The sequence below is a fragment of the Jatropha curcas genome, chromosome 7, assembly GCF_041381405.1.
Source record: "Jatropha curcas cultivar XTBG-Jc1 chromosome 7, XTBG_Jcur_1.0, whole genome shotgun sequence".
Lineage (NCBI taxonomy): Eukaryota > Viridiplantae > Streptophyta > Magnoliopsida > Malpighiales > Euphorbiaceae > Jatropha > Jatropha curcas.
The window spans coordinates 26931140-27069584 of NC_143157.1; the positions used below are offsets into that span (position 1 = coordinate 26931140).

At 32.3% G+C, this 138445-nt stretch overlaps 22 protein-coding genes across 34 annotated transcripts in view; 6 read left to right on the forward strand and 16 right to left on the reverse strand.

Annotated features, from left to right (window-relative positions):
- Nucleotides 1–1445: 1445 nt before the first annotated feature.
- On the reverse strand, nt 1446–4714 carry LOC105632167 (Peroxisomal membrane 22 kDa (Mpv17/PMP22) family protein). Its single transcript, XM_012214485.4, has 7 exons — nt 4373–4714; nt 4178–4276; nt 3764–3862; nt 3517–3592; nt 2503–2573; nt 2298–2383; nt 1446–1734 (listed from the first exon to the last, which is right to left on the reverse strand). Exons 1-7 carry the CDS (start codon nt 4442–4444, stop codon nt 1683–1685), a joined length of 555 nt encoding a protein of 184 aa, XP_012069875.1. The 5' UTR covers nt 4445–4714; the 3' UTR covers nt 1446–1682.
- An 11695-nt stretch (nt 4715–16409) lies between these two features.
- PHO1 (phosphate 1) lies at nt 16410–24390 on the forward strand. Its single transcript, XM_012214484.4, has 15 exons — nt 16410–16772; nt 17678–17773; nt 17896–18118; nt 19519–19864; nt 19956–20004; nt 20694–20765; nt 21009–21138; nt 21762–21885; nt 22018–22267; nt 22354–22458; nt 22744–22788; nt 23188–23340; nt 23431–23709; nt 23807–23943; nt 24044–24390. The coding sequence occupies exons 1-15, from the start codon at nt 16536–16538 to the stop codon at nt 24132–24134; spliced, it is 2337 nt and encodes a 778-aa protein (XP_012069874.1). The 5' UTR covers nt 16410–16535; the 3' UTR covers nt 24135–24390.
- On the reverse strand, nt 24040–27890 carry FAO3 (fatty alcohol oxidase 3). The gene is made up of 3 exons (XM_012214483.4): nt 27591–27890; nt 27165–27437; nt 24040–26335 (listed from the first exon to the last, which is right to left on the reverse strand). Exons 1-3 carry the CDS (start codon nt 27801–27803, stop codon nt 24554–24556), a joined length of 2268 nt encoding a protein of 755 aa, XP_012069873.1. The 5' UTR covers nt 27804–27890; the 3' UTR covers nt 24040–24553.
- A 2801-nt stretch (nt 27891–30691) lies between these two features.
- On the reverse strand, nt 30692–35441 carry LOC105632163 (Transducin/WD40 repeat-like superfamily protein). The gene is made up of 3 exons (XM_012214482.4): nt 33627–35441; nt 32488–33104; nt 30692–31489 (listed from the first exon to the last, which is right to left on the reverse strand). Exons 1-3 carry the CDS (start codon nt 35265–35267, stop codon nt 30952–30954), a joined length of 2796 nt encoding a protein of 931 aa, XP_012069872.1. The 5' UTR covers nt 35268–35441; the 3' UTR covers nt 30692–30951.
- A 112-nt stretch (nt 35442–35553) lies between these two features.
- On the forward strand, nt 35554–38207 carry FIB4 (Plastid-lipid associated protein PAP / fibrillin family protein). Its single transcript, XM_012214476.4, has 4 exons — nt 35554–36068; nt 37179–37415; nt 37571–37697; nt 37832–38207. Exons 1-4 carry the CDS (start codon nt 35784–35786, stop codon nt 38044–38046), a joined length of 864 nt encoding a protein of 287 aa, XP_012069866.1. The 5' UTR covers nt 35554–35783; the 3' UTR covers nt 38047–38207.
- A 599-nt stretch (nt 38208–38806) lies between these two features.
- Nucleotides 38807–43077, forward strand: LOC105632159 (P-loop containing nucleoside triphosphate hydrolases superfamily protein). The gene is made up of 6 exons (XM_012214477.4): nt 38807–39719; nt 40290–40445; nt 40540–40647; nt 40787–40897; nt 40973–42514; nt 42620–43077. The coding sequence occupies exons 1-6, from the start codon at nt 39069–39071 to the stop codon at nt 42911–42913; spliced, it is 2862 nt and encodes a 953-aa protein (XP_012069867.1). The 5' UTR covers nt 38807–39068; the 3' UTR covers nt 42914–43077.
- A 568-nt stretch (nt 43078–43645) lies between these two features.
- LOC105632160 (uncharacterized) lies at nt 43646–45919 on the forward strand. Its single transcript, XM_012214478.4, has 2 exons — nt 43646–43892; nt 44589–45919. The coding sequence occupies exons 1-2, from the start codon at nt 43836–43838 to the stop codon at nt 45684–45686; spliced, it is 1155 nt and encodes a 384-aa protein (XP_012069868.1). The 5' UTR covers nt 43646–43835; the 3' UTR covers nt 45687–45919.
- A 37-nt stretch (nt 45920–45956) lies between these two features.
- RIC5 (ROP-interactive CRIB motif-containing protein 5) lies at nt 45957–47284 on the reverse strand. The gene is made up of 4 exons (XM_012214479.4): nt 46894–47284; nt 46712–46809; nt 46567–46633; nt 45957–46462 (listed from the first exon to the last, which is right to left on the reverse strand). The coding sequence occupies exons 1-4, from the start codon at nt 46952–46954 to the stop codon at nt 46092–46094; spliced, it is 597 nt and encodes a 198-aa protein (XP_012069869.1). The 5' UTR covers nt 46955–47284; the 3' UTR covers nt 45957–46091.
- Nucleotides 47285–48216: 932 nt separating this feature from the next.
- LOC105632162 (glycolipid transfer protein 1) lies at nt 48217–50781 on the reverse strand. 3 transcript variants are annotated; one of them, XM_012214480.4, is made up of 7 exons: nt 50623–50781; nt 50306–50430; nt 50159–50214; nt 49944–50074; nt 49290–49425; nt 48792–48923; nt 48217–48430 (listed from the first exon to the last, which is right to left on the reverse strand). In XM_012214480.4, exons 2-7 carry the CDS (start codon nt 50421–50423, stop codon nt 48395–48397), a joined length of 609 nt encoding a protein of 202 aa, XP_012069870.1. In that variant the 5' UTR covers nt 50424–50430; nt 50623–50781; the 3' UTR covers nt 48217–48394. The 3 variants fall into 3 exon arrangements, with proteins under 3 accessions (XP_012069870.1, XP_020534106.1, XP_012069871.1); XM_020678447.3 differs by having other exon boundaries at nt 50306–50485; nt 50623–50769; XM_012214481.4 differs by having other exon boundaries at nt 50594–50755.
- A 957-nt stretch (nt 50782–51738) lies between these two features.
- On the reverse strand, nt 51739–53208 carry LOC105632157 (uncharacterized). The gene is made up of 2 exons (XM_012214474.4): nt 52975–53208; nt 51739–52123 (listed from the first exon to the last, which is right to left on the reverse strand). The coding sequence occupies exons 1-2, from the start codon at nt 53119–53121 to the stop codon at nt 51899–51901; spliced, it is 372 nt and encodes a 123-aa protein (XP_012069864.3). The 5' UTR covers nt 53122–53208; the 3' UTR covers nt 51739–51898.
- A 2657-nt stretch (nt 53209–55865) lies between these two features.
- LOC105632156 (large ribosomal subunit protein eL14z) lies at nt 55866–57556 on the forward strand. The gene is made up of 5 exons (XM_012214473.4): nt 55866–56024; nt 56120–56221; nt 56744–56873; nt 56962–57074; nt 57299–57556. The coding sequence occupies exons 1-5, from the start codon at nt 56022–56024 to the stop codon at nt 57353–57355; spliced, it is 405 nt and encodes a 134-aa protein (XP_012069863.1). The 5' UTR covers nt 55866–56021; the 3' UTR covers nt 57356–57556.
- A 1636-nt stretch (nt 57557–59192) lies between these two features.
- Nucleotides 59193–60797, forward strand: LOC105632155 (Protein phosphatase 2C family protein). The gene is made up of 5 exons (XM_012214472.4): nt 59193–59484; nt 59584–59871; nt 59997–60258; nt 60352–60488; nt 60559–60797. Exons 1-5 carry the CDS (start codon nt 59452–59454, stop codon nt 60694–60696), a joined length of 858 nt encoding a protein of 285 aa, XP_012069862.1. The 5' UTR covers nt 59193–59451; the 3' UTR covers nt 60697–60797.
- A 355-nt stretch (nt 60798–61152) lies between these two features.
- LOC105632153 (COP1-interacting protein-like protein) lies at nt 61153–69245 on the reverse strand. 3 transcript variants are annotated; one of them, XM_012214471.4, is made up of 14 exons: nt 69161–69245; nt 68868–68960; nt 68140–68319; nt 67833–67953; nt 67714–67753; nt 67316–67368; nt 67185–67240; nt 66875–67027; nt 66527–66732; nt 64011–65569; nt 62876–63832; nt 62069–62480; nt 61568–61633; nt 61153–61487 (listed from the first exon to the last, which is right to left on the reverse strand). In XM_012214471.4, exons 2-14 carry the CDS (start codon nt 68924–68926, stop codon nt 61420–61422), a joined length of 3930 nt encoding a protein of 1309 aa, XP_012069861.1. In that variant the 5' UTR covers nt 68927–68960; nt 69161–69245; the 3' UTR covers nt 61153–61419. The 3 variants fall into 3 exon arrangements, with proteins under 3 accessions (XP_012069861.1, XP_020534134.1, XP_089579824.1); XM_020678475.2 differs by having other exon boundaries at nt 69187–69205; XM_089723698.1 differs by lacking the exons at nt 67714–67753; nt 67833–67953; nt 68140–68319; nt 68868–68960; nt 69161–69245 and having other exon boundaries at nt 67159–67240; nt 67316–67351.
- A 4533-nt stretch (nt 69246–73778) lies between these two features.
- Nucleotides 73779–75614, reverse strand: LOC105632240 (ENTH/VHS family protein). Its single transcript, XM_012214556.4, has 4 exons — nt 75381–75614; nt 75169–75291; nt 74712–74873; nt 73779–74629 (listed from the first exon to the last, which is right to left on the reverse strand). Exons 1-4 carry the CDS (start codon nt 75485–75487, stop codon nt 74002–74004), a joined length of 1020 nt encoding a protein of 339 aa, XP_012069946.1. The 5' UTR covers nt 75488–75614; the 3' UTR covers nt 73779–74001.
- Nucleotides 75615–78076: 2462 nt separating this feature from the next.
- On the reverse strand, nt 78077–78965 carry LOC149495089 (uncharacterized). Its single transcript, XM_089724369.1, has one exon. It carries the CDS (start codon nt 78899–78901, stop codon nt 78278–78280), a length of 624 nt encoding a protein of 207 aa, XP_089580495.1. The 5' UTR covers nt 78902–78965; the 3' UTR covers nt 78077–78277.
- A 2754-nt stretch (nt 78966–81719) lies between these two features.
- LOC105632152 (serine/threonine protein phosphatase 2A regulatory subunit B''beta) lies at nt 81720–88389 on the reverse strand. Of its 2 annotated transcripts, none has more exons than XM_020678553.3 (13): nt 87828–88389; nt 86936–87178; nt 86728–86833; nt 86514–86613; nt 86174–86276; nt 85920–86010; nt 84981–85122; nt 84278–84425; nt 84030–84139; nt 83612–83768; nt 83370–83495; nt 83122–83272; nt 81720–82139 (listed from the first exon to the last, which is right to left on the reverse strand). In XM_020678553.3, the coding sequence occupies exons 1-12, from the start codon at nt 87981–87983 to the stop codon at nt 83132–83134; spliced, it is 1623 nt and encodes a 540-aa protein (XP_020534212.1). In that variant the 5' UTR covers nt 87984–88389; the 3' UTR covers nt 81720–82139; nt 83122–83131. The 2 variants fall into 2 exon arrangements, with proteins under 2 accessions (XP_020534212.1, XP_012069859.1); XM_012214469.4 differs by lacking the exon at nt 81720–82139 and adding an exon at nt 82164–82547 and having other exon boundaries at nt 87828–88388.
- Nucleotides 88390–88773: 384 nt separating this feature from the next.
- On the reverse strand, nt 88774–96098 carry LOC105632151 (casein kinase 1-like protein 10). Its single transcript, XM_012214468.4, has 14 exons — nt 95309–96098; nt 95165–95205; nt 93998–94067; nt 93726–93874; nt 93552–93647; nt 92501–92571; nt 91268–91329; nt 91084–91147; nt 90846–90930; nt 90522–90648; nt 90317–90390; nt 90127–90187; nt 89718–89854; nt 88774–89563 (listed from the first exon to the last, which is right to left on the reverse strand). Exons 1-14 carry the CDS (start codon nt 95382–95384, stop codon nt 89282–89284), a joined length of 1395 nt encoding a protein of 464 aa, XP_012069858.1. The 5' UTR covers nt 95385–96098; the 3' UTR covers nt 88774–89281.
- A 3270-nt stretch (nt 96099–99368) lies between these two features.
- Nucleotides 99369–102359, reverse strand: LOC105632150 (Tetratricopeptide repeat (TPR)-like superfamily protein). Its single transcript, XM_012214467.3, has one exon. It carries the CDS (start codon nt 102246–102248, stop codon nt 99966–99968), a length of 2283 nt encoding a protein of 760 aa, XP_012069857.1. The 5' UTR covers nt 102249–102359; the 3' UTR covers nt 99369–99965.
- A 612-nt stretch (nt 102360–102971) lies between these two features.
- On the reverse strand, nt 102972–105118 carry LOC105632149 (uncharacterized protein At4g14342). The gene is made up of 4 exons (XM_012214466.4): nt 104954–105118; nt 104705–104790; nt 104475–104598; nt 102972–103252 (listed from the first exon to the last, which is right to left on the reverse strand). The coding sequence occupies exons 1-4, from the start codon at nt 104957–104959 to the stop codon at nt 103205–103207; spliced, it is 264 nt and encodes an 87-aa protein (XP_012069856.1). The 5' UTR covers nt 104960–105118; the 3' UTR covers nt 102972–103204.
- A 688-nt stretch (nt 105119–105806) lies between these two features.
- On the reverse strand, nt 105807–114305 carry LOC105632148 (uncharacterized). Of its 7 annotated transcripts, XM_012214465.4 has the most exons (15): nt 114043–114304; nt 112320–112570; nt 110884–111058; nt 110153–110236; nt 109826–110067; nt 109519–109738; nt 108836–108915; nt 108669–108753; nt 108257–108388; nt 108049–108162; nt 107907–107954; nt 107206–107290; nt 106683–106739; nt 106281–106389; nt 105807–106164 (listed from the first exon to the last, which is right to left on the reverse strand). In XM_012214465.4, the coding sequence occupies exons 2-14, from the start codon at nt 112538–112540 to the stop codon at nt 106286–106288; spliced, it is 1647 nt and encodes a 548-aa protein (XP_012069855.1). In that variant the 5' UTR covers nt 112541–112570; nt 114043–114304; the 3' UTR covers nt 105807–106164; nt 106281–106285. The 7 variants fall into 7 exon arrangements, with proteins under 7 accessions (XP_012069855.1, XP_020534152.1, XP_012069854.1 ...); XM_020678493.3 differs by having other exon boundaries at nt 105807–106389; nt 114060–114304; XM_012214464.4 differs by having other exon boundaries at nt 105807–106389.
- Nucleotides 114306–119614: 5309 nt separating this feature from the next.
- Nucleotides 119615–124810, reverse strand: LOC105632147 (putative methyltransferase PMT3). 2 transcript variants are annotated; one of them, XM_012214462.4, is made up of 9 exons: nt 124582–124810; nt 123453–123584; nt 123071–123356; nt 122770–122934; nt 122465–122647; nt 121666–122260; nt 120857–120969; nt 120505–120725; nt 119615–120135 (listed from the first exon to the last, which is right to left on the reverse strand). In XM_012214462.4, the coding sequence occupies exons 3-9, from the start codon at nt 123341–123343 to the stop codon at nt 119814–119816; spliced, it is 1872 nt and encodes a 623-aa protein (XP_012069852.1). In that variant the 5' UTR covers nt 123344–123356; nt 123453–123584; nt 124582–124810; the 3' UTR covers nt 119615–119813. The 2 variants fall into 2 exon arrangements, with proteins under 2 accessions (XP_012069852.1, XP_012069851.1); XM_012214461.4 differs by having other exon boundaries at nt 123071–123584.
- A 12228-nt stretch (nt 124811–137038) lies between these two features.
- Nucleotides 137039–138445, reverse strand: part of LOC105632237 (protein LIGHT-DEPENDENT SHORT HYPOCOTYLS 4) — a 1605-nt gene continuing 198 nt past the window's right edge. Inside the window, exon 1 of the mRNA XM_037635418.2 lies at nt 137039–138445. This exon is cut by the window's right edge and continues 198 nt beyond it. Within this exon, the coding sequence (XP_037491346.1) occupies nt 137391–138002 (612 nt within the window). The 5' untranslated portion in view covers nt 138003–138445 and the 3' untranslated portion in view covers nt 137039–137390.

Sequence of the window (138445 nt, forward strand, 5' to 3'; positions counted from 1 at the left end):
GATTCGTTCTAAAGTTTAATCATATTTAAATTATTTAGTCTATGTTCTAACAAGACATTTTTAGCCATCAAATACGAACTCATGAAAGTTGTAAGACTAAATAGTAACACTATATTAAACATGAAGGATCAAATGGTTATGGACAAAAAAATAAAATAGTCTAACAGAGCGAAATTTTATGAAGAATTCATGATCAAATAATAGGAATAAATTAGTAAGTTTCAATTAAACTTCAAAGAGTAAGACTTTATTCGTTAAAATTAGTTGTTCAAATAGCTATCAACTATATTTGATGAGAGTAATGTTTCATAATCTGATCGGTCAAAAGCTCTAAACATTAATAGAAAGCTATTGCTACCCAGTATAGTGGCAGTGTTCGACTAAGGCAAGGGAAACTGATTTTTTTGGTTAGAGCCAACTACACGAATATATAGACAAAAGATAGAAGTTTCCTTGAGCTTTCTTCTCTTCCTCCTTTTGGGGTTTTATATTATTACTTTTGTCATCTGGAATAAGAAATTTGAAGCTTAAGCAGGAAGGTTCAATACATTTTGGTGAAAATGGAATAAGAAGCAGCTGGAAAGTCCGATTTGGTACGAATTTCCTCGTATTGATTCAGTAACAAAGACAAAAATTAGAAGTTTCCTTCGTAATTAGAAAAATTCATTTTTCCATCCTATGATCATGAAGGTTTAGCATTCGTTGTCCCTACTTTATGTCCAGCACTTCAACTTAATTTGTTTCTGAGCTAATAATTAATTAGCAACAACGATGGTTGACCAAAGACGTTGTTTAAGCATCTTTCTGCTGACTAATCCATGCTTATTTTTCTTTTAATTATTCTGGACAGAATGACTCCCAACCACACCCACTTGTCAGTGTTCCATTGAAACATGATATTTATTCTATGATTTATGAACATAATAATTAGCGTCTTTAGTCTTTTTACACTTTCTTCTTAATTACTTATCCTTGTATTATTTGTTTTCAATTCCATAATTTTGTCGCTTTTTACGTTAGCATTGTTAATGTTACTGTTTTTAACATTAGCGTTGACTCGGCTATAAATAAAGCAGAATGGAAACAAATGGTTGATATAATCGAACTTAATTAGTTTGGGATTAAAGCTTAATTATCGTTATATTAAAAAAAAAAAAAAAAAAAGAAAAATCTCAGTCATTTGGAAGGCACTCCCTTTATATGATAGAATTTTATATAATAAAACCTTGGGTCAATTCATTTTAGTAAAATCCCTAATGTTTGGTAAAATCATTGAATTGCCTTTGAAATTTAATTTCATTAAAATGATTAGTTGTTTTATTCAAAAAATGTCATTTTTACTGTTAAATAATATTTAATTATTTGATCATTTACACCAAAATTAAGACAAGATGAAGCATAATATATCCTTCACATAATTATTATATCAAAACACTTCACAAATCTTGAAATTAAGTTACTGAATCATACGAAAATTATACTATCAATATGTAATTTGCTGTATCGCATAAACCACAACACAAAATTAAACTAATCTCAAGTACCAAAACAACATGAAGTCTCATGAAATTGGTGCTACTACCGAATTGTAGAGAATAATTTAATCTTTCAACTTTAATTTTAACAAAATATGTAGTACTAAGGCTTAATATGCAGAAAGAAATCCAAAAGGTCATTGCATTCTATGCCTGCTTGATTGCAGCTGTTCTCGCTTTCAGATTCAGAAAGATTGCCCTGAAATCACAGTATGCCGAGCATGCATCAGTACATAATTCTTACATAAATTAATTTTTGTCACTAAAATTAGCTGCATGCCCAGGTGTTTCGATTATTATAAGCATCATATAGATTCATTTCAAGGTTAGGATTAGGAAATAAATTGAAAACATGCAGGAATCCAATTCACACGCCGATACACTAAATAAAAACTGTCTAATATTCAAGCCAAGATGAATTTTAAATTCTTGTATGAAAACTTATCTGAAATAACAAAAGTTCATAAAAAGAAGCTGGGGCAACATGGTGGTTACCAGTTTCTGTTGTCTTTTTTTGCCCTTTTCAAAATTTTGATTAACTTAATTTTGAGTGTTCCATTATTTAATAGTTATGAATCAATCACATATGGACCTATGATGTAATATAAGCAATGCATGTTGAGCCAGAGTGCTGAGTTTGTAATAACATTTGCAGTAGAAAACATATTCATAAGTTATCATATTTCTCTATAACATAGATTTAGAAGGAAGTGTGGCGATTTAGGAAAGCTAGAGACTAGAGCTGAAAGATAGAGAATGTACCAGCATGAAGCAACAAAGCTTTGAAATAGAACTCGAAACTGCAATGGCATATACTGGTGATTCACCCAACCGACTATAGGCCAGAACTGCAAGTCATAAGCACCAAAATTTTAATACTGCAAATTTGAAAACCAATTTAATGTTATTGGGAAAAATGGAGAAAAAAGTATTAATAATAAGAAGAAAATAGTTTATATTACTGAACCTTCCATGCTGTCAATTGAACAGAGGGGTAGTCCTTCAGGACCTTACTCTTGACTAAGCCCCATGGTCTTCCTACAATAACAACAAAGAATTTCTGTATAGATAGCAGATTTTATAGATGGCAAAAAAAAAGAAAAAAAAGTTGGCTTATCTGTTTTACCATCATAATTTTTTTCACTCAGCATTTTATCTGAGGAAACATTAAAACAATCTAGCGATGACATGGCCAAAAGCAGACAAGCATACATCACTTACTTTCTGGTCCAGTGATTGTGATTTTGTGACAAAGATATTTATATCTTTTCTGGCATGAATTCAATAAAAAATGCTCCAACTGTCCACATCAAGATGACATGCACATTAAGATATTTATATCTTTTCTGGCATGAATTCAATAAAAAATGCTCCAACTGTCCACATCAAGATGAGATGCACATTGGAAAAGCAATTAAGTCTTGGAACCATATCTTTTACATATTGAAGCAACTTTTTGGGTTAATTCTTTCACATAAAGACAACTTACCAAACTGTTCCTACTCATTCAAAGAGGCGAAATCCGTGTTACAAGAATGCCTTCACCAGCAGAAATCACATTTTGACCAAGGTTGTGGCAATCAAAAGTAGTAATTGGATGAGCTTAAGCTAGAAACAAATAAACCTTACTCCTTATTTCCTTTGTGATGAAGCCCTCAGGGTACAGCAGTTAATGTACATTGCACCTCATATATAACAGTATATGACAGAGTTGACTTGGGTAAGTTTAGATGCTTTACTATATAGAAATTATGAACAAGAGGTAAATTGTTGATGCTTCTACAAAGTATAACTGAATATAAATGAAGTGTTCTGTTATAACTTTGTAATGGGAAAAGAATTGCAGAAACCACATAAACAATGAGAACAACCAAGCTAGTAAGGTACTACATTGGGAAACCACAAACTGAAAATGGCTACAACATATCAAAGGAATGGGGGGGGGGGGGGGGGGGGTGAATTACGTAATAGATGGAAATACCTTCAATTACCAAGCCATAGTACATCATGAAAAGCATATTGTTCCAAGGAGAAGATGTTAATTGTTCCAACAACACCTAACAAGTTACCAAAAAGTAGACTTTCAATAATTAATTCTTAATCAAGAAGTCATTGGCAAGAAACTAAGAAAAGGAAAACAAAAACAATTTTCATGAACTCAAACTTGCTCAAGTTAGGCACAATTAAGGCACGTAAAAAAAGAATTTAACTCCAAACAGGAAACTTACCTTCTTTGCAACAGTTTTGTTGTCCTTTCCCTTGAAAATAATATCCATTAATTTATGAAGGAAGTGCCCAAAAGGTCCTCCATAAGCAAAGCCATATAGCTGCAAAAAAAAAAAAAGGTATTCATTTGTAGGAAAATAATCAAACTCGCAACACAAAAAGACAACTGCTATTAACTTCATTAATACAAAGGTACTTCTATCAATTAATTCTTCTGTTTGGTAACTGGGGAATAAATACTCTCAAAATATTTATAATTAACAGGTTTAACACTAAGAATGTAAAGATGATGATACACCATTTCATTAAAGGTCCAAGATATTACTCTTTTTTTTTTTTTTTTCCTTCATAATCAGATCCAACCTAGGTGACAATATGTCAAAATTTTTATTTACGAAAAAAAAAAGTCAACTTACCATCATAAGAAACAATCTTCTCAACTGAAGCCTTTTGATCCCAGAAATCCTCTGAGCAATTGCATCGCTACATCCAGCTAATACCCCAGATGTTATTGCCTGAGACACCCACAAAACAAAAATCAAACAAAGAAACAGACTTTAATTAAGGGTTAATCAAGAAAATAGGGGAAGCGATCAAGAAATAGAAAAGACCTTGGTTCTTAGAGGGTGGGCCTGAAGTTGAATCAGATATTTTCTCCATGCATCTTTAGCTATGTCAGACATGATGTGATCAGTTCCGTCCCTTGTATATTGGAGATACGAATTGGGTATGGGATATACACCAACAGAGAGAGAATTGACTGGGTAATAGTGTTTTCAGGAGAAATGGAAATAACGACAAGTGGAGGTTAGGCGGCGCATTTGCATATTGCAGAAAAGACTAAAGACCAACGACCTAACACTTTCAGTTTTGCATTTATTAACTTTCTCTGCTATCAATTCCCATTTCTGTATTGGCCAGGGTTGTTAAGCATATCTTGTTTCGTTTTGACTTGATTCTTTTCAAAAGTTTTATTTTATTTTATTTTGCTTTATTTATTTATTTACTTATCTCCCTTTTCTCAAACGGAAGAAACAATTGATTAAATTAGAAATAAAAACACTAAAAAAAAGAAATATAGTTTCCATTGAATTTACTTTGGTCAAAGTCCACTGAGTAAAGGTGAGCACTGAGCAGGGCCTAAAAGAACCCTTAACGTGGGCTAGATTGCACAAAAAGATTAGGGCCTTGACCCTTCCTGGGCCATATCTTTTTTTAAATATTTTTATTTTCTTTATCTTTTAAGTGGGATAAAAAAAAAAAAAAAAAACTAATTACATATATTGTTATCATTTTTACACACATATGGAAAACTTATGAATTGCTATCTAGGCAAGGCAAGCATTTATTTTTTTCTTCTATGCATATATATTGCTAATTAATGTGCTTTGACTAAAAATAACTAGATTTAAAATGTACTGCTATAGAATAAAGCTATGTGAAATACACATAAAAATAAAAAAAATAGAATAGAATAATTCCAATAATATCATGCAAAATATATATTTGAATTTACATAGTTTTCTTTTAAGAAAAAGAAAAGTTGCATACATAGCTAATTTGAGGTACGATTGAACCTAAACTCCGGAACCTCAGCTCAACCTTAGAGTCGAGTTCAAGATAACTCAAAGGATAAACCACCTCTATTTGCATGTAAAAATAGAATTTCTATTTTTCTAAATTCTTTTACGATATTTGAGCATTGCCAATTGGCATACACTTCTTTATATATATGATTGCAAATTCCTTGGCAAAAATCTTCTCTAGTAGAAGAGGCAAAATCTTCTCCTTTGCTCGATCCTGTATAAAGGAAAATGCCAAAAATAAATAAATAAATAAATGAACGGAAAAAATTCATTTAAAATTAGATAATAAAATTTTAATCCACTTGGAGGACTAATAAAATATTACGAATAATATTTTTAAATATTTCAAATCAATAATAAAAAAAAGGTTCATATTCTTCATCAGCTTCCTTTACAAATTCTTGATTTGTTAAGATGGCATAGTCAAGGTGTTGCTCGACCTAAATTGCTACGATTCAGTTGTTTTCTTTGTTGGGTCTTCTTTTCCTCCTTTGTGTCAAAAAAAAAAAAAAAAAAAAAAATCATTAAAATGGTAAGTGTGGTTATCTTACACGAAAATAATAGAACATGAAATAAAAATGGTGGATGAAACAAAAGTTAATGGGGTCAAGAATTACAATATTAAACATCGATATGCACTAACATTCAGACAATTAATAACATAAAAATTTACAAAAATTTCAAACAAAAACAAGAAAGAGAAATCAATAAGTATACAAAGAAAATCAAAATCATTTCTCTCTCTCAATTCATCAGAAATCTTTTTAAATAAAATCACAACAATATGTTAAATCAAACTCCTCATTCAAAGATATATCAATTTCAAACACCAGGCGGTTTTTCAGACGACTCTGATCCCTTAGTATTAGCACAATCCAATAAGACTTTATCAAACATATCAGTAGTGCAACGAATCTCTATTGGGCCATCAATCTTGGTATCAAGAACACCATCGTTAGCGACCCTGATCAATTCTTGAAACGCCGGGGTATTCAGATAATCAACCGGAACTTCATACCTTTTTGCACCGTCTTCCTGGCCGACGTACATGGCTATATGACCTCTTTTTACATTTTTATTCTTTGAAATTCGCTCGTAAGAATTGGTTAGGCCCATCGTCGTCCTTACAATTGAAGAGAATCTTGATGTTAATCTTTTGCTTTTCCTCTTCCTGATGGAACCTGAAAAACTTGGTTGCGGGGCTTGCATGGCTGCTGTTGATGTTTTATGCTTTGTAGTTGAGACTTGTCCTCCTTCAATTTATATAACAATAATAATAAAAACAAAAAGATAAAATTTATCTCATATTTTATATTATTTGAAGAGAAATTTTATCTCATATTTTATATTATTTTTATTATCTAAAAATATAATATGCACTCTGCCGTCAATTTGAGGAGGATTGCTTTCAACCAATAATCTCCAAGTAACTTTTAGATTATGTAACTAATTTTATTTTATTTTATTTAATTAGCACATTTTCTTTCTGTCAATTAAAAAGGAAGAAAAAATAATCAGTTTAATAACGACACACCGTTTTTTTGTAAACGACACGCAACCCAAATAATGAGCATGTTCACATTAAAATACACTAGAGAGTAAAACCTGTGACCTGTCACTGTTGTTGTACCTCAGAACACCCAAAAAATTAAATAAATGGGCCATTTGTTATTATTGGGTCTTATTGAAGTCCAATGATTCAGAGAATATATCAAACAATGGGCCTTTAGCCCATAAATTCGAACGATGACGTAAACGAGACTTGCAACAGGTACATCCATGCAAAAACCAAAAAAGGTATTTATTTATTGGTTGGAAAGGCTATACATGATTACATCAAATCCCAAAAAAAATAGGGATTTTAGATCCAAAATTGAAGATCCATAGTAACTGTGCTGGTCCTATGAATTTGGACTGCCCCGTTTATAAGATGACCTTTGCATAAGCTTAGGGGCCTATATAATAAGTGATGGTGGTATTTTTCTTTTTTTTTTTTTTTTTTTTTTTTTAGAAAAATTTTTTCAAGGGACAAATTTTATATATTTAGTCTCTGAAGTTTGATTCTAATTACTATTTAGTGTCTACCTTATGTGTTTGCTAATTTACTAAAAAACTATATATATATTAATTGATTTTTAAGATTTAGCTCTATTAATTTATTTAGTATTTCGTTAAAAAAAGTATATTTTAGCCGTTAAATATTAATAAAAATAATAAATATGAGACTGAATAGTAACACTATAGCATTATAACATTTATCAAAAAAAAAAAAAAAGAATTAAGTAGTCTAATGAATTTAAATCTAAAAATAGATGAATTTATTTATTAGAAAAAATTAGAGATAAATAATATTAAAAAAGGGTGCTTTATCAAAAGAATGGCTTATTGTCAAGTGATGGTGGCTTTACAGGTTGTCCCAGATAAAAAAAGCTGCACAATTTGTTTCTTGTTTTTTTTTGTTGAAATTAGGAAAATAAAATTATAATAATGCGCACTTGATATTTAGTGTTCAAGAGTATGCAAATTCCGTTGACCCTTCTTGCTAATACTCCTTTTTTGGACACTAAAACTTAAAAATGATTACATCTTTTATGATCTTATTGTTGTAAAGTCTTTAATGGGTTCTTTAGTGTATTACATATTCTAATCATGGTATTATTGAACAAAACTTTTCTAAATAAATTTCTCATGACGTTATATACCCACATTCGGATCAAATTATTGGTTCAACCCTCTCAAATCATTGGCTGATACTATTACGACGATGGGTGTCTTAATCCTAGTATTATTTTATGGATTTTATTAATAATCAAATATAATTCGATTGATTTAAATAAAGAAAAACGTTTTTAATGAAATTATTGAGTTCAGGTCTTTTTATTATTAATCAAACAACTTAAGATGTAAATAATTGCATGCGAATTGTCAATGCGCTAATACTAAAATCATTATATGAATTAGGATTAGATTTGGTTCATTAAGCATATAAAAATGGAAAAAATAAAGAAAAAAAAAAAAAAAAAGATCACTAGAGCTCAATTTGAGTAGTTGGGGATGTTAGGTTTTGAGAGGTTAGTGTATAGGTAGACCCACTAAAGATTAAAGAGCGGCCAAAGGAACTCTTTTATGGAGTATTTAGAATTTGTTCCTTGTTGAGCTCAATTGGTTTGAGTAGTGAGAGTCTCTTTCAATTCAATGTTTTATAAAAAGTCTCCACCATAAATCCATCGAGTGGTTGGCTTTGCCTTATTAGTCCAAACACAAATGCATTTCAATGTTCCCCACTTTGAGCTGAGGCTCAGATTAATTTTATTTTCCTACTTATCTCCAATTGGATTCAGGGTTGCTCAAGCATGGTGTGATGGTGGCTCGCAAGTCTCATTTTCAGAAGAAATCCTCAATCACTAGATTATGGTGCTAAAAGTGAAGTAAATCTTTCACAGAAAAGATGAGTATTACAAGTGTCAAGTAACAAGCATACGAGTCAACAGTGGGCTTGACGTGGGTTTTGATTGAACAATGAGTGTTTCCGTGATGGTTGGACATACGATATGTAGTTGAACAACAAATCGAATGAGCATTTTCTCTTGTGCCCTAAGAAAGTAAACCTGCAAATCTACAATAAGTTGCCAATTTTGTTTCAGTTATGATCATTGTCTTAATCCCCCAGTAACCATACACCGATACTAGTTTGAATATAATGATATATAGAAGAAATTGAGGTGTGAGGACTGCAGTTTTTTCTCACTTCCATTAAAGAATCTCGTATTTCTTTCATTAATGTCTTGTCTCGTTTTGCTGTAACAACTTTTAAGACGGTGTTTAACGTTTTAAATAATTTATATTATTTTATAGCATATCATATATATATTAGTATTCAAAGATTGAGGGTGGATTATAATGACAACAAATTAGTAAATTATAGTTCAGGTTTCTCAGTTGAAACTCATCATTTGAAATTTGAAGAACCTCTTTTAGGTATTAGATTTTGACCTTTTGATAATATATTCAGGATTTATGCGCGCTTTGACGTTCAATTAATATCGCTAAACATGGCGTAATTAATATATATTAACAATTTTATTTATTCATTGGTAGTTTAGTTGCGTGTCTATAAAATATAATATATTAGAAATAATTTCATTCGATAAGGTGGCGTGTAATGCACAATGGCAAAGAGGTTGTCACGAAGTTGGGATTGTATTAGTATAGGCAAATTTAATTAATGCGCATCAACAATTAATTAAAAATTCCATTAACAAATAGATGGTTACCTAATTAATTAACATAGATAAATTAATCACGTTCACTATACATCTGGCTGTCAGGCTGAGCCACAGAAGCAATTTGACTCCCACTCACCAATTCATAAATGTCCATATTTGCTGTCTTTCATATATATGTACAGAAGAAGAGGAGAAAACAGAAAATCTTTTTACTATAACCATTTAAGGATTAAAGTGAAGTACAAAAGGTTAAGCGATGGAGCAGGAAAAGAGATCAACGCATTACCATTTTGTTATATATATATATATATATTTGTAGTGGGATAGGCTATGCCTATGCTATGCATGCCCTTTCTCCCCCTTGGTTGAAAGAAAGTACACCTGAATGGAAAGATGACCTAGACTTATATATATACATATACTCCTCCCTGTAGTGGAAAGTCACGACTCACGAGCATTAATTTAATTGCAATTTAGATTGGGTAAGGTGTTAAATGCTTAAATAATGCATAATTTTTTTATGTGAATATTAATGATATATATTTTTTGGAAAATAAATTTAATTTTATTAGAACTATAATAACCAAAAAAAATTTAAATTATCCAAGCACAATATATAATAGTAACACCGTAAACAAAAGACCAAAAAAAAAAAAAAAAAAAAACACTAAAATCTCAAGCACATGCTCAAACAAACTATGAACAATCGAAATTTATTATTTTTTCTAATATTTATAATGTATTTTGTATTGAGCAATGTGCTCAAAAATATTAGTCTTAATATTTTGAAAATGTTTTTTAATAAAAAAACAAATCCGATTAATAAGAAATGAGAACTCTAATAATGACTAAAATTATCATTTTTATGTTAATTAGTGGCGGCCTATTACAAGTTGTAAAGGTCAAGGATAGAAGGGGCAACTTTTTATTGTCATCCAGCAAGGACCTTATCCTGATGGATAGAGAGTTAGTTTTATACTTCTCCTAATATTAGGGGCACTTCAGAAATAAAAACTGCCCTTATTCTATAATATTCTGATGAGACACATCAAAAGGCCATCTTTTCAAAACCAAATACTGTGTGTCTCTTTGTCACCAAGACAATCTCATTCTCACGTACAAAGGTTGACCTAATTATGTGTCATTCAAACTTCACAGACACATCCCAGGATGTTCCTAAAAGCCTATCCGCCATTGTTGCAGTATCCAATTAATTATATATATACACAAAGATATGTGCTGCCCTAAGTTAATTGCTTAGTGATAGACATAGGCCTTTTCTTGTTGATATGGACAATCTTTTTAAGGCTTAAAACCCTAAACATGTCCTTTTTTTCCTTAAAAAAAAACCCACTATACAAATAATAAATCCCATTAACAAGCAAAAACCAAGATATAATAGAATATCAGTACTGGTGGAGCAACACAAAAAAGAGAGTCCATAGTTGATTATTCCTACGTCATTTAACACTTAAAAATTAAAGGGTCACAAACAAAAGGGTTTTTGCAATTTGGGTTCATACAGTTTTTCATCGAACGATCATCAGAATATCTCCACTAAAACCAGTGTTTTTGGCCCTTATTTCTACTGTACAAAACAACTTCTCTACAGGGCTTCCATAGAATCTTCTATATGTTATTTATAATATTCTGGCAAAGAATCTATACACGTTTCAACCCACCGAAAGAGCCGCCACTTATATATACGTTTTATATTATAATACATGGTTTAATAAATTATTTTATACCGTGTATATATATATATATACACAAAGGGTTAATTAGTTATTCTTTTCAACTATTAGTATTTATAAATGAATCGGAAAAGACTTATTTATATCCGGTGAATCAAATTTTGAGTACGACGAAGAGTACAAAATCAGTTACAACTTGCCATTTAATATCAATAACGTTTTTTATATATTTTCCTGATATACGAAATTAGTTAGCTTGCCCTTTAATATCAATAACGTTTTCTATATATTTTGCTGATATAATGAAGTTGCTAATAATCAATATAACCTTTTCTCAAGCAAGCATTCTATGGGATCCTTTTTGCCCTTTTCTTTTTGAGAAAAAAAAACATTTGGAGGTTTGTAAGGGACTTAGGATATGATACTTTGGACAAGAAATCTTAAATTCCGATCTTACTGAAATTATAGAAAAAGAAAAGAATTACTTTTCATTCAATGATTGATTTTATATATAAGATAAGCTAAAAAAAAAAAAAAAAAAAGAAAAAAGGAAGAACAGCAACGTAAAAATTGAAATTGAAACAATATATAGTACTTATCCAATTACTTTTCATTAATTTGCCAAACTCCCAGCTTAAAAAAGAAGAAAGAAAAGGTAATAAACAAGAATGTTAGAAATGGGTAGCTATTCCTTGTGGAAGATGAGTTAGCAATAATGGGAATGCATGAGGCCATGGATAACTTAAAAACTGATTTAATAGCTAATGCTCTTAAGTGCTTTCCCACCCAATTTTACTTTCACTAATATACCTTCTTTATTTGGAATATTCCCTGAGTAGATTCTTACACTAAAGCATAGCTCCTTTTGGATCTCCACTGGGAATGAGCAAAAAGAAAGAAAACTATTGGCATGTCATGAGTTATATATGTGGCATTGATTTTATAATTTTTGTAGATTGATTCTGTAAATAATGCTTGCTAGATTTCTCTGTGCATTCTCGAAATATGTTTAGTTGACCAATCTTGTGTACTAAGTATACAAATGTTTAATTTCCTCACAATAAGATTTTTTCCTAATGTATTTTGCTCTTTAGAGCAAATTGAAAGTTAAGAGGTAAATTGAGTTAAAAGTTGGATTGTATAGCTTTTTATATTTGAATAACAAGTTTTGAAAGCAAACTGAATTTTATTTCAAAACAAAACATAATTAATAAAATTTCCAATAGTAAATTTTAATATTGATTTAGACTTGTTTGACACTCCAGAGGATGTAAGTAGGCAATAAATGCTCTTTTTGGAAATGTCTTTTGTGTTAACTATTGTTCTCATTTAACGAAGAAATGAACTCTTTTAAAGGGCATTTTAGGGAAAAAAAATTCATTTAACTAACTTTCTTAATCCAAGAGTTTTTTCTGTTTTCTCTAAATAAAGAGAATAAAGGGAGTATTATACTTGTCTAGATTAGGTTCATGGCTCCATCTATAAACCAAATCAATGAAAATATGAATTTTTAAAAATTATTACTACTCTATCTTTTTTTTTTTTTTTCTCAATTATCGTAAAAAACACACGTTTCAATAAAACTTCATATTTTCGTTAGTTTAATCCGTAAATGGGATCATGGATCCAGTAAAATAGCTAATTTTATTTAAAGAGGCTTAATTTTTGAAACACAAACTATTTTTAGTTCAACGGTAACAAAGCGTTTGGATTAGCTTTTAAAGGTTATGGTAGTGCTTTGTCATGTAACATTTAATTTTAGAGTTTCATGAAAAGCTATTCAAACAGCTAACAGTTAAGCGCTATTAGAACAGTTAACAGCTATCAAAACAGCTAATTTTACCGAATAGACCCTATAAAAAAATAGTGTTTAGCATTTTGACCATTCAAAACGGTAAGAACTACTTAAAATATATGTTGAATACAGCCAAAGTCTCAAACTAATATGTATTCTTAGATATTCTTACACAGATGTACAAGAGTGTCCCCTTAGAATCTATAAGTATTAAAAACAGTTATTAAACATAAAATTAATCAGTTTGTTGTTGTAAAATCCTGAACCCCACCCAGCTATTATGCACGTTCTGAGCTCTGCAACAAAAATTAGATTCAGAATCTACTCTAATCTCTAAACATAAGCTATTTAATTATCCTTTTGTATGGAGGCAACTTCGTTAAAGTATGGCTTTACCAATATATATATATATATATATATATATATAGATAAATTAAAAAATATCAATATTGATTAATAAATAAATGTGTCACATTTCAGCAAAAAAAAATTCAGGTGCTTAACGTACATGAAATATAAAGCTTAGAGATATATCTTCACGTGATTTACAGCTTTTCCTTAATTCAATATTAATTAATTTACCAATAACTAAAGTTACAAAAAAAGAAATATCCACTAGGAGAGAAATATATACATGCCTAGTCATCTTCCATTATTAATTTTCTTTTTCTTTTAAAAAAAAATTGGTGCGGAAAGAGAGTTACGGGCCACTAACTACTATCACTACCATCCTGCTAAATCTATCAAAATTGGTAATCTTCTTGCATTCTTAATTTAAAGATAAAAGGAAAGGATAAAAAAAAAAAAAAAACATTTGACTATGAAAATGTGGATTTTTATTACAACGGTTTGGAGTACAACTGTCTCATCACAATATTTAAATCAGTAAGGTGTAATCTTCTTAATATCTTCACATAGAGATACTAATGGTTTGAAGAGAATATAAAATTGAAAAGAAATATGAATATTTTGTTCTTCCACTCAATTAGTATATAGCATTTAGATAGGTAATGCTGCCTCAACTAATCAAATTAGGGTTTGGTTAACAATTCATTGTTTAAAAACTCGTATAATTATGATTAAGTAAATTATATATATATATATATATAAAAAAAGCAAAAAAAGACATATAGCATTAAGGTAAAGAGCAAGTAATGTATGTTTTTTAAATCGAATCGGCTTGATAATTGAATCACAGTTAAATTGGATCAACTTGATTTAGTTGAATTTTTTATATTTTATTTTTCCATAATTATTAATAAATATGTATAGTTTTATAAAAATAATAATATAGTAATAAATATATATAATTATCTTTTAAACAACCATTCATCATCAAATATTAATTAACCGTAATAACATATCAAATCAAATAAATAATACTCCCTTTGTTCTTTTTGTATAGGCACAACTAATTTTTCATCAAGATTAAGAAAGTAATTTAACCAACTTTTTTTTATCATTTTTTTCCTAATTTACCTCTAATATACCATTTCTTTCTCCTGTAATATCAATGCATGTCTTAAATTATGTTTCAATCTTCAATAGGGTTTTAAATGCTTTGTTGGAATGAATAGAATACAAACAGTTGTAAAAATGAAATTTATGCTCTAAAATGTGGAGAGAAATTATTTTTTTTGTCTTTTATTTGAGAAAGTTATGTGAGAATATGAAAATTTATATTCATTTATTCTTCCAATTACCTTTGATTATTAAAAATGTACTTTAAATATTGCACAATTTTTCGGCAAAGTCCATAAAATTTCCTTTCAATGTGGCCAACTTGAAAATTTTATGGCATTTTTTATTCAAACTTCATTTTAATCAGTGCTCATATAGGTGTTTAATCAGTGCTCATATAACCTATATGAGCACAATTTTTTTAGAATGAAAATTGATATAAAAAATCTATTTACCAAAATTTATTCACATTAAATGCTTATATATATATATTTGTGTGCCAATATTTTGAGAATCTCTCACGCTAAAAATTTCACAAAGGATTAAAACAAAGGTAAGATAGACTTTTCACATTTGCATGATTCCCGAAATTATCAAATTAGGTAAAATTTTCTATGTAAAAAGAACACCTAAAATTAAAACTTGGAGGGAGTAAGAGGAAGCATGAATAATTATGGCAAAAAATGAATGCTGTGTTGATGATTTTTAGTTGAGATAAGAGAATAGATTGTATCGTAAGAGAGCAGTGAAATTGAAAACGAGAGCACAGAACGGCTTCCACTTCGAGGATCGTTGACGTGCTGCTCTACCGCTATTCATGCTCTATCACCCTCACCATCACTATTTAAAATTTTAATTCCTGGCTTGGTACAATATATACCTTCAAGGAAACTCAAAAAACAAAAAAAAAAAAAAAAAAAAAAAAAGTTTTGTTTTACAAAATGTTATTCGGTAATCCGTCACCTTTTACAAAATATTTACAGTTATATTTATTATTTTGTAAATTGTGACTTTTTACAATAAATATCCATCTCTTACAAAATATTATAGAATATTGACAAAAGAATTTATTATTTTGTAAAAAATATTTTATAAAAAATAATTACAAGTTAATATTACTATAAAACTTAAGTGCCTTGATTTTACTTGAAGGCGATGTAGAAAATGCCTAAATTTATTTATATTTTTAAATATATATATAGATCTCATCCCTAAAATTTTTTTATATTTATTCCTTTCCTCTAATATTTAAAGTGTAATTCCGTCCTCATATAATAACCAAGGCACAGACTGATAATCTCAAATAAATTATATTTAAGATGACTTGAACTTCAAATTTTTCACTTTCTATATCAATGAGAAGTGAGAACACTAACGAGGGAACTAAAAATATATATATTTAGAGGAGTAAAAAAATTTTCAAAATTTGACGTACAAAAATGAAAAAAATTCACTATATTATATGTAAAATATTAAATTTTTTATATTTTATAAGATAAATTTTAGAAATATTTGAAACTAAGAGAGTGAGCCTGCTATTATCCACCCTAGTTCAGTGGTCAAAGAAAATTAACAACACAACACTTGATCGCTGGAGATAATTTTTTTTAAGGTATTAAATTAAAGGATTAATATTTTCATTTATTCCAAATAAAAACATTTGATTTTTTAATTATAAAATGGCCCATATGCATAAATTCTATGTTTTATTTTTATATTGCAAAAATAAACTTTAAGCAAAATTTTACGTAAGGAGAAGTGTCTCATTGTTCGACAAAAAAAAAAAAAAAAAAAAAAAAAATAATAATAATAATAATAATAGTAACGAAAAGATCGTCCTGTGTTATAACAAGCAACCTCAGTTTATTTTTTCTACGTCTGTCTGTCTCTCACTTCATATATATGTGTGTATACTTATATATAAACCTCTCTATAATCTAATCCCGCAAACGCCTTCATTACAGCTTGTCTCCACTGCTTTCCTTTTCTATCATAGAGTACAGAGAAAGAAAATGGTGAAGTTCTCCAAGGAACTTGAAGCTCAACTAATTCCAGAATGGAAGGAAGCTTTCGTTAATTATTGGCAACTCAAAAAACATATAAAGAAAATTAAACTTTCAAGAAAGCCGAAACAATCTCCAGAATTTGACCACGAATGTGGTCGCTCCATTTTCAACCCGATTCGTTTCCTCTCCTATAAACTCTCCAACGCTTTCTTTCGCTCCGATAGCAAAACTGAGATCATTCAGGTAAACTATTAAACTTCAATCCAAAGCTTCTTTAATATATAGCCAAATCTTCATTCTCGTCAAATCGGGTTTTCCGGAGATATGATATGTCCGTTTCTGTTTCACCCAGCCCCGAGAAGTCGGAGGTGTTTCAGATTGTGTGTTGTCTTTTTTATCGGGCTGTCACTATGTCCAATGTATCTACCCGACCCGATATCTTCTTTTTCCAATTTTGGTCCTCAAGTTTTCACTATCCTCCTCCTTACCACTAAGTAATGTCTAAATATAATTATGGCCTCAGTTACTTTGAGGGGAGTATATAGTTACCATTAAATTTGTTAAATGCTTAATGATGTTTGGTTCTTTTTTTTTTTTTCTTTTTATTAGCTGACGCGATTTCATGTCTCGAATATTTGAACTTCAAAATAAAATTCACTTGGAAATATAGTATACTGTAGTCCTTTAACTATAATATTGAATTATTAGTTCGATGCCGTTAAATCTCTTTTTTTTATTAAGTTAGGATTCAAATAATGTCTAATTTAATAATTTAATTTTACTTTAAAATTTTCTATCCATGAAATTGATTAATAGAAGTTGGACACATTTTGGCGGAAACAAATGTAATGAACGGTATAAAATTGGAAATGTCATATTCAAGAAAGCATATGGAGTTTTCTTTTTTTTTTTTTTTTTTTTTCTTCAATTATATAAGCGATTACTAATAATTAATACTTTTTCTTTCAAAAAAAATTTCTTTAAAAAAGAAAAACTCACGACGGTTATGTATGATTGCTAATGTCACGAAACTATCGTGAATGAGAGCAATAAAGTAATGCATTATGCCCTAAAAAGATCCATGAAAAAGACAAAGGTGTTGCATTATAGATAATAACATGCTCCAATTTTAATTTTGATGGTTACAGGTGAGAAGCAAAGCTATGGAGGACCAAGATGGTAATGAAGATCAGGATATTATTTATAAGACTGAGCTTGTGCAGTTATTTTCCGAGGAAGACGAGGTATATATATATAATTATAAAATTTTTTTTTTTGAAAAGAATTATAAATATTTTTCGTACACATGTTTCTATATATCTATATAATTTTATTTACTGGGTTTTTTTTTTTTAATGTAAAATAGGTGAGAATATTTTTTGAGAAACTTGATGAAGAGCTAAATAAAGTAAACCAATTTTATAAGGCTAAAGAAAGTGAATTGCTTGAAAGAGGAGATCTTCTTTACAAACAGCTTGATGTTTTGTTGAACCTAAAGCAAATGCTAAACCTCCGTCGCCGGAAGCCCAATGCCGGAATTATTCCTCCTCCTTCGTGGTCTTCCTCTCCTCGAAATTCTAATTATTCTGGTAAGCTTTTATTATTATGTTATTTGCTGATTACGATTTACCAAACATGAAATAAATTTTATTTTATATACATAATATTTAATTTGTTTTCTCTTTATATATTGCACTCTGGATTGTGTGGAATTCATATCTCTATAATTCATATTGACTTATAATTCAAGATCATCATAACATAATTAAGTGGATAAATAAAAAAAAGTTATAGTGTAAATAAAACATATTTGAATTTCTTAATATTAAATTTTTGTCTGTCTCTATTTGTTTTTGAAAGCGCATGATAAAAGAAGAAAATACAGAGAAATTGAAACAATAAATGTAGCTTCTGGTATAGTTGATAATGATAGTGATGACTAGCAAACCATATGGCCTACTTCTAAATTATGCATGTTGACAATGAAATGGAAAATCTCTCATTTATGATAAAATTCACCCCTAACCAAACCCAAATTACAATTTAACCATCGTAAATAAATAAATAAATAAAAAGGAAACTCACGCGAGAACAAGTTATTTCACTATATATTGGATTACAAAAATTATAAAACATGAATAGTAATTTATATAGTACTTATTCGAATTCAAAATTTAATCCAAATGGTGAAATAATTCGTTCTTATAATAGCATACGAATCAGTAAAAATATACAGTTATTATTATTTATTAGAGTTAATTACCATTTCATCTTGAACTTAATTACATAAGGATTTGATAAGAACAAAATTGAGGGACTCAATCAAATTCCAAAAGTAAGGAGTTTTAATTAATCAGTGCATATAAGTATAATTGGTAAACTTAAATACTAGTATTTCATTATATATGTTACATGCCATTTGCATTTATTAGAGAAAACAAAATCTTTCTATTAGCAATTAACGCAACAATACACCGAAAGACCACGTAATATATATATATATAAGAGATAAAACCATGGATTATATATTTAAATTCTGAAAAAAAAGGTCTTGATGATTAGAGTATTAGAGCATAACAAGGAAAATAATTAATAATTTATTATTATTATTCCTCAAAAATTTTATTTTTATTTTTCATGTCACTTTCCATAAAAAGAGAAAAATGTTTTTTTTTTGGGCATGGCAATTCTTTAGGGATTCTTATAAAGTCGATGATAACTTGACGTAAAGAAGTTTAGTTTCGCGTTGTCTCCTAATCTTATCACCACCATCTGTCAGTCATAAATTGACAATCTTCCATAAAAATCTTCCATAATCGTCTGACCGTTCACACATTAAATATTTTCTGTTGCAAGCCCGGGCAGAAAGCGAGTGACATGAAATGAATTACATTTCTTCAATTTTAAAGTAATTAATCCTTAATCATTATCATATATACACACATAGATTGCTGGTCATGGTAATTAATTAATTAATTAATTATTGCAGATACCTCAAATGGATCGAATGATATCCCGGAAGAATCATCAGAGACTGATGAAGTAATTGCAGCGCTAGAGAAAAATGGTGTGAATTTTGTTAATTCGGCAACGAGGTCAAAAACCAAGAGAGATGGAAAACCGAAAATGGCTTTGAGAATTGACATTCCTGCAACAACACCAACACGGGCAATCACAGCAATTACATCAATGCTTTGGGAAGATTTGGTTAATAATCCCAAAAAAGATGGCTCTCGTGATTTCATTAACAGGAAGAAAATACAATGTGCTGAGAAGATGATTAGAGGTGCATATGTCGAGCTCTACAGAGGCCTTGGCTTACTCAAAACTTACAGGTTAATTATACTTATACATAATTATATTAATTTAATTAATTCTCAATTATGAGTAATATAAATTCTAATGTATATTATTTTTTGGATGCAGCTCCCTGAACATGATGGCTTTTACAAAAATACTCAAGAAATTTGACAAGGTAATGTATATTATTTTTTTTTTATTTTTTTCAATTTTTAGATTTTAGCTTTTTATGACTTTTATTTGGAAGTTAAGATAAAAAGCTATGAAGAAGACAAACAGAAACCACATGAAGAACACTGTTCTAGTTTGAAGACAGTTAATATCCATATATATATATATTTCACATGAAAAGTGTGAGACTAACAACTTAGCCTCCAAATATCATTATTTATCCCTTACCAAACCCTTGACTCATGATTCAGAGATTTTTAGATCTCCTCCTTTAACTTTCTTTTTCTAATTTATTTTTAAGTGTAATTTCGTACATCAGATGGTCCAAAATGATTAATTAATACTTGACAATCTTTGATTAATTTATTCACCGAATCATTTATCTATAGCGTATATTAATATAGAATACTTTTATAAAATGACGGAGTCAGAATTGAAAATTAGGGTAAAAAAAATTTAGAAAATATTAGTAAGCAAAGAAATTTATAAAAAGAACACTTTTGAAGATAAAAATGATAAATCTCACTATTTTATGAAGTAATTTTGAAAAACTAGCATTTGTTTATATATAACAACAACAATTATGCTTTAGTCTGAAACTAGCAAGGGTCGACTAAAGAAGACTTATATAGAAGAAATTTTATTTTTATTTATAACTCAATTTAGTATTTATTTAACTTTCCACACAAGCAGGTATCGAACCAGCAGGCATCAGCAAGTTATCTAAAAGCAGTGAAGAGATCGCATTTCATTAGCTCTGATAAGGTAATTTATTATCATATTAATATTAATATTCTTAGTTTACTTATTTTAAAACGCGTTGAAGAGTGCCGTATCCAAATTACCTTTAAGTCCACCAAACAATGTCTATCCTCAAAATAACATTCCGTGGCAAAAAAGTCAATAAAGCACAGTTAGTTTTAAGGTAAACCGCAAGTGTAAGAATGGGAGAGATTAATAGTTTTTGTAATAAGCATAATAAGAATATTATTATATTTGGTTGATAAGGTTGTTAGACGAATGGATGAAGTGGAGTCCATATTCACAAAGCACTTCGCCAGCGATGACAGGAAAAAAGCAATGAAATTCTTGAGACCACAGCAGCAGAAAGATTCTCACATGGTCACCTTTTTTGTTGGTAATTTTATTTTATTTTACTTAATTGCTATAATTAAGTTGGTTTTCTATAAAATCATCCTTATTACAAAAATATTACATTCACAACTTACTTAAAAATGAAATTAATCTCATGACACTACAAAATAAATATTCAATCACTAAATTATTCTTTGATTTGCATTACATGATGTTTTTTATGCGAATAGAACTAATTTGTAATCAGGGTTTAAATGAGTTGAGCATAGCTCAAACCTGTTAGGCTCAAAAAATTTTAAACTTGAAGCTCAAAAATACTTACTCTTTCTCAAAAAAATTACTACGGTTCTTATCAAGTGATGAATAAACTATCACCTTTGATTTGCAATATGCAATATGATTAGTCTCTTTCTTGAGTAAGAAAAGGTGCATAAAGATTTTCCATTGACAAGAAAACATGCTAAGCCACTAATCCCACTACTTCAATTTGTTGCTTATGGAATTTTATTTCAATTTGACAAAGAGTTTCTCTTTATTTTATGACCCACAAGGAAAGTTTGTTCCTGATATTCCTGAAAATTCCTTTTTTTTCTCTTTTTTGAATTTATTTTCAATTAATTGCTATATTAATTTATTTTTACCCTTTTTGTTCTTGCTTACTTGCAGGTTTATTTACTGGTTGTTTCGTGTCGCTGTTTAGTGTATATGCAATATTGGCACATTTATCAGGCATTTTTAGGCCAAATGCAGAAACATCATCTTATGTGGAAATTGTCTACCCCGTTTTCAGGTGCTCACTTCTACAAGTTTTCACCTTCTGATATCTTTTTAACTAATATAATAATTACCAAAATTAAACTAAAACCACTATTTATTATGCAAAATAGAAATTCTTGATGGTGTTGCATATTTGTTTTTGCAGTGTGTTTGCCTTGCTAAGCTTGCACTTATTCATGTATGGGTGCAATCTTTTTTGGTGGAGAAGTGCAAGGATTAATTACAATTTCATTTTTGAGTTCCAACCAAACACAGCCCTAAAGTACAGAGATGCATTTCTCATTTGCACAACTTTTATGACCTCTGTAGTATCTGCTATGGTAATCCATCTTCTGTTAAGGGCTAATGGCTTTTCACCTACACATGTTGATGCCATTCCTGGAATTCTCCTCCTAGTGAGTGTTTTTTTTTGGGTTCTTAATTAGCTATTTTTTAAGTTTTAGCAACGTTTAGTGCTAATTATTTGCAATTACGTTACCAGATTTTTATGGCATTCCTCGTTTGCCCATTTGACTTCCTATATCGCCCTACACGTTATTGCTTCCTTCGTGTCATGCGCAACATAATCTGCTCCCCATTTTATAAGGTAAGTGTTCGTAATTTCTAACTTTTGATTATATTAGACTTGACTAGACTTGGCGTATGTGTTCACTCATAGAACAAACCAATCAAATTTTCAGTAAATAGTTAGAAATACCATCATTTGAAATAAAAAAATTTCAATGATTTGGTTCATGAGTGAATCCATATATCGATTCCAAGCAAATCAAATCTCTTTTTAATTTAATTTTGTAATAAGAGCAAGATTGCGAGATTATAAATTTAATAAGAAAAACATTAACACTTTACAATAAAAATTCTTTGAATGCAGGTTTTGATGGTTGACTTTTTCATGGCAGACCAACTTACAAGCCAGGTGACTACTTAATTAAATTAATCTTTTCTTACTTATTTCTTAGAGTCAGAGGTGATTTGGATTAATGAAATTTAATATTTTATAGATTTTATTAGATTTATTTATGTGATTTCTTATAATTTAAAGAAATGATAAATTTAATTATAGTCACAATTATATATCCTTTTGAAAGATAGAAAAATCCTACGTTTAAGATAGGATTTCTCAATCTCTCTCTCTCTCTTTTTTTTTTTTTTTTTTTTTTTTTTTTGTGTGTGTGTGGATGAGTATATCGTGTCTCTAACTTGTTTTTCTGATTTCTATATTTTTTATTCTGTCAATCCAAACGACCACTTAATATCTTTCTTTCTTTCTTTTCCTTCAGTTATTTATAATCGCATTGTTTGATTTTCCATACAGATACCATTACTAAGGCACTTGGAATCTACAGCATGCTACTTTCTTGCTGGGAGTTTTCGAACACATAAATTCGAAACATGCAACAATGGAAGATTATACAGAGAGCTCGTATATGTAATTTCATTTTTGCCATACTATTGGCGAGCCATGCAGGTAAAACAATACTTCTTAATATCTATCCAGCTTTATAGTGTGTGTATATATATATAATGCAAAGTAAACTCGTATTATTCTGAATTTCAGTGTGCAAGGAGATGGTTCGATGAATGTGACGCGAACCATTTGGCAAACATGGGGAAATATGTTTCCGCCATGGTAGCAGCTGGTGTTAGACTAACTTATTCTAGACAGGAAAACCACTTATGGTTTGGTATAGTACTGGTTACTTCTGCCATTGCTACTGTTTATCAGTTGTATTGGGATTTTGTTAAAGACTGGGGTCTTCTCAAACCAAAATCCAAGAATCTATGGCTAAGAGATGACCTAATATTAAAGAACAAAAGCCTCTATTACATTTCCATTGTAAGTTCTCTTTTTCCATTTAATCAAACCTAATGCTTCGAGCATTGATTAAAGAAGTGATTAAGTTATTTAGAGACTAATTCTTTTTCTTTTACAGGCTCTGAACATAGTTCTTAGAGTTGCTTGGGTGGAGACTGTTATGCGATTTCGATTTAGTATTGTTGAGTCAAGGATGCTGGACTTTTTCTTGGCTTCTTTAGAGGTTATTAGGCGAGGTCATTGGAATTTTTACAGGTAAAAATTTCTGGTTATAAGTGCTTTGTACCAAAGCAAAAAAAAAAAAAAAAAAAAAAAAAGAAAAGAATCTTCTGATACTGTAAATGTTGCTGAACAGATTGGAGAATGAGCATTTGAACAACGTCGGCAAGTTCAGGGCAGTGAAAGCAGTTCCTTTACCATTCCGGGAAACCGATTCTGACGGTTGAGAGTGTTTATTAATTGATAATTTTATTCAAGTCAGACTCCTGACAAGTTCATGCTGACATGGAGAGGCATTCAATATTTTGCAGGACTGGGATTGAAATTTCACAAGCAAAAGAAAAGGAGGAATGTGGTATTATCCCAGTCAATTCTTCACAGATCCCATTCATTCTGTGAATTTGTATAGCTCCAAGTGTATTGAAAAAATAACAGTTCTTGTAAATTTGGAAACTCTAATTTCAACTTCATGATTTAAAAATATCCAATGCCTTTCTTTTTCCATTACTAATATGAAGAATACATTTAATTATAGAGTATTAGATCACTGCATTTATTCTTATATATGTTATTAAATTGGGGTAAAATAGAAAACTGACAGGAAACAGACAACAATATATGAGACGAATAAAAAAGGAGACGAGGCCTATATACGCGGGATAGATGGAGTACAATCCTCTAAATTTGATGTTGTTGTCTCCTTCAAAGACTCTGCAATTCCTTTTGAGAGACAGTAAGCAGTAGACTGTATAGTAATCATCGGATTAACACCAACGGCACTAGGCAAAACACTAGCATCACAAACAAATAAGCCTTCTGCTTCCCAACTCTCTCCATTCTCATCAACTGCTCCTTCTTTTTCATTAATCCCCATTTTGCAGCTTCCCATTTGATGAGCAGAACTATATATCATCCAATCTTTTACTGGTGACAGAATCCCTCTACAAGGAAAAACTGTGTCCAAAAACTCTTCCAAGTCCTTTTTAGTAATCCCTTGACATTGTAGTCTTTGTCCATCGCTTCTATGTGTACCCACTTCAACTGCTCCTGCAGCTACTAAAATCCTGAGTGATTGCCTTAGTCCTGCCTTGAGATTTTCCATGTCGAATGGATCTAAGTTATAGCTTATTCTTCCTTCTGTTTTGACTTTACCGGCGCCTCGATCTCTTACTATTGTTATCAAGTGAGCAGTTCTTGAATACTTTACTAACCTTTTCTTTATGTCAAGTCCAGATTCCCATGGACAAAGTACACCATATGCAGATGGCCCTAATTGAGGAGTTTCTATTATAGCTCTAAGATTGTTGTCATTTGAGATTACCTTATGTACTGATGTAATTATTCCTCCTTCATGACATTTTCCTTTCAAGTCTTTGTTCGAATCAGGAAAATAGCCCCAAGCCATTAGTACCGGATGGAGATGAAGATTCTGACCGATGTTTGGATTCTTTAATCCACTTGAAATCATTAAAGGTGGTGTAAGAAGAGCTCCACATGCTGCTATTGTTATTTTGGCCTCTATTTGTAATCTTAAATGAATGTTGTTGTTTAAGGTTTTTGCAATTACTCCCAAGCATTTCTTTTGCCTTCTACTTCCTTTTTTCTTATTTTCTTCTAAAATGAACCTCTCTGCCTTACACCCTGTTAAGATTACTGCTCCATGATTAACAGCATCAACAAGCCATGTCGTATCAGTACCTTTCTTATCTCCTGTTGGACAACCATACCCGCAAGACCAACAGTAATGCTTCTCCGACGAATTTCGAGGGACTGTGTTGACTTCAAGGCCAAGATTTTCACACCCTTTTCTCAGCACTTGATTTTGAAATCCTTCCTCCACGCAATTTCTTGTAACTCCAATTCTCTGACAAACAGTTTCCATAGCAGAAAGATATTCAGCGGTTCCAAACAGCTTGAGTTTGTGATTTTCACTCCATTCTTGAAGTAAAGATTGTGGTGTGTTAATACAGGCTGACCAATTGATAGCAGAACCTCCTCCAACCGCTGATCCTGCCATTATCATTAAATTTGCATCTGTAGTTGGAAGAATTGCTCCTGATTCATATAACTGGTCATGAGAAGGGCCTTCAAGACCAGAATAATCTTTAGCGGTGAAATAGTTTCCTTTTTCAAGAACAAGAACCTTCTGGCCTGAAGTTGCAAGAACAGCAGCAGCAACACCACCACCACAGCCTGAGCCAACAATGGCAACATCACAATTGATTTTGCAGATTTTCTTCTTTGGATCTTTTGTAACTTTGAGGCCTTTTTGGGTAAGATTGTGCATAAGGGTTGATTCATTTTCTTGCATAGTTTCTATTATTCCTTCTTGAAGAGGCCTTTCTTGTGGAACTTGGTTTGCAATCTCGTCAGTGTCTACGGAATAGCCAATTGCTTCCCAAGCTGGATTTTTACCATTCTCATCAGCCTACACAAAATGAATAAATATAATTTAGGAAAAAACTCAAACTTTTGGGCTCCTTCCTTTTTTTTTTTTTAATTAATACTAAAAAATTGGTTGATCTTGTACATTAGGTGAATTATTTGTTCAAATTTAAATCGAAATTGTCCGTTTTGGCGGCTTTATTTAATTAATCAATTGGAATCGCAATCAACCATTTAGTCCTAATTGTCCACTAAAATTAATAATTAGGACAATGATATTTGAACCTACAGTTTATTTCTATTGTTTTTTATACATTTTCTTTTTTTCATCCAATAACAAAAAATTGCCTCAGACTTGTTTTATTTTGCACCTATCAGATTGTGACAGAAACCTGTAATCCGTTCTTCAAATAAAGGTCGAATTAAAGTTCTTTCTTTCAAGTAACAATGCAGAATAAAATGAATACATATACACCCTGATATATCAGAATTTCTATAATATTACTCCGATCTGCCGATGAATAAAAAAGATCAACATTGTTTTCTACAGAATATGCATGTACATTTATATAGCAAGAAAACAATAACAAGCCGTTAATATTGGAATATAATTTCGATCTATTAGATCTTTCAACCAATAAAAAAATTTATATTGGTCTTTTTAAAAAATATTCATGTACATATATGCAGCAAGAAAACAATAACAACAAAAATAAAGATGTCAGATATTCCAAACCTGTAGATGTCAATATTAATCAATATTAAGAGGAATTGTTCTCGATCTAGACCTGGAAATAGGTGCGTAAACCAGAAAAAAACAAAAAAAAAAAAAAAAAAAAAAAGGAAAGAAAGAAAAAAGGCAAAATAGATACCTGAGCGAAGAAAGTGTAAAGGCAGCCAACTTTGATAAGCTGGAAAACAAGTCTAATAGGAGTGAAAAATCTGTTTTTGAACCACTTCTGCATTATTTTCTCTCTCTTATCCAAAGAAATACTTGAAAAAGTATTGAGATAAGGCCATTTCTCTCCAAAACAAAGAGACCCACAAAGCAAAAGTGTGCCCAGTCTTGTAGATAAAGCCAGCAATACCAATCTCACCAGAATCAAACCTTCTATTATTGCTCTCTTCACTAAAAGCTCTGCAATCTTCACAGTAAAATACCCCAAAATAAATAAATTCCTCAAACAGTATATTCAAATGAAACTGACAGTAGTTGAATGAACTAGAAATGGTTCAAAACTGTATATTTTCTTTTCATGTAAAAACAGATTGGTTAACAATTTACAAATAAATATTACCTGATCAGGAACAGGGTTCTCAAAGCCAGAAGCTTTAAAAAAGGCCTGCACAGGCTTGCTAATTTCATGACCTCCTTTTCCTGGAATTGAAATTGGAGGCAACACAGTCTCACATATACTAGAAAGTGCTTTCATCTCTGCTGAAGAAAATCCATGTCTATATTTCCTCTCTCCTGTTTTTCCTTTCAACAAAGGATGGCAATCTTTTCTCATTATTTTTCTCTCTATCTTTCTCAACCTTTCTCCTTGATTCTCTCTCTGCTGAATTTTTTTTTTTCCCCTTTCCTTGTCTTACTTAAAGAGTGGAAATTCTGAATGTTAGTTACTTGTATTAATGTCAAGGTTTTCAAATTTACCTGTCATTGATTTGGTAAAGGCAGAGAAATCCAATTAGATCGAACTCATATTTAATTAAATATATATTAAATAGTATTATTTAAAATAATTTTAAATTAATAATTTTTATTAATACTCGTACTTGTTTTATTAATTTAAAATTATATCTGTGTTTTTTTTTTAATTATAATCATTGAATTTCATAAAACGCAGATTTTAAGTTTGTGATTTTCTATCCGTGTCAAATTATACTAAAAAAAATAAGACATTTTGTTTCTAAATCCGCAGAGGGTTTTTGTACCCTAACAAGATAATAAATGACTTAACAAACAAAATAAATATCTTTTATTTCCGGGTTGGAAACTCAACCTCACTCTTTTAATTTGTAACTTTATTGGAAAATACTTAATTTCTCATGTAAGTAATTGAGAAATATTGAAACCAAATATAGAAAATCAACCTACCAACAAAGAGTATTAAATTTTTTATAAGATAATAGATAAACATTGCAATCAAATATAGAAAAATCAATTTGTATTTGACAAATTTGGGGGAAATAATCAATTAATAATTAATTATTCATATATTTACCATAAACAGTATCTTATGTCTTTATGTAGCAAACTATTCATCAAATAATTATGCTTTTTGCTAATCAGATAGTGGTCTGATTAGTTTTCTTACTTGTATAAGGAGAGGAAAGTCTTGAGTTCGAGTCGTCTCGACCATAGGAGCTATCCCTATTGTGTAGCCTGCCCCTTGCAAGGTGCAAATCAATAAGATTATGTTTATTTCCTAACAATAAATAACTTACCTATATACACACATATATGGATTGATAAAAATGTCATTAAATATTTTAATTTGATTTGTTACATTATACTATATAAGATACATATTAAATACGATAAGAATATAATATGTTTAATTATTATTTTTAATTTAATTGGTGATAATTATTTCTTAAAAATAATTCATTCATGAAAAATAAATGTAATTTATTATTATTTATTAAAAATATATATATAAGATTTGTTATACTGTCATGAATTGCATTTTGAGCTTTTTACTGTGAGGCGCTAGTTGAATAAAATTATATGGTTTTAAATTAATATTTTTTATATAATTATGTTATTTAAATTATTTAATGTTACTATAAAAAATAAATTAATATATAATATGATGCTATTATTAATTATTTACTCTTTTTAATAGTATCTATTACCATTAAATCAAACAAATTATTAGTAGTTGTCACGCTTATTACGATACCTTAATCAACTGTAATTAAAAAAAAAAATATTATGCCTATCAAAATTATTTGTTTTATGTATCTTTTTCTAAGTTGTTGTGTATAGAGAACACTCTACTTTTGAACTATATAAATATAATCTATGCATTTCTGATTTGGGAACAAATTTAGTTTACGAAAATGAAACCAAAAGTAATGTTTTTTTGGTTATTGGGTAATTTGAACCAACCTGAACTCCACATATTTTGGTCATGAAAAATGTTTTGCCGGCGACGGTTCAAAACCAATTAATGAATGGGTCCATCACATTTTGGCTTCCCGATCTCACAACCACTTTTATACTGCTTGTAATCTGTTTTCTCCTTTCCGTTCCATGGCATGTTTCAAACCTGCTTTTTATAAACCGTTTATTGTTATGTTATTTATTATATTAATTTAAAACTCTCGTAGATCATCGATGAAAATAACTTTATTAATAGAATTTGAATTCAAAATCTGATAAAATAATTGATAATTATTAAAATAAATAATGTTATTTCCTAAACAAGAATTTCTAGAAGAAAAAAAAAAAAAAGATGTTTGTTAGAGGCACCATGCCATTGATTATTAATCAATACCTATGCTTTACAAATATTGAAAAATGGCTTTCGTGATTTTGATTCTCATAATTAAATAAAAAGAGGGCTCCCCATTAAACCCCAGAAAGAAACGACTCATCAATTGACATTAATTTCTTATTTGATAGCAAACAAATTTGATAAAAAAAATAATTTTCAATTTTCAATTTTGCACATTTTTTTATCAATAAAAGATTTTATTTTCCAGATTTTATTTCAATATGAATTATGCATAAAAAACTTGATATGATTTGGCATAATTTAATTAATAAATTTTGGATAAAACAAAAAATGTGCATCTAAATTTTAAGTATTGCATGGGAAAATTGGGTCCACTGTCGGTCCTAGTCTTTTCTAAGTAAAGGGGAGTGGTTCTGTGAAAGCTCTCCCAGTATTTAATGGTAATTAAGAAATAGGACCTCTGAAAGCTTGCCATCTGCCAAACCATAAAATGAAAGACGTGTACGTATATAACAAAAGATGTTTTTTAATATATTAATATAAATGCATTTGCAAAAGTAATCATTTTTGAAATTTTTTATTAAGAGAATTTTATATTTATAAATGATTATTTCAAATTACTGCTTTTTTTTTTTTTTTTTTTTAAATCTCTTTAATCCAAATTATAAAATATTTTCAGGATTTATTAAAAACTTAATCCATTATCGGAAACCCAAGTCCCTCCGGTGAGAGCCGAGTATCCCAACCAACTAAACTACAACGGAATCTGCTCATTTTACTTAAGCATACTAAATTTAAAAACAGATTACAGAATTGATTCATATATTTTATTTACTTTACTTTAGGAAAAATTTCATATAAAATAGAATAAAAGAAATAAAAAAAAAAATGTAGAAGACCTCGTATTCCACAATTTCCATGTACAATTCCAACGCTGACAAGCATATAAATCTTCAGGAAATCCCATTTGTTTATCAAGCAGTTGTTATTTTTAAGTATACAACAATGTAAGATATGATAAGGTTAATAGTTAACACTTGGCCTCTCAAAGATTCTTGTATATGAATAAGCTTTTACTTCAATAAATAACATAGATTATAATCTCACATAGCATACTGATAGAACATAAACAACAGCTCATAATTATCCAGACAATCCTCTTCTCTAGTCAAACTACAACATTCTCAAGAACACATCATGCCAGTGATATCTGCCTCCAGAGTGCTGGACGATCTCTTGATATAAGGAGGACTCGAGATGCCGAGTAGTCGAACGAAGGTGAATACAAGTCGTCTGGTCCAATAACATCTTTAACCTTTTGGTTACTACCATAATCAACATTGAAAGACTGCATCATGTCATCTTTCAAGGCATCAAAGATGAACAGCCCCAGCCCACAAACACCCATTATAAAGTCTGAATTTCCCCAAACCTGTGTTATGGCTGAGTAATGCGAGTGACTGTTGGATTCTGGCAAAGAGTAAGTGCTGACTATCCCTTGTTTGCGCAATGAGAACTGTTGCACCTGCGAACAAGATTCCTTTTTCCCTGCAGACCTCGTATTGGTGCAGCCCATGTAGACCAAGTCTCCACGAGTGAAAACTGACTGAGTGCTTACACCGATTTTTGGTATCTTAAGACCTATGCCAGATGGATGACGGAAGTCCAAAATATTAATAGAGTCAGCGGTGCAGAACACGCCATCATTTCCTTCAGCTTCTGCTGAAGTAACTCTGCATAGCAAAAATCAACTATATGAGGACGGGAAAAAAGAATTTTGCTACAGCTTCATCATGCATGCACTTAAAAGGCAGATTGAATATTACATCTTACTCATATTCTTGTGAATGATGGCAATTGATGCGAGAGAAGCGAACAATTCAACATAGTATTGATGATTCATGGGTTATGGGTGCAAAATGTGTCATCATTTCTATCAGAACTATACAAATACCTTAGCAATGGCAGAGAAGTTTTCCGAAGCTTCTTACAAATGCATTCATTTATTTTGAAAGTAACGAACTTTTTCAAATATCACATGTGCTAATACCAATTACATGCATAACAAATATATATATTTTGGGAGCAAAGAGACACAGGTACAAGGTATCAGATAGAAAAAAATGATGAAACAATATTTTTGAAATCAGGGGTTCAGGTATCAAGAAAACAAGATGGCTTCAGGTAGAACAAGAAATGAAGGAATGATAATGCACACTCTAGATAAAAGAAGGAAAATCTTATAGAAGAACATGCATTATCTTTTGGTCAAGTGAAGATTGTATCTTCATTTATGTCAGAAAAGAATACCTGCAACAAAGTATAGGAAACAACATGGGAAAACAACCAAATATGTCTCTAGAAAAAGAATGAAGAACTAGTTAAGTTGAATTAATTCAAAGTTACTGGAGTGAAAAAAGATTCAATTATTTCCTTTAACTTGAGGAACTTACTGGCAATTCAATATCAAATGGCTTACAATTGATAACAGAACTCTGCCATTGCTTCTTTTTAATTTTTTTTCGTATTATGCAGTAAGAAAGTAAATCCATTCAAAGAACTTAAACCCTCTTCACTTGGCAAAAAAGTGGCAGATTAAAATCTTTTCCAATCAAGTATCATACAGGAAAATTCATAGTGAAGTTCAATTGGGAGAGCAAGTGAACAGGCAAATTCAGATAATTTGAAAATATGACAGCAACAAGTGACAGAACAGAGAAAAGGCTTTTACCTTTGCCGAACTCCACCACCTAATTCAGCATCGGTATTAACCACATGGAGAGCAGAGATTTTTCGACCAGATAAAGAAATAGATAGCAAAGATTGTTGGTTGAGAGAGTTCACATCCCACACAGAAATTGTTTCTGCTTCAGCTATAACAACTTTTCCTCTGTTTCTCCACTGCAAAGGACTTGAATTATCCATTGCTAACACAGGCTTCTGTACCTCCCATTTCATTATTTGCTCTCCGTCACGTATATCAAATATTTTGACCACCTTTTGAGAGCTGGCAGTAGATACAATAAGAGGCCCACATGGTCTATACCACCATTGCCGAGTTTCTGGCAACGATAAGCTAGACAAAGCATTTCTTCTATATGTAGTATTACTGGGCAAGGGACCGAGAACTGTTCTTGAAGTGGTTGTTTCCCCATCTTCGATGTGAAAAGCTCGCACATCTTTGGTATAGAAATCCCATGAACAAAAACCTGAATCAAGAGTATTACCAGCAGATGCAGCCACAACATATCTCCCTGAGCATCCATCAGCACTAGGTGCACGAATTATCCAACAATCTCTCCATAAATTAGGTGAGACTCCCATTGGTGGCTTGTATAAAGCCTTTTCCTGGAACCAATTATAGGCCATTAGTAGACTAAATCATTCTCAAACAATGCATTAATTTAATTGAATCATTGCAGGCACCAGTCTGCTTGTAATGAGAAATACATGATCCATCAGTAACTTTGTTCATATAAACATGTTTTAATTAAGAAAAAGATCGTTACAGGCAGAATTCAACAAAATCCAGAGGATTCGGAAATATCACACATTAATCAATCAAAGAAAGATCCGACAATTATCCATACAATTAATAGAAATGCCTATCGTGATTCCCAGCACAAGAATCAAACTAGGGACAAAGGCCGATAGAAGTCCAAAAATCTCGTTTAAGTATTCTAAATAGACAATCACAAGCTAATTGATAAATTTTTTCACATGAAAGATACATGCAAGTTATACAAGCATTTGCATCAATCCTGAGCCTTGTAATAAAAATTGACAAAATACAGAAAAACAGATGATCAAAAGCACAAAGCAAAATTGGAATTTCACCAGCAAACCGCACTAAATTATACTTATACCTACCTCACAATTGGCGATATCATAAAAGGAGCATGACCCATCATCATGAGCAAGAAGAACAGACTCTCCTTCTGACACAAACCATCCTCCTGTGGAACATTTTGTGCCAATTTCATTCACTTGATAGACACAAGTATCTTCAGTCTCCTCACCAAATACAATTGTATGTCTATTTTCCTGGTCATCAAACTCATCAAGTGTCTCATCAGTTGTAAGAACAAGCTCCTCCTGACACTTCCCAAGGAACATGTTCCAAGAATCTTGTTTTCCTGAAGCTGCTGCACTATCAGTTTCTTTTACTTCACAAGATTCAAGTCCCACCTTTGTGTCTCCCAATGTTACCTTTGCGTCTTCATTATTTAGTGAAGCCAAAAACTCTACTGCTATTGGATTTTCTTCAATAGGGCTCAACAACTTCTCCTTGATCTTTGACTCACTAGTTGAGTTAATAACATTAGATTCATTATAATCCTGAGAACTTCCTGATGATAGCTTTGATAATGTTCTATTTCTAAGCAATCTATGATGAGGAAAGAGTCTGGCTTCAAGATCCTCATTATTCAATCCTTTGACTGAGCCCTTTCCCTGATCAACTTTCTCATCTTCACTCTTGTCACGGACTTCATTTTCTCCATTTTCATCAGCACCAATTTTGGATGAATCACCCCCAACATGTCCAATTGCCTTTTCGATCCCTGAAATCTTGTCCTGGAGATCCGAAATTATCACCTTGGATGCATCAGGGTTATTCATATCCAACATCTCCTTTGTCTTCTTAATGTCAGATGCAATCCTCTTGACTTTGCCTTCTAGAAAAGCAAGCTTCTCATGAAGCTTACTCGGATACTTAACACCAGTCTTGTTGCCAGTAACATCTTCAACCAATCCCTTATCCTTAAAATTCTCTAGGACCTTAGCTTTACTACCACTTTTCTCCCCTGACTCTTTTAGACGATCAAATTTAAAATTAGACCCAGATTTACTTGTGCATAACTTATCTATGTTAACAACTTTTTGGACTTTTGCGTCTGAATTTGACTCACCAACATCGTCAAACTCGCTTGATTTTGTCAAGCTTGAACTTAAAATAACCCCTTTGTTGCAATTACCATTCAAAGCCTTTAATCCACTTATATTGTTCTCATTTTTCTCGGCTTTCACATCATTCCGTTCGCAAAATCCGGTCTTTTTCACCAACTCCACACCAGAATTACTATTTTCTTTGCAATCCCTAAAACCCCTAGTACTATTTTTTTTCCCTGCACTCGACACCACACGACTATCACTCTCTCCCTTAGAAACCCTAGAATCTCTGAAAACTCTAATGAATTCAGATGGGCTTGAACTCCTACCTCTTGGCGCAGATGAAGTGGACCATCGCATGCGACCTTCGACGCCGTCACTCACTGGAACAACACCCGCCGCAGCCTTGTCGACACGCGGCACTGGCCGGAGAGTCGGCTTCTGAGTCCGAGAACTGAGCCTGGGGTTCTCTTTGCCAGAGAGTGTTTTTTTGACCGCGGAAATGGAGTTTGGGTCTGCGGGCGAAATCGGAGTTAGAGTTTTCGTGGGTTTTTGGACGGCGGCGGTTTTGTCAGCGGCACCGTTTCGGTCCCTTAATCGGCGAGTTGATGGGGCTGACATGGGCTTTTTAATAATAAATAAACTAAACTAAGAATACAAAAAATTAAGACTTGGGTTTTAGAATCGATTTAACAGAGTGGATTTGTTGAGGATTTGAAGATGGATAAGAAATGAAATAAATGCAATTATGAGTTTACGAGTTTAAATGGGAAGGATAGTTTTGAGCGGGAAATGGTTCTCATTTTGATTTTTGAAATTCTCTGAAAAAAGTTTTTGACTTTTCTATACTATTTTAAGGTGGGTGCGTTTTAGTAATTTAACCTAAAGAATTGTTATGGATGGCAGGCATCCACATGTCCAAACTCCAAATTAGTCAAAACCAGAATATGCGAGTCACCACCGCCATTGATATATGCGGAAGAAAGATTCCGAGCAGAAAGTACCATAACCATCCAAATCATAATGAAAGAAAGCAATGAGTAAATCAAATATCTTTTTGTAGTTGGGTTAGTTGGGTTTCTTGGTTTTCCATTTTCTCCTTTGGCCACAAAAATTCAGGGAAAAACGCATAAAGTTATGGATTCTCTAAGCTTTCATATTCGCCCTCCAACAATTCCATCTCAATCTTCCATTTCTCCATCTGTTTCTACTAGATATACACTTCCTTTGAAAATTCACGCTTTGAAAAAACCATCTTCCCATGTATATTCGAAACGACATCGTTTGCATAGTGATGTTGAGGTGAGAAGTGTAGCTGTGAGATCAGCTCTTGATGAGGTGTCTGTCCTTGACCCACCTTCTCCTTCTGAAAGTGAGGAGGGGAAACGCGAGCTTATTGCTTCTTTGAAGCTCAATTTACTGGTTAGTCTTGTATGCTTCTCATTAGGATACTGGTTTTATGAATTACGGCAATTCTCGGTTTTAGTTTGATTCAACTGCTTTTATTTCACTGCAAATGGATTTGACTTTCTCCAGTTAATTTCCTTCTAGTTGATGATTTTGTTGTAAAGAGTTTCTGTTAGTTAAGCTTTCATTGAAGAGTATTTGTTAATTCTAGATTCATTTGCCTTCTAGTTGATGATTTCGTTGTAAAGGGTTTTTATAGTTCAGTTTTGATTGGAGAGTGTTTGATTGATTCTAAATTCTAAGTTCCTCTCTGAAAGAGGTCATGTTTTAATTTGGTTCACTGCTGCTTAGTTCCTCTGTCTGCTATTCTGTAAGCAGTGCAGCAATTTTATCTTTGCCAATGAATACTTGATTAATCCTTGTGTTTTGGTGATTTTAAGTTAATTTAGTTAGTAATTGGCTAAGGCTCATTATAACCGCTTGGTTTCAATAATATGCTGTTAACATGATAGAACTTCCCAAGACCAGTAAAAAGCTTATGCCTTCTTTCTAAAAATATGAATTTGTGCAAAAGACATGGAATTAATGTTGGCACAATATAGTTCCACTTTAAAACTGGGAAGGTTACGTCAAACGTGTTTTCAACTATCATGGTGCTATCAAAAGTTAACTGTTAGTTAAAGATTTTAAACAGGGAAGTCAAGCCTGCAAGGTGCTAGCATTATGTGAGGAGTATTTGATACACTTATGCGCAATTACACATTCTTAGGGTAATGGTTTGAGAAAATTGCTCAAATCCTCTAAACAGTCTTCTAGTGTATCAACTGAGGCAAAGCTAATATAAGTCTTTTTATTATCTAAGAAGATATTGTGAGCACTTTTTCTTACGAAGGTGGAGCTTGGAGAGAATAACTTATTACAATAATTCTTGTTGTTAATCTGTGTTATCATAGGCATTTTCCTTTGTGTGTCCCGTCTAATTTTTGTGCTTTAGACTAAAATCTTGAACATCAGAAATACAGATGGTTTTAAAGCTAGTCCATGGGAAATACAAGAATGGCTACTTGGATTATTTTTATTTTTTCATTTGGGAATTTATCTTGATATGTAGACAGTCAATTGCAGAGTGTCGTTTCTGGTCTTAACAGAGGCCTTGCTGCTAGTGAAGATGATCTACAGAAGGCAGATGCTGCTGCCAAGGAGCTCGAAGCTGCAGGAGGGCAAGTGGACCTCCCAAATGATATTGATAAGTTGCAAGGAAGATGGAAGCTGATATATAGCAGTGCATTCTCATCTCGCACTCTAGGTGGAAGTCGTCCTGGACCTCCCACTGGAAGGCTGCTCCCTATTACACTTGGACAGGTTTGCTATGGGTTTTCTCTCTCTTATTTTTGTTTCTATTTTGGCAAATGGCAATTCTGTTTTATCGAGTGATGGTTTCAATATAAATTATTTTCAAAGGAATACTGATTGCATTGATTTTTGGCTTCTGAATCTATATATGGCTTCTGGATTAGGTCTTTCAACGGATTGACGTGTTAAGCAAAGATTTTGACAACATAGTAGAGCTTGAATTAGGTGCTCCATGGCCTTTGCCACCTTTGGAAGTGACTTCCACATTAAGCCATAAATTTGAACTCATAGGTTGGTGATGCTTGCTCAATTTGTATTCTTTTTTTTCCCTCTAGTTCTTGTTATTGTGATATGAATTTTTTTTTTTTTTCTTTCTTTAAACTATAAAATAACGTAATTTGTATGCATGTGTGGATTGAGGATAGGATCTGCAAAGATTAAAATAACATTTGAGAAAACAACAGTAAAGACAACTGGGAACTTGTCACAACTTCCACCCTTTGAAATACCTCGAATCCCAGACGCGTTAAGGCCTCCGTCCAATACTGGAAGTGGTGAATTTGAAGTTACTTATCTTGACGCTGATACTCGTATCACCAGAGGAGATAGAGGCGAGCTGAGGGTTTTTGTGATCTCATAATTGTTTACATGTGCAGCTTTTATACCATGCTTTCAAATTCAAGGCTCTCAGAAGAATCTTGTCTATATCTTTTTGTATTCTGCATTTTTCCCTTCACTGAGTGTATGGCTGGTGACCTTTTTTTCCTCACAGGAATAAAGAATCCATTGTACAATTGTAAATTTTACAGTCACAGTCAATTCTTACCACTTCACATTCTGATCTCTAAGAATTGCCTTTATCATGTTTTACCGTACTTAAAAAATGAGCTGACCAGGAAACTTATCAACTGTGCAAAGTGAAAACTTTCTTAAACAATGTTTTCTTATTTTTATAATTGAATTATTTTTGCTCACAACAAATGGAACCTAAATATGATTTTATGTTCACTTGCTATCCATAAAATAATTCCATAATAACAGTAAGGATAATAATGTTTATTATTCTCAAAATAATTAAAATAGAAAATTACATTTTAAGCAATAAACTAGAAATGTCAATGGCTTCAGTAAGATTTTTCGAAGATCTTGTGCCATGTATTATAAGTTTACTTGCTATAACTATACATAAAATAATAAATAACGCTGAATTTTCTAATTTATGATGGGGGTGCATCAGAATGTTCAGATGCTGGGCCGTAAGAAGCTGGGCTTGCTTTTTTTTCAAAACCTGGCTCACGGAAAATGTATCAAACAATGGAAAAGAGACGTTAGATACCAACGGCTATTTTCAAGTTTAAACTTCAAACCGTAATTTCAGAACTTTTCAATTTTATTTTCATTTTGTTTCCTTTTCGTCTCAATACCACTCTGCAGCTCTCTCTCTCTCTCTCTCTCTCTCTCTCTCTCTCTCTGAATCCTTTTCAACTCAGTTTTGATTTCTCTAGAACAGATTCAAAGCAGACCTAAAATTTAATTGGGAAATGCCCATTAAGCCTCCTACTAGCACTCAATTTTGAATCTTTCCTCCAAACACTCATAAAACCTGAGATTCCATTAAAGCAACCTTAAAAATCCAATCCCACCATCTGGATCTCTTTCAAGATGGCCCCTACACCTTCTTCTTCCAAATTTAACCAAAACCATTCGATCAAGACGCCACAATCTAAACACCGTCTCAATTTTACTTCAGTAAGAACACCAAATCCACACCCATCGCCAAACCCAAACTCAACTGTCAAAGAAAACCCTCAAGCAGACCATCCCATCGAAGTTATTGGTCGGATTCGAGATTATCCAGATAGAAAAGAAAAACCAAATTGCATCCTGCAAGCGAATCCTGATAACCAGACTCTTCGTGTCCGTGCTGATATTGGGTACAGAGATTTTACACTTGATGGGGTTTCTTTCTCTGAGGACGAAGATCTTGATGCCTTCTATAAGAAGTTTGTAGAGTCAAGAATCAATGGGGTTAAATTGGGGAACAAATGCACTATTATGATGTATGGGCCAACGGGTTCAGGTAAGAGCCACACCATGTTCGGGTGCTCAAAGCAGCCGGGGATTGTGTATCGGTCATTAAAGGATATATTGGGGGAACAAGAAGAGGGGAGTGATGCAGAGAGATCGGGGATGTGTACATTTGTGCAAGTTACAGTTTTGGAGATATACAATGAAGAAATTTATGATCTTTTGTCCAGTAATGGTGGGGGTGGATTTGGATTTGGGTGGCCCAAGAGTGGTAATGGATCCAAGGTAATCGATTTAGTTGTTGAACTTATTTTATATCTGTTAGATATCTGGATTTAGTTGTTTAATGGCTTTCTGAAAAAGAAAATCTTTTTTTGCGTTATTGTTTGCGACCTAGGATTCTGTCTGATTTGCTTAGCCGAGGTTGGCGCAGCAATATGTGTTTGTAGCTCTTTTTTCTTTTTCTTTTTTTTTTTTTTTCTTTATACCCACATGTTAGGATGCGTGATCACATCCTGACCTTTGAAGAAAGAATGTTCCTTGGAGATCCTGTTTTCTTATTTGCTTAACTACAAGCTATATGAAAGATCGAAGCAGTTAATTTTTGATATTTTTATGAAGATAGGTTCAACCATAATGGGTCATGTACTGAATTTCGTAAGCCTGCTTGTGATATCATTCTAATACAAAGTTCCGTAGGTGTCATCTTTCCTGAAACTGTAGTCCAAAAAGTTTTCAAATTTAAGACATTTTCCTTTATTTGGAGTGGTAATGAGAAGGTACATACTATTATCAATTCTAGATCGGTTTGATGTTATTCCAAGTGAATTCTGAATGAGTAATCTACATTTGCAGGTAAGACTTGAAGTTATGGGGAAAAAGGCCAAAAATGCTACTTTCATATCTGGAACTGAAGCTGGAAAAATTTCAAAGGAGATTCAGAAAGTAGAGAAGCGAAGGATAGTTAAGAGTACCCTCTGCAACGATCAAAGTTCTAGGAGCCACTGCATGGTATGATTCTTCAGAAACTTAACCTTTGAAAAAATCCTACCAAAATTGTTTTTAGCAGAAAATAATTTTTGGTTTCCATTGCCTTCTTGTACAGATAATCCTGGATGTCCCAACCGTGGGTGGACGGCTTATGCTTGTTGATATGGCAGGCTCAGAAAATATAGAGCAAGCAGGGCAAAATAGTCTTGAAGCAAAGATGCAGGTAAAATGCTTTTATGATTTCTTTACCAGGGAGGTAATCATTTTTATTGCATTACCTGGCCTGGCATCCCCTTTCAAAGACATTTATCCTAGTCTTGAGAAGGAACACTGATTTTGTGCTTCTTCCACTGCAACAACAGACAGGGAAAATTAACCAGGGAAATATTGCATTGAAGAGAGTTGTTGAATCTATTGCTAATGGAGATTCTCATGTGCCCTTCAGAGATAGCAAGTTGACAATGCTACTCCAGGTGATTTCTCATTCATTTTGATCATAGTAGTATGATGTTGTCTGACATCTAATTTTGTGAGGTTTTCTTATTCAGGATTCCTTTGAGGATGACAAATCCAAAATTTTAATGATATTATGTGCAAGTCCAGACCCTAAGGAGATACATAAGACAATCTGCACCCTTGAATATGGAGCCAAAGCAAAGTGCATTGTTCGTGGTCCTAATACACCATCCAAGGATAAAGTTGGCACTGAAGATTCTTCTGCAATAATCTTGGGATCCAAGATAGCTGCCATGGACCAATTTATCTATAAGCTACAAATGGAGAACAAACTCAGAGAGAAAGAAAGAAATGAGGCTCACAAACAGCTCAAAAAGAAAGAAGAAGAAGTTGCAGCACTGAGGGCACTAGTAGAAGGGAAGGAATCTGCAGCAAGAGAAGAAGAGATCAACTTGAAAGTGAATGAGCGCACAAGGATGTTGAGACTCGCATTGGAAAAGAAGTTGGAGGAATGTCAGAGAATGGCTGAAGAGTTTGTTGAATTGGAGAGGAGAAGAATGGAAGAGAGGATACTGCAACAGCAGCAGGAAGTTGAAATGCTGAGAAGGCGCTTGGAAGAGATTGAATTTGAACTATCCCGTCCCAGGGATGAAAACAATGTTGAGAATAGATCGAGCATGGATGGAAGCAGCTTTGCCATAAGGCTTTTGGGAGTTTATGCTGATGAAGATCCAGGAATGGTAAAATCAATGGATTTGGATATGGGTGATCAAGAACCATTTGTTCCTGATGTGAAATGTGTAGATATGGCTGCTCAAAAATCTAACGGTGGCATCCTCAATTTGGGTAATTATCCTTATTTAAATCACTTGAATCAAGTGGTTGATCACGATGTTCTTGCACCGAAATATGGTGGTAAAGTATGTCTGAGCACTGTATTTGAGGAAGAAGAAGTAGAAGAAGAGGATCATAGAGAAAAAATGGATGATGAGGAAGTGGAGAAAGGAGTAATAGAGGTAAAGAGGGTCATTGGTGGCTCTGGAATCAACCTCGATGCAGGCTCTTCTCCTCAGAAATTTGAGACCTCTGAACCATCTATTCGAAATTCAGATTTGAAAGACAGATCAGAGGGTAAATGCCTTGGTTCAGAATCTCTTGAGGATGTTGATCCAGCGTCATCTAGACGATTGAGAATCCAAAATATATTTACACTTTGTGGGAACTACAGAGAGCTGTCTCAACACAATATAACCCCATTACCTGCGAAAAAAATGCTTGAAGATGCTGATCCTCAGTCAACTCCATTTACAGGACTTAAGGAGGATTCTGTAATAAGAAATTCAGGCAAAGAAAATTCGCCAATCCTGAAAGATGTTCCCTTGGTGGATTCTGGGAAAAATCTGTTTGATCTAATGGCACTTGCTTCAGATGAGAATTACAACCCCTTGAAAGAGAGCAATGATGCACAGCCACAGATTGATGTGCATGTGAAGTGGGAAACATCTAAAGTAAATAATGGGAAGTTCATCACCACACTTAAGGTTGTGAGGAGTGCGACACTTGCTGACCTGAGAAAGCTGATTGAAATCCATCTTGGTGCAGAAAATCAAGCATTTTCTTTTCTTGTGCTTGGAGTAAGTTAATCCTTCAAATTGAATTTACCCTTTTTTTTTAAGCAATTTCATTTCAAATATGATTCTACCTTTTTCTTATCATATGCCTACTTGTGAATGTTGCAGGATCCTACTGGAGCACCTATTCCAAAGGAGAAGGAATCAACAGTGCAGGCTATCAAACTCCCTATATGCAACAACCAGTCTCAAGGTTACCTTGCCTGTTTGCGACCATCGAATCATCTCCCACTGAGCCCTGTCCCAGCAACTCCAATGGAGAACAAACTCCCGTTATCTCCTTTGGAGAACAAATTATCATTTACCCCGAGTTCTTGCTTGTCAGTGCAATGTGACGGTTTATCACCCAAATTAGCCCAACACCTAAATTCCACTCCTTTCATTACTTTACGGAAACATTAGTACTGCTGTTTTGTACTTAGCTGATATGCACATGCCATGGTCGAGTATATATGCATATACTCTTTTTTGTGCTTGAATTGTGAATTTTTTGTCAATATCTGAAATTGAATTTGTAATGCAACTATGTGTTATTATTATTATATATAGCAGCACTAGTAATTCTATGTTTTTCCTTGTTATTCTTATTCTTCTTATTATTATATGGCAGTAATAACATTTCAAATTCAAAAACCAAAAACTACAAGCACTAGAAGTAGAAACAACCTAAAAAAAAAAAAAAAATGTAACAATTTATCCTTTTTTTATTTATTTTTTTATGAAAAAGGGGAGTCAGTTTTGTTGTTTATTGTCTGAGAAAATTATATATATATATATCATTTCTTATTTGGAGAAAACGATAAAGTACTTGTGATATAAACTACAGGTCGTTCCCTTGATAAAGTTACTATCGTTTGCCCTCCATGAAAACCTGAAAATCTCAAATTAATTCCAGGAATTCATTTACATTTTCCTTTATCAGTTACGAAACGCAATGGAAATTGTAAACTTTTTAAATAAAAATTACTCTATTAAATAGAACAATAAAGGCATCAATGATCAACCTTTCATTATCAGCTTTAAACTCGAATTTCAACAAAACAGAAAACTATAGCATTTGCCACGTGGCTTTTCATTTTTTTCCCCTAATCTCGGACAGGAATCATAAAAAAGTAATAATTTTGATAGACAAGTAACTATTTTGATAGAAGCAAAGTGTATTTCTGAGCAAGAAAAAGAAATAATAGGAATAACTTTAAAAACTTATCCGCTAAGTTCTTTGAATTTACTAATTCAGAAAGCAGTTTCTCTCACTTTTTTAACTTGTTCTATAAGGTTTCTGTTGCTATCCTATCAAGTTTTTGGGTTTTTAGAGCCGATCGCCATGGATGGATTAGGAGCTTGGAGGTCGCTATCTGCCCAATCCGATTCCGATGAAGAGGTTTTTATATTCTATCATTACTGTTCTGTGGATATATGGTCATTTTTTGGTTTAGAACTTTGATTACTGTTGGTATTTTGTTCTATGAAGTGTTTGTGTTTGTGTTTGGTTGCTGAGAAAGAAAACAGGGAATATGAGAAGTTGCAGTTTAGTTATAATGAAAACATGAAAAAAAATAATAGTTATATCAGGTTGGCTGTTACTTAAGTCTTCAAACATTGACTCCCTTTTGACTGCAATCTGATTCTAAATTAAACCCTTATTTCTCTTCATATTGAAAAAACCCAGAAATTCCTAAGCATTTTCCTTTCAACTGCAAGTAGAAAAATCTTAAATCTGGATAAAATTTAAATCTTTTTAATGCTGTTTCTTTTCATTTAGACTGTTGAAGTATAAATCTTTTTTATGCTATTATGTTAATTTCTTGGCTGTTTCAGATTTGCATGTATTTCTTGTCAATCAACCCAGTCTATATGATAAAGTCACGGTTAAACAGGCTTTTTAGGGAATATGAGGTGTACCTGTAAATTAGCAAAACCAATTTTCCTTTCACTGGATATGATTAAATATTGACTTTTCATGATTTTCATAAAGCAAAACTGGATTTTGACTCATTGAATTCATCCAACTTTACATGCTTTTGAGATACATTTCTGCATTATTCAACTAGATTTTCTACTTTTTCTTTTGTCGCAGATGGATCTTTACGTGAAGATTATGAAAACAGTGCCTTTAAAATTAAAGGGATCTGAGACAATTAAAAGTCTAAAAGCACTGATAAATGAGAAGGAAGGGATCCGTGAAAAGAATCAGGATCTATTCTTTGATGGCAATTTGCTCAGTGATGATCAAAGGCTAGGCGATTGTGGTATTCAAAGGAACTCTACTCTCCATCTAATTGTCCAGAATTATGTTGTAATCACGGTATATGTCAAAATGCCAAATAATGAGGGAATTATCAAGTTGGAAGCAAGAGCTTTTGATTCTATCTGCAACATCAAATCAATGATTCAGGTAAAGAAGGGGATTCTGTCTGATACATTCACTCTTGTCTATGGCGGACATGTACTGGAAGATGATAGGACTTTGGCCTCTCTTAATATAAGGAACAATTCAACAATAAATTTGGTTTTTTGTCAGAAAGAGGTTCTATCCGTATTTGTGAAAGTACCAAGCAAAAATATCATACAACTCTCAGTTAAAGTCATGTTCACAGTTAATGACATCAAAGCAATTCTTGGGAGCGTGATTGGGAACTCGGACAGCAATAATTGGTATTTGCTTTATGCAGGAAAATTGCTTGAGGATTCGAAAACCCTGGCCTTTTACGACATCAAAGAAGAATCCCTCTTAGAGTTTTCCCCAACTAATATGCAGATATTTGTTAGGACTTGGATGGGGAAAACTCTGACCCTTAATGTGAGGGGAAGTTATACTGTGAAAGATATCAAAGCCAATGTATTTCAGAAATTGAAGATCCCCATTCATCTTCAGAGTATAGTGTATGCTGGAAAACGGCTTGAGGATAACAACGATCTAGCAAGTTACAGAATCCAGAGGCATTCTACTCTCCATATGGTTTTTGCTCCCTCATCAAAATTTGTTAAAATGCGGTTAAGTAGTTTCGGCCCCAATTTACCAGCTACAACTGATATCCGTAGTTTGAAGGTTTTGATCCAAGAGAAAATCCCTGAGGTGAAGGAAGTATTGTTCAAGGGAAAGCCATTGCAAGATGAGCATACACTAGGTCATTACAAGATTTGGAAGGATGCAGAACTGGACGTTGTTTTTTAGCGTTTATAAAAAATCCTGTTATGATATCTATCTGTCTGATAAGCATAAGTATTAGGAGTGACCTTTTTGTCTGTTTGGGTCAAGCGAGGGCGAGGCAGATGTAAGGACTTGAAGCTCTGATTTTCGTACACTACGGAGAAAGCATCCAACCGGTTCTGGAAAAATATTTTTGTTTTGATTGTTGGATGCTAGTCTGCTTCATTTATATATAGAATTTTGTGTTTGTTAATTAACCCCAGTATGATCTTTACATTTATAATCTGCTCTGCATTTCCCTTCAACTATAATATCTTCATAGTAATTAAAGAAAAATTGAATTATAACATCTTCATAGCAAAAACATTAACCTCCGATCTCAAAATTCTTCCTCTCATACTTCTCCTTCATATGCTTCCAAAACTGAACTCAGATGGCCGGCGTTAATTCTTGGGTCCTTTGCACGGTCTCAGCTCCGCAATTATTAGAACCTGCTGAAGATTTACTTTCTCTAAATTTGGAGTCCTTGGTCTTTCTTCCCTTGGGATGTCTTGGAACAGACGAGTGATCATGGGCAGGTGATTCAGCACCAAGGTTAGAATTCTGGTGATGATGTTTTGTGTTTCTACTTGGGGAATCCATCGGGTTGTTTGAAGATCGATTGCGTCTCGAATTCTTTGGTGACTCTGCATCATTTGATTGGCGCCTAGAATGCTTTGATCCATCGTTGCTTCTGGGTGAGTCTGCACCATTTGATTTGCGCCTTCTTCTATGCTTCGGCTTCTCACACTGATTCGTATCTATTTAGATTACAGGCACCATCATTAGCATATTTATGTGTAATAATTTTCTTACAATCAGATCGCAAAAATGTAAAGGCAAGCATATAACAAAATAATCAAACCAAGTAGTTCTTCAATACTATTTGGGACTCCATTTGAGATCTCTTGAGATGACTTAAATTCATTCATCTGCAAATCAAAAAAATTAATGCAGTCAATTTCCCAAAATAGTAACTAGAGGGAAATGATTTTCAAGAACATTCGAACCCAGCTAGGCTTTGAAGCAGATGGATCCTCCCATCCAATATGTGCAACATGCTTTACATCTGTAGGAGACCCAATTTGAAATTCTAGTTCTTTTTCCTCTGAAAAAAAAAAATTTGAAAAAAGATTCAATTTTTTTAGCTTTCAAATTATTATACAATGAAATACATTCTTGACATACGTACCAAACCGTTGTGCAAAATATCTAAAACCTTTTAAGAGACCTTTCATCTTTTGACTTTTCATGGTGCTCCTCAACTTTAGAAATGGAGAACCCAAAAAAATAATAAAAAAAAAAAACTAAAAACATACGATCATCATCCTTCAGTAATTGGAATGAAGATAATGTTTTCTTCAGTCTCTTCCCGTCATAGTCATCATGAAGGAGAAGGAGCGAGAGAGAGAGGAAGAAGAGGAGGGAGACTGTAGAATTGGAAATCTCCAAATCTGCCACTCGAAGACGCGAATATTTTTATTTGATGGCTGAGTGGTGACGCGGTTTCTTTTCCAATCAACACCAACAAATATCCTGTTTTTCAGGGTAATGTAAAGGGAGCACAACCCAGAAATGTCGATCCTTGCTGTGCTATATTTGGTGTCGTTTGTTTTGTTTGTTTATGATGTATCGTTTCTCTTTTATGAGAACGCGGGGAATTCGTTGAGGGGAAAATAGGCAAATTACAATTTAGTCCTTTATGGTTGATCCTAATTATAATTACATTTCTCTCATTTGATAAATATATTAATTAATTCCTGAGATTAAGCCTAGTTAAATAATTTAGTCCATTGTCATTTGAGAGATTAAATATCCTATAATATTAGTATTTTATTTTTCACTTTTGATATAAATGAACTCAAATTAATCATTCATTTACTAATAATTAAAATTAACCATCGTAGAAAAAGAGAAATTTATTTAACTTGTCTTCCTACTTCTAATAAAAAATATAGAAAGCGAGAATTCTGTCGATAAAGGTGGGAAAATGAGAAGTCTCATTAGCGAATGTAGGAAAGAATTCTCTCTGTTGGGTAGCCCACGTCATTCATTCCAGTCCATTAGGCATTAGGCCTCCCCTATATCCGGAAAATAAAAAGTTTCTTTGATAACAAATCTTGTGTTTTTCTACTTGTATTTGCCCTATAATTTGTACGCTCCAAAAAATTATTTTACTCGAATTTCTTAAATTGGATTTGGAGGATCTTCATATCAAATTATAAATAAAATATCGATATATTACTATATATTGGATATTAAAATATGAAAAATAAAGGATTTTATTTTCCATTCCCAGGAGAATAAGACGAGGGAATTCCCCAGGTGAGACCACAAGCGAAAAAGGTTATAATCCCACCCGGTTGCCAGCCCTACCTACCGACATAGCAAAATATACCACAATGACATGCTTATTTACCTCTGGCTGATAATAATAATAATAATGATAATGATAATAATGGTCAGGTTGAAGAGGACAATTAGGCTCACAATAGTAACCAATCAGACAACAAGAGAAAAGAAAAAGAGGCTAGATGAAAAGGTTGAATAAGAATTCAGAAAAGGTACATGGTGTGTATAATTTGAAAATTGAAATTGATAATTAATCCAAATCTCATCTCAACTCATGCGAAGTCTTTTAAGCCACCAATTTCTGTAAAAACCACTGCTGTTTATCAGAAAGACCTCTTTCCCTATGAAGCTTTCATGTCATCCAAGCCAACAGAAGCCTGCATCAAAAACTTGATTTGGTGAGCAAACTTAAACTGGTATTTCAAAACCATGGTAATAAAGAATATGGAAAAAACTCCAATACACTAAACTTTCTAGACCTCCAAATTTTGAACTCATCATTTATTGTTCAACCTTTTCATGGCAAACATTTAATTTCTTTACTTTATTTTTATTCTATCATATTTCTTCCTTTCTATAAAATTCTCGCCTTCTTTATATATGTTAACCATGGAAATATGGCTGATCCCAAGTAAAGATTTTACTGTATAGTTTTTAAAAATTAAAAAACATATAAAATTATAAAAAGAAAAAGAAAGTCATCAAGGATCTTGGACAATGTTTTTAATGGAATCATACCAGGAATTTGTGATTCTCTTCAAGAAATGGTGAAAAGGTTGCACAAAAGTTTTCCATGTCAACACCAATGTCACCTGAGCCGGCTATTACTTCCATGAATTTCTTCCTATCCGGAGCAAGCTTCATCGCAACCTGTAACCCAGTATCTATAAATAAATAAGTGGCTCTTTTATACTTTTTGTTAACTTAAAAGGTGCATGGAAAGAAGAAGAGAGTAGCAACTAAGTGAGGGTTAGTGAGAACAGTAAGTTGAAGTATCGTTTTGATTGACAAAATTACTACATTTTCATACGCTGCAAAATCTGCTGGAGTTGACAGATAATAAAAGTTCTAAGCAATTCAATGTCAAAGCATTTTAAGAGTAAATCATTTTCAAAAACCATCAGATCAGTAAAACCTAGGATGTGACACTAATTTACCATTTTTGACAATATTAATTAAGAAAATGAAGAAAATTTTCAGAATCAAATTGAATAAGCATAGGATTGAGGACATTACAGTGAAACTTGAACTAGCAAGCCAGCCGTGAAACTTTTTTAGTGTCTTGCCATAGGAATCTGTACAGGCTTGAGACATTGCCCAATCAGGATGAGCAAGTAAATTACGGAATAGCTCCACTAGGAAATCCATTGCCCTGAAGAATCACCAAAACATGATAATAATGATTATGAAAATAAGAAATTGTAAATTGCTTAATCATAAAAATATCTCCAATCGGCTGCGATTCACAAATTGAACCCATATTTTCCTTTTCTGGTTTACCAATACCAAAGCAGTAATCAAATCAAGAACATCAAGCCAAAAAGGCTGATCAAATGCTAACATTCTTCACTTCTTATCCGGTTCCCTATTTTGCATCTTAACTAATTTTTAAGACTGGAAAGTCATGCACACGGATGCAATTCAAATGAGATTTGCAAAACATTTTCTTGTACTTGATTTGTTTTTAAGGAAATCAAACATAAAAGGCTTTTAATCATACCATTCACCAATAAATAATAAACAAATTCCAATAATCTTCTTTCAAAATCTTGCACATGAAAGAAATTATTAGGAGTTGCAAACATTAACAAAACTTAACCCATTATTTGTTACAAAGTTCAAAGAAAACAACCAACTGAAATTAAACAAGACATTAACAATATAATTCACCTGGTTAGCCAAAGAAGGCCATTAGCACAACTAGATGATCCTTTAGCTGTTTTAGCTTCAACCTCCTCTTGAACCATAGTGTACAAGTGGTTGTATTTAGTTGGATCAGTAGAATATTTAGCTTCCAACCTCTATTGCCAAAAAGTTACAAACGGCACACGTATAATCTTATATCAAAGTAAGTAATAATCCTATAATCAGAAAATTATGCATACCGATATGTTCCCGCCGATATCAGATTTTACAAGAGCCATTGCCGCTCCAAATTTCTCTGAATTCAGAACATATTGGAATTAATTTTCAATTAACAATGATTTGAAATAGATTTTAACAAAACACGAGTAGTTAATTGAGAAACGTACCAATAACAGGCAAAATTAGTTTGCAGACATCCAAAAAAGGCTTAGTGAGCATTTCTCCTTCTCCAGATTTCACGTGCTTCATTCCTTCTAGTGATGGTGTAAAGACCGTTCCCTCCATTTTAACTCTTCAGTACAACACATAAAAAAGCTTTGTTATTAACGAGATTATTATTTCAATCCCTGAAAATGGAAGAGGAAATTCAAAAATGGTAATTGTAAGGCTGAATTGTCAGAAATTAGCATCTGATCTATCAGATCAGATCTATCACCAATCACAAGATCACGTACTATAAGATCAGATATCTGCGCACTGATACCTTTGAACCGAAATGACAAGAGAGCAGAGCGCGAGATTGATGAAAGTTGCAGAGCGAGTCAGGAAGAAAAAGAATTGAAATTTGAAATGGAAGGTGTGAAGGTAAAGACCGAAGGGGAACCTTTAAGAAAGGTGAAAATATCAGGGAATTAGATTCTATTAATTGACGCTTTTTGAATTATTACTTAAATTGGAGAGTAACTGGTCGTGCCGGTTACTTGGCGTCACGTTTCCAGATCGAAGTCATTAGCTGTTTGACGATTTTTTGAGTCTTTGATACGGCATGTCGTTCTAAAAGGTGATCTTATAGGGCAACCAGTATTGTCTTTGGAAAATCTGTATAACCTTTGAACGACCTTTCGTTGCAAAGCTGTCATTCCCTATCAACAAGCTGTCCTCTATGAGTTGCAATCGGTTCTGTTGGGGTTTCTTGACAAGCCTGGTTATTTTCTGAGTTAATGGATTGGGCTTAAGCAATCTGTCTATTTAATATATTAATTAAATGAAAAAGCTGAAGCAGATTCATTGGCATAGCACAATTTTAAAATATGATCTTCCTAAATTAGAATTATTTTTAGTTTAAAAAAAATATATGTTTAAATATTATTGATGCAGCTATAATTAATATCATTAATATACGACTTTTATATTTTTTTAATAATTAATAAAATTAATAATGTTACTAACATTTTGAAATATTTTAATTTCTTTTAATAAGTAATAAAACGTTTGAATTTTTTAATAATTAATAAAATTAATAATATGATTTTAAGTAGTGAATAATTTAATATCTATATACCTTAATGATATTACAATTTTTCAATTTTAAAGGAAATTGATTTTTTATTCCTATCTACAAAAATTGATATATCTATTGTGCTTTTTCATTTTTCTTTTTTACTTGTTGATTTCTTTGTAACTTAATTTTCTTTTAATCTAGACATTGATGGAGCTAAAATTACTATCATTAATGATTTTTCAATTTTTTAATAATTAATGATATTAATAATATCAATGATATAGTTTCTGTTTATTAATTAATGAAATTAATAATATCACTTTTGCCATCCACATAAACTGAAGATCACAACTTCGACAGAAAACCCTCAGGCTCAGCTAATCAAAAAAGAAAGCTGCTATCTTACTTTATTATAATTTATCTATGGAGATTCCACTGAAATGTTTCTTTAAGCTCACCAGAAAGAGGGGAAAGAAAGAAAAGAAAAGAACAACTCTCATTGCACAAAAATTTCTGTATTCTTGGTTTTTTTTTTTTTTTAGCAGATCTTAGGTGGGTATTTGATAGAATTCTTGACAATTTTTTTTGTGGCTGCATCACCAAGATCAATACCACAAATGTCAGCCAATCTGATGAGATAGAGAAGCACATCAGATAACTCCTCTCCTAGATGCTCTTTATCTGCTTCCTCCCAATTGGGCAACCCCTTGTCCACCTCTCCTCTCCATTGGAATATTTCTGATAACTCTCCTACCTCACCAACCTACCAATCAAACATACACATTGAGAGAAAACATTAAATAAGCATAAGTAAATTGCAACTACATGTCACAGTTGTGTATATTAACACTTAGATTATATAATTCATAATCATAATTAATTTGAATTTTATAAATTCAATATTTAAAAAGTAAAATCAACCGTTTGATTCAAGACAATATGAAAATAAGACTTTTATGTGTCGAATTTAAAATGTTGAATTCATCTATTTGTAAGTTTTTCCATATTTAGAAGAAACCCAAAATTGAAAATTCATTTGATTTTATTTACTAAAATACTCTTAACAATATAATTAATTTTAGAAAGGTAGAAGGATGAATAGTTTCGGCTTTGAGTTATTTAAGTTTGTGGAATTTATTTGGAAACCCACATTTTTTAATAAATTTTGAATTTGTTATATTTAAATCCATAGATTGAATTCATAAAATTTAAATCTTCATTTTTTTCATACCAAACATAAAAATTTTGAATTTATAAATGAGTTCCACAAGGTGTTGTGTAATTCATTTTTTCCAAAATGGGGTTAAGGTAAATTTGAAAATCAAGCAAATTGGTTAAAAAGAGATTCCTCAGTCCACCCTTAAAGTACTGTATATTATATATATGTGTCAAGAACTCAAGGTTTCTTAAGGATTCCATATAAGGTAGCAAAGACATGATCCTACAAATTTGTTCATATTCTAGCTTTGGCTTAGAAGGTGGATGTGTCTAAAAAGCTAAATGGGAAGCAAAGAAAGCAGGAAGCTAAGCTATATATATTTGAACAACAACATATAGATACATAAACAAAGGATCTGCACATGCAAATAATTGTAAGTGGCAAAAGAAGATTACCATAGCAAGAAGAAGATTCCTTGGACTATGGTATTTTTCCCAATCTCTAGCCTTAGCAAATTCCTCCAGTTTCTTTGCAAGCTCTTTAAGACTAATGTCCATTTGTACTTTCTCTTCTCCAATTTCTTCAGCTCCTCCTTCTCCCATGCTTAACCTTTGCCCTCTTTGAGTAGCTTTGAGGTCTATTTGGAAAAAAGAGGCAATGATTCTTCTTATAGCTCTAGAAGGGAAAAAATAAATAATTTTTTTTATCAAGATAATACACATTTCTATTTGTATTTGATAATGAAAATGAAAAAGATAATGAGACATCGATTCCTTATTGCAGTCCCCACCATGTAAAATGGCCAACTTCAATACCTGATTTCAGTCAAAAATATTCTATTTTAACCATAGCTCTTGCTTTATCTTTTAAGCAAAGGAGCAGAAATGAGCCAATTATACTAAAATCAATCCAAAAATTTTCAACTTCAGTCTTGTCTGTAAGGTTATTCTAAAGCTTGGAATGGAAAAAAAAAAAAAAAAAAAAAAAAAAAAAGAAAAGAGAACCATACCCATATTAGAAAGAGAAGATTTTGGGTCATTCATTTGGTGATTTAACTACTCTATGCAAAGTCTAGGAGGTGTAATTCGTATGAGTAAAATAGCCAACTGAACCTAATAAACTTGGAAATGCTTTGCATTGGATTCCATGTACCAATTCTTTAATTGCCACTAATTAGTGCCAACTTCATTTTTATTCCAATAACCTAAAGTGATCATATATAAGAGTGCTAGAGGTTCTAGCTATGCATAATATGTATTTTCAGCATACTGAGTGGTGATTATAAGCGAATATTTTTATATTTGCAAATTAAACTAGAAGTCTCTATCGGCATCTATGTCTTTGGAATCCATAGATAATTAAGCTTTAATTAAATTATGTCATTAATTCTAAATTATGGGATACTTTCTGTTCAAATAATTTAAAAGCCTGAGGTGAATAAGAAAGTTGCTTTTGTTTTTTTCAGGAAAGGAAATAATTTAAAGAACCTTATAGTTCTGAAAGAAAAAGAAAAGGAGACAGATACTATTTTTATGTTGAAAAGAAGTATTTCTATGGCAGCTTGTGAACAGTTGAAAACTTGAAATGGCTAAATCAGATCATAGATTGCTAAAATTAATGTTGGTAGCTGTCGACGTTCTTAATTCTCTCTCACCAGCAGTCTGCAATGAATAATATAACTTTGAAATGTTGAGAGCGCTGTCCTTATAAAGCTCTTCTATTAGTGGTGATATAAGTATAATATCTGATTTTACACATAAAATTCGCTTGAAAATACAATTCAATTCCGCTTATCCTTTATTTCCATTTTAAGTTACTATTTATATTGCAAGCTGCCATTCTTTATAGTAAAGAAACAAGAAAGATGTTGACTTCTTTCCAGTTATATATATATATATATATATATGCATCTTCCCGTGCAATGCACAATTCAAAAATTCCAAAGTGTCCAAATTCTTGAAGCTTTCAGAAATTCCGTAATTATTTTGTTCAAAAATAACTCATAAGGATATCGTATTTTTATTCTAATTCAAAAGGGTTGAGACTATCATGCAAATGATTACTTAAAAACAAACCATGAGATCCTTTCAACTCCAAATGCGAAATAAATTTTGAAAAGAAACTAAATTTTCTTATATAAAAAGAATAAGCATCAATTCTTCTTTTTATTTATTCATACGAAAAAGATAACTTAGTAGGAAAGAACGAAACTGGAACCACACCGACCGGTATAATTCAAGTTTACTAAAATTGCAGATGCCATGAAATATAAATGATGCCTCAAGATAAGATAAAATTAATTAATGATTCTATTTACATAGTACCAAGCTTTCTTTCCAAATTATTAAAGAATCTCGATCCATATATGTCTTTCACTATAAAGAATCTTAACTTAAAATAACAAGAATTTGCTTTATTACCTATGGTAATTGAAAAGCGAAAATGAGTCTATGCTATGCCAAGAGATTAGCTGGAGTTGTTTTAAGCATTATCTCAAGGAATTTTGTTTTGTAAGAGGAGAATATAAAAATGACAAGCCGTGAACCAATTACCACTTGCTTGAAAATGATAAACCATCCGACAATAACTTTTCATGTAGCTTTACTCAAAATGCTACTTTTGTTATTCATAATAGCGTAACGTTTATATGGGTGTTTAGGATTCGAGGCAGTGGATTATGAAATATTAGTTCATTTAACGTTTGATGAAATACTAGTTAAATACTGACGACCGCTATGCCGATTAACAACTACTAAAATAACTAATTTTGCGGAATAGGGCTTTAGTGTATATATCATACCTTATTTATTATTATTAGGTACTTTAAAATAATAGGGATTTCACAAATTTTAATTACGAAACTAATTTCTAGCTTGAGCCAATCTCTTACATTTTTAGTAATCTGATTCATAAAAAAAAATAAAAGATAAAATATTTTGCAAGCCATGGGTTAGCTTTAGATGGTTAGGATAATGTGACCATATATATAGAAAATATGGGATTATAATGTCTCCATTTTTTAAAACAAGATTATTTTTCTGATGAATATACAATTTTCAGAAAGATAAATCATATTTTGTAGTACTGCATTATACCCCAGTATAACGGCGAACAGAGATTAATCATGGAAATTAATTTTTACTTTGCTGACTGGTACAATGTACAACGTTTCTTCCGTGTTTTAACTACCAAATCATATTACATTCTTAATTACCTTAAACGACAAACGCTATCTTTCTTGGACTAAGATAGCCCAATCCAAGTAAAGAAAACTTAGCCCAAATAAGATGCCTGTCCAAACATCACGCAGTACGGCCCAACCCCCTTAAAATTAAGAAAATAAACAAAGCCCTAGATCCGACAGTCCAAATTCCCTTATAAAAACTTGCTATATAAAAACAAAACCCTAACCCCCTCTCATTTTTCTTGCCCTCCGCCTCTTTCTTTCCTTCATCTTTCTGCTTCCGCAGCTCACAAGCTCACACAACGTCACTAGTTCAAGATGGTGAGTCCTCTTCGCCTTGTCTGCAAACCCCGATTTCTATTGACTTGCAAAATATTTTAGCATTTGATTTTTATTTTAATGGTGAATTTGTGCAGCCATTCAAGAGATACGTCGAGATCGGGCGGGTAGCACTCGTCAACTATGGAAAAGACTACGGAAGGCTTGTCGTCATCGTCGATGTTATCGACCAGAACCGAGTATGTGTTCAATACTTTCCTTTTTTTTTCAGTGATCAAACTTGTACAGATTAATCAACTATGGCTATGTTTTTTATTGTTCAATTGTTTCGTGATCTAATGGAATGTTTATACGTTTAACTGTTTACTCTATGTAGTGATACAACGATTTATTTGCTGTAGATACAGTATTTGTGTTTGCTCTTTTTATTAGTACGGCTTTGTGGGTTGTAATATCTATATTTTAATATTAACTGTTGAATTTAAATCTGCGCCCTGCACTTCTTTGTTTATTGTGATGAAATAACTGTGAAATGTTATTTGTAAACAATACTCGATGAGACTGCATTTAAAAGAGAATAATATATTTGTATCTATGAGCGCTAGGATTTGTACTTCGAACATGACTCTGCATTTAGCAGTTGGGATTTAATGTTTGTGAACTTCTTTTAGGGTCTGAAACTCTTTTTGTGTATATTGCAACGTATAGGAATTTTGTTGAGCACTTGCTGATTGGTAATTTTTGTTTTTCTTCCTTCTCAGGCCCTAGTTGATGCCCCAGATATGGTGAGGAGCCAAATGAACTTCAAGAGGCTTTCTCTCACTGATATCAAGATTGACATCAACAGAGTTCCCAAGAAGAAGAATTTGATTGAGGCTATGGAGAAGGCTGGTATGGAAAATATTTCTTACATAAATGTGCCTCATAGTTATTACACTGTCTTGTCTTCTAGTTCATTTTGCATTGTCCATGTTGGTAGATGTTAAGAACAAGTGGGAGAATAGCTCTTGGGGCAGAAAGCTGATTGTCCAAAAGAGAAGGGCATCTCTCAATGACTTCGATAGGTTCAAGTTGATGTTGGCTAAGATCAAGGTTAGTCATAGTACATTTTATACAATCAAGTGCTTAGATTACATTTTTGTTGTCTTTCTACTAGTGTTGTAGTTATATTGCTTTTTGTTTATTATTAAAAATGGTTAGTGGACTTGCTAGATTTTCCATTAAGTTCTGGTTCTGGATTTCTATATTAGCAAACAAATTTATGGCCTGTATTTTTTCCTACTCTTGCTAATGTATCTTATAATATCTAAATGCAGAGGGGTGGATTGATCAGGCAAGAGCTTGCTAAGCTGAAGAAAGAGAATGCGGCATAAAAGTATTAGTTTTGAGTTGTCAATTTTGTTATCAAATATTGTGCAAGTTGTTATTTTGGGATGCTATCCATTTTGGTTTTCTATTTACCTAGAGATTCAGGATTGTTCAAGGAAAACTTATTTTATAGTGAGTTCTATTGTGCAACATTTAATTTGACACAATGCTCTTGTTGCTTTCTTCATTAGTTATGTTGGATTTCATTTTGTGAGTGTTGTTTGCTTGCATATGTTAAAGAGATGTCCAGTTGTGTGCTTCTAGGCCTAAAGGTGGTTACATTCTGTTGCATATGTTGGAGAGATGTCCAGTTGTGTGCTTCTCGGCCTAAAGGAAATTACACTCTGTTGCAATAACATTGGGTGCCTCGTGGTTTTAGGGATTGATGCCCCATTTCTGTAGTATCAGTTCTGCAAATCTTTCTTCAATCCTTTGTGTTTTAACTATAGATGTAAGAATCAATTTAACAAGCTAAAGCAAACTGTTGTCTATTTGATTAGATGATAAAAGTTTGGGACATTCGTTGTAAAGGCACATGAATTAGGATCGCCCTTGCGTTTGTTTTACTTTTCTCCGCTTTGCTGATTTTCTTGTATCAAGTCACAGCAGGCCTCATAAGCTGCTTTAGATTCTCGTTGATACCGCTTTAAAAGCATCAACTGCGTTCTTCTATAGAGGTTACGTGTGTAAGACAATAAGAAAAAAAAATCAAGAACAGAAAATGTACTGAAGTAATTTCACTTTCTAAAATATGAATGCGAAAGTTATTTTACTAGTAAGTTTGAAAGAAAATGATTTAACTTGGAAACAATGAGTAATTGTCAGTTGTGTAAGAATTACTATAATTCTTGGTTAGCTTGTGGGTGGTATCATTTTTCTCCTATAAGTATTTTATTCTTTTGAGGCTTGTATGGGAGATAGGCAAAGATCAAATAGGCATGTTGATGGACAGTTGACACCCCAAATGGCAAATATCACGCAAATTTTCTGGTGGCTTAAATTCTGCTCACGCATGCCAAGCACTTGCAAGCAAACTTAGTTGGGTAAATTTATGTTCTTAACCTATTAGTTAATGACCTAATTAAATTGCTCACCTAGCTTGCCAAAATTGAAATTATGGCTTTGCACAACCACCTTGGTTGCCTTAATTGGCATCATACACCAAGGACCATTAGATGTTACTATAAGTTAGTACAATTAAGATTTTAATTAACACATTCACCACACAGCCAACTCTTTTCGAGTTTTAAATCTAGAAAAAACACTAGGTAACATTGAATGGAAAAAGTTAGACATCCATACGAAGGAAACACTTACATATTCCTATATGGGCTTATCTCATACACTAAATCAATCAAAAATAAATTTTTGTTGTAACAATAATATTTCTAACCATTCACTGAGGAAAAAAAAAAGAAATAAAATAGTAAAATTTTTCAAAAAAAAAAAAAAAAAAAAAAAACCTTTATGGATTCACTAAGTTATCCCATGCACTAGGTGTAAGTAAGTATTATCTCAATTTAAAACTGAAAAAATTGGTTAATCAAGTTGATCAGTAAAATTATAATAATCTAAATTCTCCTCTCTAAGTACAAGACTTAGGAAGGACTTGCCCTACTAATAGTTGGAGGAAAGAAAAACTATTAAGGTTCTCGTTTTTGAAGTGGAAATATTTGGTGAAAAACTATTAAGCAAGTTTTAAGGGTCCTACTTACTTTCTGAAGTGGAAATATTTGATTTTCCTATTCCACATACAAGGGTGAGTATTCACCTGCCTGTTACATGCTTAATTTTCCTCAACTGATATAATCAAAATCAATAAATTTTCCCATTAATGCATTGACCTGAAAAATAGTTTTAGACTTTTTATTGACTAGAAAAATCTCTTAAATACCTTACCAAAGTAAGCCCAGGATTTCCCTTTCAAGCAAAGGGTCTCCCTACATCCCTCCCCCCCACCCCCACCCCCCCCTTCCTCCTCCTTTTTCATTTAATTATTGTTTGTTTAATGTGATTATCTTCCTCAAAACCATAAAATCAAGGATATCCAAAAAAAGGGTTTATTCTATTTATATATATCTCAAAATTGAAAGAGAGAAACATGGGACTGGAGGATCTTCATCTCAAGCTCCAGGTATGTCTGAATTCTATTTAAAAAGGATGTCATATCAAGTTCAAAAGAATTGATTTTGATACTGATATAGGGTTAAGCTGTTTTCTTGATTTCTTTAAGGCATTTAGGCTTAGAAGGTTTCTGGTAAGATATAGAAGCAAGAAAAGAGAGATTGATACAACAAAGAAGTCTTCATGGATGACACCAATATCTCATGGGTACCATGTAGTTGAAGATCATTCATTTAAAGGAGGTTCACGTGATGCAACAGATTCTGACTCAGTTATAGTTCAAAGAGAGCAACTACAAAAGCTTGAGCTATGGTTTTTCGGAGTTTTTGATTCTCGAATCGGCGATCGAGTCACCAAATACCTTCAATCCCACCTGTTTGATAGAAATCCTAAAGAGGTATTGTTACCCTCTCAAACAAAACCATACATTTTCTTTTTCCAATTATTTTTCTCAAAATACTATGACTGTGGCGTTTTTTTGAGTACATATTAGCTATGACATTACTACATGGTGCCTTGCAGTTTCAGATAAGAAGAAAGAGCGAAGAAACTATAAGAAAAGCTTATCTTGGAGCTAGAGCAAAGATTAAGGAAACACAGAAACCAGATGATGAGACAAGGAGAGTGAGTTCAGCTTCTGTAATGGTAATCAATGGAGAAAAGCTTGTGATAGCTAACATGGGTGACTATAGAGCTGTGGTTTGTAGAAATGGCGTGGCTCATCAAATGAGCAGCAAGCACCAGCAAACAAATAAAAGGCACTGGTATCGCAGGCTCTTTTCTGGTACGGACACCTCTAAGTTCTAAAGTGTACTATAATAGCTAGTTGACCTACTTTGTGGCCCGAAATTTGATTACCTTTTTGTGAATTTTAAAGTAAGGATATGGGCATGGAACTCCAGAAACTTAGCAACAAGCACTAAACTCTCAAAAGGCTCAGAGCTGGTTATTGGAAGTGAAAGGATTGATCCTGATACTGAATTTGTTATCATAGCAAGCACTGGCATTTGGGAGGTAATTAATTAGTGAATAATTAACGCAAAACTTTTGTAACAAAATGTAATTTAGATGTATACTTGTGCAGGTGATGAAGAATCAAGAAGCTGTGAATCTGATCAGACACATGGAGGATCCACAAGAAGCTGCTGAGTGTTTGGCAAAGGAGGGGTTATCTCGAATGAGCAAAAGCAACATTTCTTGTGTTATTATTCGTTTTGACTGATAGATTTAGGGTTAATTGCTCTTTTCTTTTTCAATTCCATTTGTATGAGTAATCCTGAATCCTAAATTATTTAAAGCAATAAAAATATAAAATTTTTGCAATTGCTGTTTATGTCTTTGAATGATACCAGACCCTAAACTATGACGTGTTGCTGGACTGACTAGTGATTTCTACTTTCACCTACCTCTCTAATTCTTTACTTTCCAACCAAAACCCTGATGTTAAGTATCGTGTTTTTATTTATAACTCAGAAAACTTCGTTTTCGGGTCACTTTGGAGACCAAGAATGGTCACACTACAAGAAGACGAGTGGATATAAAAGTACCATACAAGTAAACCAATGTACATTTGCTGTAAAAAAACCCAATGCCCTTCTAAAATGATACAAATGAGTAATGTGAAGGACAACTTTTTGTATTGGTCATTAACATTTAATCAATTCAATGGACGAGGAAATTACAAAATTGATTCACCATAATAACTTTGAAATATGAAATTGGAACATGAATGCACATACATCATCAATTCTATAGCAACATAGTTATATCATTTTTTTTTCAGTTTTTTCTTGTTTTTTGTCTTTTTACAGTTACAAGACAGGGAAAATGAATAAACACAAAATTCTGTAAACAATTCACAACCCAAATGGTGTAAAATAAGACGAGCGCTTCGCTTCCTCACCTTCAAATTTAACAGCATTCACATTCTCAAGCATGCACATTGTCAAGCATACTGCTTCTTTTCACTGTTCTTGCTTCTGAAGGGTGATAACAAGGAAAAATGGCGCGAAGCTGCAGCAGAATTCATCATCTTATAAACTGAAAAATTTAAGAGCATGGTGAAAATGCTTAATTGAATCGTGCAAACTTACTCTTCTGAGGAGTGGTTCCAGCAGTCGGGGTTTCATCTTGGGATATTAGATTCTTCAATGTATGAACTGGATATGACAACAAAATGTTGAGTCAGCTTAAATCGTAAATATTACCAATAATGATTTGAATAAAGCAAAAGTCATTTTTAAAACATTTCAAATTGCAGCTACTGTGCAACCTATGTTAATGTAGTGAATTTCTTGATACTAGTTTCTTTTAATCAACGATATCAGGGCCTGAATGTGAATATTATAGTAAAGCAATTAGAGAGTAAAATATGTTGTTGTAAAACCAGATATAATTTTTGGTCCAAGATAAAAGACATCTGTATGCGAGTAAGATTCTAGGATATTTGTTTGCTGATATTTAAATGTTTCCACGAGTTGTTGCTTGTTAGTCGTATTTTGCAGACCTTATAAGCAGTTACTGAATTTTTTTTTTTTTTCCAAACCTTTGCCATTCATTAGAAAGCACAAAGGAAGGAATGTAATGCTTTTTACCTTCACTAGAAGTAGCAATATTTGCATTTGTATCTTCCGCCTCAGAACCATCCACACTGATATTGTCCAATTCAGCATTACGCTCACTGGTAGTATGACTCTTTTTTCCAAATTTCAGCAGCCTTCTAAACCCTTTTGATGATTCTTTTGCCTGGGGCTTATCCAATGCTTCAGGGATCTTTTCTAATTTTAAGCTTTTAGGATCATATATCTGAGCTCTAACAGTCTCCATGCCTGCTGTTGCTGTCTGTGAGCTAGTTGGAGGTGCTTTGCTGTACTCCGAATTTCGGGTGCATGGATCTTCCAGAGAAGAGACCCGAGCAAAAGGAGCCTGGTATGGCTTTTCAGCAATGCCAGTGCTTGAATGCTTAGGTGGTTCCTTCACTATATTACCTGCATTTTCACTTGTCACCTGACAGCAAAAAGTTTCACACAAAAACGTCAAATCAATAGGCAACTTTCACATTCAAAGAGAAAAAATGTTAAGCTCTTGTCAAGATACGAAACATGATTACAAAGTGATCACCAACTGATCTGACTCACAGCACAATATTCAGGGTGAGGGGAAAAAATAGAACTTTTTAGCAGTTAATTCAATTTTTCATACTGACAGAAGAGCTATCAAACAGGTGAATGATGATGATTCAACAACAAAGATCACTGTGAGGTTTTCATTATAACATATTTAATAAATCAGAATTCTTCCAATTCTTTATTTTAGTACCATATTATATGTCAACGAATTTAAGTGTGCAGAAATACACATAAAAATGATTGGGCCATACCCATTTTGGAGTTCTGACCTACCTTATATGTACTGGGTAGCACTTGTAATTGGTGTTCACTAGGTTCTCTGTCAATCTCATCCGTCGCAATTGGTGAAACTGGTGCTCGGATCGCTGCATAGTTTGACACAGTCTCAGTTTTTTCTCCTGTTATATTATTACTGGAGTGCCCCTTTTGCGTTTCCCTAGTTTCTCCTGATGTAAGCACAGAAGGAACGGAGGGCTTTTCACATTCTAGCATCACAACAGTCTTTTCGATTATTGGGCTGCCATCCCCATCACTATGATATGAATTTTTATCAGTATTCCTTTTCACTTCAGTAACTTCGGAAGTGGTATTAGACTTACTTCCGTTCTGTTTATTATGGGGTATTTCTTTCCCAGCTGATTTGCCATGGGGAACATCAGATCCCTTCGTGGTTCTAATTTTCAGTTCCGGAAGAGATGCAATCTTGTCTTTATCATGGTTGACAATTGCAGATATTTTCCTGCTTTCAGGTCCATTTGATACTTTTGGCTTTGATACTGGCTCAGTGTTTCGTGGCTTAACTGAAGTAGCATTCTGACTGCTACTTAATTTAGGCTCTGATAATCTTCTAATTCGAGCCATGGATGTCTTTGCATCAGGCGTTAGACTATTTTTCTGTTTCTTTGGTTCAGGCAATGACGATACTGACCGGCTTACTCTATTTCCTGCAGAGTGACTGCCGGTGCTCAGTTTGCTGGATTTCGAAGCTTTAAGAGAGTCAGTAGATCCTGCAGAGACAGTTCTGACAGGGAACCTTTGCAGGGGTGATACTGATCCAAGCTCTGAATCACTGAACTTTGATCCTTTGTAAGAGCTTGGAGAAAGTTTTGTTGGCAATTGTTTTCTGGTTTGCTGTGAAGATGGCTGACCAGGAATGGAGCTGCCTCGGGCAGCAATTCTCTTCTGCCTCTCCAACTTCAAAGCTTCCAGACGTTTTATTTCCTCCTCTTCCTGTAAAAGCACAAAGCTGTGAATAAACCCAAGAACTAGTTGGCTTAAAGGCGAAACAAAAAAAAAAACCACTATCCCGAGATTTTTAAACCATGCAATATTTTACAGCACTTTGCTGGGAGTGTTTCAACTTTCAATATGGAGGTTAAGTGCTTGCTAAATGGACAGGAAAGCACACCTTTTCTTTCTTCATTTTCTGTAGATCGGCCTTAAATGATCTAAGCTTCTCAGCACGTGCCCTGGCCTCATCCAAAGGACTCAACTTTGAAGGTTTCCCTTTCCTTATTGGTCCCACTGTCTTTTTATCTGGAACAAGTTTTGATTTCCGGTCCTTGTCCACCTTTTTAGTGCCTTGCCTGACACCAGTAACAGCCTCCCTGTTTTTCTTGTCCAATGAAGCAATATTTTCAGCATGAACCTGCATATCATAATCTAAAGGGTCATAACCAACTGTCCCCTTTTCTGCACCACGCTCAGGCATCAAATTTAAATCATCTGGCTCATATTTGACTTGGCTTCCATCCCTATTAGATGAGTTTTCTACCCGAGCTGATGGAAACTCATTATCCATGTCAATTGCATGCCTTCCACCAGTTCCAATTTGATCCACTGAGGTTGACCTCAATGAAACCACATAAGAATCATCATCCATATTATGGGATGAACTCTGGTACAACTCTTTGTTAGGATGCACAAATCCATTTACTGCCAATGGATTTGATGAACTTAAAAAACCTGACTGATTTTCTTGTCCATGTATCATAAAATCATCATTGGTTGATCTCCTATATCTACCTCTCCTTTCTGCAGATTGAATATCCATTGGACCATCCGTGAAGCTTTCGCCATTGCTAGATTGACCCATTCTTTTTGATATCAATGATTCATCATTTGAGACCTTCATGCGGGCAAAGTTTCCACTAATTCTCTGCATATCTGTCGTATTCCCTTCTTGAGTATCAACTATCTCTCGTCCATCAAAATCTAAAGGGTCGTCTCCTGCTGTATTTTGTCGCCTTTTAACTCGAACATTCTTTTCCATCGCAAACATACCTTTATCCACAGCATGTTCAGCTTCATCCGCACCTTTCAGTAAATAATTTTGAAATGCTTGCCAATGTCCCCCATCTGCCTCATTCCCTTGAATTTTTCCTTCCCTATCAGACACATCCAACCTATCTGTAGATTTTGCATGGCTTCCTTTCCTTTTTGAGGTTCTCCTAGAGTTCTTAGTCTCTGATAAATCTCCCACATTCTCATCAGTTTCAGAACCTGAGGCTGATTGTGAATCACTATCAGACGATTCCTGCCTCTTTGAAGTGATATAATTAATGTTCCGAATAACTACCATGCCAGATTGCTTTCTACTTGATCGACTAGACTTTTTCCCTGGTTCTTGATTTCCTGAAGTTTCTTTGTCCAACTCCATATCCACTTCCCCTGTTTCATGGTCAGGGTCGTCATCCCCACTATCCATGGAATGCCTTCTCCGTCCCTTTCTTCGACCAGCCTTAACTCTAGTATCTTCCCCTGATGGATTTGGTGCCTGAAAAAATGGGCTATTTCCTGGGTAATTCTGATAGTAAGGAATGCCTTGCATGGGATATCCCTGAAAGACAGGCAATGCACCAGGTGGAGAATGAATAGGCCATGGAGGGAACATAGGATGTGGAAACTGGCCTTGAAAATATTCTTGCTGGCTCGAAAATGGTTGTTGATCCATGGGAGGCTTTTCATCTATCACATGAACAAGCAATTTTTTTTTCATTAAATTTCAATGCAAGAGAATGGAATGCTGTGCTACAAGTATAATGATGGTATGAACTACATTAAGAAACCTCAAATAAAGAAAGTGTTACACATCCATGACTGTTAGTTAGAAATTTGAAGGCTTTTAGGCATGTGTTACCATCTGCTTTGTTTCTTGTACATGAACACCAACAGCCTTACAGAGTGTTTGACATGAATGACCGGGCCCTTTTTCAATGCTAAAAAAAAAAGCTTTCTAAAGATTGACCATGTACAAGAACTGAGGTACGATCACTCTTCCCCTCTGTATTAATGATACATCATCTCCTAGCAAACTGTGCTACTATGGTTTCAGTTGAAACAGACAAATTATACATTTCGGCACTATATCAATCTAACTACAAAATCATTGAGGTAAAACAAAAGGTATCATTTTTTCATGATGATGCAAAATTTGTGATTTGCATTCCTAAGGGATCGAACTAAAAAGTAAGATTCTTTCCCATCTTTGCAAACTAACAAATCCATAAACCATTGATATTAGCTATTTGCTATTAACCAATCCAACAATTTTAAGTGATTTGTATTGGGCGAGAGCAAGGAGGGGTCTTATCTCTGGCTCTTCTACACCCCATATGTGTTGCTTATATCAGTATTGCTACTGCCAGCTCATAGCTCTATGACAATAAATTTGCAGCAGACTCATACAAAAAGTTAGAATAAGAAAATACGAGATGAGCTCCTTTCTTCTGTACCATATAACTATACCCATATAAGAAGCAAATCAAATGTTGGATGCAGAAGTAAACAATGTATCTTCATAACAGAAAGACATGGAATAATTTAAGGATCAGAAGACCATTGAATTGAGACATCCATCTTGAATCGTCAAGCAAGTGCCCATGATAAAATCATTTGGGACCAGGTTAGACCATAAGCTCATACCTGAATGTGAGTCGACACCTATTTTCCCATTACTATCTGGAGTTTCAGGCCACTGCTTGCTGATTGCACTGGAAAGAACAATACCAGATGCATTCATGGCAGAGAAGTCAGAACGGCTAGATGTTGCTTCCCCTGCTTCAATTTCAACCCATTGGCCAGTTTCATGCTTTCTCTTCCACAAGTCCATAAATCTCACACATGCATCCCTGTTGACATCGGCAAATAAAACCACATTAGGGATGATTCTCAGGGCCGGAAGTAAAACCATGCCGCAAACCACTTGATGAAGAATATAATAATTTAATCTCAAAAGGATGAATGTGATCAGTCCAAAAATAGGCTGCTTACATTAAGCGTGAGGCTCCAAAAGTTTCAGCAAATGCCATCAAAGGTGCCATGTGATCAATGTCAAAACCAGCAGCTACAGCACGAGCAAAGGCCATGCCTTGCTCTTTCTGCAGCACAGTTTTGCGTGTCTCCAGAACTTTCATAAGCTGAACTCTAGCAATACAAACGAAATAGATTTGGTTAAGCCTTGTAAATGAATGTGTACATAATAAATTACAGATTCATGGTAGTAATTTAGCAATCACCACGATTGCAAAAAATTAAGATTTTTTACATAACCTTACAAGTCATGGTAATACATGGTACGTACTTTGAATTTCCCTCCTGCGCTACTGACACATTTGCTTCAGGTGGCTGTGCACCAGGCTGCCAGATGACAAAGGGATAAAATTTAAGATATATGGTTCATTATGCAATTAAGGTTATATAGTACCCACCCACCTTGTAAAGGACAATGGCTTTCTCCTCATTAGAATCTAGCAAAGGCCTGGTACCTGTCAGAACCAGAAAGTGTAATTCCAAAACAAATGGCATTATAGAAATATTAACTAGAAACTTACATTTTCCAGCAATCTAGTTTTTACAACAAAAAGCTTGATAAAATAAAATACCTCACGTTACAAAGCTTTGCTAATATGCTACTATAAGACCCATATGCTACCCCCACTAGAAGAGAGAGAAGGGAGTAGAAAACGGGAATAAGAAGAAAAAAAAGAAAAAGAAGAAAATTGAATTGATAAACTGAGAACAAATGTAAAACAGTTCCAATTAGATTAAAAATAGGAACATGATGTTCATAAAACAAGGAACAGTATGTCCAGATGTCTTCTTCAAAGTACCTTCAATGCGTTCCACAGATTTTGCTTGATGATCTTCTACCTATGACACAAAAATGCAACTAAAGTTGAATTGTAGGCTTTGATTTGAAGATCACAAGTTTCCTAAAGATTTTACATACCATGTTCAACCCAATTTCATTATTACTTTGAATTGCTATTGCCTCTTCTATTTGTATGATCTCAGATTCCAAGGTGTACACGCGTTCCAAAATCTCTGGAGTGCTCACAAATCGAACAAACCTATAAAATGAAAACATATTAGTCTGCGGCTCTGCAATACCAGTATCAGGAGAATATTGCATAAATATGTCCATTTATTATGCTTAAGAAGCCAAATATAATGCCGGTTGATAACCACACCACCAACAACAACGAAAAAGAAAAAAAAGACGCAATAAGGGAGGAGCAGTAAATAACAAGGCAAACCTTTCAATTGTTCCTCTTGTAAACCATGTAGCATCATTTCCAGGCTCTGGCTCAAGGATAATTGAGTAACCCCCCTTGGCCATTTGATCCTGTGCAGTCTTTAAGTGCGCAAGGAACGGATTAACCAACCCAGAAGCTATTTTCTCCGTCTTTCCATTTGCTGATATAACCAAATCACACCTGGAAAAACACAAAGTTCAAGTTCCATGATAAAAAGGCAAAAAACTGAATTGAATTTTCCTGATGGATAATGATATTCCAAGCAATAACACTTGAAGACCAATACATTGAACTCTATAATGTGCTACAAATGCAAAATTCATACACCAAGGAAAGTTAAAAAAGGAAAAGGCAAGTTCTGAAAAGTCAACTAATAAAGCTTCATTGGTGACACAACGTATATTGAAACTGCCATTTTCAAGAATGAATCAAATTCAAGTTCACGAAATAATAAGATAGTATAAACAAGAAAGTAAAAATTTCAATCTGAAATATCAAATTCAGAAAAAAAGAAGCACATACTAATCACAAAATCAGATCACTTAGAAAACAAGCAGGTTTCCAAAAATAGAAATAACTACTAAAAACACAATACAAAATAAAAGTGCTGCTTTCTGACCCAAACAATAAGCGATTCATTTCTAATGAAAAACACACCCAAAAGGCCCGAATAAGCTTGGTTTAAGCTGGCATGTATTTAGTAAGTTAATCAAAAGAGATAAGAGTACCTGGTTCGAGTTGGAGTGAGCTGAAAAACAGCTGAGTCGAGCCGAGTTGAAAACTTCATTGTTGCCAAGAACCGATCTTTAGTCACCTCAAAGCTGAGATCAGTCACTCATCAAATGAGAATCGAAAAGAAACCAAAAATAAATGAAGAAGAAAAAAAAAAAAAAAAAAACAAAAAGAGCTTCTAAAGATTTGTATAAAGGGACTGTGAAGTCATAAATATGAATTTTCACTCTGTATAAAAGAAAGCTCAAGAAAGTAAAGTTGCAGAGAACCCAAGAGAGGAAAGGTGTACAGGGAGAAAGAGAGAAAGAGAGAGACTTTGGATGCCAACTGAAGAGTGAGAATCTTGTTTGCTAGAGAAAAAGAGTGACGTTATTGTTGAATTATCTTGCAGAGGTAAATAAGAGAAAGATAAAGGGTAGAATAGGGAATTCGTAGATAAAGTTGACAAGACATTGTGGGAAACGTAAGAACTATAACAGGACAAATATTTTATTGGAGTTGGTCCATTCTGTTGAAGGATTTCTGTATACGAAATTACCACATTAGCCTCAGATTTTCAACGTTACCGTTGAGAGCGTCACCACTAGGATCGTGCGGCGTTGTGGCCGTTTGGTGAAGATAGTCAAGCCTCAATTTTACCGGTTGAAAGGGACTATTATTTATTATTTATTATTTATTATTATTTTTAATATTGTACCACAAACTTGGATGAATCATCTACAAAATGCTAAAACAAAGTTGAAAATAAACATAAATTTACTCTTAATAATATCTTAATTAAGCAATTATCTTTCAGAATGTCATTTCTTGCAAGACTACAGAAAGTAAAAAGCATGTATCTTGTGGTGCAGATAGAGTAAAAATGGGACCAAGTAACCCTAAATACAAAACATAGATTTTTTTTTTATTAGCTAATTAGAAAATACACAATGTACGCACAAATTAGAGATAATAATATTAACTAATTTAATCCTTACATGCACTTTTCAGCAACGGATATAAAATTATGAATAACCAATTTATTTTTCTGTGAAACATGAAATATTTTTCTGTGAAACATGAAATCTGACTAATTTATTTTTCCGTGAATATGAAATCATCGGTGGATTAATGTTAAACATTTTTTATTATAACCAAGACATAGAATATTTTTTAACAAGCAAAGGAGATTTTAATTACCTTAGTAGTTTTAGTAGGATTGCTTTGAGATTCAAAACTAGGACGATTTAGAGATATTTTGAATATCTATTTTGTGGAAGAATAGGTCAAATGATAGTTGAATATCATAAATTTGAAATTTAAATCCGTAAAATTGAAAAGATTGAATTCACTCTTTAGAATTTTTTTTTTTTAGAAAAGTTTAGTCATTGCAGATATTTAAATTAGAATTTCAAAAATTATTTGAAGTAAGTTAAAAGTCCCAATTAAGGCAGTTTATTTATTACCATTTAAAAGAACATATCATTCAAATAATTTTTTTTTAAAAAAAATACAATATATCTTTTTGATAATCATGATAAATTAAGTTACTTATTATCAAATATTATTAAACTATTTAAAAAGTTATTTTTAAATGGCTCTGAAAAATATTTAGCAAATTACTTTTAAACTGATTTATAAACTAAAATATATATTTTAAATTCAAAGTTAAAAGTAAATAGCTAAATGGTAAATGAATGAGTTTGTCTGTCTGTCGTATAATAAGAAAAATTTAAATTCTGATATTTTTGAATAATTAAAAATTTGTCAATATATTAAAAAACTAAAAATAACAAAAGAAAACTTTAATTGGACCTCGTTTTTCTGAGCGCGGGGAGGAATATTAAGATTTGGTGATATCAAATGATTGGATAAATTATTGGTCGTTACCCAATCATCCCTTTTAATTAGATAAAAAAAAATTGTCCCTTTTAATTTATGTCTATTTATATTTTTTGTTGTTTTAGTAATTAATTTTTTTATATAACTTCTCTTTATTATTATTATTATTATTATTATTATTATTATTATTATTATTTTGAATTTGAGATGTTGGCATCTATCATATGTGTGCCCATTTTCTGCCAGAGATAGTTTTTTTAATATTCATAAGATAAAATCAGTGGTAAATGAATTACCTTTTACTTCAATTTTAGTGCCATTCCATAAAGAGAATACTCCATTATTTTCTGATAAAGGATTAAAATCATCAACACCGCAATAAAATAAAGTAAAATTGTTTTTATTTATTTAAATCAACAGTTAGCTCTGTTTAAGAAAGAAAATATTTTTTTATATTGGATGTACATGCATTTTTTTTTTTGGCTCAGTCAATAATTAATTATCATTTAAAAAATACTTATTAAATATTTTTTCATTTATAATAAAGAACATTAAAGCCAAAAATATCCATATTTTATGGGACATATTTATATTTGAGGCTATAAATAATTTGAGCTTAACTCGATAAGGATATATTTAAGATAGTTTCAAACTTAAAAATTAAAGTTTACAATTTGCTTATTCAAAACAGCCAACACGAGTTCAACCGAATAATTATAAACATAAAATGGTCATTGAACTCGAGCTTGAAATTTATTAAAACAAAACAACATCATTTTAATATAAATTTAATTGACTTTAACTCTTTTTAAGTTAATTTTTAAATTTGGGTCAGCTCAATAAAACTAATTCATGAGCTTGGCTCCACTAAGTGAACTCACAAATCAACTTACGAATTGATGAGCTGAGTTTGAGTGGGGCTCAATAGTTCGACTTAAACTTTACTCAATAAACTTATCAAACGAGCTCGAGTAAATGTTTTTAATTCAACCTCAAGTAACTCCAACGGTTGGACTTCATATTGATTCTTCTTTCTTTGTTTAATCAATGCTTGGCCCATACGTGATTGAAATTCTGGACATTTAGCTGGGTTTTATTTATATTGAAATATTAAAACATATCTCCTTCTCTTGTTTCTAGCCATGGATGAAAAGATGGTAGTTCCTCTCTTTATTTATTAATTAATGAAATTAATTATTCTTCTCTTCGTAGGAAAGGGGTGATACAACAGTACAACCACACCAAAAATATTTAAAAATAGAAATTTCATGGCTTTTGTTTAACATTTTTTTTTTCTTGAAAGCATTTTTTATAATAATGCTAAATCGAGTTTGAAAACATCTTTAAACAAATTACTGGCCTCTGGAAAAAATAGTTACTAATTATTTAGCCTCTAAATTTCTAATTTTTCAATAAATCATTTGTTCATCTTTAATATCAGCACTGTTAAACTATTTACTTTTTTTTTTTTTTTTTTTTTTTTGGCTAAGGGACGGACAAAATAAAAATATTATGTTAAATGTGAATGAAAAAGTGGAGTTACCTGCTATTTCGGTTACCTTAAGCAGCCGTCATAAAGGACTGTGTGTCCTCTTTTTAAAGGTGAAAGGCCCATTTTTCATGACCAGGGCTGAGCATGGTTGCTATTGGGCCTCTTTTACCTACCTTTTGTCCTTCCTCCACTTTCCAATACAGAATATTAAGGACATGCAATTATGTATTATATTATGGTTAGTTGCTTTATAGGATAGTTTCTAATTTTAAATTACATATTTTTGCCTTTCAAACAGATAAAACGACAATGTATTTGGACCCCTCTTTTCAAATACTATGATCACACTGCAACACGCGCTAATTATTGTAATATGCTCATTTCATTTATGCTCACCACACTAAATAAATAGCAAATTAAGAAAGAAGGTAAGTAATAATGACTCTATTAATTATTATTAATTAATGTTGTTTTGCATGTTAATGCATAGCTTATTATTTATAAATATTACCTGATAAATAGATTTATGTTCAAATCCTTCTTCTCGATTAATATTTTTTTTTTTGAATTGTTTCGTATAGTGTCTAAATCCGTATCTATTTTTACAATACACGATATCTTCACTCATATTCGGAGGCAAAGGGCCTGGTTAGAGAGAAAAAAATGCTTTAGAAGCAAAGAGATTGACCTGTGAAAAAAAATGTTCTCCAGAAGAAAGCTAATTGGCAAAAATAGACTATTTTTTAGTTTAATTTTTTCTGCAAGATTAGAAGTTTAGCGAACTTATTTTAATATTAAAATAAAGGACAACTATAGTAGTGAACAACGACATATAAAGAACAAACAAGAATATTTGTATTATTTTCCTAAAACAAAAAATTAGTTTAAATATTATATAAATTTATTATTCTACTAGGTAAACGTTTTAATTCAATTAGAAAGCAAATGCCTTACTAATTTATATATTATTATGATAATAAAAAACTAATATTTGGACTCAAGTAAGAATCCTAATATTAAGATCTAATAAGAAAACACGGATGCTTTTATTACTAGATTCATAATTAATAATTTTAAAAAAATTATTAATGGACAATCTTTTTTCTAAAAAAATGATAAAAAAAGAATTAATGTTTGAACTCAAATATAAGAATTATAATATTAAGATGTAATAAAAAAAACACAGAAATTTTTAAAAAATTATTATCATCACCATGAAGGACAAACATAGAAAAAATACAACCTAATTAGATAAACTTTAACTCAATTAGGAAAAAATTAAGTATATCTCCAGAAATTTATTATTATGGCAATTAGTAACTAATATTTTTAATTAATTAGAAACTCAAACATTAAAGTTTAAAATGAAAAGGATTTCATTATCTGTAATTCCAAATTTAAAACGAAATAGTTAGTCACTTACTAATATAGGAGAAAAAAGTTTACATAAAAGATCAATAATGATCTATGAATAAAATTAATATATATATATATATATATATATATTAATTTTCAATTGTAAATTTCAATCAACTAAAACTATATTCATGTAAATATCATATTGAAAATTCATTTTCATTAATTACATATAACTAAACAGAACAAAATTGCATTCTATACTCATTCACATTAATTACATTTCCACAATAATGGTGACATATTTATATATGTACACTCATCGTTACTACTTTATTATATGTTTTTGATTTTGGCCAAAAAGAAAAAGAAAGAAAAAAAAAATTACATAACAAAATTGAATGGGAACTGTATGAACCAAACCCAAAAAGATAATTTATCAAAAAATAATTAATCCTGTATTAGTATCCCAAGGAAAATTGGCGATCATACTTTTTCTTTATCAACTTCCCCACATCAGAAATGCTCCTGAAAAACTCTTTATTCTGATGACCGTGACATTTTCTTGGACTAATAATACCACCGGCAAGCTTCAAGCAAATTCCATTAACCGACCCTTCTTGTTTTTCCATCCCCTTTACCATCTTCCCCTTCAGCCCATCATCTTCACAGTTCAACAAAGAACCCGTTTCTTGAATCGGAGGGCAATCCCACATATGCAACCCTTTCAAATCTTTATTACTATTGTTGTTATTATTATTATTGTTACTTGCATCAGTAATTTTATCCCTCATTTCTTGAAGGAATAATCCTTCGAGAGAATCTGTGTTTTCTTCTTCTTTTGTAAAAAATAATGGGTCATTGAACAAGGAACCTGTAAATGAATATGACCCAGAAGATGAAGTTCTTGATGATCCAGAGGTTGCTGATGAAGGAGAACGAGGAGATGTTATGCTCAAACTCCCAAATCCATGGATCTCTTTTGTTATTTTTATAGCTTTTAAACGTTCTTCTTTTAACATGTCTCCTCCTTCCAGTAGTTTTAATATGTGATCCGATCTTTTTTGCATGTTAGCTCCCCAGTCAAAACTGAAGAATTAAACTATTTTACATTAAAAGATGATTAATTATGTTATATATATAATGGAGCAATTATAAATATATTTATTACCCTTTGTTATCTATGTATTTAAATGTTCCAAGCTCGTCTATTACATCGCTGTCACATTGAAATTCTACCGCAAATTCTTCAGGGCCATGTGTTAATAGGAACTCAAGAAGTACCAGTGACTTGTAGCACTGCCTCCATTCCTTCCAATCTATATTATCAAACCTGCAATTTTATTTATTTCTCTCTTTTACTTATATTGTTAAATCACTAATCAAACACATACTGCATTTCATTAATTATTCATTGTTGAACTTATAATTAAAGATAAAGATTGAAATGTAACTAATTAGTTACCTCCTGTAGACTGTAGTGTGAAGAATATCCACAATTCTCTAATAGTCATTTCATTTATTTTTTTAAATATTGAAATTATGATTAAAGATTCAAATGTAATATCAAGATTTAAAAAGAAAAATTTGAATGAAATTGAAATTAGAGTTAACAATCAATTAATTACCTTCTGTGAAGAACATCAACAATTCTCCAGTAATCATCTATCCCATAAGATGCCTCAGCTATTATAGTCATTGTTTTAGCAACAGGGCCCCATGGATCATTATTTGTTGCTTCCTCAGCCAACCTTCACATACATTATTAAAAAAATTATCAAATGAAATTAAATCTGATATCTCTTAATAGAAATTTAAAAGAACGAAACAAAATACTTACAATTCAATTCTGCTAACATCAGTTAAAGCCAATCTTGCATTTTTGTATTTCTCCTGTAGAAAAGAACTTGCTTGCCTCTTGATCTGGTTCAAGAACAAGGTTCCCATGACTCTCTCTTTCTCTCTCTCTCTCTCTCTCTCTCAATCTGGGTTTTGAAAACTAACTTAATAATTAATATTATATCTTAAAAAATTTGTCTATTAGCTCAAAGCTTTAATTCTTCTGATGATAGACGAAAATATATTCAAAATTATAATCTCCTAATTTCCTAATATTAGAGTGACATATGGAGATAAATAAGCATTAATACGAAACAAGGGAGATAAAAAGAATAAAAATTACTGTATGGTTTACCATATTTTTAGGTTAGATATTGTAAGGGCCAAGTCCTTAATATAATAAATTTAACCACATACATATTTAGTATATTAATTATGTTTAAGGATTTTATACATTTTCTCAAATTCATCCATAAATATTTTTGAAAATCAATGAATTCTATTGTGATATTTTGATAATAATAATTTTATTTCATGTTCGCTTTTAAGAGAATCTTATCTTTTTTAAACTATTTATATTGATTTAAATTTAATTATTGAAATTTTAATAATGCGTAGTTTCTAAAAAAAAAAAAATTTGCAGGAGAAGGATAACAAAAATTTAGCATTAAAAAAAAAATATTGCAACGATCACAACAGTTATTTAAAGAGACAAATACATTTATTTTGACCCAAACTTCAAAAGGTAAACAAAGGACTTTGACCATAACAAACTGACTCTGACTCTTAACGATAATTATCATAATAAACGGAAATATCACTTGCACAAATCCAATTGGCCTGTGATCTGCTTGCATGCGTACAATACTTAATCACAGCTTTCAATCACACTATTCTTATTCTTCTTCTGCATCACCTTGCACCAACTCAATCACTTCCGGCGCAACTGCACTTATCCCACCCTGTGGACGAACAGGAGACTGACCCGTTGGTGGTGGTGATTGACGGAGAGTGTTAACAGTTGGGGAAATAGAGTTTTGAGGAAGCACTGGTGCCATTGGAACTGCAGGAACTCGAAGGACATCGAAAGAGTTGATGTTAAAAGGGAGTGATAAAATAGGATTTGGAGCAGAAAGAGAGATGTTTGATTGGAGAGAATTGGGAAGACCACCGAAAATTCTTCTTCGGCGGCGATCAACAATTCCTCTTATTCCATCCATTACTATGTGGGTTTCATAGTGCCTAGCAAAAGCTTCGAAGCCAAAAGTAATACGGTTACATACTTGACATTGAATTTGAGGCTCTACATTTCTACGCCTTGAGGTATAAAATTTACCAAACCTAGGCATGATAATATGAAGGAGAAAGAAATTGGACTAGCAATAAAGAAATTAAAATTGTATGAGAGAATTTGATTGAAGGGAAATGTCTGTTTATAAGGATTTTATTTGCCCCTTTACAGTTCATTAGACCCTTTAATGGCTATATTTTCTTTTATGATTGCACAACCTAGTGTCTTATGTCATTGTCTGGATTTTATGGTCGAATAATATTAACCCTACTTGCATTTGCGGCCATTGCATAATCCTAACCGTTGAATGTTTGGATTTTAGATAAATCTTATATTTATGAAATTAAGATATATAAACGCGCCGGAAGCGCGAGTATATATAAATTGTCTCTTTTCTTGTACCGCATCTGAAATAGATATCATTTTAATTAAAATCCAATATTGTGCATATCTATATATACTAATGCTATAATGAATGGTACTTTCCAGCGGTAAGATGATTAATTGTATATCTTTCCACGTAAAAAATTAACCAAAATTTTTAGGGTTGGTATGATAATTATATATATTTATATTATTATTCTAAACAAGGTAAAATAAGTAAATGACACTTTTTTTTTTTTAATTTTGTTTTTAAGGATATAACCATACGAGATATAGGGAATATGAAATTTTTTATTTTTCTTTTAAGCATTCATTCAGAGGCGGAGTTAGGACAATTATTTTAAAAGAGTCAGCTGAAATTTTTAAAATTTTTAAGGGGTCAAATATAATTTCTTTTTATATTTTAAAGAATCAAAATATAATTTTTCTTGAGATTTTATTTTTTTTAAATTTCTTAGGAGGCCACAGCCCCTTTAGGCTCCCAAATGGCTTTGCCGTGCTTGTCTTTGTAAAGTTACCAAAGAAAAATTTTCTACCAAAAATTATAAGATAATTACTCATGCTTACATTGGTTGATATTTCTAAGTAGGGTCCCCAATCACGGGTGTCGCGTGATGGATACAATTTGTATACATGAGCCTATATATTAAGATTAGATCTAACTCACTCTACAAAAGCTACTTCAAGAAGTGAAAAATCATTCAAATCTTATATTTTAAATAAACATATCACTAAACGATGAGAGGTGGTGAACATAATAAATCCGCAATTTGTAAGATTATATGTTGTTGATCCTCATTAGTACACATTGAATTATTTTTCATACGTCTCAATAAATAAGGCAGCTTGAATTCTAAAGAAACAATCCGTGTAGAATGAATTTTTTACTATATATAAAAGGAAATAAAAACAAAGATTAGGTCAAATTATAAAGAGGCAATCCTTGTTTTGGAAATCAATAAATCATACATTGCACTATACACCCAAACTAAAATAGACAAACAATAATCTTTGTTACTGAAATCATAAATATAACTTAGCAATATTACATATTAAGGAAAATTAAAAATTAAATCTACAAAGACAAATAATTCATAGCATACAACTATTACGGGGAACAATATTTTTATATTTTCTCATTATTTTTTTCAACTAAATATTAAGAAAAACATCCTAATTGTAACGCTTAATTAAGGTTGGTTTTGGCATAAACCCTAATCTTCCTAGAGCTTCAAAGTCAAGTCCAGCATATCCAAATCAGATCTGTTCCTGTTGTTATGGATACCCTTAAATTCATTTTTATAAGGCGTTAAGGGTTTCTCAAGCTGTTGAAGAAATGGCTTTGTGCAGTCACCAGATGCCTGCTCCGCCATTGTCAATTTCTTCTTACTGGTTGCTAGGGAAAAAGGCATAGTATAGTTGCTGTTCTTTGTAGCCATTGAAGAAAGTGGAGATTGAAAGGTTGGCCTTGAAGAAAACATTTGTGGAGTAGCACTAAACATAGGGTTAGTACTACTATTTCTTTCTTGGAAATTACATGGCAAATTATAGGCATTTGGGTTAAATGGCAAAGGATGAGTTGGTGATGAAAGATTCAGTTGGGTTAAAGAATTGGCTCTTCGGTGGCAGGATATGAAGTTTAGCCCAGCTGGTGGTGACGGCTGCATCAGCGGTGGCGGTGGCAGTGGCAGTTGCCTTCTGGCGGCAGAATCTTCTTCTGTCATGTGAGATTCAATATGATCTATAAGAGCTTGTGTGCTCATAAACACATGGTTACATATCCTGCATGCAATTTGTGGAGGACTGTTATAAGGCCTTTTAGGCATACTCCAACCATATCCAGCCATTAATTCGTACAGAATTAATGAAAATGATAGGAACTGGAATGTTTAAGAGAGGAGAAGAAAAATATAATTTATGTATGTGGATGTGTATGTCCTAAAGGATGAGCAGCAATTTATAGATAAATTTCATTACCAAAATTAGGGTTTTGTACTATGTATCATAATGTTATACGATGGAGATAGGATTTAATTAAATATCAGCTAATTATGGTCTGAAAGTAATCTTCCACTTGAATAATATACATTGTTCCTCTAACACAGATTTCACTAATTTAATGCACATTTAAATTGTGTCACTAAAATACAGAATGGTGGCAGCTAATTATGGAAGGGAGATAGTGAAAGTAGGCATATTTGGAAAGAATGACAGTAAATTTTTATTTAAATATCTAGTGCTAATGCAAAATATTAGATTTGATATCAGGAACATTAAAGAAAGTTGATAATTATGGACATTCTTCATCTTTTCTGAGAGTGATATTTGTTGTTCAAATCATTTTCTATCGTATGTTACTTTAAAAAATTTATATAATACAATCATAATAGTACGTGCGATGTCTCATGTAAAATGACAAATTAACATTAAAGAAAACAATGTGCACGAATGCACATTAAGACATAGCTTAGTAATGAATATATATACGATTTGACAATAGATTTAAGTTCAAATTTTCCTACCCTATACTAAAATAATAATAATAATGTATATCAATAGGCGCCATAATTTCTATATGGTATTTTTTAGATAATTTTCTAAATTTTAAAAATAAAAAAAAGTGAGTCCTACCGTTACTAGTTTAATAGTGGTTTGTCATTTCATGTTAACCTCCCGTATGACGTTACGGTTTCACTGTATAAGAAATCATTATTCTAACTCAATTAACTTCAATTAAAAAAAAAAAAATTCACAATCACGATGGAAAAATGGCTTTTTATTTATTTATTTTTTAGCAGTTTTCCAAAAATTAAATTTACATTTTTATTCTTACAGGAATTGAGATCGCTTACTACTTCAATCAACTCTTTATTAGTGAAAATAGCTTTTTATTATTACGGGATAAGTTCAAAGAAATTAATTACTGGGTTTACTATTTCATCTTTGAATTTATTATTTCTTTGTTTTATTTTTTTTGGTAATTATAATTGTATTTGCTTTTTCTCATTTTGAATATTTATGACAGTACAGCAAGTACTTAACTCAATTCTTTTATGAGCATTAAATTCTAATAAATAAAAAAAGAAAAAGAAAATAGCTACTCTTTCTTTTAATGTTATCAACAGTTATATACAGAATCCACTTTCAAGATATCCTTCCTAATATGAAAATTGATATTAATTTTAATTTAGTTAATTACCAATAATAGCATTATAATAAAAGCAAAAGTTGAGGAAATTGTACTAGTTTAATAATAGCAGTCAGCAATATTGGTAACTGCCATAACTTAATTAGATATTGCAATTTATATTTATACCAAAGTTATGCTCAGTGGGCAGTAATACACAGAACAGAAAATGTGCTTAAAATGGTTAAAAAGCAAGTAAGGCATTGTTTGAGTTGTTTCTTAGATGTCAATTCCATAAATTTTCCAAATTAATTAAATTCTATATTTATATATAATTATTAAATCTATTGATTACTGAGGTATCAATGCTAAGCTTTGCTTTCCATATTTCACCAATAGTAATTGATAATTTTGTATTGATGAATAATATTCAGGAAATTGAAAAATATTAATCAAATAGTTCATGATTTTATTATTATTTTTTTTAACGTGCGTCGCACATATTTATATGTATTTTCAGTCTTCTCACTTGTTATTTATCTTTTTTAATTGTGTTGCTTATATTTACATAAACAAGTGAAATAATAATAAGCATTGAGATAAAGATAAATAGTTTTATTTTTTCATTGAATTTTATAATTGCTAAATTTTATAAGTTGTACAAATTTATTATGCACGTAGGCACCATCCCTCTCATTGTCCGTTTTGAAATATCTTTTGGAATTCAGAACGCAAATTCACTGCAATATTTAAATTAATATTGTAATTTTGCTATAGCATTGATTAGTATTTTAAATATGCTGGAAGATTAATAATAATTTCTTATTTTATTTATTAGCTAATTAAAATAGGGGGGGGGGTAATTTGTCATTATTAAATTTGACAATGTTTTTTCTGTTTTTTTATCCATCTTTATATTATGCTTCTTATTGGTACTTATATATATACTTATTCGAGACTTAATAATTATAAACAACAATATATTATAAATGAAATCAAATAATCTAATTATATAACGTTAGAAGCAAACCTAATTTATTGAATAAACACAATTCTTTGAAATTTTTTAAAATATAGATAAGCAAGCGAAGACATATGCGAGAACTGAAAAAATAAAATAAAATTACATAAATCAATATTATAAATAAATAGACACGAAAAAACTTGTAAGATAAGATAAGAAAGGTACAAAAATAACACACAGTAATATTTTGAAGTGTGTGTGTATATGTGTGTGTATATATATATATATATATAGGATTATTTTTGTACAATACCATAGCTATTTCCTTATGCAATAAAATAGCCTTTATAACTTAATTAATATTTCTTATAATAGGATTTTACAGGCCAATTATGTTAAAATTATTAAAGTAATTACCTTTATTTGTCATCATAGTTGTCCTATGTTGAATGGTGTAAGGATAAGAGCTAAAATTAATGCTGCATCTCCAGCCAGACTTTACCTTTTAAGGTTAGAAGCGGCGAATTTTACCTTTCAAGGCCAGAAGTTCAGAGCGGTTACTGAGAAATGAGAATTTCAAAAAATGATAGGACATTATCGTACCCCTTAGCAAATGCTTTGTATGGTTTGGCACAATATAATTTTATGATAATGGAAAAAAAAAAATGAATATACCGTGGTACAAGATGAAAATGGGAAAGAAAAATATGCAACTGGAAAAAAAAAAAAAAAGAAAAAGAATTACTTTTACAAACAAATTTTTTTTTTTTTTCTAAAAAAAAAAAAAAAAAAGGAAACCCTGTCTTGCAATTTTGTCATCCTGTGTTCTTAACTAGAAGCTTTATCCAACCCGTCTGTAAAGCACCGCCTGCTGGGTAACTATAGAAGCGAAAGGGAAGCTGAACAAATTTTGCTATATATTCCACACTCCCATTGCCCAGGAGACATGCCAGTTCTTCCATAGAGGCAAAGGCTCCATTGGAAGATGAAAAGCCTTCAACATGTCAAAAATGATAACTTTTTGTAACAAGAAATTGAGGATCTTTTATATATCATTCAAAGATACATTTCATTTTCATATTGAAATATAAAATTTGAGACAACAAAGCTTATCATGGATTCGACTGAGAGTCTGAGATGTAATATGAATTCTTGTTTCATTGACATATTTGCTTTTTCACCCATTCACCCACAACAAGCAGGGAAGGATGTTCGTCGGAAAAAGCTAGGAGAAAAGGCACATCAATATTTTCCAGGCAACCTGATGTAATGTGATTGCAGTGTCAAATAAAGTTTCCAACCAATTTTATTGATAGAGCTGATAGCAGAAAAGCCAGCTACTTTGTTAACCATGAGTGGGTAAGGCCCTTGATCATTCAACTCCCACATGTTACCATCAAACCTGAAAAAAGGATGGACTACTAATTTCATTGCAGGCTAGATCAGCATCCCATAGTAGATTCTCCTGCTCGTTAAACGAGGTCAAATGCATGCGCTAAAGTAAAAGTCCTTTTTTCATTTCCAACCAAATCCCCTCCACTTCACACCTTCTAAGAAATAGTTTTTCACGACATTTGTTTGAAAAAATTTAAATCACTAATCCAAAATTTTCAGGGAATAAATTTATTTTTCCTTAACTTTGTGCGAACATTTAATCTAAATGATTAAGGAAATTCGTATCTACAAATGATCAAAATGTGCAAAATGTACAAATAAGGATACTCAAAATAACTAGCTACTTTGTTGGGATTAGAGATTATTGGTTTAATTATCCTCAGAATGCAGATGCCAGCATAGTAACATCTATATAAAGCATGCAGCACCAACTGTGGTGAAACTAGACTAATATTCTCTCAATATTAATGAGCTGATGGAATTTCATAGTTTCGATACCAAAATAACAACGTAAAATACTATTTTCACATCTATCATATATGCATCCTTTCAATTTTAAAAGCTGGCTTTGTGGTACATACCTTGCTAATTTCAAAAGGGAGCCTCAAAAGATTCATCCCAGATATCTGCACTTCCATTTGAAGCATCTTCACCATCTTCTTCCATAGAAAGCCTAATATATTCTCTATGTGCAAAACGATCCCACTCTGTCAAAGTTGGATTCTCACGTTCCTAACATATCGATCAAGTAAGCAACAAACCAAGTGAAAAAGAACCACAACAAAATTCCTTATATTGCAGTATTGAAGATGTATGAACACAAAACTACCTGACGGATGAGGAAAGGGTCACGACTTTCGAAAGCAATGAACCTGTTGAGATTGAAAAGAATGTTGAAAACATGGGCAGCGAGTTTGGAACCTTTCATGTCCCGTAGCGTGATGTAGCCCTCATTCTGTAACAAATATCAAGAAGCACCTACGGTCATACAGAAAGAATGTGGCCAAAGCCGCCAAACTAAACAAAGAAAAAAGGAAAAAGATGAGTAGTTAACAAGACCCCAGGAGCAACCTGCGGTCCAATCATGTCAACCATTTGACACAATATATCTTCAAAGAGGACAGGTTCTTGGGCCATGCATTCCATCCTATGCAACTGCTCTTCATAAAAGAACTGCATTTCGTTTTTTGTGAGGATTCCATTCCCATCTATGTCAATGCATTTGAACCTGAAGCAAGTATTCTGACTAATCACAAGACATGATAATATACATAACAATTGTTAATGTTCTCCATAGATAGGAGGTTAAGGCTTTAACACGAAACAAATAAAGTTGTTGGTGTCAAATCTCTGCTCAAAAAGAAAATAGATTGACAAAAATGCTATTTTGCATTACCAACTTATTTTATCAAGGTAAATATCAATCAGAGACTTCATGTTTCTGAATGTTTGTTAACTACACTTTTTCTAAGAAGGAACGAAATAATACCAATACTCTAGGCCAGGTTCAGAAGATTTATCCTCTTCCGACAGTATGAAATAAACAAAATCTTCATAACCCATCTTCCCTTCAACTTTGCTAGTAAATTTCCTTGGTACCTGAAATAAGCTTCAAGCATTAACGACAGAAAAAATTTTGCGTTTTGTTTTTTTTCTTTTTTTTCCCTTCCTCAAAGCTTATCTTGTCACTTAAGAGTAACAATAGCACTCATCAAACAACATGATGCAAATGCGAACCTGAGAAAAAATTCTATCAACAATCCGGTATGTAAGAGCATGGTTACCATATCTGATAAGGTTCTCTTTGTCAATCAAAAAATCATGATCGGTATCGAGCTCCCAAAATTTGCAGTATATTACATAGAAGTGCTCATATGAAAAGTACCTGAATTGAAGAAATTTTTTTAAAAAGAAAAGAGTAGAAAAAACTAGTTAAGAAAAATTAATGAGAACAATTTCAAAGAAAGAGAACATTAAATATTGCACTAATAATTTTCCATAGGAAATAACATTCAATGTAACAATAAAATTTTGACAAGTTTTGCGATCAAGCCAAAAGCAATTTTATCTTCCTTTTATCCATGTTACCAAAGGTGGAAAATGCAGGAATAAAAAAATCAGGAAACAAAAAATTTTCATGCCAGCTGTTGCAGAGAAGTAGATAATTGACAAACGGATGTCCCACTGTGTGTCTTCCCTGCACTGACGTTCCAGAGCATCAATATACACAGCCATCCCCTTGCAGTAGAAGGAGATAGTACAACCAGGTAATAAGGTAAGGTCAGACCAGAAGGAGCAAGTTTATCTGGTCTCGCATTTCTCAGCAATAAGGTCATTTCTAAGAACATTTAGTAAATAAGAAACACTGAAAGCATGTCTTTCAAAAACTCCTAATACTTATGGTTCAATGAACAATACAATCTTTATCCAGCAGGCATACCTTAGAACTTTATTAATGTCTTCCTCCTCATCTACATGCTGCATTGCAGCAATTAGATTCCCACGCTTCAACTCCCTTAGGGTAAGGTGGCCAGTTCCCGATCTATTAACATAGTAAAAAATTCTGTATATAACCGTTTCAGCTGTTCCATTACCGTAAAAGTTAAAAAGTAAAGGTCAGATCCTACAAGTTATTCCTTGTGAGCACAATAAAAATTCGGAAATGAGGCAACAGTTATCTTTAAATCCATTATCCATTCAAAAATCAACTAGCAGAATCACATTTAATACATTTAATACATGCTAAAGTCGTTACAAAAATATCTGATAAATAAGACATCACATAGTATATCAAATCTAATCAGTTTCTGTGGAGAAAAGAAAAGTAGAAATAACATAATTTTAGTTTACAATTGCAATACACCATAATAAATCTGGTTTCCTCAATTGCAGGCTCTGGGGAGGGCCAGAAATGTGCAGACTTCCCCTTTTAATACAAAGAGGCAGCTTCCATGGTTTCAATTCATGACCTCCATGTCACCGTAGAAGGCCCTTATCATTGAACCAAGTACTAACCTCACACAATAATATACAAACATAGGAAATGACTAGTGACAATTACAACTTAACATGTACCTCAGCAGAAGTGCAGAACAATTTAATTGCATCAATAGATACCTAGTTCATTTCTAAGGAAACAATTCACAGAAAGTAAAAGCCAGACTAACAAAAGAAACATCTAAAAATATCAAATGTGAAACAGAGGAAAGTGCAAATGCACATTATTTGGCCCTTGTTAATAATTTCAGACATTAGGCTCATTTATCAATGCTTGGTATTCAATATCATGGATCAAAGTTATAAAGCATAATTATTAGTGATCGATACAGATAAATACAGTATGGTATCACAAAACAAGGCTAACTAATTGTGATCATACCATATCTTTCTTGAAATTCAGGGGTGTTTTGCAAAAATTCCAACCCCGGATGAGTTGCCAAAATTTCTCGTAAAAGAGGCTTGAAATCATCCTGCACTTAAGTTAAAGAATTTAGCAAGTCACAACCAATAACCTTGCAACCACAATTCCATTTATAATAAAAAGTTCTTGCAACCTAGTTCCATGCAGATGGTAAATAGAAATACTAGAAATATCAGGAGGTCAAGCATGATATCTTTCATCAGAGAACAGACCTTAGTAAGGTATCCCTTATCCGGTTGCTTTAGAACTGTAAAAATTCTGGTTGGCAAATCCATGGTCAAGTTGCCTTTCATCCAATAATCAATAAATTGATCCCTACAATATTTAACCAGTAAGCCAAGCAAACACGCAGTAATTGCATTTACAGTATTACTCCACACACACAGGGGTGTGAAAAATGGTATGTTTGGGAAAAACCGAACTGAACTGATCAAAACAAAAACATTTTGGTTTTCTAAAATGTACGCCGTACTTAACTAATTAGCTTACATAACTGAGGCAAACAGTTTGGTTCAGTTCAATGATAGATTGGTGTTAATGTAGATTGTATACCTTGTCACAATGCCAGCACTGACAGCATCAATCTTTCTGAACAAAGTTGTTGAGAAAAAAGATGGAAGCTTACAGAAGCCCTTGGTGATTGACTTGAACTCTGGATAGCAAGACCAGAATAAAATAATATTATATTGATAAGAAAAATTGTAAAACCGAGAAATATACTAGGAACATACTAGAAGAATCTGATTCACAGAATAAATATGCTCACCATGTTCTCGCAGTCCATCCGAGTGACCGCAAAAGTGCTTATTTATTTCAACTAAGCATTGTTCTTTAATTTCATTTGGAACTAGATGGCCATTCTTAAAGTAAAACTGCAAGTATCTTAAACCTAAGTTAGGATTCCTCTGTGATTAATAAGAAAAGTATCTCCTAGCGTAGGTAAAGAAAATATTCATTTGGTGAGTAGTTGGTACCTGAGGTATTACTTCTCGTACTGGTTCACTAACTAATTTTAGTGGAGAACCTAAAGAAGAGGGACCAGTCCTCTGTTTCGTAATACGTGGTGAACCTGATGAATTACGTGGTGAAAGTGGAGGAGCGCTGCCAGCAGCAAACATGGATGGTAATGAATTGTTCAAAACAACATTAGTAGTAGTAGCATTGCCAAGGGCATTAAAGGTAGCCCGAGTCTTCATGTCAGCAAGCAAAGATGTCACCTAGTTCAAACAGCACATAACTAAACAATCATCAAAAATAAAATGAGAAAGGATATACCATAGAGGAAATTTTTATAGCTTCAATTTAAATAATGAAATTGAGGACTCGAGATTTCATCATTGCTCTAAACATCATGCACTAGACGTGCAAGCACTCTCTTTGCCAGCCCTTTAGGATTTAGTACTTCCATTCTTTTCTTTACTTTTTTTTGTTCTCTTTTCTTTTTCTCTTCTTTATAAAACTAAGTCCAATACACTATAGGTAAAGCTTGGAAAAGTGCCAAACCAAGGACTTCTCTTTTTCTCTTTTAACCAAATTTAATGTAAAGCACCCATTGGAGTTACTAACTCATGCAATTCTTTCTTTGATTTATTGCTTCTTGCTTAGAAATTTAGAACAGTTTTGCATAGAAATTTTATAATGTCGACCTATCTAATACCTTTACGAAAATTAAGCCACCAAATCCAAAATTCAAGATAGAATTTCAAAAATCCCATCAAACTGGCAAAACGAACATTCAAAAATATGGTTATAGTTTGTCCAAAATTCTTCTACACATAACATGAACCAACAAATAAAAAGCAAAATTCATAAATGAGAAATGAGATTGCAATAACAATAAAAAGTTAATGACATTTTTTCAAGTACCAATCGCGAACTATCAGAAAGCGAAAGCCACTGCGAGAAAAGCTCCTCAGCGAGACCGGGATTGGCTTTAAGTGCCAATGGTGACAGTTCCGGTAGATTTAACAATTCTGTGTCCAGCGATGCCATGTCACCAACTACACCTTCCATATCCACCATTTTCTATAATAATCTCAAGTATATCAAACAACACAACCCTAGATCCCAAAATTTATCTTCCAACAGAAAAAAAAATGGAAAAACGAAAGTAACAATTTGCGAAAACTGAAACAGTTGCAATGTCAAGTAACCATATAAACCGTATGTAGATGGTTTAGATCGAGAAAAAAGAGAAATCTGAGAGCGTTGTTTGGGTTTACGGAGAAATCAGAGAGGTGAAGCCAAAGTGTTTGATGAAATTACACGAATAAAACCGCACAGGCAAATTGCATGCACAGTACAAATGGAAATTGCCCGGGACAGAGTCGCATATGATCAGCTCTTAACCACCCTCTTCCCTCGTTTTTTTTTCCCCCTTCGTTGAGCTAACTCAGAGCCTGGACCCCACAATGGTATTCTGAATGGACGGTTTCGTAATTGTGGCTGTGCGTGCTTACATTTTTATTTGATTCAATTAAATAAAGGTTAAATAATTATTTGTTGCCTTCCAATTTCACCATAATTGTAATTTTATCTCTGGTATAAATACACGTGCTTAATTTCTAAAGTTTAGCTTCATCAATGTTACCATATAATCTCTCACATTTATCATTTTTGTTAGCACTTTATGGTAAAAACAACATTTTTTTAGGTTAATAACTAAATGAAGAATATTAAATTAAAAATAAACAAATTTAAGAAATAACATCAAACTTTTTTTTTTCCCCAATTCAACGCTTGAAAATCGTAAGCGGATGTGCTCCTATTGTTATATATTTATTAGATTATTACATAGTAATAAACTTTAAAATGGAATACAAATGCACATGAACTATTCCATTGAGATTGCAACTTCAGGCCACAAAATTCCGCCTATACCAGAGGCAAAATTTTTCTTACAAATTGCACTATGCACAACATAAAACTTGGAAACAGAAAAGGCAGTAACATACAGAAAAGAAGCCAGAGTTCATAATAGTCTTTAAATTGAAGTTTCTTCCCCAGAAAAAAAAAATACAATAACTGTCATTATTACAGTTACTAGTGTCTCAAAATATTAACAATTCCCTAATGCGAATTGACACGTCTTCTAGGATGAGTCCAGCGGGCCTTATAATTGCAAGAGTCACTGAAGTGGTAGAGCAGGAGTCCAGTGGTCTCTCCATGCGAACTTTGTTGAGCTTTTGTGAATGGACACACATATACAAAGTAACTGCTAATACACCATTATAATCCCAAGATCTTCATAGAAACTACACCAGGGAATTTCGATCCCCTACCATAAAGAAATCCTTTTCTTTCTACAAGGATCCATTTAATTATTTCCTTTTTCCGGTGCCAATGGACAAGAGTTCAAAGCTCCTTAGCGTATCATCACGGCCAGCTCTTGCTGCTGTAGCACGAGTAAACGACGATGACTTGGACTCAAAACCAGGTTGCACCCTGTGGGTGGTGGACAATCTAGCGCTGCTTGTGAGCAGCCGGCTTGACCGACTCTCACTAGGCTCACCAGATGAGCTTGGCCGACTGCTTGATACAATGGCCCTCTTCGAAGTACTGCCATTTCGTGATGATGGTCGGTGCCTTTCAGAATCAGGATGCTGGGGATTTAAGGAGGTAGGGAAAAAAGGAATGAATGCAATGGTTCAGAAGCAAAATCCAAGTGTAGCAAATTATAAGTGCAGAACAAAACGCAAGATAAAGAAAAAAAAATTAAAACATGAAAAAGTGCACAATACATATAGCATGACTCACCACATCCTTGGAGGATGGAACATCATCTGAAGACCTGTGTCGGGAATGATCCCCATGTAAAGGATGCCCAGAAGAGCCATTCCTTCGAGCAAATGCCTCAACTGCCCCTGAGAATCTGTCTCGGATCTCTTGGCCCACTGGATGAAACATATAAAATTATGTCAAACTTATGCAACAAGCCCATCTAATTTTCATTTTACAAATAAGAAATATCAGACTATTAAAGATTCAGAATCTGCCAAAGGGAGCAGGAAAAAAGGTAGTATGGATAGAACCATATTAGGTACCAAAAGCAATAATGATAACTCCCCTCATATTCCATATTTCAGGAGAATTCTTATTAATTAAGATTATATTGCTCAAGAATGAAATGCATATCCCAAAAAAAAAAAAAAAACAAAAATAAAACCTGAAGGTCGCTCCAGTCTTTCTGCTGATGGACCTGGATTTACAGCTGGTTTGTTGCTTGGCTATTGAAGGAAGACAAGAAAACAGTTATTTTAAAATAACGAAATGTACTACAAATATGCTTAACAAGGAACAAAATAGAAAATACACTTTCTAGAGAAATGAATGCCAAAAAACTAACAAACACTAACCCTCACTCTAGAACTGGAGCCAATCTGTGGGTACTTCAATATAGTCCAGTCAAACACATAGTCAAATTGATACCCTGCACCAATAACAATCAGTAAGACCCCGAAAAGATTCTAAACTGGCAGAAAAATATCAACTTAATAGAATATAAAATTTCTGAATCAAACTAAAATAACAGGAGCCAAATAATATTCTGAGCAAATTAACCTTCTCGAATGAACAAGTCCCGGAAAAGCCTCTTCAGGTATGAATAATCTGGTGTATCTTCAAATCGCAATGATCGGCAATAATGGAAGTACGATGTGAATTCTGAAGGATAGTTTTTGCAAAGAAACTGCCAAACAACGGAGTAATACTTCATATGCAGTCTAAAGCATGTTGAACACTAATATATTCACAAGGACAAACTAATAATTAAATCGTAAAATTGGTCCTCTTCCACCTGTAATCTCCCATTGCAATATTGTGAAGCATAAATTGATAACAGAGAATGAGCATTTGGAGGCTTGGAGCAAAGGCAAATGATGATACCTCTATGGGAGTAAGCATCTTCTTTTCACTGATCTTGTCATATTTCTGCTTTTTCGTACCAGCTTTCAAACCCTGCCAGGGAAGGCTGAAACAGCCAAATCCAAAGAAAATCAAAGTTCATTCCATTTAAAAAAGGGAGTATATTAAACGGAACAAGGTCAACCAAGCCAAAGAAAACTAAGTTGAACATGTCATTGAATTTGAGAGAAACAGTAAAGCTTGTAATTGAAATGCCAACCTTCCCCTAAGGAAATACATAAGCACATAACCAAGAGATTCCAGATCATCCCTTCTGCTTTGCTCTGGACGTAAAACATTATCATATTTAAATTAGTTAGATAAAATATACAATGTTGGAAAATTTGGTACAGTGGCAACATGCAGTACCCATCTTCAATTAGCAGCTACAATAACTCACTCACCAACTCCAAGATGTGTGTTAACGCTAGCATACCGAGCTGTGCCTGTAAGATTTTTGTTTTCCCTGAAAGAAAAACCAGATGGTTTTCAAGAACAAAACAGAAAGAAGCTTACAAAAGGAAGAATGTAAAAGATTTGTAAGATGTTGACATCTCGACAATAAATATATTAGGTTGTCTTGATGCAGGTTTTAAGGACAGACAATAGCCTAAAGAAAATAAAAAATAGAACACCTCTAAGATGGACAAAAACATAAGTTTAATGTCAAATGTTCCTGGGCAACTAGCCTGAAAGGCATGCAAACAAATTGCAAATCAATCACTAAAAATACATGAAAAGTTACTAGAACAACTTTACATAAGCAAGCAACATTACTGACAACAGGCAGGTCCACGACTCACTGTCCCTGTTAAGGCACAAGATACCAAATACATAATTTTCCTGAATTCAAGCCTCATACAATAAAGAAAGCGTACACAACAGCTCTGGCATCTCGGGCGTTGCATGGATGATTGTGATTTATAAACTTACGAGTGACGAGAATTCTAGAATACAAGTCACCATTATATTGGTCCAACTTACTGCTTTAAATTTACTTTATTATTCTAATTTTCCATTGCAAAACATTTTCCAGCCTACATGAATGAGATGAGGTTTCTTTCTGCGACACTAAGTTACAATTCAAGAGTGTGATCTCATTTTACAACCTTGAATCGACCCAAATAAGGCGAGTGAAATAGATATCAGATATAGCCTCAATATATCCCAAATATTTACATAGTTGTTATTCCAATACCACCATTTTATTCTAAAAAGCAAGTCATAACACCAGTAAGAAGTTGCTAATCTGCAAATGCTAGATTACTTCTTAGAAAACTAGCAGTTCGATTCCTTTCCCCTGCTAAGATATGAATCCTGACATATGCTAAGGACACTGGACAAACCAATCCCAAAAAGGCATACCTTGGGGATGCTTCTCAATCCATATTACTATTACTATATAATAAAAGTAAGAATAAAAAACAACATATCGTTTCTTAATCTTTGTTTGGCCCACCAAGCTAAGAGTTAACATTCATAACCAAATAGAAAAAACCAAAAGGGAACATAAGAATATTCAGTAGCATGCTAAAACGAACCAAAACAAATAAGCCACTAAGAAAGCGCAATTTGCAGGAACACCTGGATTCCACAATCTTAATGAAACCTTATGCAAGAAATATAATTTTCCTCACCTATATGGTATATGCTTGTGTGTTTGAAGATCCTTGTACTTTTTCGCAAGACCATAATCAATGATATAGACCTGTGGTTTAAGGGGTAAAACACACAGAAATATCAAGAAAAAACTATCAGGCATCCTAGCACATGAGTTCTGCTGATATTTCATAAAATGCTAACAACTAAAACAGACAAAATAAGCTGAACAACTAAGCTCTCTCATGAGAGCTCCATAAAATGACAAGTGCCATGAAATTGTAAAAAAAAATCAATAGCTGGAAGGACCATCATTAACAAAAGTCTACACTTTTAGCTACCGAAATTAAGAGCATGCTCATAACAATTCAAAATTCCCATACTTCTCTCCACAATTCCGTCTTTACAAGTTTGTAGACTTTGCAAAACCTCATCATTTTAATTAAACAAATAGGTCAAAAGCTCATATTTTGATGAAGAATATCTAGCCTCATCTCTTTCAAATTTCCACTCTCAAATCCATCAACATCCAACTTCACTTATTATTACCATGTTACAGAAAGAAAGATGACTGATTAGGATCATGGAAATGGCAGCACTACAAAATGAAGGTCTCAGCTTGATTATTGTCATGATAATCATGTTGATCATGCAAACTGTTGTTGCATAAGATTGAAAAAGAATAGCAGAATCGACAAGGTCAACATCATAAAATGCCAACACATGTGATGCTGTGAAATGGCTTCCCATTAACTCATCTTAATCTGTTCCTTCTCTTTGTCTTCAGTCCCCATATCGAACATCTCAATTGTTGCTTCTTTTTTCCACTACCATTCTGATTACTTTGATATATCTATGTCTTATTCAAACCTTCACCACAGATTCAAGGGAGATTTTTTTGCAGCAAATAAATTCGAACAAATGGTAATTAAATGATGAATGATGTTTCCAACAAAAGACACAATAAATACGTTAAATCAGAACTTAGAAGTGGCATGGTTAGAACAGTACAATTGAATACAGTTGACAGGCAAAAACAGAAAAGAGAGAGGATAATTTCATGCAAAAGCACACTAAAAAGACAACTACCTGATTTGCTTTGCGCCCTAAGCCCATTAAAAAATTGTCAGGCTTTATATCACGGTGAAGAAAACCCCTTGAATGCATATACTCAACTCTGTTTATCTACAAGAAAATCATGGAATATGCATAAGTACAGTAACTATTTCACACCAAATGTTTCTCAACAACTGGCATACTTACTAATTGATCCGCAAGCATCAAAACTGTTTTCAAGGTAAACTTCCGATTGCAATAGTTAAATAAGTCTTCTAAGCTTGGTCCAAGAAGGTCAATAACCATAACATTGTAATCGCCCTCAACTCCAAACCATTTCAGATGGGGAATACCCGCTTCACAATGATAAAGTGACAGATAAGAAAAATATAAATAACATGACATAGACTCACATCCAAAATACATGCATATATACAAATACATAAATCAGCTATCAGAAAACTAAACGCCAATCTTACTTCCTCCTTGAAGAAGTATATAAAGCTTTGACTCATAATGAAGTTGAGGATGCTTTGTCTTCACAGATTCCTATAGAAGCCATAAGATGCAGGTCAGTGGCAAAAATAACTACATATTCACATGCTGTAAGCTTATGTCCAAGTACAATGCTAAAATAATAGGTGTTTTTACTGTGAATTCAAATTAAGGCACTTTCTATTGTAAATGCAAATGGATTCTCCAACATTTCTCTTTCATCTATTATAACTTACATAATTAAACCACTCCACAATGCTAAAAACAATTGTCTAAAGAAACTTATACATTACCTAGAAGAAACATCCAACAACAGAAGTCTTATAGCATGGCATTACTAACCAACGCAACGGAGCAAATATATTAGGAGTACAGTGTTCAAAATGCTAATTAGAAGATTATGCAGCGTCACACCCATATAGAAGCTTGCCAAGGGAAGCACAAAACCAGCAGTTGGATATCAAGAAAGAAAAATAATACTTGCATAAGAACTGAAAGTTTACCAAATTCATATTTGGCAATCTAAAGATGCAAGGGGGAAAAAGACAAACTGCTAAGGGTAATGAGGGGAAAAGAAAAGAATTGAACTTGCATTTCCTCCTGTTTTAATCCTTCTTAAAAGACTATCTTTTTAAAGTAAAAAGACTCTCTTTTTAATCCTATTTCCTTCTATCTTTTGTTTATGTTGTTAGTAGTTCTCAGTAAACTTCTAAAGTAAAGACCACCATAGTAAATGAATAACTATGTCCCTTGTTTTCCAAATTGGAAAAGAATTGTTAGTTTCCAAATTTCCCTTCAACTCAACCCACATTCTTTTTTGCCCCTTTTAATTTGAAGGGCCCAAATAAGAAGTTTAATTTAAGTTCTCTTACTTCCATTCTTTTCTCTCCACATTCTTCAAAAAGAAACATCAATTAGTCATTGCAAGCAAATCAACTTGCTAAATTTATCAAACTCCTAAAATAAAACTAAGAAGAAGCAGAATAAGTAAGAACAAATTTCTTCTTATCAATTATCAGACAGAACTATTACTTCAAAAACAAACTGAACTATAAGACTTCAGCATATTCAATTATGATCAATATTATTATAAAACAAGTGAGAATCAATTGACAACCCTCCAAAGAAGAAAGAGGGAAAGAAAAACGTACCAACTTAACAGCCACTTCCTCTCCACTCTGTACGTTGATACCTGAAACAAATCAAACAAAGTAAAGCATAAAACAAAATAATAATACAAAAAGAGTAGTAATCAAAATAAAGCAATGCTACTGAATAAACCCTAAATTGCATACCCAAATAAAGTTCACCAAAGGATCCACTACCGATCTTCCGACCCAACTTAAACTTGCCACCAATCACATGATCCATGATTAACACTCCCAATTAAACACTATACTGCACTAACCAGAGTTACCAGACGCTAGTCAAATACTAATTATCCCTCGCTGCTTTACAATTAAATTCACCAACCACAGTGACCCAAAACTGTTCCCTTATTGGAAAGCACAGCGACTCTCAGATCCATCAATTTTATTAAACATGTATCATGAAAAAATCATCCTCATCGATCAGCCAAAAATCCCTCTTAAAGCGGATATGGAAAAGGATTAAACGATCCTAATATTATCTAAAACCAACAGCAAAGCATGAGGTTGCTCGTACATAAAAGGAACAACCATTAATCAGTGAACAGAAATTGAAGGTTTAAGAATAGTGAAACTGCATTTCTTGAGAAAGTAAGGAGAGAAATAGGCGGAAAAAACAAAAGAGAGGCGTGTTTGCAACTGGACCAAAGAAAACTTTCCCTGCTACTACTACAATTATTATTTTCTTGAGATAGGGTGTAGAGAAAGTATAAGAGAATATCTAGTGCAGACGGTATTTGCGGCAAGAATTTGGGGATCTTTAAGGATCTGGGTCAAGGACAAGTATAGATTTTTCTCGGAAAATTTCCAGATTCTGGGAAAAGAATAATAATGAAGACAAAGAAGAAAGAGGAGGTAGAGAAACAAACACTAGTGAATGAAAAAAAATGGATATGATGATTGATGAAAGGAAATGCTTTTTGGTGATATATTATTGGGATTTTTTACTTTCTTAATTTTATTTTATTTTATTAAGAAAATTGTTTTGTATTGTTGCTACTTGAATCATTAGTGGTATGTATAAGCTTCTCTTGCTCTGCTTCACTAATCTGGATTTTCTATTTTTATTTTTATTTTTATTTTTCTATTAATTATATATTTTTGGAAAAAATTAAACGTTTACTATATTTGTAAAAAATCGCCGTCGTTTTATTGTTTTTTCTGTGGATTTTTTTTCCCTGTTAACAGAAGACAGCAGTAAAAACAAAAGCAAGTTGAAAATAAGAAAACTATTTTCCTAAAAAGCATTTTCTGCTTTTTTTATTTTGGCATTTAAAAAAAATTAAATCATTTGAAACAATGACAAACAACTTTTTCTTCCTTAAAAAAGAAGATTACGTAAAAAATTTTAACAAAATCACCATAAAAACAAAAAATATATAAATATACACCTATTAATTTATAAATTTTAATATTCACGTTGTTACGTGTAACCACGACAATTCATAGTTTTATATATTAATTTTTTCTTGTAATTTAACAATAAACTACAAAATATGAATATTGTATAACCATCATCATTTATATAGATTTGTAAATTGTAATTTTATTATAAATGAATTGAAAAATATTTTTAAAAAGTTACAAAAAAAAGTTATTTTTCATTAAATAATCAAGCTTCACTTTTACCTACCTCAATTTGATTTTTTTTTTTTTTTTTTTTTGAGAAGAACCTTGATTTGATTTTGAATGTGAAATCAAATAATTTTATCAATTAAATCTAAACAGCTGCGGTATTTACAAATGTAGTATTTACAAGTACTTTGAAAGGAATTTCAAATTAATTTTTTTTTCTGACATTTCTTGATATATATTTTTATATTTTTATTCATGTGATAATGTACTATTGCAATATGGATAAAAGATAGATTCTTGCCATTCCTTAAAATAAAAAGAAAAAAGGGTGAAATATTTTTTTTGAGTAGCCAATTAGTAATAAAACTGCATTTCTTTCTTTTTTTCTCTCACTCAAAAACTAAAATAAAAATAAAAATAAAAAAGAGTAGAAAGTAATGATGATGAAGTTCCCCAATAAGTAATATGATCTAGTCAAAATTAGGGTTTGAAAATTGAATTGAAGCTTCAAAACCCAGAACCACTTTTGTCAGTGGCTGCAATTTTTAGCATCTTATAATATAATATATATTATGTATGTATAGTAGCTTTCATTTGTTTACAAAACAGATAAAATAGTTGGTAACCGAATTGACCTGTGGATTGTTATTAATTGGGGAGTATATGTTCAATATGTATAACTGGTCCATATTGCTTTCTTCTTTTAATACAAAGATTTTAATTATATTAGTGGTGTCTGATTTTTTATTTTATTTTATTAATTTTAATATTTAAATGAAAAAATTCAATTAAGTGTATAAATAAAATAATTATAATCAAATATTTATCAAGCATAAAAACATAATAATCATTATAATAAAAAAAATACACTATTTAATAAGTAATATATTTTAAAATTTTCATATTTTTCCACTATTTTCTTCCCTCTTTTTTTTTTCAAACAAAGCATAAACTACCATCATTTATGATGTTGAAACACTCGATAAACACTTGGTTGTGATCATTTTTTTTTGTCCAAACATCCAATTAAAATTTTCTTTTTTGTTTATGCATTACGAATTAGGATTGATTCAGGGCTTTTTAGTGGGCCGGCAATCTCAATTGCCCACCTTATCTTCCCAACTTTTTTATTTTATATTGATTTCGGTCCATTTTAGTACTACTTCAAACCTCGTTATCTTCCACTCGTTGTAGCACAACACATGAAAAAAACTTATCTAGTCTGGGTCGGTGCCTCACCTTATAAATCAAATTAATGAAATTAAAAATTTATAAAAAGTATTACGATTTTATTATTTTTTTTACTGTATAGTCTGAAATATCATCATTTCAATAAAAATTCTTAATTTCATTAGTTTGGTTTATAAGTGAAATCATGAACCCAGTTTAAATAATTTTTTCCCTCAATATATATAATACTAAGTCCTAACTTTATGACTCCATATCAAGCTAGCATATCAAATGAACTCCTTAATTAGCCAAAATCCTGATTATGATTGATGTTGATGCAAATTCCATTATTAACATTACTATTATTACAAACCCTAACCCTACCAATAAAAGTTATCCCTAAAGTATCAATTGGTAGTATGCAAACCACCTTACCCTTAAGTGCATGCACTATATTATTAATGAGCAGCCAACCCTTGGGGAAGGAAAAAAGATGCATCTAAATCTTGTGGGCAGGATTGTTTCTTGCAATCAAAGTGAGAAATTCAAGAAATGAGGTTTTCCTATCACATACGGCTATGTCATTTTCAAAGGAAACTCAACAGCAAACACCACTTCTATCATTTGTGCTTGAAAAGTTAATAATAAGGGTCTTGCTTTAAATAGGGTTCCTCGATCTTTCTATTTTTATTTTTTATTTAAAGATAGAATTGTCTCATCTTTAAATTACAAGCATTGTGGCGTCGGACAAGATGGATTTTCTTTAATCACACGTAAGCTCCGTTTGTCCGTAAAATAACTTCTAGAAAAATATTTTCATGAAAAATATTTTTCAAATAACTTATTTCCCGTTATTTGGCTATAATATTAAAAATTAGTTAAAAATATTAAAATCTTTATCTGCCATAAAAAATATTAATAACAATAGAAAGTTTATAATTTAAAAATTTTATGATTAAATATGAAAAGAATGCAAAAAAGAATATATAAATTATGACAGCCGTTGATGGCTCGTGGTGGTGGCGGATAGTGGTGGTCCGTAGTAAATGATGACTGTTGATAACAATTATGATGATTAATAAATTAAAAAATATGAATTTATAAGGTTTACCAATGTTTAAAAAATGTTTTACTCTCTCGAAAATGAAAAGTGTTTTCATTAAAAAATGACTTAATTTTCCTTTGACCAGGAAAATATTTTCCGTTAACTTATTTTGTCTTTTCCTGAGTGCCCTAAATAACGAAAAATTATGAAAAATATTTTTCTATAAATTATTTTACGGAAACGAAATAGAGCCTTAGATAATTGATTATGGCAAGAAGATAGTTCAATTGTACTATGATTTGATCTATAACCACCATTGACTTCGCAAAAATTAACCACAGAATAACCTAAGCTGTTCACCAAGCAAAAACAAGCACAGTTCTTAAGCCAATGACAAGCAGACATTAAAGTAGCAAGTAGCAGCAACTATCCAGAGAGGGAGAATTTAATTAATTATTCACTAATTTCATCTCACAATTACAACGAATATCCTAATTCAAAAAATTTTAATCAACAATAGCTCACAAGAAAGAGGGCTCATGAAAATTGCATGTTATTACGGAAAAATTCAACACCTTCTCAAGTTGCATGTCTCATAGGAAAATTTTTTGCACCAGACCGCAACTTACCTGGACATAGTAAGCGTATATAATTAGGTTAAAAAGATCATATCTTTTCCCTCGATCTTGCAGATGTTAAATCCGTAAATCAACCATACTTTCCGATAACCAACTCCCTTTTCTTGAAATCTTAGTAAAAACAAACTCAGAGTTGTCTGGACGTCTACACGAACCTGAACAAAAGGGTGACCCAGTGTACGAAGCATCCGACCTTGTAAGCTTTGGAAAGATTGATGTAGGCAGTTTTCGCTCTACTTTGTAGGGAGACTGTTTTCAGCGGCTTAAATCCATGACCTCCAGGTCATAAATAGAGTAATTTTATCTTACACCAAAAGCCATCTTCTATCAAACCTGAATGACCACAAAAAATTTGCGGGGAGTCTCTTGCTCCTTTTCACCAATAGTCTCCACATGAACACTTTCCATCCTTAAAATGGTGAAAACGGTTATTATCCCTCACCACTATTTCTCTCTCAACTATCTTTGATATAAATTTTGTTGCTGTATGGCAGTCGACACACACCCGGATGTTCTTTGTGACTCGAATTATTGTCCCAGGAGGGGTGCTGATTAGGCCAAATGCTATGGCAAGTCTCTCACTATGGCCATATAACAAGTATTTCTTCTGCTCCTCCTCAACATCATGAAACACCTGACTTGTGTCAGGAACATACCCTTCTCGTTCCATCTTATCTACTAGGACTTTCAAAGCCTCGCTTATTTTGTCATAATTAGGATGGGATTTATCTCCTGATACAAAAGCATGCATCCTGTTTTTAACTTCAATCCAACTGCAAGCAGTATTTTTCTTTAGGCCCTTATCCCTCATAAGGACTCGCAATTTTGACACCTCTTCCCATCTCCGGGCAGCTGCATATGTATTTGACAAGAGAACATAGGCTCCCACATTCTCTGGATCATCCTCAAATATCTTCTCAGCAACCTTTTCAGCCATGTCAACATTCTTATGGACTCTACAAGCGGCCAGCAATGCTGACCAAACACTCCCTGCAGGTCTATCCATACTAGATATTAACTTATAAGCTTCATCCAACTTTCCTGCTCTACCTAGAAGGTCTGCCATTGCGGCGTAGTGTTCCAAGCCTGGAGCAATTCCAAAATTCTGAGTCATACTGTTGAAATATCCCCAAGCTTTATCTATCAAACCAGCATGACTACAAGCAGTTAATACAGCCATAAAAGCTACATAGTTTGGTCTTATTCCCCCCATCTCCATCTTCTCAAACAAGGAGATGGCATCATTGGCATGACCATGTAAAGCATAACCCATGATTATGGCTGTCCATGACACCATGTCAGGTAGCTCCATTTTATCAAAGATCCATCTAGCTACTTTAACATTCCCACATTTGGCATACATGTCCACGAGTGAACTAGCTATAAACACATTGTCATCAAATCTGCACCTAATTATGTATCCATGCAGCTGCTTACCCAAATTTAATGTTGTCAAATGAGCACAAGCTGGTAAGATACTGGAAAAAGAAACCTGCCGAGGCTTAACTTTAGCCTTCACCATCTGCCGGAAGAAGCTCAGGCCCTCACCAAATCGATTGTTCTGCACACACCCTGCAATAATTGAGTTCCATGAAATGTCATCTCGTTGAGGTAATATGCTAAACACCCGTAACGAATCTTCCACTCGAGCACACTTTGCATACATGTCGATTAAGCCACTACCAATAAACACATCTCCATGAAAGCCCTGTCTTATGACATATCCGTGAATCTCTTTCCCCTTATCGACATCCACATATTCTGCAAAGATAGGAAGCACACTTGACAAAGTGAATGAATCAGGCTTCAAGTTGGCATTTCCCATCTCCCTAATCATCATTAGTGCTTCTTCATACATCCCATTCTGTGCATTCCCTGCAATCACTGTATTCCAAGAAACGAGATCTCTTCTTGGCATCATCTCAAAAACCTTTCTTACATCATCCATTTTTGAATTCCGTCTATCCTCCTCTCCCATATAATTATTATGATTTTCCATGTAAGACCAATCGAAGATTTTGTTGTTTCCATTAATTTGAGGCGAAATATGACTAGCTTGATTCACACAAACATTTTTACCAATATCCAATATTTGTCTCGAAAATTTGTTAACCAATTCACTATGATAGATTCTATCAGGCATTCCATCAAACAGCTTACATGTGTCTTTTCTCTGGGAGCCATTCCTACCCAAACTTCGAAATTTTGCATACATATTCATAAGGGCATTGCCAGTGTACAAATCAAAGTCCATACCCAATCTAATAATGCAGCCATGGATAGACTCGCCTAATTTTAGGTCTAACAATAAAGTACATGACTTTAGCACAGAAGGGAACACATTATGATTTGGGTATTTACCGGAAGCTCTCATTTGCAGAAAACATTTCAAGGATTGAATAAAAAGGCCGTTGGCAGCATAACATCTGATGATTGATTTATAGGCAAGAATTGGCGGCGAGTGGAGGGTGTTGAAGATAAGGAGGGAATCATGTAAGAGGTTGAAGTTGGAGTAGATGGAAATGAGAGTAGAGAGGTGAACGGAATAGGAAGGTTTGAATTTGAGGATTTGGGCATGAAGTTGTTTGGCTTGGGATTTGGAGCTTATTGTTTGGGGGCTTCTGAGGAGTGCTTTGATCATGGAATTTGTACTGGTCATTGGTTCGTGGGATTTTCCCGGTTGCTGTTGCCGTCGAAGATTTGGTGGGAAACGTTCTTAAATTTTCACCCAGCGCTCTTTTTCGAACATTCCATTTTTTAAAATTATCGGTTTCTCTGGCACCAGTGAACAGCAAACAAGTGAATAGTATAGTTTCTACTTTCTATTGTTGGATTTTCTTTTTCTTTCTTTCTTTTTTTGGTAATTAGCGTTAGATTTTAATTACCGACAGTAATTGACTATAGCTACAATTCTCTACTCCCTCAGTCAGTTCCTTCAAAATTCTTGCGTACAAAGCAATCAACTCATTTAAATTATAAACAAACCACTTTTTAATTTGACTAAACTAATATTCAATTCATCTAATACTCCAATATAAAAATTTTATAAAATTTATTTATTTATATATATATATATATATATATATATATATATATATATATATATATATATGTATATATGTATATATATTAAATAAACTGAAAAAATAAAATTTAATATTCTTTCATCTTCTCAAAGATAGTTTTAGACAAAATAATTTCTATGAACAAGAAGATAAAAATAAATGGAAGAAATATAATAACAAGATTAGCATATCTCAATGTGATTTCATTAAAGATCAATTCCAGTGAGCATCCACAATTTCATCTCATTAAAGTTTTGATTCAGGTCTAAATAAAACTGACCTGAACCTTAAACATCATTAAGAAACCTTAAACATCATTGGAAAATAATAAAATGCATATATGCGAGATATAAGAGTGAACTGAATGGTATTTCTGTTGCCATAATTTAAGAGAGACTTTCAACCATTTCAGCACTATAAAGTTCAAAACAACCACTTACATAAAAACATCTAGAATGTAAAATTAGTACTCAATGGGATCATGCTATGATAAATTCTACAACCAACAAGGACCAACAAAATTAATGCGTGTTCTTGAAAGCCTGAACTCTCAGTCATCTTCACGTTCAGGGGGTAGACCGCATGGCAAAAGCATTTTCTGCATATTTTAAAAAAATAAAAACAAGGTGAGAATCATTGAGATAAATAGTAAACTTGCAAAGTTAATATTAAAGTACATTAATTCTTCGGCGCTCTCTCTCTCTCTCTCTCTCTCTCTCTCTGCATGTGTCATCTGCCCATATAGTCTCCATGACCCATATCAATAAAACCCTCCAGAAACATTTGATTCCCAGATCGCAAGGTTTTGCAAGATTTTAAAAGTTCAAAGTTTTGACCTTGCATGTGATTATCCAATCATGAAAGCTAGTTTCCCTGCATTAATCAAAGCTTTAACTAAGGTAGTTCACCGACACTGATGTAAAAAGGCTTGTTCAGAAGCAAATAGATAATCCACCTGTAACTGTATCTGGCTGCTCAAATGCACTTCTATCATGGTCCTCCTAATAAAAATACATTATAATAATACAAGCTATCGGCTTTCCTAGAGCAAGAGGATTACCAGAAGAGGACTAAATTAGAGAGGGAGAGAACTTTTATCCCTTAAAGATGCAGCCCCAAACTAATGTATCCAACACAAATAACCAGAATAAAATTTTGCAAACCATTGCATAACAAGGAGACGTAATTTAGACTCATTACCCAAAACTTTCAAGAAATCCAACAACAAACTTACACCGTCTCCATAAAAGGGTGATTGCTTAATACGCTAATAGATCACGCTAGAGTTGCATTCACGAGAACCACCTCTAGTCCCATGCAAGACTACACCAACGGGTATGCAAGGGCTTGCTTATTCCCTTGATGTATTGCATAATTTCACTAACAAGGAAACTGGTAATAGCAAATATTGCCAATAGTATCTAAAAATGAGTTGTTCAACGGCAAAGGTACACCTCAAATTGATCAAATCAATTCAACTATAGATACAATAGGATCGACTAATTGCAGTCAACTAGATTTATTTATTTTACATCAATTGATTCAAAAGCCATAAGTTTAAATTCTATAAATTTGTCATCAGATATTTTCTCATATTCAGATTTTGTAAACTAATGGTTGCTAATTTCTCTCTTATTTATTCACCATTAGCGTTTGTCACACAACCATTTAATCCACTTTTCCTATCATTATAACTAAAACTAAAAAAAAGAAAGGCATATAATTCTAATTGATTCACTATAATCTAAACTTCACGAACAGCAACTTTAAGTAAAAATAAAAATTTATTAAAAAGGAACAATTATAAGAAGAATAAGAACCTGCATAAAGTTATAACGCTCTCTTCCAATTGACTCATTTTCAGCAACAGCAAAATAAGCCAATATAGGGTAATGCCCAATATATGATGCATAACTATCACGCTGGATATTCATCGCCCACTCGCTGCACATAAAAAAGTATAATCATTTCATGCCAATAAAGTCACAAAATAAACAAAAAGTTCCAAAAAAAAAAAAAAAAAAGGGAGAGAGAAAGGAAAAAAACTCACAATCTGTTTAAATCGGCGTGACCAGTTCCAACATACTTGGCCTGAAGATGCTCAAGCTGGGAATTGATGTTAAACCTATCACTGGCCTGCACAAATACAAGTAGAATTTCTTAATCAATACCGTTTATATGGAGTTCCCGATTTTTAGGGTTTTGTTCATGAAAAAGGAGAAGTAAACTATGAGGCAAAGCACAAAAATCAGAAAATAAAAAAAAAAAATTTTTGAAGAATTAAAAAAAAAAGAGTTACCTGCATGATTGGAGATGGAGAGACACAGAGAGAGAATTAACGAAAAGAAAGACACTCAAAGAGATCACAGGTAACTCAGAGATTTTCGCGGACCTTTAAACCGACCTGACCAGTGACTAGATCCTCTCTAAGCTTAACGAGAGTTCTGCTATAGATCCTTTTTAGTTTTTTTTATTTTTTATTTTTTGGATTTCCTGGAATGTCCCTGTTGGTTTTACAATTTTACGTGATTTGCCACCTTCGGTCATTTTTTTTAAGGCCCAATGAGTAAAACCAATGTGGGCTAAACATAAAAACAGCCCTCCTTTTTTTAATATATGCTTTTTTTTAGCATTTTATTCCATTTGATTTCATAAATAACTAGCCCGAAAAATATTTTCGTATTTTCTAATGTTTGACATCCCCAGAAAAATTAATCAATAAAAATATTCTTTTATTTTATCAAAGGAAATTCAAATCATTTGAAAAAAGGACTTCTCCTTTTTTTAAAAGAAAACATTTTCTAAATATTAAGTTACTATAACTATATAAAGTTTTAATGTTAATCCTAGTCATTAATACCGATCACTACTAATGACAGACCGCAGCGGACTATCATGGATCACGGGTCAACATCATTGGTTAACCACTATAATTTATTATTTTCATGCATTTTTTTTATATTTAATAATAAATATTTAAAATATACATTTTAGCTAATTTTTCGAAGGGCAGTTATTTCCTGGAAACAACCAAAATCATAATATTCATTTATTGGTTCGCAAGGCAATTGAGTAGAAAATTCATCAATAATTGTTTTTTTGAATATAACCTCTATATTTTTATTATTTATGATATGCACACTGAGATTCAGTTAAACAAATTAAATCCGGCAATTCATACTGATCTTAAGCCGGAGGATGAATGAATTCTCCAGGAAATAGAGTTTCAAGATCTTAATAATTACATGTGTAACGGTACAATCTATAATCAACCCAATACCGAAATGTTAATAATTACATGAAAAACCATAATACAACTTCTGCAAGGAATTTCTCACTCTTGACAGATGAGGGTAAATCAAATGACATAACATTTTTTCAAAAGAATATTTACCATGAAATTATTTTACAAAGATAAAGAACGTTAAACTAAGCCAACAGCGAATTAGCATCTCAAACCGCTCGTCCTCGGAGCCTTTGCCCCCTGAAACTTTCATTCCGGTAACATATCTGCAGGAATCAGCGAACCAAAAAGCCCTACGCATTAGTAAACACGATCTTCCTCAGTTGACCTTCAATCAAACATCTGTGAGTGCATGACCATCTAATGGCATATAGAGACTAGCCTGGATCATTTCGATTTGTTTGGCAGCTCAGGAACTTCATCTATTTTAGGAGGCAGGAGACCTAGAAAGCTCCCTTGCACAGGTTGATTAGCTTCAGCTGACTCATCTTCTGCGACATATGAACCGCATTAGTAAGATAACACTCAACAGGCCACTGAAAAGCTATATTCGATGGTCTGCAATTGTGCTCTTTTAAAGTTAAATTGCAGTGAAGATGGACAAAACTAAAACTTTTATGACGCAAAGAACATGAATTTTCATGATTAAGGACTTCTCATTTGCAAATTGCAATTTAAAAGAAAGCTACCTGAAATCATCCAACAAATAAAAGACATTCTCAATGGTTAGAAAAAGAAAATGACAATAATAATAATAATAATAATAATAATAATAATAACTTACCAAAAAGGGACTTGATAGAGGGCCTCTTAGGTTTTGTGCTTTTCTTTTTTAGTTCAGCTGTGCATAGTAACACAAAAAATACCAATAAGCAGATATATATGAAAATCACAGATAAATGTGGAAGAGTTAACACTTGCAAATATTTTTTATAATGATTAGAAAGAAAAACATTTAAACCTACAAATATTTGGTAAGAGGAGTGAGCATGGATTGGATCCAATTATTAGAGGACATTGTTTTTAATAACAAAAATGAATTACAATACAAATATTAACACAATCAAGATGATGTAAGCAGCTACTTAATTGAGCCAAGAAACAAGACAAGCATCCCAGTCTAAACCAGACAGTAAAAGCCCAAGTTCATCCAGATATAGCATGCTACAAAAACAATAGGCTCAACTGATCTGTAGCAATTGTAATATAGCACTACTTCGTATTTTGGAAAATGTTGACACACTACTAAGACAAGACTCAAAAAGGAGAGTGCATTTGTATGCATATGTTCAGCAGAGAGTAAGTACCAATCCCAGGTAACTGATTATCATTTACAATTTCGAAGTTCTTGTATGTATAACCAACGAAATTAATATCCTTAGATGAGAGCATCTGCAGAGAAGAAAAAACAGCGGAACAATGAGCCAACATCAAGACAGGATAAACTATATACAAAATCCATCATTAAAAGTTAACTAAAAGGGAGTGAATAGGTTTTTACTTTCACCATCAAATAGCCAAACAACAATGCGTTAATGTTGAATAAAGAAATAAAAAGCAAATTCGCATGAGTCACCTTTTTTCTTAGAAAAGGAGCATACAATAATATGCAAATACAATTGATGAAAACAAAGATGAGAAAGACTTTGTATTGACATATGGAGCTCTTAACCCTTCCAGATTCTTATATTTCAAAATTCAAATGACTTGGCTATTTTGTGAGACAAGAAATTGTGCATATCTAAATTACTAGTAATCGTATCTAGAAAGAAACTACATTTTGACCCCATGCAGGGACGGCATGTATAAACTAATAAAGAGCAAAAAGAACATAAAGAGACGATAAGAGAAATCTATTGAAACAATGATTCTAATTCTGATCAACTTCTGCTGACCACGCAGCATTAGTACTTTTAAGAGAAAAATGCAGATCCTTTACCACAGAATGAATGAATAACAGCAATTCCTTAAGGTTAGAATGCATGCATTGAAATCTTTATCTACCAACCTTTCTCCATGGACCAGCTTTTGCTGACGTCTGAATTTGATTGTCACCCTACAAAAGGAATTGTGTGATTGGATAGAAAGGCGAGCAAATGAATGCAAGTAGACAAGCATTGACCAAGCTTATATAAAAAATGTTAATCCACCTCTTCAAACTTCTCAAAGTTTTGAGTGTCCAACTCATCATTAACCTCAGGAATAAATGCGGCTTTCATTTGATAAAGTTTATCCCATTCTGTACCTTTAAACCATGGGTGAGCCTGAAAATAACATAGTATACCAGTTAAACTATCAATCTAAATTCCATTTTGACATTTTACTAAAGAGTTTTGAAGAGAACAAATCAAACTACACCTTTATTTCATCTGCGCCTTTTGTGCCAAGCCTTTGGTCAACATTACATAAGAGTTTACTGATGAGATCTTTAGCTTCTGGAGATAGCTTTGCTTCTTCTGGAAATTTTAAATGAGTTCTCCAGTTAACTATCTGCATGACAATAGAAGAACAATATTCAATGATTGACAACATTGAATAAAAGAAATAGAAGAAATGAATCAAAACATAAAAACAACTAAGTCTTGAGAAAATCACCACAAAATAATTCTTAAGAGCATCATTGTTTTGTATCAGTAAACAAACCATTTTATATGAAAAATAGAGAAAGAAAGCATGCTCGGAGGACTCACTTTTGTAGGTATGAAATGAGTAAATGCTCGTTTTTACCTATTTTGGGCATATTAAAATCGAAGTATTAACCCAAGCTTACCTTCCTACAAGTTGACATAGGTTCATCTGAGTAAAAGGGTGGGTATCCGACAAGCATTTCATACATGATCGCCCCGAGAGACCACCTGGAGATATTGACAATATATCATTCCATTTATCTCAGAGAAGATACAGGATTAATTTAAAAGGGTAATTCAGTATACCTACCAATCACATTCCATTCCATATCCTTTCTTCAGCAAAACCTCTGGAGCAATATAGTCAGGTGTCCCAACAGTAGAATAAGCCTGTAACAATAACATTTTTTTCAAGCTTAAAAAACCAGTGCTGTTCCCATAGGTCATTTAAGTTAAAGATAGGAATGAATATATTGATGTCTTCCTACAATTTTTTTAAAGGCAATTAATGCCTGTAAACTATTGATTTAAAATCAATAACAGCTCCCCGGTATATAACAATACCAAAAGAAAAAAAAAAAAAAAGACATAGAAAGAGAAAAAGATAATTACACAAGCCAACTTGAGGTTCTGTCTAATACCATTTGTTCTTCGCCTTTTCAAACTCAAACATTTTGGTCCACGAGTTTTAAACTTCAACACCTCACTCCTTTATAGCCCAAAAAAAAGTCCCCTTTTTCCAAGCCTACATTTTTTGACATACTTAGCCTATAAAGGACCAAAGTGTTAATTTCTATAAATTTCATGGAGTAAAGCTTTTTTTTATTTTGGATTATGAAGAACTGGAAACCTTTAGTTTGGAAGTTTTTTTAAGATAAACATGCACTAGATAATTGAAAAGAAGAAAAACATGATGAAGAGATACTGGTTTATTAATAATGTTATTACTACAAAAGAAAGAACCATTGCATTATAGGATAGGATAAAACTTACAAGCATCCTCCTATTTCTCTGCCAATGCTGCAATTGCTCTTGTTGTGTGCGCTTTGGTGCTGCAGGGCGTCCATCACTCTGAAGAGTTCCACTGAGGTTGTTTCCAATAGAAAAATCCTTTTCCTGGAGATTACTGCAATCTAATGGCTTGCATAACCCAAAATCTGATAATTTCATGTGACCATTTCTATCAAGTAGCAAGTTATCAGGCTTGATATCTCTGCAATAAAGCACTGAAATTGTTAGGCCATGTGATGTAAACTACATGGAAGAACAATCAAGGGTTCAAGTAAAAATATTGATTTACCTATGAATATAATTATGTTTGTGGATTGACTCAATAGCCAGGACAGTTTCTCCAACATAAAACCTTGCCTCATCTTCAGTTAGTGTATCTTTGCGCATGAGTAAAGTCATCATATCTCCACCGGGTAGGTATTCCATGATGAGATATAGATACTCTTCATCTTGGAAGGAACAATAGAGTTTTACAATGCAATTGCTATCAACCTCTGCAAGTAGATTCCTTTCCGCTTTCACATGTTCAACCTAAACATTTAAAATCCAACTAGAAATGAGCACAATAAACAAAATGCCAAATAACATTCTCTAGGAGGCCTAATAAATTATAGACCTGGCCTCTGCGAAGCATCTCTGATTTCTTAAGCTTCTTCATAGCATATACATGACCGGTTGATTTTTCCCTGCAGATTCTGACCTGCAATCTCATGGGGAATGAGAGAGAAGTCAGAGAAGAAAAAAAATTGACTAAGTTGGTGACAGATCTCCAATCAGCAGCAAAACTAATTTTCAATCAATGAATCATTTATGTGGCCAACATACTTAGATATATCATTAACTAGCAAACCAATGCAATCCAAAGCTCTGAACAAAATCAATATAGAAAAGGCTTCCAACTCATGCACAAATAAAGTTACTAACAGAAAAACATAACATGAAATCTTCATCTATCAGACAGTGTGCACGAGAATGTGCAAGTGTAGCCAAATAACATATAATCCTTGCTTTCAAAGAAGCATTCAGTTCCCATACACAATACCAAAAGCATTATATAATTAACACAAGTTTTACAAGCTTTCATGAGTTGCAATACATCAAAAGAACCCTGCAGAAAGAGCCAGATCACATAAATGCAAAATTAAAAAAGGCTTAAAATAAGAAAAAGTTGCTTTGGAACCACTTTGCAAACATGTGTAATATGTTTTCTTTTCGAGGGAACATGCATTCCTTTTTAAGATTTTTTTTTTTCCTGAGACTCAGCAAGCGAAAATTGAAACAAGTCTGACTATACAGTGTGTAATAATAAAATTAAAACGGTATAAAGCGAAGGCAAATAAATAATACCTCCCCAAATGCACCCTTGCCTATCATTGTCAAGGGCTCAAAATCATCAGAACCCATTTTATGCCTCTGAAGGCGCATGTATTCTGTTTCCTTCTTCTCTAAATACTTCAATAGGTTATTTTGCTCTTCCTCAGACACCTCAGCATCAGCCAACTTCTTCTCCAGTATATTACGTCTACAAGAAATCACAAAGTACCGACACAACTATAATCACAACACGCTAAAATCTCAAATTCAAAAATCATATTAGCGAAACCATCTCAGACAACAATGAAATATTCTATTTAGATATAGGCTGAGGCTCCTATATCTAAATGCATTCTTCATTGATTAATTCCCAGCGTCGTACCAAAATTGCACCCAAACGTTTTTGAAAATTAATTAGCTATAAGACAGAAAATCAGCAACGAGGCTGTTTTGACATAATCCAACATAAACTATAGATTAAATCCAAAAAGATTTTATTGATTAAATAAAAGTTGAAGGTTGATGATTGTATTTTGCAGGGTGGCACAGCTCATGCATAGTCATTTGATCAACATATTTCTAGTATATACCAGATCTTTCAGGCCAATTAATTTAATATATTGTTGCCAAATCATTTTTAAACAATAGACAAACAAAAACATATATACAGAATAACCAATTTGAAAGTATATTACAATTGGCTGCTTTCCCCAAATGACTCGATATTAATTTGCTATTTCAACAAGTACATGTTTAACCAGGAAAAATAAATAGAAAGGTATTACCATCTATTTTTTATTAAGGAGCAAAACATGTGATTTTATAAATCTTGAGACTTGTGGTGGCAATAAGCATTTTTACCAAAATCATTTCCCTTTTCTGATATTTTATTGTTGAAAATATACATGAAGTTGCATATAACACCCTGATATTTTAAAATTTATAGGCATTAAAGTCATTAGATAACACTAAACAGTTATCAACCCTCCCACAAGATAGATAATGAATTGAACCTTAGCTCCAATCTTTCAGGAACATGGAAGTAAAAAATATAACCATTAAAGGCACCAGAAAGGCATTTATCTAATTACATTTACTTAGCCTGTTCATCCTCATCCAGACTCTATATCAACCCGATACACACACACAAACAGCCACCTTCCTAGATCAGCATTATAAGCTACCAAGGGGCACCAAAGGAAATAGAGTCAAAACAGAAAACAATAAGCTTCTCTTCACATATCACCATTATTAGTGAGGACCCATCAACAAAGTCCATTGGTCGAGTGTCAGGAAATCTATGTAATTGCATTCAAGAGAAAACAGGAAAGTGATCATAGAGACTAGCAACAATTAAGCACAGTAGCAACTTTGGGACAGACAAGTCAGAAGACCGAATTAGAATCTGAACATGTGTAACTAACTTTACTAAAACAGCTTTTCTATGAAAGGAAGCATTAAACCAATACCGTTCCTTCCTCTCTTGCAGGTCTTTCATCTGCTTTTTGTAATGGTTTTCAATATACTGCTTTGCAGCAGCAACCCGCTGCTTGGTTACATTAGATGGTGCTTCTTCACTTGTAGGGGCTTTTGACCCCTCCTTCCCGTTGCCCATGGTTTCCTTTTTCTTGTCAGACTTCAACTTATCTTTTGACTTCAATTTGTTAAACCAACACCTTGCAGACTCCATGTGCTTCAACTGTTAAATACCTCACCTTTCCTTTAAGAGGGGGAAACTGTACTTTTAAATATACATTTGAACAAGAGTATACTTTTCAATTAAGAATGTCATTCACAGATGAGGTCAAGCAGATATATATGTTGTGTAAACTTTGAGCATTTCCTGTGTATTTGAAAGATAGAAACAACATTCAATTATCTTAGAATGGTGCATCACTGCATCATCAGTAAACTCTAGCCAACATTGATGCAAAAGATGAAAGCAAATGCACTGCTTTGGCGCACGGAAAATAATTACATAAAACTATGGTTCATTTGACAGCCAAAAAGAACCTTGATTGCAAAGTGCAGTTTCTGGATTCTTTTTCTCTAGGTACTTCCACATTTGAAAGGTAAAATTTCTCAATTGCCTAGTTTTAAATATTCCAATCTTACAGAACTGTGACACTTCAATCAAATTTACCTAATTCAGTCTTCAACAGTTAACACGAGTTTATAAAATTCCTCATTCACAGGACCCGCACCATAAAACAGATAAGACCAAAAAAATAAAAGCACCAGAACAGCATTAAAAAATTAATTAGTAATCCACATATCTTGAGACGACATTTTTGCATATCTCCAGATAACAATATTATTATTTTGAAAAATCTAATTCAGTGATATTAACCAAACTGAACATCCTCGGTGATCTAGAGTATGTAGCTCAAGGTCTCCCTAATTCAGCAATATTAACCAAACTGAGGATCTAGAGTATCCAGCTCCCTAAATTCTTTTCCCCGTTGAACAGAAGAGCACGACTAAAGATTCGCCACTTCGAACAGATTAAAAAAAATACAAAATAAATAAATAAAGAAATAAAGAAATAATGATCAATCAACACAAGACACATCAACTGGATTCTAAATTCCCTTAATTTTGCCCACGTTATTTCATGAACCAAATATAGAGTAAAACTGAAAACTTCAAAATCCAAAAATTGAAAAGAAAAGAGAAAGGCAACACTTGTCGAGAAAAATACAAGCGTACATTTCCATTAACTAAAAAAGAGGAGAACATCAAAACAATTACAATTGCAAACACAGACAAATCCATAACATCCTGGTTTCTTTTTTCCAAAAAAATTAAAAAGAAAAAAAAACTTCGATACTTAACTTTTCAGCTTTTTTCCTGCATTTTCTCAACAACCAAGCAGAAAGTCAAAACTGAAACCTCGAAACCAAACAAATCCTCAAAATCCCAAAAAAATCAAATCCAAAATTATCCAACAAAGAAACACTTCAACAGTTCAAAGTTGAAACCACCAAAAACCACCAAATTCCCTTACTTCCGTTCTACATTTTCTCACCAACCAACCGGTAATTCAAATCCGCAAGCTCAAAAACAAAGATTAACCAAAATTAACTTAAAGAAAACTAAATAAATAAATAAAACAACACGCATCATCCAAATTCCAAAAGAAAAAAAAAAAAAAAAGAAAAACAATTCACTGAAGCAACTAAGAGTACTAACTGGATATGGTCGACGACCTTGAAGAAGCCGAATCAGAAAATTCTAGAGAGTTCGATTTAGAGTGTGAATTGTGCGATTGCTAAAGAGAGAGGAAAGAGAAGAACCGGACGGCCCGCAATTCTCGGTAGAGAAGGAACTGTGGGGAAAAGCACTTTGTCTTCATGATTTTCGACGAGGCATTTGGTTGCGTTGAAAGTGAAGCTCTTTCTTCCTTTTGCTTTGTTTTAGCTTTGGCTTCTTTTTTTTTTTTTTTTTTTTTATTTCCTTTCTTTCTAATGAATCGAAGACTTTTTGTGTTTTGCTGTTACTGTGCGTTTTTTCTTTTTTGTTTTTTTTTTTTTTCCCTTTTTCTTTCTCTCTCTATCTTAATGACTTGAGAAAGCGCGTCTGTCTCTCTCTAGCTCGCTATGACATCAGGAAACTGAAACGGAGTTCTCGCGAGATGTTTCTTTTGATAAAATACAGTTTTATTTTCTCTTCTGTTTTAACTTTTTGTATTTTTGTATTTTTTTTATTTAATTTACTTTCCAAACCTTTCTTCTAATACATTATTTTCATATTGTTCAATTCATAAATGAAATAGAAATGTTTTATTAAATTCTTCGTAAAGTCTGAGTTTTTCGAGAGTATGATTATTACTGTAATTTTATAATGAAATTTTACATATTTATATGTTATTTAAATAATTAATGTTATCCAATTATATTTTTATTTAAAATGTTTCTATTTAAAATTTTATAATGAAATTTTGCACTGTATTTATATGTTATTTGAATAATTAATATTATTCAATTATATTCCTATATGAATAAAAACCTTAGTTTTAAATGTCAAATATTTATCATTATCTTTTATGTTATTATGTTTTTTTGAATAATTAATGTTATTCAATTATATTCCTATTTGAATAAAAATATTGATTTTAAATGTCAAATTTTTATTATTATTTTTTATTTAATTCCGTTTGTATAAATTTATAAATTTGAATTTATATTTTAAATGTAAAACTATATAAGCATTGTCTGAGGTAATTAAATGGATTATAAATGTCTTTAATAAATTTTAATTTATTAATAATTTATAAATGAATATGTTATTAGAATAGCATTTGTGTCATTAAACGAGTGTTAAAATATTCATTTTACATCCATCTATTAGCTATACTAATCATTTATTTATTGGTAACTATATTAATTAATAATTAATAAATACATAAGCACTTTTGATTTTAATGGTTCATGCGATCTCCTATGGGACTTGAATCACATCATATATTCTTATAGCATAGAAAATTTACTATATGTATTGAAGTGTCACACTACAAATTCGTCTCAACAATAAGTATATATGCATACACATGAAAGGGAAGAAAAATACCAAAGTTACGAGAAGAACGCAACAACCGCCGCGGATTACTTTTTTGACTTTTGTTCAAGAACTTCGAAAAATTGAAATTGAAACAATAAAATGGCGTGAAAATGAAGATAAAGAAAATATTGCAATTGCCCATTTGGATAAGAAACGGATGGCGAATTGCAGAAATGCCATCAGGAATGGGCGATGAGCTGGACCATTTTAGAGAAAAACTGGCAAAGCATAATTGCGTAAACAGCGATGGCTTTATTATTATTATTATTATTATTATTATTAATTAATTAATAATCAAAGGCCTTTATATCCGCCTGAGACACGACGGGCATGATTGACACGTGCCATCTCAGCTCACTGCCTCTTCTTGATTGCTTCTCAGTTCGCAGGGGCTGTGAGTGTCACGTGACACTGGAGAATGCATGCATAACCTGTAACAAGCCGACCCAAAAGTCATATGGGTGTTAGTTGAGGTGGAACCTGTAGTAGTGGTTGTAGAGGTGATTCTAGGCAGGAATAAAAGGCCTGTACGCGATGCAGGAAAGCTGATTCTGAATGCTATTTATGAGTTGCTGTGACTAGGAACTAGCTAGCAGCAGGTTAAACTTTCTCTGTCTCTCATGGCTGATAGACTAAAGCTGACTCAGCTTTTGGGTTAAGGAACAGGCTTCATATATATACACTTCGGAGCTTGAGTGTTCCTCCAGTGGAAGTAGCTGGTGTTTTGGAAAGTGATGCCATTGTAGTTTTATGGATCCGGAAGGTTTTGACTAGATTAACTTTCTTCGTGTTCTTCTAGCTTGATGCTGTGTTTTTTATCAAAACAATATAGTATGGTAACAGAATATTTCCTTACACTTAAGTGTATCGGTACATTTATATATTAAAATCAATCCGATAAAGGAATAAAAAATTGATAACTTTCCTTAAAAAAAATTAATAAATGGTAATTTTTTTATAAATGCGTTCAAACTTAAACAAGTTTTATTCATTATAAGAAACATTCATTTAAACCAAATAAATTCAGTAAAGACATTGAACTCAAATTGAAATAAAATAAATAAAATAATAATAATTTATTTTAAATGAAGCTTGGTATGTGTAAATAATGGATACACACCAAATATTCCTTATATATCATCTTGAAACTCACCAAATCCCTGAATAAAATCAAGCAAAAGCAGAAGTTGGAAATAAATAAAAGGAAAATGAAGAAATGGGAAAAGAGGCAATCAAGTTTGGGAAATAATTAATTAAAATAAACGTGCTCAATAATTTAAACCTAACGCTTAATCTCCGCAACAAAAAAAAAAAAAAAAAAAAAAAAAAAAAAAAAAAGAAAAGGAACGCCCAACTTTTAAATCCCTAATTTGCTAAATTCCTTTTTTTTTTTTTCATATGAATTTCATTTTTTTTGAAAGGTATTTTCATTTTATTTGTTAGTATCTAAGAATAAAGTATTTTTTAATTTGTATAACAGCATATAACCAAATATAAATTAATCTTATCAAAGCGAATAATTGAATCAAAAAATTCATATAATGGACTCCAACTAATTTGGAATTAAAGTTCAGTTATTATATGTTGAAACAAGATTTAAATCTTATCACACTTATCTTTCTCGTTAATATTGAAATAAAAAGAACCCTCGAATTAAAAATTAAAATTTTCAAAAAGAAAGTAAGAAGAGGTGAACCGTTTGATGGTGATGAAACCTCTAAGTAGTTTCTAAACAAAAGATGGTGTGTGGTTAGGCAAAATAATTGACCCCAGAGAGAGCTTCTAAAGGAACCCCACAAAGAAGGGCAAAACGAGTGGAGTAGAATAGGAGTTCCCTTATGAGTGGGGGCAAAAAGGGGACCATTATTCTTTATTAGACAAAAGAGTTATAGGCATTAATGTCGCATAATAAAACCTAATTATATATCCCACTTGTCTATTAATACGTCATTATCAGCCTATGCAAATAATGTGCTTTGCCTTATATTTTTATGGTACAATATCTATTTCTCCTTCTCCTTGCCGTTTTAGACATCCAACCTTTTGGGTTTTACGTCTTAACCCTAGCCTTATGGACCCACCAAATCATTCTTAATCATGTTGGCTTCATTTAGAGTTCTCCAACTTAATGGGTTGTAATTTATAGTATCGATTGTAAGTATCTAAGTTGATCTACTTGAAAAATAATTTATATCAGTTTTATAAATTCAATGATATGATATTTTTTTTTAAATGTAAATTTTTGGACAATTTTTATAAATTCGAATCAGAATAAAGATGTTTTTTTTTTTTTAAATGGACATGCTATTCTTTCTAATTAGTTTAAAAGATATAAAAAGTTAAATTTAAATTTGGGTTTATGATTTTTTTTTTTAAACATGAAAAGTTATGAGTTATAAATTTGAATTATTAATTTTTTAAGACAACAATTATAATTAAGCACATTGACCATGTCAAGGTTTTGGAGATATCGTTGTGGTTGCCCAATTGCTCTAGTCTGTCATACCTGTAATGTGACAATATGACCAAGTTAACTACGTGAGAGAGATTGATTGTTTTTTTTTTTTGCTCTTGCCGTCCAGCCAACAACAGAGATTATTTCAATTAAGCAGTTATTAGTTCAAAATATTACATGCACTAATGATTAAACTTGTACTTGTAAATTTAACGTGGTTAAGGGTTCAAGCTTTAGTCCGGCAATAAACTCTCATGTATTCACGTGGATTGAATTGGGTTCACATTGCTTCTACAATCCCTTCTTTGTATCTGTTAAATAATTAAAAAAAATAAATAAAAAAAAATCAATGGGATAAATTAAATAAAATGAGAGTCCTCTGTCAATGACATTGAAATTCAAATGGAGATTACTAAAATACCTTTAACTCCACAGTGAAAATTTAATATAGATATGTAAATATGATTTTAGCATGAAGATAGCCCTAGCTATTAGCTATACAAGTACCAAAAAACATAAGTAACAGAATATTAACATTCTCTAGGAAAGCACAAGACTTACGTCAGAGCCTTACAACTTTCAGTGCTATTTATATATTATAGTGCCAATGGCAAATAGGCCAACAGCATAAAACACAATCCCTTATGCCTTGCAAGAGAGCATATTTTTCTTTGGGCAAGAAAACAAAGAAAGAGACCGAGATTGGGCTAAGCCCCTAAGTCCAAAGGGTCCGTATGTGCCCTATTGCCTAAGGAAACAACATGATAGATGTTGGTTGGGTTGAATGGGGTTAAGGAACCATGGCCAGTAGAGTCTGACACAGTGAGTGAGTATTGTTATGATTTTGTATGTGCAATGGAAGGAATAGAAGCCCACTGGACAACAATGGAGATGGCAACAACATTGCATTGCATGTGCTTGGTTTTTTGGATGCATTCAAGTACAAAGGGCATGTTGGCTTAAATTGCATCCCCACATCTATAATACCAATAGCTACAAAATGACCAATTCCCATCTTCCTCTTCCATATTCAGAGTATAAGGACCACTTGGGGGCTTGATGTTTTTTCAAAAATTTTAAATAAAATAATAAATTATGTAATGGGAATTGAAAACAATTTTGAGAATATGGATATCGTAGATAAATTTGATCAATTTATCTTTCGCCCCCACTAATTTTAAATCCTGGCTGTGTCATTGCCCCTGCCCACCATTGAACGGGTTGGTCTGTTAGTGGCCATTACTGGGTGGGGATTTTCTTTCTATTTATAAGCCATCAAACTAACCAACAAGAAGACATCTCTAAATGCCAGAATAATACCATATTCCACTGAAAGATACTAGCAGAACATCTGAATCAAGAAAATGGCCCACCTTCCAATGATTTTCCCTGGAAAAAGAGTTACCAATAAAAGGCCTGCAATGGAGCATAAAGAAACCCTCTTGACTCTCCAATGAAGCAAACAGCTTCTACAAACATTGACGTGCGAAACAGTATATGCATATCAGTTCTATACTAAAAGAGAGGAACTCATTTGAAAGAGAGGTTTCAGTAATAAATCTATCAGCCATTTGACTTCAACAAAAGCAACTAGATTCATTTATAAATAATTAGACCAATTAGAAGCCAACGTTTCTCTACTTCAGCAGCAAATCTTACGAATAATTATTCATCAAGAGCTGAAGTACTTTTTCATTGCATCTCACAACTAAAAACAATACCAAAAAGAATAAAAGGAAGAATAGCCTATAGATGCTGAATTGCTGATAGTTTATAGCTATCAAATTGAATCATTATAATGGAAGGTGGTGGAAAAAATTAATGTGAACATCACTTAATGCTACAAAATGAAACTGTTTAATGCATCACTGCCCAAAACAACCTTCTTAATCAGTTGGGCGCCCTTGGAGATATAGAAAGAGCATGGAAGGAAGATTCTTTGTTTGTCCTATTCTGCATCTCTAAGGCTTTCGCTTGTTAGCCACAACTTCTTTTGGACAATGAACACGACTTCATCTACATCTTGCTCTGATTCTGAACTGGAATCAGCTGTTGCAACTGCTTCCCAGTGTAAAGCCACTAAATATTTCTTTACAAAATCTACCACCACTTGTTTGTCGCGAATGATTATAAATCCGCTGGGTCTAAGAATGCGATCCATCTCTATAAGCAAATCTTCAACGCTACAGCCTTTTTTCTCGATCTCAGAAAAGACAGTCCAAGCATGGAGCAAATCATAAGTTCGAGGATACGTTGAAAAGGCTTCACACCTGTCAACAAATACATATAAAATCCCATGAACTTCAATTTCAAAGATCCCCGACACGGGAAAGTAGATGGAGATGAAAGGAAATCATCAAACAACAGAACCAGTTGCAATTAATCAAGTTTGGCTCACAAAAAGGGTTCAGTTCAAAAACAAAATAATAATAAAAAAAAGACTCCTAAAGAGGTTTTTAGAATAAACCTCACTCATAAGTCTTTTGGGGTCATAAGTTAGAACTGTCAAACACTCGGAATTAATACTACTAAAGGAGTTGGGAAAATCCAGGAAAAGCATAGTACGGTGATATTTGACAGAACAAAAAAAAAAAAAAAAAAAAAAGACTATTAAAATGAATTTAAGTCAATTTCCATACCAGTTGTGTACAGTGCCAATCAGGCCTCTGTCATATATCACCTTCAGTGTGTTTGGCCCATCTTCAGGGACCACATTCATTACCCAAACATCCTTGCTTTTAAGAGCAGCTGCAAATGAACCTAAATTTGCTTTCATGTCCATCAAGTTCCTAAGCGTGTCAGATTGAACCTTTGGACTCAAGAGATTCCAATAAGTCTCCACTCTGTGTCTCCAGATTTCCTGTACAACAAAAGCAACACCCAAGCCTTAAGTTCTTATCTGTATGTTGCTATTGGAAAATGTATCTGCATAACCACAGCCAACCAGCAGTGGAAAATTAGTCATATATCTCAGTATGCTTTGAGTATTACCGTGTCTTTCTCAAACATTTCATTGGAATAGCCAAAATCAGAAAGTCGTGGAGGAGCAGTAGTCAATCTAGCTGGCCATGGAGCCAAACCTCTCCCCTTAACTCTTTGGTCATCTGATAGCAAAAATAAAATTTCATAGTTAGATAATGGTCTCAAACCAAATAAAGGCAACTTAGAAGTTGAAAATAAAGGTCATACGATTGAAAAATAAAATTTAACAATTAGGTAATGATTTCAAACTAGATAAGGAAGACTGAAAAAGGTACAGAACCCATACATTTAATGTAAAAAATAACCTTACAACAAATTATGCATGAATATACATATTTAAACAAAAAGTAATGCATTCAAGGACGCCTTTGAAAAATACAAATGACAGAACACAAAAATGCAACCCGAAGCTAGACAAATCAATCACTTCAAGAATCGAATATGAATCCAATGATTTTGCATCTATCAACTCTGTTTATTGCGATTAATTTATAATGATGCCACAATACATTACAAGTCTAGAACACTTGCATCTCAACATAATCATCAAATTTTTGTGTAGCCCTAATGCACTTCTGTTCGTGCTATAAGGATAAAGTCTAATCAACGGCATGAGGAATCACAAGTGTTTCTTATTTCATGAAATAATCCACTAGTTATTACTGCACAACAAACTTGACCAATAAAAAAAAAGTTCCATGTTAATAACTACAAAATAAGCTATTTTACCATTATTAAATGACAAAAGAATAAGAAGAAATTTAATTAGTAGGAACAAGGAGAACAGATAAAGGAAATAATCAGAAAAGAAAACTCACGATCAGAGTAAGGTGTAATGCAAGCTTCCATTGGCACACCCCAAACTGCATCTGGATCATCATCAGATCGACAGAGAGGTGGTTGCATACCAGGTTCTCTTTCCATGTAACAGTCATTTGTTAAAGGTTTTTGCCAAATGACAGTTTGGTTCCTCTTTGCAGCTATTCTCCAACACATACGTCCCACAAGGGCACTCATTTCTCTCCATATCCTGAGATCTTCTTCATCCTGTGCATAAGCTTCAGGAGAAGAATAGGCAAAATAGCCTCCTGGTCTGAGTAGCCGATCCAGTTCAAGCAGAAGAATACCATCTCTTTGGAGCCAATCTATTCTACAACGTGAACAGTGTGCAAGCTCAAAAGATCTGCTTGGGTAAGGGAGCCTTTTGGTTCCTAGAACGCCAAGATATGCAGGAATTCCTCTTTCTAGGGCAAACTGGATTTGGTTTTGATGCACATCATTAGGTGCCAAAGACATTGCAATTATATCAGATGACAGAAGATAAGCACCAAAGCTAGCAACACCACAGCCAACATCCAGAACTGTTCTTATCCTTCCTTCATTGTTTAAATTATTTTTTGAAAAGTTTAGCATCTGCCAACCAGACCAGAAATCCAACCATTTAGAATCATATCCAAAAATGAGCAATCCTCAAAATAGGAATAAAAGCAAACAAATCATAAAAGTGAAGAAATAAAATATATGCATCAATAGATGATTCAGGAAAGGATTTGAAATTCAATTGATCAGGATCACTCATCTCTCTCGGCACAAGTTAGCAAGAGTCAACAGTCTTACATTTGCAATTGAAGAAATATACTTATCAGCTCCATAGTGAAAATGTGTGCCTCCCCCAGGAAATACTATCTTTTCACCTTTCACAACCATCCAGTTCTGATCAGATTTCTCATGTGCAAGGTGAGTATGAGGAATGTTCGCTTTCCACACTTCATCTCTACTTTTTGGCCATTTAATTGGGATCTGCATGATAAAAGGTACAATATAGCAATTGAACAGCTGATGGATATCTGAAATTGGCAAGACAATCACAACAAGAAAAAGACCACCACTACTCTGAATAATCAACTTCAGCATATATGCACCTTGTACCCTGGTGGAGGAGGAATCAAGCAATTGTACCGCCTTTCCGGAGGGGGGCAATGTCGTTCATAATGCTCCATCAAAGAGAGATCCAGCTTCAGTCTCATTTGATATATAAGATTCCTGTCTAAGCACGGAATGAGTTCTGAATGCCGATCATCACAAACCTTTCAAAAAATTAGGATCAGAAAAATGAATCATATAATTGGTAAAGCAAAAGTAACAAGGAAGGTAACTATAAAATTAAAGGGAAAAAGGTAATAAGGAGGTGTCGGAGAACTAGATAGCCACAAAGATACCTACCGGGAAGCTCTTTGTAATAGTATCCTCCTCTCCATCTTCCTGACCAAATTTAGTTGAATCATCTTGTTTTCCATCAGTGTCATCGTCCCCACCCAAATAAGATGATCCAAGTTTTCTCAAGGATTTGCTCCCATATTCTAGAGCTGCTGCTCCACGGCTTTGAGAGCCAAAAATGGATCCATAGTAAAAATATATGAATCCAAGAAAGACTGCCACTACACAGACAGACGTTATTAATCGCTTCTTCTGGCTCCCATCGGATCTTCCCCTCATTGTTTACCTAGCTCTAAAATATTCAGAAAGATTTTTGCACTCCCACTTAAGCACTATAAGGTCATAATGCAAATCTCATCCCACTATAATTATCTTATGTCAATCTCACCTTTCAAAAGAAGCCCCTTTATTTGACAGTTGACACCTTAAGCCTCAAGGTTACAATATCGAAGAAAAATGATGCAATACAGATCTCCTTGGGATTTTATCAGAAACAAACCATGAAGACTGAGCGATCAAACTGTTAAACGGAGACAAAGAAAACAAATAACGGACCATCAGTAAGATCAAAACCACTGGAATTGGTTAAGCTGATAGACATGAAAAGGTCCAATAGTTGATGTTAGAAATCTTTGAAATGAATCTTCACATATAAAACAACACAAACTTAATCATGATAAACACTAAACAAAAAATGCATTCCTACCAATAAAAGCACTAAAGCATTTTTGAAATCTGAGCCAACCCAGTTCTGCTTTGACCAGTTCACAAAAAAAAGGTAACAGTTATTTGTGGGGGAAAAAAAAAAAAAGCAAAACCAGCAATCAAGAAAAAAAAGTCTATAATTAGATGTCTAATGTTCAACTGTTTAGGCAAAAAATAAAAAAAAAGCAGCCATGTATTAGCAATGGCGTAGAAAACATAATAAAAAGAATACTTTAACAGCAAGCTGATTTAGATCCGTGTTCCTAGTCAGAAACCGTAGACTATAAGTTAGTTAATATATAATTTATACAGTGTTGCAATTACAAAAGCAATAATAGCTATAAAACGCTTACATATGGAAACACCAACACTTGTATCTATTGAATAGATAGCCAAACGAAAAGAAAAGTATTAATCCAATAAAGGGCAAATAATTGCATCTAAAATCAACTTTCAGTTATAGAATTGATACACTACATGAACTGATAAGCTATGTGAACTGAAGCAAAAGCTAACCAAGAAAATGACAGCAAAGTAATCAAATTAAGTAGACCAAAAGTAGCAGATCTGAAACAAAGCTGCTATGGGTATTGAAAAACCCATCAAGAACTAATAGAATTGACAATAGAACAAGATGGACACATCCGATTCAAATAAGAAGAGAATGAGGATTAATTAAGTCAATCAAAACCCAGATAGGATTCTATTCAGATCCAACAAAAAACACGCCTTTTAAGCAAATCAAATCTTTAAGCAAAACCCACAAATACAGCACCAAATAATCCAACAGAAAACAGAGCAAGAAAGCTTACTGGATTGGGAACTTCGATTAATTGAGAAAATGGCTAGATTCTAAATCAAAGATGTGGAATAGAGATAGATCTGGTTATAGATACTCTATTCAATAAGAGACAGAGAAGCGAGACGAGGAAACTAATGAGAGAGAGAGAGAGAGTAATTAGATCTTAGAGTTCGATATGGTTCTTCTATTTCCGGGGGAAGAGAGTTTGTGTGGGCTGTTAACAGTGCAACGTCGAGGCCGTTAAGGAAGAATAAATTTATTTACTGAATTAATCATGTAATAGTCATAAAAAAAACAAAAATAATTAAACGGAAAATTGACTTTTCAGGTGATGGAAATGGACGCCCATAATAATTATAATTCCAGCAAATTAATTAAAGTAAAGTGTCGGTGATAAAAAAACATCATTTGGCCGTTTGGGTTTTATTTTCTTAACAAGTGTTTTTAATTCACCATAGATTTACTGAATTTACATAATTTCTGTCGGTTACGCGTTAAGCGCCAGTTTCAATTTTACTTTACTTTTTTAAGGGAGTTTTACTTTTACTTATCACTACTAATATAGTATTGTTAATTAAAAAATAAATTGGTTAACCTTTTATTTCCTTTTTTTTAAGAACACTAGGTAAGGATGGAACCGAGTTAGACATCATCGAAGCTATGATTTATAAAGAAGGGGCAAACTATTATAAAAACTTATTGAGAAAATATTACGGAAAAAAAAGGGCAACATGGTTAAATGTGTCTTAAAATTTTCTCTAGCCCAAAGTTTGAATCACAAAGTTGTAAATGGAATTTAAAAGAAAAAATAGGAAGGAAGGCAAATTGCCTTTCTCTTCCACCTCTTTTGGTACGTCTTCTCTGTTCCGTTTAATGAAAATACGTATTGTCATAAATGAATTTGAAATGTATATGAATTGTAAAATTATTCTCTACAATTGATACGGATAGGAAATGGATATAAATCTTGGGATATCCGATATTAGTTACCCGTTATATTAGATGAGTTTGATTTGTATCCTACCCATTTATTAGCAAAAGATGTTTTTTTTAATAAGTTTGACTTTGAATAGTTTAACATTTGCAGATGCAATACCTATTTAATTAAGAGATTTTAAACGGATTTTGATATCGATATTTAAATATATATTTAAACGGATCTCAAAATTTGAGAATACCATTATTCTTAGTTAAAATGATTCAAGTTTAAGACCTCTCATTCTCTGTATGAATAAAAATATTAAACAGATTATACATGATTGTCGATTAACCAATTATTGAATGACGAAATTCAAAACTATATACTCCTAGCACGTTAGATTCTATCAAATAATTTTTTTAAAATTTAATGAATAAAGTGTCAATATGAAAAAATAAAATCAAAAAATTAGTTGGCTTGATGTGGCATAGGCCTGCATTAAATTTATTAAAAAAAAAACAAGATAGTATTGTGAATAAAAAATTATGTGGCAGTAATTAAAACACAATCACCACCAAACATACCGCCACCACGCCTCCACCACTACCACCACCTCAAACACCACAACCACCACTCTACCACCATCACCGCCACCACCACTTCAAACACCACTCCACCACCACCATCACCTCAAATAATTTTTGCATATTTGATAAATGAAGATAATAAATAACAACCGTTTCAAAGATATATATATTTCATAAATTTGAAATTATTAAGTTCGTACTTTATTTTATTTATGTGAAAACAATAAATTATAAAATTTGGTTTGACATAATAATTTATGATTTATTTGTGGAATCTTATATTCAGTATAAGTAAATTTTTTATATGAAACTAATGTCAGCAAGACGTCAATTACTACAAGTTTGATAAATAACTGAGTTTCAAATTGCTCACTTCTAAGCATAGTCTATCTATTTTTTGAAACAATAGAAATTTATTTCAATTTTCATGCGGATTTCGAAACAATAATCAATATTATTTGAATAATAAATTTTATACCCTTGTATAAATATTTTTATTTTCATGCTGCTTTGTTTGTAATTAGCTCAATATCAACATTCAATAAAAAAATTCATTATGTTAATTTTCAACTTATTATTGCTTCGTTAAAACAGAGAGTAAATCAAACTTGATTATTTTAATTAAATTCAAATGAGTTTTATTAAACCATTTTAAACTTACTGGTGGCATTTTACCAAATATAATACTATCAGTAAATTTTCGTAAATCATAAAACAAAAACCAAAATTGTTGTGATTAGAAATTTCGTAAATGAGAAAAATGTCTCATTATTAATAGGTTGAATACTATTAATTGAGTTGACTATTAGGATTGAATTTACGAACATTGATTTACCGCTTATTATTTTTACATATTCAAATGCATACGTGAAAATGTAAGATCTAAATACATAGGTGGTGGAGTGGTTGAGGTGGGTGGTGATGGTGATAATGGTGGCGGTGGTTGAGGTGATGGTGGCGGCGGCGGCGTAGTGGCAATGGTAGTTGAGGTGGTGGTGAGGGGTGTGGTGGAGCATGGTGGTGGTGATGGTCGTGGATTAGTGGTGGTGATGGTGATGGATCAATGGTGGTTGAGGTTGGCGGTGGTCTGGTCGTGGTGGTGGAGTGATCAAGCGATGGTGGTAGTGATGGCTAAGGTAGTGGTGGTGGTGGTGGTGATACATTGATTGAGGTAGTGGAACGATGATGATGGTTGTAGTGGTGAGGTAATAATATTAAATAGCCTTGAATAATAATGTTTTTATTGTGATATCTTGATTTAATTGATATTACATTGCTTGACGTGATGGACAATATATGTATTTTTTTTTTTTTTAAGTAATGAAGATTATAAATGTAATCTTAACTACATTAAATTGTCCAAAAAAAGTTTAACTAAACAATATAATTAATCATGTAATATAATCTCAATTCCACTATATGATTGATTACATCAAACTAAACATGGTCTAAAAGGATTCAAATTTTGGAATTCATTCCTACAGTACCGAGAGCAAAGTCACCTATCTCAATGAAAGATTTTAAGGTAAAAAAGTATGATAAATGGTTAATTATTCCCTTTTTTATTATCTAATTAGGTTTAAAATAAATTTTTATATCAATTTAAAATAAAATTTGAAATTCAAGTTTAATTCAGATCAATCTGTTATTAAGATAATAAAAAATCTTTTTATTATTAAATAATAAAAATATTTGAATATCAAATTCATTTCCTTAGAAAAAAGAGGATATTTCCAGTGCTTTCGCTGTAAATTGATTTGTGAAATGAAATGAAAAAGTTTAGGAAAAAAAAGCAATTAGATTAATGGAAAATGAAATGTATTTTCAAGTCAACTTAACCTGGAAGGTTGAGGTTTAAATCTTAAAATGAAATGTAAACTAAAAAGATTTACTAACGTAAAAAAAAAAAAAAAAATCAAGTTCTATTAATTCAAATCACGTCAAAAAGTTATTTAATCGATTACAGTTGGCAAAATCAGTGATATTCCAGCAAAGTGGGGCCCATTTAGGCCACATGCCAAAAGCCGAAAAGTAGGAAACAACCCAAAGTGGGGTAGGGCTAACATATTCGAAGAAATTTAGAATGATAATTGATCCAACGTTTAATAATCAAAGACGTGTGAAAGCATGGATGTCATGTTGCTGTGAATCAGTGCCTTCTGTGAAAATAAAAATATTACTTATTTATGTTTTTTTTTTTTTTAAAAAAAAAAAAACACTCACACAGACAACACATTACATATGTGAGAGGTACAAGACATAATTTAAAATTTTTATGATAATTTAGTGATGGACCAATTCCTTATGGAATCCCTCGATTTAAAGCAAATATTGAAAAGAAAGAAGAAAATTATAGGAAAATGGCATAAAATTCTGAATATATATTTTTAGTTGAAAATAAAATTATTTTCAGTCAAGAAATATGATGAAAATAACACTAAAATTCCATGTTTAATCTCCAATAATAAGACTATTAAAATTAAATTTTAGCATGATCAAGTTCAAAATTATATTAAGCATTCAAAATATATTTGTGTATATCGGATGGTTGTTCGTGATACTTTTCCTTATCAATTTGTTCTTTTTAAACAGTGAAAATAGACTTAAAAAAATATTAGATAAAAAAATAAGTAAAAGAAATTGATAATGTGTATGTTTGGTAGGAATAATTAATCTATAATTAAAATTTTATTTAACAATCTTGTTGCATAGTAATAATAGCTATAATTTGTTTTTTAGTTTACTGGTAAAGTTAGTCCATTAAGAGGCATACATAAAATCTTCTTCCCCAAATGTTAAAAGGAAAAAACCAAAAAGCTATTTGGATATTTTATTATTATTATTATTATTATTATTATTATTATTATTCATTTTTGTTTGTGACATCTTTAATTTATAAAGCTAAGGGCCAAAGGCCCATTTCCATTGCATTCGTTAAAAATATGAATTCTATATGTAAAATGAATTTTTAATTGGGATTTTACTATAATATAGAATTCTAAAATTCTGTACATATACAGAAACTCTCTTTGTATGCCGTTTGAACATGCTAACCTGTTAAGTAGGTCATAAGATTATCTCTCTTTTTTTTTTCTTTTTTTTTTTTTTTTTAAATTTTTAGAAAATCATTTTTCTCCTAAAAAACAATAAAATTTTCTAAGATCATATATTAATTTTTTTTTTGCACAATACTAAATTAATATACGATATTTCTATTGATTGTATGTCAATGTGGATAGCTAAAAAATTATTTTAATATAAATGGTAAGCTACTCAAAATTATTTTAAACACAATAAATAACATTTTATGATAATTATTTTTATAAAAATCTTAATATATATTAAAAATTTTATAAATATGGTTTATATAATTTATAATTAATTTTAATATGAAAATAAATTCTGAAGTTATATTTTAAAACAATTCGTTATGGTTTTTTTTATGAAGTTTACAATAAAATTTTAAAAAGCACAAGTATTAAACTTTTAATTAAAAATTAAGATAACTGTTATAAATTTGATTATCAATCATTATATTTAATAATGCAATTATTATTATGTGTTCGATTACTCTTATTATTATTTTTTTGAAATCTAATAGATTATAAACTTATTTTTATATAGAGTCAAGCTTATAATAGATAAATTCAAAAAAATTAAGTTGTGAATTGTTTTTCGTATATCACATATAAAATTTAAATTAAACAATTATAATTAAATAGATTATGAAATAATTTTAGTAAAAAAAAAAGTTGAGTTATGAGTATATTATAACTAATAATAGGAGTATATAAAAATTAAATTATGAATTATATTATAATTAGCAACAAAATAAACTTAAAATATTATTTACATAATGATCTTATAAGATAAATATATTTTTTTTATTTCATTTAGAAGGTAAATATTAACTCAATAACTTTTTTTTAATTTAATAAATCTTTATTTTCATTATTTATGAAGAGAATAGTTGATATTTTTGTTATCGTTGAACTTCTTGTATTGAGTTATTAGATTGGCAAAACAAATTTTTATTATAATAATAAATATAATTAAATAATACATGAATAATGAATTACTGGTTTTATAGGTAGCAAGTTATTAGAGATTTTTAGATCTAATGACTTCCATTTAAGTAGTTTAAAATCTAATAAAAAATAACTATTTCTGTATCTATACATAAATTTGCATCTCTGTATAATAGCTGTACCTTTCTAATTGTGGTATTTGTTTTAATAAGTTTAAAATGTGAAATTCAACTAGATTTGGGCTCTATTTGATTCCGTAAAATAACTTGCAGGAAAATATTTTTCACAATTTTTCATTTTTTGGGGCGCTCAGAAAAATAAGTCGATGGAAAATATTTTATTGGTCAAAGAAAAATTAAGTCATTTTTTAAGGAAAATAACTTCTTATTTTTTAGAGAGTAAAATATTTTTCGAATATTGACAGAACTCGTACATTTATATTTTTTTAATTTATTAATTATCGTAGTAATTACCATCAGTCACCATTTATCACCCGCCACCGGCAGCCACCACCAGCCATCGACTTTTTCATAATTTATATATTTTCTTCATTCTTCTCATATTTAACAATAAAATTTTTAAATTATAAAATTTCTATTATTATTAATAATTTTTTATGGTCTTATGAGATAAAAAACTTTAATATTTTTAACTAATTTGCAATATTACAACAAAATTATGGAAAATAAGTCATTTGAAAAATATTTTCCAATTTTTTCATGGAAAATATTGTTTAACAAATTATTTTTCTGCAGATTATTTTACGGGAATAAACGGAGCATTGGTTTATCCTGTGATTATAATACTAAATATAGAATTTAATTCGATATGAAATATTTATATCTATATCCATATAAATCTACATAAACAGAAACATATTTGCTTATACGTGGCAGTAAATATTGAAATTGGGATGTAGCAAAAGAAATAGTTTTTTTTTTTTTTTTTTGAAAGGAATATTATTTTTTAATTTAGATATTAATTGAGTTGGCATTGATAAAATAGTGATAGAAAGAAAAGAGGAAGAGATAGAAAAAAAAAAAAAAAAAGGAGAGACAGAGAGAAAGATTTGCATTTTGATTTCAAAATTTAAATGTATGAGTTTTGTAGAATTGAGTTTGAAATTTTATGAGGACTTTTTCAATATAACAAACACTTTATAAGATTTTGTGGAACTTATTTATAGACCGGCAAGGACCAACCAGGAGGTTTGCTAAATTTTGGTCTCATCGAGCTAAGCCCAACGGTCCAAAACAGAGTTGGCGATGGCTGCGGTGAATTTAGCACTGGGCTGGGTTAGAATAAAACCCACACGTCACCTACTGTTGCATGGCCTTATTCTTATGCATGTGTAGTAGGCAAACAAGAAGGCTCCAAAAGCTCAATTTTGGCTCAACTATGCACATAAATTTGAATTTGCGTTAAATAACTAATTCAAAAATCTCAAATTGAGCTTTTTTTTTTTTTTTTTTTCCATCCGTTCATTTATTTATTTACATTAGGGAAGGCTGAGTTTGAACTTATTTTTTTTATTACTAGATTAATTTCTATGATTAGAGCTATTCAAAATTTAATCCACAGTTCAATTTTAATTTTGAATAATCACAATAAAATAGTAGTGATAGTTCTAGTTATTAATTAAATTGATAGATTGAAGTATGAATTGCAATACGTAAGACGGTATATTCAAATTCAGTTTGAGCATCATGTTTAATTTTAACTAACAATTTTCAAACTGTATGCAAAAATCACCACTATTAAAGTCAAGAAAAGACGGGTTTAATATGATTAAATTCAAATTTGTTAGATTCAGATTTGATAATTATTATATAAAAAAAATACAAAATATGAAAATTTATATAATAGTTAATATTATTATCACCTAAATCCTTGAAAAACATGGGCTCAGTAGTCGGCCCAACTGAATAATAATAGAAGGAAAAATTAACCCAAAATGTTGAGAAAATGGTAAAAAAATTGTTTCACTCAAAGTAAAAAATGAAACCTTTTAGAACCCTAGAAAAAGAAACAAGTGTGTTAGCGTTTGTGGTTGTGTGCGACGACAGAGTTACTGCAATAACTGGGGATGACATATGATATGACACATGGAGGTGCTGTGTCACCTCTGTATGGTCCACATCAAGTAAAGACTATGACATCTACGGGTTATTTTATGCCACCTGGCGAAAGATCTGAGTCAGCTGAAGCTATTACCCCGGATTGAGAGGTGTATCAAGGGGACAAGATTGACAGATTAGCACGGGTGAGTCTGGGTCCCACTTCCCTCCTCTTTCTCTATGTCAACTCGATTTGACACTAGACTGGCTGGTTTCTCGTACCTGCCCTTTTCTTTCTTTTTTTATTTTTTAAATTATTATTTTTTTATTTTAATTTTGTAAATAATTTCGGTATCATAGTAATTAATAATTAGAGTTTATTATATATTCTTTTTAATTAATTTAATTTACAAAAGTTTTTTTTATACTTTCTTGTGTCAGAAAGTTACTCCTGGCAGCACTGAACTAATCGATGTGCTTATTTCCCAAGTTTGAGTTCACTCCAGTCGCTCTCCTGCAAATGATAAGAAATGAGATTCCAGGTCACTTGGTTATAAAAGAAAGGAAACGAAGATCATTAATTTCCAACCAGAGATATTGTGCAATTTCATTGAAAAGCGACTGTCAACTTGAGATAATTATCTGTATTTTTTTTTTTTTTTGGTAGTATTCGGTTAAAGCTTCAGGTTTCCAATCCTTTATACTATGTTTTTATGGGTGAAAAATATGAAAAGAAAGAAAAATTGAGGATAAAAATAATATAAATTTTCTTTTCTTCCCTTGTTTGGGAACGAAGAAAACATGGAAGATAATAAATTATGGGATTCGTGTATCATTTTCTCTCTAATTTTGGAGAAAAATAATTAAAATTATAATCTTATCCCTATTTATTTCAAAAAAAAAAAAAAAAAAAAAGTAAAGATTAAACTCATAATTTTACTTTTCACAAAATCACTTTTCCTCATTGTTTTTCTCTCAAAAATCAAAATATGAAGAGAGAAATTCTTTTATATTTTCCTTCTTTATTTCTTTTTAAAATTATCTTTCTTCCCTAAATAGTTATCGAGCACACTCTTAATTTTATAAGTAAAATTTGTTTAGAAAATATAGTTATTTTTGCTGATCTAATGACTCATGATTGGTTATTTTTCCTTTTGCATATGTTATTTCATTAAGAAATGAAAGAAAAGAGTAGTGAAACATATATACATAGCGACCATATACATTTGGCATTTGCTACAGCAAAAGAAAGTAAATTCACAGGGTTTGGTCGTAGTCCTTGTCCTTTCCCAAAGGGAATGGACACATCTTTTTCTCTTTTCTTTTCTCTCTCTGTCTCTGTCTCTCTTTTTTTTTAACCATTTAACAAACAAGATGAAACATTTTGCATATCTTTCGCATCAATAATGGCTAAATCATAGCAATTAGAGGACGTAGCGCTTGAGATCATCAGTCTTTTTGCTCATACAAGTTTTTTAAGCTTATGCAATGGATGCAGGTAGCTATTTCACATGCATGCACAGTTCCCTGGATTTGAAATTTGAACTGTCGTCTTCTTGCCAAAGAAAATCTTAACAGTTCTGACATATATAAACATGATTGCTCCTAAAAGTAATTTAACCCTACTCTGGCTTTTCAAATCTCCATTGAAATGTTATATATAAAAGATTAATTAAAGGCAAGTTAGACTTGCCTAACTGTTTTAACCAAGAAAATGTAAATAGCATATTCGCCTAAAACTATACCTGCTTTAGCTTAAAAAAGTCATTTCACGCTTCATTCATATCAATTCAATTACATCAGTCAAGTGATAGACTCCATCTTCAAAGTAAAACTAGCTGCTAGTAAGCATGAAGTCACCCTTTCTGGACCCAACCTAATGAAACCAATGCTTCTTGATAATGGTTAAAAAAGATTCATAAAAAGACACTTAAACAACCCACCTGAGTTTGGCTTTTACTGGCTAGATATAGGTCAAACAGAAAGTGATATACTAGTTTAAATTCAATTCATTCATGCCTAACATGATTGGGAATTTTATTGACTTTAGATATCAGATATGGATTGACTTGTCAATTAGGTTGTGAGTTCAAAATCAGCAAAGATGTATGTATCAGATCTAACAAGCTAGACACAGAGTTATTATGAGTAAAAATTAGGATTAAGGGCAACTCGACCATTAGTTGAGGATGAATATAACGTAAGCTTCGTTTAATAATTAGGATTTAGCATGGAATATTGTTTATATATAGGCCTATTTATTCCGTGGTTATCACTAATTGTTAAAGATTAACCATTAACGACATTAATTGTTAGTAGCAGTTAGAGAATGCAGTTTCAACTTTCTATGTCTCATAATAATTTGAAATCATTGCGCCTGAATTTTGAAATTCCGTTCCTACAATTCCACTGCTGTCCAATTTACCAATCATCTATAGATATATATATAATGCTAAACTCTGGTTCTCTAACAGCTAATTTGAACATGAGCCATCATATTTGGATTTCCGATTGTTAATGTAACAATAAGGTTGAATTTTAGTCGTTACTCCTTTTGCGCTTGCCTCATGACGATATTCGGGTCGTAATAGTGGATTTGATTAGTCTAGACCGATTCAATGGATTTAGTCAGAGAGTAAATCAATGAAAATATTATTCTCATTTTATCATTTTTGTTTCAGTATTGTCAGAAATGAGGATTAAACTGACTTAAATCTGTTCTGTGGATCCACTAGCTGTGAAATCAATAAAAATAAAGTTTTTTTAAATATTATTTCCACTTTATTCTTTTTTTCCGTTTATGATGAGAAATATCATCGTTTCAACAAAGCACTATTTTCATTTATTTGGTCAATGAATATACCTATACACCGAGTTTAGACAAGTCAATCCCTAAAAATATTCTTGTTTCAATAACAATTTATTTTTTATTAGTTCGGTCTGTGAATGGATTTATAAATTCGATCTAGGCAAGTCAATCCCGGGGGAGTTATAATAAAATTTTTCTCTTTAGCTAAAACTAATTAAATTAGAAAAAACAAAAAGCATAAATATCATACACCTCAAACATGAAAACAAACATGCCACGCCATTGCACTATGTTCTTTGTTTAAGATCCAACTATTTCACCAAAGGGAATTGGTCATTTACTTCACCAATCTGTTCTTCAAGAAAAAAATAATAATAATAAAAGAAAGAAACCATTCTCTCCAGACACCGAATATGCCCATATTTTAAGGGGAGAAAAAAAAAAAAAAAAAAAGGTTTTTGAATTTTGATAACGTAGCTTTTAATCTAATCTCTGGTAGGTGCAAAGTGGTGCCTATAAGTTAGCTTCTTTGATTCTCGAATTCAAACCTGTCCTAGTTAATTAGGTCAGGATAACAAGTATATGTCTATACCTCATAATCATAAAAGTAATTCAAAAGATAAAAATTCTCTACAGAAATCACGATTCCTCTAATTAAAGGCACAACATTTAATGTTTGGTCGTTCTTTATGTATAATATCATCAACACAAAATTTCTATAATTAGATAACAAGAAAAGAGAACAATCACCAAATATGTATAATTTCTTTCTTAGCTCCAAAGAATTTGGATGATTATAATGATATGATTCTAATAATAATGCTCCAATTTGAAATTAAAGATATGAAAAGCAAGTTAATACATAGATATATGAAACAATTGGGTTCATTAATAGAAAGCCTCTTGTGATAACCACACATTATAGATAGGTATACAGTAATTAAGCCCACTGTCATCAACCAACTAATTAATTTAAAATTTCAAAGATATTGCTTCAATAATTATTTACTCTCTTCAACTAATTTGTTTCTTTCATGTAACCTAATCAGTATATATACACACTGAGAGAGCTTTATACCAGTAGTTTTGTTTCTAAACTAGAGTGTTACAACATAAACATGAAACTATCACAATACAAATTAATAACCTATTAATTTGAAGTATAAGCAATTTTCCTTGTTTGAGTTAGCACATGAAATTGAAGATATCAACAAACTTTAGCAAGAAAAAAGCCAAAAAACCAGTAATAAGAGCAAACAACATACTCAATAAGAATTTAGAAAGTGCAGTGAAGTGATTGTCTTTCAATAATATACTGAAAAAATGACATTAATGTTGCTTTTTGAGGACAAACACCATATTTATGTGGTCTAGAACTAGAAACTAATTACATTAAACAGCAGTAGCAGACAAATACATACATGCGTATAACTAGTTGGTTGTCAACTTTGATATATTAATCACTTTAATGATGGATTAACTAACTAGATTACACCGTTTACTAGCTAGGGTTCATGTGATAATGGACTCCTGATTTATTTAATCATAAACCCCTCTTTAGGGGACATCCAGGATTTGATATGATCCAACAGATAAATTGGATCATGTAGATTTTGTAAAATAAAATTAATGAGCCCACACACAAATCAAAGGCAAAAACGACTCCTCCTAATATCTACTGCCAGAATTTATATAATACCAAAGAAAGATTAGACTTATAGTTATAGTTCTTTCACCTGTACAAAGAATGAAAACTAGTTGCAGAGACTCCATTTTAAAGAATAAGATACTATGTATCCAGCACAGTTTTGCAGTGTCTCTACTATTTAATTACTATTGATCATTCTATAGAAAAGAAAAGGAAGGAAAGAAAGAAAAGCAGAATAGAGTCTCAGTATCTCACAAGCAAATAGGTGTATGATACTAAAAATAAACAATGCATACAAATATAGTGCTTGACAAATCTGACACAGACCCTTTTTTAATGCCTAGATGATGATTTGCCAGTAGCCATTATTATTATAAAACCATAAAAAAAAAAAAAAAGAAGAAACAAAAGAAATGGAATTCAATAAAAAGACACACAACATGATCTCCAAATCTATTACTCGTCATAAATGGCTTTTCTCCTAGCAAGCTACAGATCTGTGACAAATTGGACGCTAAGTCACAAACTTGTTTATACTAGCTACTTCTTCTTCTAATTATTACTACTGCTACAGTCTAAATAGAGTTCCTTAAATTTAACAACACAGATAAAAATAAAACAAGATTAAGTACTCATAGATATAAATATAAATATATTGCAGGTAAATTATACTAAAACGAGTAGTTCTAACGAGGTTTGCAGTACTCATTGATTCTTGTTCTTTAATTGAAATACGTAGTACCAGTAGGGGTATTTTTTTTTTTTTTTCCTTTAGTGATCATCACCTGCACTAGTGGCTGCCGCTGGCGGTGGCGGTGGCGCCGCCATCAATAATGCAGGGCTCTGCTGCTGTTGCTGTTGTTGAGGTCTCTTTCTTTTTTTCTTCTCATAGCTAATCCCTCTAGCTTTGGCTTGTGAATCTCTAACTTCACGTAGATAAAGCCTAACAGCACGAGCTCCAAAAGGGTTATTCTCTGGCTTTCCCCCATGTTCTTCAAAGGCAGCGCGGAGGCGGCCAATGAGAGCATCAAGGCTACCCCAGGCTTGCCTGAGAGGACATGGACAAGGAGCAGGTGGGTTTGGGTGGCCAAAGAAAGGGCAGAGTTGGGTATGGACTTTGGTTTTGCCAAACTGGTCTAAATAACGCAAGAATTCAAGCACGTGAGCACCGCTGCAGCGGGAGAGGGAGAGAGGTGGACGGTGATTGCGGAGGTATTGGCCGAAGGTGTTCCAGTCTCTTCGCTTTTGGTTCTCGTAACGGCTAAGAGTGGAAGTGGCGGAAGTGGAGGAAAGGGAAGAGGAGACCGTGGTGGTGCCAGCGGTTGTAGTGGTGGCGAGAGGCAGTGTGGAAGTCGTGGAATCAAATTCTTGAAGAGAATCCATTTGTTAAGAGTGGGATTTCTTGATGATCTTGAATTCTTGATTGCTGAAAGTGTTTTTGTTCTAAAAGAAAGACGAACTATCAAGATTCAAGAAACCCAAGAAACATAGATTTGAAGATCGACCCCATGACGTTCATTGGCTAGGGTTAATGAATCAATACCATAACCAAGCTTTATTGAGAATTTTTTATGATACAGAGAAGAAATGATGATATATAGAGAAAAGAAGAGGAAAAGAAGATTAGTAGGGCAAACTATAAATATATTTATAGTTTGTTTGATTCGTTTGAGGTTTCTTTTGAATCTTTGTCTGATCAAATCCTAAAAACCCTTGAAAGGGTTTTGATGTTGCTGGTGGGCTTTTACTTACTTTGTTATCTTCAAACAAACATTTTGTGAGTTTGGCAAATATAATTTTTCCCGAAAAAGGAGGAAGCAACTGGG

Bases quoted from the DNA above. Each gene is read 5' to 3' on its own strand.
- FIB4 (XM_012214476.4), top strand. From the start codon at position 35,784: ATGGATTCTCTAAGCTTTCATATTCGCCCTCCAACAATTCCATCTCAA. The intron at 37,416-37,570 runs GTTTGCTATGGG...CTTCTGGATTAG, and splicing joins TCCCTATTACACTTGGACAG to GTCTTTCAACGGATTGACGT. The intron at 37,698-37,831 runs GTTGGTGATGCT...GATTGAGGATAG, and splicing joins CCATAAATTTGAACTCATAG to GATCTGCAAAGATTAAAATA.
- LOC105632155 (XM_012214472.4), top strand. From the start codon at position 59,452: ATGGGACTGGAGGATCTTCATCTCAAGCTCCAG. The intron at 59,485-59,583 runs GTATGTCTGAAT...GATTTCTTTAAG, and splicing joins ATCTTCATCTCAAGCTCCAG to GCATTTAGGCTTAGAAGGTT. The intron at 59,872-59,996 runs GTATTGTTACCC...GGTGCCTTGCAG, and splicing joins TTGATAGAAATCCTAAAGAG to TTTCAGATAAGAAGAAAGAG.
- FAO3 (XM_012214483.4), bottom strand. From the start codon at position 27,803: ATGAGAAAAGATTGCCATCCTTTGTTGAAAGGAAAAACAGGAGAGAGG. The intron at 27,438-27,590 runs GTAATATTTATT...TTTACTGTGAAG, and splicing joins AGAACCCTGTTCCTGATCAG to ATTGCAGAGCTTTTAGTGAA. The intron at 26,336-27,164 runs GTATCTATTTTG...CATTTTGTGTAG, and splicing joins TTTACACTTTCTTCGCTCAG to GCTGATGAGAATGGTAAAAA.
- LOC105632150 (XM_012214467.3), bottom strand. From the start codon at position 102,248: ATGACCAGTACAAATTCCATGATCAAAGCACTCCTCAGAAGCCCCCAA.
- LOC149495089 (XM_089724369.1), bottom strand. From the start codon at position 78,901: ATGGCTGGATATGGTTGGAGTATGCCTAAAAGGCCTTATAACAGTCCT.
- LOC105632151 (XM_012214468.4), bottom strand. From the start codon at position 95,384: ATGGATCATGTGATTGGTGGCAAGTTTAAGTTGGGTCGGAAGATCGGT. The intron at 92,572-93,551 runs GTAGTTGTCTTT...CTTAAACCACAG, and splicing joins TAGGGCGCAAAGCAAATCAG to GTCTATATCATTGATTATGG. The intron at 90,649-90,845 runs GTATCATCATTT...GTTGTTTGGCAG, and splicing joins AGATGCTTACTCCCATAGAG to TTTCTTTGCAAAAACTATCC.
- LOC105632240 (XM_012214556.4), bottom strand. From the start codon at position 75,487: ATGGGAACCTTGTTCTTGAACCAGATCAAGAGGCAAGCAAGTTCTTTT. The intron at 74,874-75,168 runs GTAATTAATTGA...ATAAAATTGCAG, and splicing joins GTTGATGTTCTTCACAGAAG to GTTTGATAATATAGATTGGA. The intron at 74,630-74,711 runs GTAATAAATATA...TTAATTCTTCAG, and splicing joins AAATACATAGATAACAAAGG to TTTTGACTGGGGAGCTAACA.
- LOC105632167 (XM_012214485.4), bottom strand. From the start codon at position 4,444: ATGTCTGACATAGCTAAAGATGCATGGAGAAAATATCTGATTCAACTT. The intron at 3,863-4,177 runs GTAAGTTGACTT...TTTTTTTTGCAG, and splicing joins GAAGATTGTTTCTTATGATG to CTATATGGCTTTGCTTATGG. The intron at 1,735-2,297 runs GTACATTCTCTA...CTGTGATTTCAG, and splicing joins AGCTTTGTTGCTTCATGCTG to GGCAATCTTTCTGAATCTGA.
- LOC105632152 (XM_020678553.3), bottom strand. From the start codon at position 87,983: ATGGTGGATATGGAAGGTGTAGTTGGTGACATGGCATCGCTGGACACA. The intron at 86,277-86,513 runs GTATACAATCTA...TAAATATTGTAG, and splicing joins AGTGCTGGCATTGTGACAAG to GGATCAATTTATTGATTATT. The intron at 83,496-83,611 runs GTTGCTCCTGGG...TATTTGTTACAG, and splicing joins TTGACATGATTGGACCGCAG to AATGAGGGCTACATCACGCT.
- LOC105632163 (XM_012214482.4), bottom strand. From the start codon at position 35,267: ATGTCAGCCCCATCAACTCGCCGATTAAGGGACCGAAACGGTGCCGCT. The intron at 33,105-33,626 runs GTAGGTATAAGT...AATTGGTTCCAG, and splicing joins ATGATATCGCCAATTGTGAG to GAAAAGGCTTTATACAAGCC. The intron at 31,490-32,487 runs GTAAAAGCCTTT...TTTGCTATGCAG, and splicing joins GGTGGTGGAGTTCGGCAAAG to AGTTACTTCAGCAGAAGCTG.
- LOC105632148 (XM_020678493.3), bottom strand. From the start codon at position 112,540: ATGGAGTCTGCAAGGTGTTGGTTTAACAAATTGAAGTCAAAAGATAAG. The intron at 108,389-108,668 runs GTAAGCTTGGGT...ATTGTCATGCAG, and splicing joins CTATGTCAACTTGTAGGAAG to ATAGTTAACTGGAGAACTCA. The intron at 106,390-106,682 runs GTAAGTTATTAT...CATATGTCGCAG, and splicing joins CTCTATCAAGTCCCTTTTTG to AAGATGAGTCAGCTGAAGCT.
- LOC105632156 (XM_012214473.4), top strand. The intron at 56,222-56,743 runs GTATGTGTTCAA...CTTCCTTCTCAG, and splicing joins ATGTTATCGACCAGAACCGA to GCCCTAGTTGATGCCCCAGA. The intron at 56,874-56,961 runs GTATGGAAAATA...CCATGTTGGTAG, and splicing joins TGAGGCTATGGAGAAGGCTG to ATGTTAAGAACAAGTGGGAG.
- LOC105632159 (XM_012214477.4), top strand. From the start codon at position 39,069: ATGGCCCCTACACCTTCTTCTTCCAAATTTAACCAAAACCATTCGATC. The intron at 39,720-40,289 runs GTAATCGATTTA...CTACATTTGCAG, and splicing joins AGAGTGGTAATGGATCCAAG to GTAAGACTTGAAGTTATGGG. The intron at 40,898-40,972 runs GTGATTTCTCAT...TTTCTTATTCAG, and splicing joins AGTTGACAATGCTACTCCAG to GATTCCTTTGAGGATGACAA.
- LOC105632149 (XM_012214466.4), bottom strand. The intron at 104,599-104,704 runs GTGAGTTTTTTT...TTTTATGTGCAG, and splicing joins CACGCCGATTTAAACAGATT to CGAGTGGGCGATGAATATCC. The intron at 103,253-104,474 runs GTTCTTATTCTT...TAAAATATGCAG, and splicing joins AGCGTTATAACTTTATGCAG to AAAATGCTTTTGCCATGCGG.
- PHO1 (XM_012214484.4), top strand. From the start codon at position 16,536: ATGGTGAAGTTCTCCAAGGAACTTGAAGCTCAACTAATTCCAGAATGG. The intron at 19,865-19,955 runs GTTAATTATACT...TTTTGGATGCAG, and splicing joins GGCTTACTCAAAACTTACAG to CTCCCTGAACATGATGGCTT. The intron at 23,341-23,430 runs GTAAAACAATAC...TCTGAATTTCAG, and splicing joins ACTATTGGCGAGCCATGCAG to TGTGCAAGGAGATGGTTCGA.
- RIC5 (XM_012214479.4), bottom strand. From the start codon at position 46,954: ATGAAAAGTCAAAAGATGAAAGGTCTCTTAAAAGGTTTTAGATATTTT. The intron at 46,810-46,893 runs GTACGTATGTCA...TTTTTTTTTCAG, and splicing joins ATATTTTGCACAACGGTTTG to AGGAAAAAGAACTAGAATTT. The intron at 46,463-46,566 runs GTTTGATTATTT...TAATCTAAATAG, and splicing joins TAGTATTGAAGAACTACTTG to ATACGAATCAGTGTGAGAAG.
- LOC105632153 (XM_012214471.4), bottom strand. From the start codon at position 68,926: ATGAAGTTTTCAACTCGGCTCGACTCAGCTGTTTTTCAGCTCACTCCA. The intron at 67,954-68,139 runs GTTTGCCTTGTT...TTCATTTTATAG, and splicing joins ACAAGAGGAACAATTGAAAG to GTTTGTTCGATTTGTGAGCA. The intron at 67,241-67,315 runs GTGGGTGGGTAC...GTCATCTGGCAG, and splicing joins AAGCCATTGTCCTTTACAAG to CCTGGTGCACAGCCACCTGA.
- LOC105632147 (XM_012214462.4), bottom strand. From the start codon at position 123,343: ATGAGGGGAAGATCCGATGGGAGCCAGAAGAAGCGATTAATAACGTCT. The intron at 122,935-123,070 runs GTAGGTATCTTT...ATTTTTTGAAAG, and splicing joins CTATTACAAAGAGCTTCCCG to GTTTGTGATGATCGGCATTC. The intron at 120,136-120,504 runs GTATGGAAATTG...ATTTGTTGACAG, and splicing joins ATTGGCACTGTACACAACTG to GTGTGAAGCCTTTTCAACGT.
- LOC105632160 (XM_012214478.4), top strand. From the start codon at position 43,836: ATGGATGGATTAGGAGCTTGGAGGTCGCTATCTGCCCAATCCGATTCC. The intron at 43,893-44,588 runs GTTTTTATATTC...CTTTTGTCGCAG, and splicing joins AATCCGATTCCGATGAAGAG to ATGGATCTTTACGTGAAGAT.
- LOC105632157 (XM_012214474.4), bottom strand. From the start codon at position 53,121: ATGGGAGAAGGAGGAGCTGAAGAAATTGGAGAAGAGAAAGTACAAATG. The intron at 52,124-52,974 runs GTAATCTTCTTT...TTTGATTGGTAG, and splicing joins GGAATCTTCTTCTTGCTATG to GTTGGTGAGGTAGGAGAGTT.
- LOC105632162 (XM_012214480.4), bottom strand. From the start codon at position 50,423: ATGGAGGGAACGGTCTTTACACCATCACTAGAAGGAATGAAGCACGTG. The intron at 49,426-49,943 runs GTGAATTATATT...GTGATTCTTCAG, and splicing joins GGCCTTCTTTGGCTAACCAG to GGCAATGGATTTCCTAGTGG. The intron at 48,924-49,289 runs GTAATGTCCTCA...ACTGGGTTACAG, and splicing joins TTGCTAGTTCAAGTTTCACT to GTTGCGATGAAGCTTGCTCC.